We start from the raw sequence: 133609 nt of genomic DNA, 5'->3' as shown, positions 1-133609 counted from the left end.
TGAGTTTGTTGAAAAATTTGTTTTTCTCTTGTTTTTCTTAGCAGCTCTCTAGCTGTTGGAGATGGTCCTAGATCTAGAGACCAGTAATAGTGTGGTTGTGAGGACCCGTGTACAACTAGGGCTCCCTCCTCAACAATAGCTTTCATGCCTGTTTCTGTAGACACGATGTTTATGTGTAACGTCTGCATAATGTCTCTCCCTAGCAGATTTCCTGGATATTTCTGACTAATTAGAATGGGAGCCTGGCATGTGGATCCTGTTTCAGGCTCTTTTATAATCACCGGTGTGCTTAGATAATGGACCTCTGATGTACCGGCTGCAGATCTAACATGTACTGCAGTGTTAGAATATTTTACTCCAGGTGGGGGTTCAGTTAATACTGTCCTACATGCCCCCGTGTCACACAAGCAGTTGTACACTTTTTTATTTATTATTATGTTCTTGTAGGGTAAATCTTGTGATTTGCTTAACGCTATCAGTTCTAAGGCTGCTTGTATGTCAACTTCCTCCATATCAGAGTTATCTTCTTCCCCTGCAGAGGGCTGAGGCTGTAATTGTCAATTTTGGTTGGAGTTGGGATTGTATACCGGTTACTCCTGACAATCTCTTGCAAAATGTCCTTGCTTGTTGCAAAGCCAACAGTTCTCATTTCTTGCTCTGGAGCTTTGTAAGTTTGTTTTGCATCCTCTTGCGTAATGCCCTGTTTTGTCACACCTCCGACACACAATGCTTTGTGTGTTTTTGAATTCCCCCCCTCCTCTTCTCCCACCGCCTCTAAATCTTCCCCTCCCCCTTGACGAGTGTGCTGACACTTGTTGCAATGTTATTAAACCATCTTGCATTGTGAATGTGTCTGTTTTCCTGTGTTGTTGTGTTTTGTGTGCATGTTCTGCATATTCCAACGCCTGGGTGACAGTGCCTGTATTCTGGTGTACCCAATCTATGTACCGTCTGAGCTCAGGTTTTAATCCTTGCAAAAACGCTCTCTTCAGCTGCTGTTGATATGCGCTGCTGATATACGCCTTCTACCTCATTGTATGGTATAGCAGAGTTTGCTCTGAAAACACGTCTCATTCTATCCAAAAAATCTTTTGGGTCTTCCTCATCTTTCTGTTTACATTGTGAGATTTTGCCGTAATCTGCTGTCTGTGTGTATTCTGTTCTGATCCGGTCATAAAGGATGCGTAAGGCATCTCTTAAATCCGCTGAATTGTGCGCCATTGAATTTCCCTGGGCATCATTTCCAGTGAAATCTCCGGCTACTCTACACCAGCGATGGCCGAAGAGCTGAGAAAGACACTGGTGCATTTCTCTGCCATTAAGATGGAAACTTCCTCTGAGTTCTGTGATAGCTGCTAAAAATTCCGGTACACCTTCCTGTATGTTTGGGATACCTTTTAAAGCGGCAGTTCTGTCTTCCTGCGTCCATGGCCTATACACTAGAATGGTTGGCGGCTGTGGATTATCAGCGTTACCTATGTTTGGAAATGTGTCTTCCTCTATTTTTTTTTTTTTTCAAATGGATGAAATTTCTGTTCGTGAGCCTTTAAGGCTTCGTTTGGGTATAAGCCAAGTCAGTGGTGGTTTTCATTTTTTTTTTTACTCCTAGTTTGTACGCCTGTGCTCCCCCAGAAATTAGGAGACCAGGAGCTCTGTTCTTCTGTTTTAAAAGGGTTGCTTGATTTATCTGGCTTTTTGTCGGGAGTTTGAGGAGGTGCTGCGGCTATGCCTTCTTCCTCCTCCTCACGCTGTACCACTGCCTGTGTAGCAGGCGGCTGCTCACCTGGAGGCTGCCGCGTTTGCTGTCTGAAGGCAGCATTAGTCTCCTCCTCTTGCCGCACCATAACTGCGGCTGTTAACTTTTCTTTTCGCTTCTCCCTCTTATCCTGCCTCTGTATGTCTCTCAGCTTGCTCTGTTCCAACCATTTTTCTGAGAGTTTATATTTAACCTTCCTTTGTTCTTTCTTTTGTCTCTTTTTAGTTTTCATTATTTCTAATTTTAGATCCCCTTGTAATTTTAAGACAGCCTTTGTTTCTAATTTGCCAAAAAACCCATGTTTTTTATTCCACCTATGGCAGATCATGCCTGCTCCTTCCACATAATTCTCCATACATTTTACATCTCCCTCCAAATTATTTTTCTGTTTACTTTGTTTTTTCCCCATTATGTTTTATGTTAGTTTAATTGTAGTATGAATGTCCCAGATAAAAGGTCACTGGCATGAGACTTTAAGGAGAGGACATTAACACGGCCTTCTACTGCGACTAATTCGCAGTGGTGTTAATTTTCTGGAATGAAATCCGACCTTAATCTCCAAAGTCACCAGTACGTAGTTTTAATCTGGGCAAAAGAAAACACAGGAATAGCAGAATCCTGCTGATTCTATTAAAATGCTTAGTCCTCCATACACACACAACACAGTCACACAATTAGTTTCAGGTACCTTGTAATTTTTTCTAAGTTAACTTGGTGTTATTTTATGAGCTCAATTTACTCCGTTCTTTTTACTTTTATAGCGCTTATTCTATTCCCTCGCAGGGGAATAACCCTTAGTCGTTTTATTTGGCCCCCTTCTTGGCGGGGCCCTACCTTAATTTGTCACTATTCCTTTCACGGTGGAATAAAACCTTCCCAATGCAGTGTCCTTTACCAGCGACACACTACCAAACGACGTTTAAGTACTTTTCTTCTTTTATTTATATAGCGTTTACTCTATTCCCTCGCAGGGGAATAATCCTCAGTCATTTTCTTATGAACTGTATTTTAAAACTGTCTCACCTCGGAGTTGACTTCTTGGTGACTCTCTGAATCCTGTGACAGTCACCCCGCGCCGAGGAAGGCGATAACCCACTGGCCAGGTGTGAATTCACACACACCGGGACTTTCAGCCACTCTGGCTAATGGAGGCTGTGCAGCGGTGCTTCGCTCAACGTTAGGCTTCCCCCACGGATCCCAGAGTCACTGTTAGAGCAAAGAGAAATAAGGTTATTGAATTAATCTGGCTACGAAGGACCAAATAATGTTAGGTATTATTTAGTCAACTCAGAGGCAAAAACGATACAGTCAGAGTTACTTGCAGCAAGGGTAGCCCACTTTGCAGTGCAACTACAAAGTTTTGACACCCAATCTCTTTATTTATATACACAATTCAACAGACAGTTCAGACAGGGTGTATGTGTGTGAGACTGAAAGGAGGCTGGTTCTCACGGAGATAACAATGATCTCACACACACACGGAGGAAGGCATAGTGCAGGTGCCTTGCAACACAAAGTTTTTACATGAGTGATAACAAGTTTTCATCCAACACTCAGCATATGCCACAGGTGCAGTGCTTGTTGAACTAAAGCAATGGTTGAGAACAGGGTTTAGGACAGCAGGACAGAAACCCATTAAGCATGAACAGGAAATGAGAAGGTTGGCTAAAGCATTGCTATTACCACAGGAGGTGGCAGTTATCAAGTGCAAAGGACATGACAGCAGCAATACCAGAGTAACACTGGGAAATCAGGCGGCAGATCAAGCAGCGAAGCAGTGTGCTGGGTATCAACCAAAAAATATATTGTTGTGTTCAGAGGTAGGGCGGACACCAGAGCCCACTCTGGAGGAAGTAGTGAAACTACAAAAGGGGGCCTCACCAGAAGAAAAGTCGATGTGGAAGGCGGGAGGAGGCAGTGAGGACCAAAATGGACTTTGGAGGAGTCCAGACGGACGTCCAATCCTGCCACCAGGGCTCACTACAGCATCCCTGGAGGAAGCCCATGGCATGGGGCATGTAGGGACCACACAAATGATAAAAAATGTCAAACACTGGTGGCATCCTTATATAAAACCAATAGCAGTGCATTGGATAAACTCATGTGAAATATGCAGACAGTTCAATGCCAAACCTACCTTGAAGCCAGCGCCAGGGAAATTCCCAGTGGATCCTATTGCAGGGAAAGAAATCATCATTGACCATACAGATATGACTGAGAGAGTGAATGGGTTCAGATATCTGCTAGTGTGTGTGGATGCTTTCACAGGTTGGCCAGAAGCCTGGGCCACAAAGAAAGAAGACAGCAAGTCTGTGGTAAAGTGTTTAATAAATCATTACATTCCCAGACATGGTTTTCCAGCCAAAATAAGATCAGACAATGGCACCCACTTCAAAAACGAGGAGCTCAGAGAAGTCGAGAAATTTTTGGGACTTAAACATTCCTTTGGGACAGTGTACCATCCACAGTCCCAGGGAAAGGTGGAAATAATGAAATGACCAAAATGAATTGGGTCACAGCCTTGCCGTTAGCCTTGATGTCTGTAAGAAGCTCCGTGAATCAGAGGCATGGTCTGACTCCACATGAACTGCAGACAGGGAGACCATTTCCAGGTCCCCAAACCAGGCTACCTTTTCTAAATGAATGTGAACAGTCTATGTCTCACCGTGATTATTACAGATCTCTCCACAGTCTTGTTGCAGCATTCTCTAAACAGGTCCCAGCAGAACCAGAGACCAGAAACGGCACCACCACCTCGGAAGCTCAGTGGGTCCTGCTGAAGGTGATCAAAAGGAAGTGGTCAGAACCCAGGTGGACCGGTCCATTCCAGGTCACAGAAAGAACCTCACATGCGGTGAGACTCAAGGGTAAAGGCGACACCTGGTACCACTGCAGTGTACAGCGACAGACGCTCCGCAGAGAACCCTCGCTGAGGTCCAGGAAAACTTAAGAGAAAACACCGGGAAGGAAGATCAGATTTCTCACCCCACTGAAGGGGTAGAATAATCCCCAGGGGTGAGAACGCAAGGCTCCAGGTCAGTCTACACCTGGGAGCTGAAGAGGAGAAAGAACATCAGGACAAGAGGCGGCAGTGACTGAGTTTCCCTTTCACTGAAAGTGGTAGAGTTTTCCCTCTCACTTGTAAAATACTGAATAAAAAAAAAAACTGAACTAAAACTTTTGTATCTCTATTAATTTCTTTTTTTACAAGTATCAAATATTATATTACTCACAAGTATTACCAGGAATAATCATGGGGAGCCAAAGGGTAGGACCAAAACCCTCTAAGGGTTGGGTCATGGGATGTTTGTGTGTCATATCTGTTGGACCACTTGTTGCTGAGTATTGGACTATCTGCACGTTGTTGGACATCACTGTGCCTCTCCAATGGCATCAGCCATTTTGTATCCAGGACAGCCCGCTCCTACATATCCCATCGAGCATTGTGACTGATATGACTGGGCGTCCCAAGTCTGACATCACAGGACGCTATATATGAAGGCGCCCATTTTGAACATATGCCTTCTGCTAGAGACCGGACTAGCGACTGAAGAGCGCCACTTCAAGAGAAGAGCTCTTTGCAGAGTTCATTCATTCTCTCTCGTTGGACAACGAACAATTCCTAACTGAGGTTTCTGGAATGAGAAGGCCAGAAATTTCACTTTGCCGATCGAAGACGTGAGTTTAACACGTAACACGTAACTGCGGAGTTTCAAGGAGACGCAACTTTCCCTCCTTGCTCGGTTCTAGTTGACTGCTGATGGTCAGATCCTATTTTTCCTTTTCGTCAAGAAGGCCAAAGGACGGGGACTGACCGCTTTCTTGGAGTTTAACTGCGGACGCGCAGCAACGCTCTCCAATCTCACTGCTGGCCAGCTGCCGCCAAATGTTTTATAACCCTTTGTGCTCAGGAGTTGGGGGAAGTTTTATGAGTCAGAATAACTGAGTTACAGTTGGAGTTGCACCCTCCACTCTCCACTCACCACCACGCCTCTTCGTCATATTCTCAATTTTGCCATAACTGCTGGTTGATTCAATACACACCCACTGCTGTTTTCTTTAGTTTTGCTTAGTTAGATGTGTTACCCTTGTTATGTAGAATTTTGCATGTTGAGTAGGTGAAGATTAATAAATATTCACATAGATAAAGAGAGAGCATTTTGTGTTCATTGTGTGCGAAAGTGATTCGTCAGTCAAGATAAGGTTAAAGTTCCACACGTTTCGGCAGAAACGGTCGATTAAACAGTGACATCTCCGGCAATAGTTATTAATTATTACGGAGTATTTAACGGTTGTAATTGTCAAAGGCGTTGAGCCACAATTACAACACCAGAAACATCTCTGGTTTCGATTCATAAATGAGGATTTTGGTTAAGAAATTGATTTTGTGAAATTATGATTTTTAATTATAATTATTGATCAAGATTAATCAATCAATAATCATAACCACCAACATATCTTTCTGCATTATTACAGTGATTTTGGGTTTGTTTTGTGAACTTCCATTCCAGACATGCTCTGACAGCCACCAAACTGAGCAAATGTTCAAACGCGCAATCAATAAGGGAAAAGCGGACTGGTGTATGGCTAAAAACGAGGGGATAGAGCTCAAGTATGTTTGTGGGGCCACCACCACCTTTTCTTTTGACCTCTGTCTGGTAGTGAATTGCGGGAATGGCGGAGCCGGGTGGGAAGGTTATGCCATTTATTTATGCATGGACGAAAAATGGTCTAAGTACTGTAAACAACGGAGGTACTCCATGCCCAGGCCCCTATCATGTGGCTCTTGGAGTGGGGTGACTAGTTGGATGGGCTCTGGATGGACTCCTGTAGAGTATTTTACTCTTGCAGTATGGCAGTCAGGAACAGACACATGGGGACCAATAAAAGTTAATTTTCAAACACCGTCTGTGCACCAGGACAACACAATTACCATCCCACCGACAGTTAGACCAAAAAATAAACCCCAGGTGATGGAACTTGATTATTCCACATTGAAACCTATAGAGGTAATCCAAATGGCCACAGGATATACCAAAGATAACCTTTGGCTTCAGTGGATAACACAAACAGCAAAAGAACAAAGCAAAGCTGAGTGTGTGGCCTGTGTCTCGGCCCGACCACATCTTATCACCGATCCTGCCTCTCTGTATCCAGAGGACACATGGGGTTACAATTGTATGATACAACTAACTAAGGAGGGCACACCAGCTAACTGCACCACACTAGCCAGCATTTTTCCTCCCATCCCCAATAACACCAAAACAGGACCATTTACCCCTCAAAGAAAGAATGGCACTTATACTTGTTTTAAGTTTACTGCTTAAAACCCTAAAATCAATGTGGGACAGATCCCCTTTGATTGGTGTAATAGGACCGCTTCAGGCGGGGGCATTGGACGTTGGGCAAGGTCAGGACTCTACTATTATTGCGGAGACCATAGACTGCTCACTAATATCCCACAAAAGACGGTAGGATTGTGTGCCATGGTTAGGCTACAGGCTCCACTGGTCCTGATAGGACCTAATCTAACATCTGCTACGACCACTCATGATAAGACCAGGGCGTTAACACGTAGAAGAAGAAGGCACGTCATGAAAAGGAGCGTAGGAACCTTTGACCTGAGTCAGGGCTCCCCCACTTACATTGATGCCATAGGAGTACCTCGGAATATAAAATTGCAGATCAAGTCTCAGCCGGTTTTGAAAATATCCCCATAATTGCAGCCTTTTTCCCGGTGACCCCAAATAATAATGTTGACTGCATCAACTACATCCATTATAATGTTTTACGTCTAGCTAACCTAACAAGGGATGCAGTAGAAGGTCTGTCTGAACAATTGGCACCAACCTCCCTCATGGCTGTGCAAAACCGAATGGCATTAGATATGTTGTTAGCAGAGAAAGGGGGCGTCTGTGCGATGTTTGGAGATGTGTGTTGCACTTTCATTCCTAACGTAGTGTTATCTCCCCCCCCCCCAGCCAAGGCAAACAGCATGAGCTGGGGTGGTTTGCATTTGCATGTGGCCTATGTTCCTACACTCACCTATTGGCATGAACTTTGACCAAATCATGACTGAAAGAACAAGATCCCAGATCTAAGCGGCTGAAATGAGCTTCCTCGGCAGGGTGGCCAGGCACTCCATTAGAGATCTAATTCAGTAGAAGATTCAATTCAGTTTTATTCAAATCAATTCAGTTTTATTTATATAGCGGCAATTCACAACACATGTTGTCTCAAGGCACTTCACAAAAGTCAGGTACATACATTCCAATTAGTCCTAACCATTGAACAGTGCAGCCGGATTCAGTTATTTATTCAAATTGGATAAAACGTTTTTCTATCCAAGGAAACCCAGCAGATTGCATTGAGTCAGAGACTTGTAGCATTCACTCCTCCTGGATGAGCATGTAGCAACAGTGGAGTCACTGGCATTGACTGTGAAGCAATCCCTCATACTGAGCATGCATGTAACGACAGTCCCGCTGTGCAGACGTCGAAACGACGTAACTTCCCAGTCATTTTGGCACCTCTAATTTGGGTCCCCTGAAGGTGGAGACTGTGACGCCAGACGTCTTTCTCCAATGTTTACCAAATGTCTAGTTTTTGACATCCTCCGCACCAATTGTAGTGCAAATGTGGTTGCTGTATACGTCTTTTCTATGTCAAATTTGAACTTATTTCAGACGGTGCGATGCTGCTTCTATGCTGTCCTTAATCACATTTCACCCATAGCTTTGATTATCCCATCAGCAGATACCTGGAAACACCTACTAAAGGTGTAAGGCGTTTCCAGTTCAAACCTGCTGCTGAGCCAAATAAAGCTAAGAAAATAGTACCCATTTGGTTTACAAATAAGTCATCACTCATTTAAAGTTATAATCTTTATTTTTTTACAGGTAACCTATTGGCTGCAAAACAAAAATATTTACACGGGTCTGTACCACACATCAAATATAAAAAAGAACATCCCTATGCAACCTTTTTGTAATTCGATTCACAGATGAATAAGTTTCATTTTAACACCGTTTTTACAACCAAAAAAGTATATCCAAGTAAAAATATAAAATTCCACAGCCCTAATCAGTCCTGAGTGATGGCTTTGTGTCCTCCACCTCCACTTCTTTGCAGTGCATGTTTGAGATGCTCTGCAGCATGTATCCTTATGATATGGTCTTCTGTGGTTGCTTCATCACCATTCATGATTCCATCTGCATTTGTAGAAATACAAATTAGTAATATGCAAAAGGTAATCTGGAAAATGCACAAAAATGTTGCTGTTGCCCCCCCTAGCAATACTGGATAAATACAAAACCATCTCTGCAAATGTTGAGATGACACTTGGCTTTTATATTTTATGTTTTGCCGATCAAGAATCTTTATTGTCATTATGTCACCATAATGAAACTGTTGTTGAGGCTCTATACATGGATTGCACAGACATAATTGAGAAGACGCTTACAAAATTTGAAGACACATATTAAATAATAAAAACACACTTAGAAAAAAAACAAACCTTCGGAAGGTAAACATTAGCACATTTGCATAATTTAAAATACTTGTTCATCTTGAACCACTATTCACACCTTCAGTTTAAAAACACATTTAGAATTATCCCCTGCACAATTCAAACATTTGCAAAATGTTCACACTTGTCTTTGCAAACACATCAGCTTTCCTTTTATTGCTTCATAAACCTTTGTCTTCTCCAAAGATCTCTTGCCTTGTTTCCCCTTCCCCTACATATTGAATTTAGCCATCAGTGCATTGGTGAAGAACCTGAAGAACAATAAACTAAAATTATAAATCGATATGAATATATGAAGGATAATATTATACATGCCAGAAAACCTCTATTATGGGAGAAATGGGACTAAAGCACACAAAATGTTGTGGTGGAGGGGAGGGTCTTGCTAATGGTTAGTCGGTTGGAGGGAATTGTGAGGATTGTGTGTATGTGTGTAGAGGCATGGGATACCTATCAAGAACTTTGTGGACACAGTCCTTTGTGTTCTTTCCTCCGATTCTGGCAGTTTGCAGCACCTGTTGGAATAAGTGCATGACACAGGTAAATGACACTCCCAAGAGAATCTAACTGTGTGAGTACTTTGTTATGCTATTTATTTCTTCTAGACTTCTAAAACTTACCAAGGCATCAAAGGCTTTTGGATTACAGAGACGTTCCTCCTCTCTCTCTAAATCCTGGATGGTTGCCATTCTCTCAATGTGTACGGTTGAAGAGATGGGTTGTGCTCGTTTATGCTGATCGCGAAGTTCCATCAGCAAGTTTAACACCTTTTTCTGGAACACTGAAATAAACACATTTGTTGATTATTATGGCTATTGCTACCTAATGTAACAAGTCTACCCAGCTGGTTAATCATTTTTGTAATCAGCTTCTGTATTTTTCATTAACGCAGCAGAGAAGATAGAACCCAGAGGCAATGGGAGTGCCCACCTTCCATTGCCTGATCTGAAGGAGTCATCGCGGTGCCTGGACCTGGAGGAGTCATCGCGGTGCCTGGACCTGGACCTAGAGGAGTCATCGCGGTGCCTGGACCTGGAGGAGTCATCGCGGTGCCTGGACCTGGACCTAGAGGAGTCATCGCGGTGCCTGGACCTGGACCTAGAGGAGTCATCGCGGTGCCTGGACCTGGACCTTGAGGAGTCATCACGGTGCCTGGACCTGGACCTAGAGGAGCCATCGCGGTGCCTGGACCTGGACCTAGAGGAGTCATCGCGGTGCCTGGACCTGGACCTAGAGGAGTCATCGCGGTGCCTGGACCTGGAGGGGTCATCGCGGTGCCTGGACCTGGACGAGTCATTGCAGTGCCTGGACCTGGAGGAGTCATCGCGGTGCCTGGACCTGGACCTAGAGGAGTCATCGCGGTGCCTGGACCTGGAGGAGTCATCGCGGTGCCTGGACCTGGACCTAGAGGAGTCATCGCGGTGCCTGGACCTGGACCTAGAGGAGTCATCGCGGTGCCTGGACCTGGACCTTGAGGAGTCATCACGGTGCCTGGACCTGGACCTAGAGGAGCCATCGCGGTGCCTGGACCTGGACCTAGAGGAGTCATCGCGGTGCCTGGACCTGGACCTAGAGGAGTCATCGCGGTGCCTGGACCTGGAGGGGTCATCGCGGTGCCTGGACCTGGACGAGTCATTGCAGTGCCTGGACCTGGAGGAGTCATCGCGGTGCTGGACGGTGCCTGGACCTGGACCTAGAGGAGTCATCGCGGTGCCTGGACCTGGACCTAGAGGAGTCATCGCGGTGCCTGGACCTGGACCTAGAGGAGTCATCGCGGTGCCTGGATCTGGAGGAGTCATTGCGGTGCCTGGACCTGGAGGAGTCATCGCGGTGCCTGGACCTGGAAAGAAATTTCTGAACGAATAGGCTGTTCCCAGAGTGCTGTATAAAGGCACCTCAGTGGGAAGTCTGTGGGAAGGAAAAAGTGTGGCAGAAAACGCTGCACAACGAGAAGAGGTGACCGGACCCTGAGGAAGAATGTGGAGAAGGGCCGATTCCAGACCTTGGGGGACCTTTGGAAGCAGTGGACTGAGTCTGGAGTAGAAACATCCAGAGCCACCGTGCACAGGCGTGTTCAGGAAATGGGCTGGCCACTTTTGAACCAGAAACAGCGGCAGAAGCGCCTGACCTGGGCTACAGAGAAGCAGCACTGGACTGTTGCTCAGTGGTCCAAAGTACTTTTTTCAGATTAAAGCAAATTCTGCATGTCATTCGGAAATCAAGGTGCCAAAGTCTGGAGGAAGACTGGGGAGAAGGAAATGCCAAAATGCCAGAAGTCCAGTGTCAAGTACCCACAGTCAGTGATGGTCTGGTTGCCGTGTCAGCTGCTGGTGTTGGTCCACTGTGTTTTATCAAGGGCAGGGTCAATGCAGCTAGCTATCAGGAGATTTTGGAGCACTTCATGCTTCCATCTGCTGAAAAGCTTTATGGAGATGAAGATTCCATTTTTCAGCACGACCTGGCACCTGCTCACAGTGCCAAAACCACTGGTAAATGGTTTACTGACCATGGTATCACTGTGCTCAATTGGCCTGCCAACTCTCCTGACCTGAACCCCATAGAGAATCTGTGGGATATTGTGAAGAGAATGTTGAGAGACTCAAGACCCAACACTCTGGATGAGCTAAAGGCCGCTATCGAAGCATCCTGGGCCTCCATAAGACCTCAGCAGTGCCACAGGCTGATTGCCTCCATGCCACGCCACATTGAAGCAGTCATTTCTGCAAAAGGATTCCCGACCAAGTATTGAGTGCATAAGTGTGCATGATTATTTGAAGGTTGACGTTTTTTGTATTAAAAACACCCAAAATGAGCTGTATGCCAAAATCATCCGTATTAAGACAATAAAAGACCTGAAATATTTCAGTTAGTGTGCAATGAATCTAAAATATATGAATGTTAAATTTTAATCATGACATTATGGAAAATAATTAACTTTATCACAATATGCTAATATTTTGAGAAGGACCTGTATAATTCCACGTGTTAAAATTCATAGTTTTGATGCCTTCAGTGTGAGGCTACAATATTCATAGTCATGAAAATAAAGAAAACTCTTTGAATGAGAAGGTGTGTCCAAACTTTTGGTCTGTAATGTATATATATACAGGGGTTGGACAATGAAACTGAAACACATGGTTTTAGACCACAATAATTTATTAGTATGGCGTAGGGCCTCCTTTTGTGGCCAATACAGCGTCAATTCGTCTTGGGAATGACATATACAGGTCCTTCTCAAAATATTAGCATATTGTCATAAAGTTAATTATTTTCCAGAATGTCATGATGAAAATTTAACATTCATATATTTTAGATTCATTGCACACTAATTGAAATATTTCAGGTCTTTTATTGTCTTAATACGGATGATTTTGGCATACAACTCATGAAAACCCAACATTCCTATCTAACAAAATTAGCATATTTCATCCGACCAATAAAAGAAAAGTGTTTTTAATACAAAAAACGTCAACCTTCAAATAATCATGTACAGTTATGCACTCAATACTTGGTCGGGAATCCTTTTGCAGAAATGACTGCTTCAATGCGGCGTGGCATGGAGGCAATCAGCCTGTGGCACTGCTGAGGTCTTATGGAGGCCCAGGATGCTTCGATAGCGGCCTTTAGATCATCCAGAGTGTTGGGTCTTGAGTCTCTCAACGTTCTCTTCACAATATCCCAAAGATTCTCTATGGGGTTCAGGTCAGGAGAGTTGGCAGGCCAATTGAGCACAGTGATACCATGGTCAGTAAAACATTTACCAGTGGTTTAGGCACTGTGAGCAGGTGCCAAGTCGTGCTGAAAAATGAAATCTTCATCTCCATAAAGCTTTTCAGCAGATGGAAGCATGAAGTGCTCCAAAATCTCCTGATAGCTAGCTGCATTGATGCTGCCCTTGATAAAACACAGTGGACCAACACCAGCAGCTGACACGGCACCCCAGACCATCACTGACTGTGGGTACTTGACACTGGACTTCTGGCCTTTGGCCTTTTGGCATTTCCTTCTCCCCAGTCTTCCTCCAGACTCTGGCACCTTGATTTCCGAATGACATGCAGAATTTGCTTTCATCCGAAAAAAGTACTTTGGACCACTGAGCAACAGTCCATTGCTGCTTCTCTGTAGCCCGGGTCAGGCGCTTCTGCCGCTGTTTCTGGTTCAAAAGTGGCTTGACCTGGGGATTGCGGCACCTGTAGCCCATTTCCTGCACACGCCTGTGCACGGTGGCTCTGGATGTTTCTACTCCAGACTCAGTCCACTGCTTCCGCAAGTCCCCCAAGGTCTGGAATCGGCCCTTCTCCACAATCTTCCTCAGGGTCCGGTCACCTCTTCTCGTTGTGCAGCGTTTTCTGCCACACTTTTTCCTTCCCACAGACTTCCCACTGAGGTGCCTTGATACAGCACTCTGGGAACAGCCTATTCGTTCAAAAATTTATTTCTGTGTCTTACCCTCTTGCTTGAGGGTGTCAATAGTGGCCTTCTGGACAGCATTGAGATTGGCAGTCTTACCCATGATTGGGGTTTTGAGTGATGAACCAGGCTGGGACTTTTAAAGGCCTCAGGAATCTTTTGCAGGTGTTTAGAGTTAACTCGTTGATTCAGATGATTAGGTTCATAGCTCGTTTAGAGACCCTTTTAATGATATGCTAATTTTGTGAGATAGGAATTTTGGGTTTTCATGAGCTGTATGCCAAAATCATCCGTATTAAGACAATAAAAGACCTGAAATATTTCAGTTAGTGTGCAATGAATCTAAAATATATGACTGTTAAATTTTCATCATGACATTATGGAAAATAATGAACTTTATCACAATATGCTAATATTTTGAGAAGGACCTGTACAAGTCCTGCACAGTGGTCAGAGGGATTTTAAGCCATTCTTCTTGCAGGATAGTGGTCAGGTCACTACATGATACTGGTGGAGGAAAACGTTTCCTGACTCGCTCCTCCAAAACACCCCAAAGTGGCCCAATAATATTTAGATCTGGTGACTGTGCAGGCCATGGGAGATGTTCAACTTCACTTTCATGTTCATCAAACCAATCTTTCACCAGTCTTGCTGTGTGTATTGGTGCATTGTCATCCTGATACACGGCACCGCCTTCAGGATACAATGTTTGAACCACTGGATGCTCATGGTCCTCAAGAATGGTTCGGTAGTCTTTGGCAGTGTTGCGCCCATCTAGCACAAGTATTCGGCCAAGGGAATGCCATGATATGGCAGCCCAAACCATCACTGATCCACCCCCATGCTTCACTCTGGGCATGCAACAGTGTGGGTGGTATGCTTCTTTGGGGCTTCTCCCCACCGTAACTCTCCCGGATGTGGGGAAAACAGTAAAGGTGGACTCATCAGAGAACAATACATGTTTCACATTGTCCACAGCCCAAGATTTGCGCTCCTTGCACCATTGAAACCGACGTTTGGCATTGGCATGAGTGACCAAAGGTTTGGGTATAGCAGCCCGGCCATGTATATTGACCCTGTGGAGCTCCCGACGGACAGTTCTGGTGGAAACCCGGAGAGATGAGGTGCACATTTAATTCTGCCGTGATTTGAGCAGCTGTGGTTTTATGTTTTTCTTGATACATCACAAAGACTTGCTGTCTTGGTCACAGATGCGCCAGCAAGACGTGCACCGACAATTTGTCCTCTTTTGAACTTTGGTATGTCACCCATAATGTTGTGTGCATTTCAATATTTTGAGCAAAACTGTGTTCCTACCCTGCTAATTGAACCTTCATATTCTGTTCTTACTGGTGCAATGTGCAATCAATGAAGACTGGCTACCAGGCTGGTCCAATTTAGCCATGAAACCTCCCACACTAAAATGACAGGTGTTTCAGTTTCATTGTCCAACCCCTGTAGCTTACCACTGTCGGTGTGGGAATGGGTGGACGATTGTAGTGTAAAGCGCTTTCGGGCCTCTGGGGACTTGATAAAGCGCTATATAAGTGTTTCAGTTTTATTGTCCAATATATATATATATATATATATATATATATATATATGTGTGTGTGTGTGTGTGTGTGTGTGTGTGTGTGGTGGCTTAGGTGGTAGGAGTTTGTCCTGTAACCGGTGGGTTACTTGGGCAAGACACTTGGGTCATAGAGCCTTTTGGCGCTGATTGTATGGCAGCCTCATTTCTTTCAGTCTGCACCTGGGCAGTTATGGCTATAATGCTCCGCGGTCTGCCTTAATACACCCCCAACATTATACACATATTAATCCTCATATTATAAACTCCTGTGCAAAGACACGCCTTTCACTTGGGGAGAACCCCAAGAGCATGCTTTCCATCTCTTGAAGCAGAAACTTGGTTCTGGTCCTTGTCCGGCCTACCCAGATAAGGACAAGGAGATCCACCTTGAAGTGAGCGTCTCTTCCCAGTGTCTAAGTGCTGCATTGAAGCAGAAATATGACCAAGACATGCGAGTTGTTGCATACGCAAGTCAACCTTTCAGTAACAAAGAGGTTAGGTTCTCAGACTGTGAAAGGGCTCTGCTTTCTACAGTCTGGGCAGTTGAACATTTCCAAAGATACATTGGGGGACAAAAAGTCATCATTGAGACGTGCCATCAACCGGTCACTTTCCTGAACAGTGAATGATTGAGAGAAGGAAGAGTGTCCAACAGTCACATTGCAACATGGACGATGTTATAATGTTTAGGTGAGGTATGGTCAGAATAATAAAATGGTCTTGGGGCAGGGGTTAGCAGAATGCCAACACTGTGAATGTGACACCTTAGCGACCACTGTCGACACACCAGCCACCCTCCAGTTATCTTTGTCAAGTCACCACTACTTCGATGAAAATGTGTGCGAAGGGCTCCCAAGAGCCTACATTGACGGGTGCGCCTTCCTTCATGAAGGTTGACCACAAGCTGGTGTGGTGTGCCTTCCTTCATGAAGGTTGACCACAAGCTGGTGTGGGCATCATCTGGGTTGGACACCACACCGCCGAACCAAACCACTACCAACTAGGGCTGAAAATGTGGGAGAAGAAAGTTTACTAATTTAAAAATGATGAGACAACTGGTTTCCTCTCAATGCCGAACGCAGGGGACGTTTTATTCAGAACACAACACTGAATACATCTTCATACGAAATCCCAAATAATTCCAGCCCTCAGTTCCTACAGGGTGTGTTTTTGACCAACTGAAATCATCATACTCATTTACGTACAACTTTTGGCATCCACAACATAGATTCTCAATCACATTTCCCGGAATACAGTCCAGCAAAACATCTGCAGGAAATCAGACTGGTCTACGTGACAGTTTGCACCATAACAATTTCATCACTTATCTGGACCGCTGAACTCTAATGTCAAAGCGACCTGGCAGGACTCAGGATATCATAATTCTTTCCAGCCTACAAGTGTGCTTCTACAATAACAAGTCCATCAGTCATTTCTCACGCCAAGAAATTCTCCCTAATGTAATCTGTTTCCAGACGGCTTGCATGCTGCTCAGAGTGACCCTTCCCTTATTCCCAGAAGTGCCCCGCAAGAAAGCCACACTGAAACCTACTTCCCCCAAAAAACAACTCAGGTCAGCACAGATCCTCCAAAAGCACTGTTATTTTCCTCTTCTGAATCAATAAATGAGACTTTTCTGGAACCTTTTAAAGATGTTCAGGCCCCTGGGATGTGTTTTAGCCTGACCACACTTCAGAGGAAGAGGCAGTGGTAAGTCATCTGCACAACAAATACCACAATACATTTATAACATCAATCTTTTACAACTTATTTTAAAGAATTAAAGCATTACTTTGTTATCCAATTGTTTTTGTTTAAAGGAAAGGCCTGTGAACAGTGTAAGCTGAGGAGACACAAACACAAATTGTAACAATGAAATACTTCAATTTGGTTCTCATTGTGTAATTATTTCATCAGTGCACTATTCAAAACAAATTAATACTTTAAATGTGTTTTAATATAAATAATAAAGTCCTTCATTACATGTGTTGAAAAAAATTGCTGAATGAGACAGAGATATCCTGAAAGTATGTAACAGTTCTATTAAATGAAAATAAATATTTCATGGATTACAAAGCTAAAAAGATTTCTTCTAAAATACTTCCCAACAAATAAATCTCTAAGATATTGGAGAGTTTCACAGTGGATATTAACCACTTTTATTATTTCAGTGAGTTACACAATGAAACAGTTTGTTAGCAATGTATATATGCCAGAATGTTTTGAACTGATGTACAACATTATGTTACACAGAAAAATGGAAAATAACTAAGTTTTAAGAGAAAAGCAACATGTTATTTTTTTTAGAATGGACAAAGAATTATACCATTAAGATTTTACTGCTACTTGTACCGAATTCAAACTGTAAACACATACATATGTAAACACACCCACCCACATGCTTTCAGTAAGTCTTTTTAACTAGCAACCTTCCAATAACGGCTTGTGACCTTAAATGACTTTAGCAGTATTGCTATGGTATTATTATCCATTGTTTTCCTATATCTTAACTATGCATGACTCTTGTTCGTTACAAATGTTTATTAACTGATCATTTGTTCTCTTTCCTATAAAGGTTGCTAAATCCTCCCTATTTACCTTCTCCCTGTCATTCCTTCTAGATGTGAATCCTTGTAACAAAATGTGGTTTTCACCATGTTTCCTGAATTAATATTGTATAAGGCAATATCTTTAAGTTTTCATCAGTTTGAAAGTTTGTTGGTAATAAAAAAATATAAAAGAAATGGTTTTGAATTGAAAATAAAGGTAATGATTATAACTGGTCACTAATAGTAACAGTACCCTATGTCACCATGGCTAATATATTATGGTAAATAAAACAGTGAAAATAAAACCAAATTCAGATATTAATGAATGGATAACAATTTTGTAATAATTTTCATACATACTGAATACTGAACAATTAAAACATGTATACTGCCAAGTTGTCTGTGTATACAGCAGAGATAATGGTATTTAATAAAATTTGCAATGGGTTAAGGACGTAAGACCAGATAGAGTAGTTTGTTGATCAGACTCATCTGGATTTTTTTTAAGCTTAACAAATATGAAATCAGTTAGAGAAGATTTGTCCTTGGAATCTAAATCTATTCAGGCTGGAAGAAATTGGAATTTATGTACAATTTTACTGGAATACCTGCATATGTTGGAAATAAAGGAGAATAACGAAAAGTTCTTGAAATAAAAATGTTGTTATTAAAACTAAAAAAGTTAGAAATCTGGCAAAAAATATGGAATGACAATCATAAAGGTTGAAAATACGACACAATGTAAAGGTCAATTAAAAATCCCCAAAATGGAGGAAGAAACAGAAGAGAGCAGATAGTTATATGCAGATTAAGATTTAACCATACTGGGTTAAATCAAATTCCACAAATTCAAAGAAAGATTCAGTCACCACTCTGTTGCCATTGTGATAGTAAATATAGAGGTTCACAATATGTATAAGGAAAAATTTTATTATTACAAAAGGGGAAAGTACTCAGAAAAGGATTTCATTTATAACGTGTCTTTGGTACACTTCGCTACATATCTGCAGGTCCTTCTCAAAATATTAGCATATTGTGATAAAGTTCATTATTTTCCATAATGTCATGATAAAAATTTAACATTCATATATTTTAGATTCATTGCACACTAACTGAAATATTTCAGGTCTTTTATTGTCTTAATACAGATGATTTTGGCATACAGCTCATGAAAACCCAAAATTCCTATCTCACAAAATTAGCATATCATTAAAAGGGTCTCTAAACGAGCTATGAACCTAATCATCTGAATCAACGAGTTAACTCTAAACACCTGCAAAAGATTCCTGAGGCCTTTAAAACTCCCAGCTTGGTTCATCACTCAAAACCCCAATCATGGGTAAGACTGCCGACCTGACTGCTGTCCAGAAGGCCACTATTGACACCCTCAAGCAAGAGGGTAAAACACAGAAAGACATTTCTGAACGAATAGGCTGTTCCCAGAGTGCTGTATCAAAGCACCTCAGTGGGAAGTCTGTGGGAAGGAAAAAGTGTGGCAGAAAACGCTGCACAACGAGAAGAGGTGACCGGACCCTGAGGAAGATTGTGGAGAAGGGCCGATTCCAGACCTTGGGGGACCTGCGGAAGCAGTGGACTGAGTCTGGAGTAGAAACATCCAGAGCCACCGTGCACAGGCGTGTGCAGGAAATGGGCTACAGGTGCCGCATTCCCCAGGTCAAGCCACTTTTGAACCAGAAACAGCGGCAGAAGCACCAGACCTGGGCTACAGAGAAGCACTGGACTGTTGCTCAGTGGTCCAAAGTACTTTTTTCGGATGAAAGCAAATTCTGCATGTCATTCGGAAATCAAGGTGCCAGAGTCTGGAGGAAGACTGGGGAGAAGGAAATGCCAAAATGCCAGAAGTCCAGTGTCAAGTACCCACAGTCAGTGATGGTCTGGGGTGCCGTGTCAGCTGCTGGTGTTGGTCCACTGTGTTTTATCAAGGGCAGGGTCAATGCAGCTAGCTATCATGAGATTTTGGAGCACTTCATGCTTCCATCTGCTGAAAAGCTTTATGGAGATGAAGATTTCATTTTTCAGCACGACCTGGCACCTGCTCACAGTGCCAAAACCACTGGTAAATGGTTTACTGACCATGGTATCACTGTGCTCAATTGGCCTGCCAACTCTCCTGACCTGAACCCCATAGAGAATCTGTGGGATATTGTGAAGAGAACGTTGAGAGACTCAAGACCCAACACTCTGGATGAGCTAAAGGCCGCTATCGAAGCATCCTGGGCCTCCATAAGACCTCAGCAGTGCCACAGGCTGATTGCCTCCATGCCACGCCGCATTGAAGCAGTCATTTCTGCAAAAGGATTCCCGACCAAGTATTGAGTGCATAACTGTACATGATTATTTGAAGGTTGACGTTTTTTGTATTAAAAACACTTTTCTTTTATTGGTCGGATGAAATATGCCAATTTTGTGAGATAGGAATTTTGGGTTTTCATGAGTTGTATGCCAAAATCATCCGTATTAAGACAATAAAAGACCTGAAATATTTCAGTTAGTGTGCAATGAATCTAAAATATATGAATGTTAAATTTTCATCATTACATTATGGAAAATAATGAACTTTATCACAATATGCTAATATTTTGAGAAGGACCTGTAGTCTGGACTGTATTCTAGAATTTGCTTTTTAAAGTATGTCTTACACACTCCTGTGCGGTAGGTGGCGGTACACACCGTAACAGAAAAATATAATGAAGAAGCTATGCAATCAGTTGACTTCTGAAAGCGGCAAAGCTCCAGGAAATAAAGCAACTGAGCCAGTTATTCTTTACTTCTTTCATTCGGCGACTTTTGAGTTTAAACCTCGCCAACATGGAGGAACTGTTCAACAAAATCTTACAGGTTCATGTGAGACATAAGGACTTCGAGGAGAGGTAAGCTAACTCCGCCGATCTAAGGTCCGTCAAAATCGGTGTGTGTTGAAATGAGTCTCTCCTTTCAACAGGTTCCTCGTCTGCTTCGTGTCTACCTTGCGCTTAACGGCCAGCTTTAAATCATTGGTGCATTCAAGTGCAGTCCATACTGAAATAACTGCAGAGTGATTTTTTTCCCCCCTGAATCGTCACCAAGTTCTTAATCAATATATCCTTAACAACATTCTAGTACATTCCCAGCCTTACTGTTCGTTCAACTGAACAAAAATTGGTTTTGTATTTCCCTTGAAATGTAATTGGCGTATTGCAGTATTTGGTGTAAGCCACCAAATACTGCATCCAAGCAGTCCTTGACTATATTGAGATTTTGCACATATTAATTTTACGATGATGATTCAATATGTTATACTGGTCTAGTAATAAGTGAACAGAAGTGTTACACTAGATATTTGCTGTGCATTTGATTCTGAAATTCCACATCAGGTGGCGTACTCTCACTCTGAGGAGGAATGTGTCTGTGACAACCGATACTTTTCTTCTAGTGTCGATTGGAGGCAGCGTTTTCGTATTGAACCTGATTTTATTTTGAATCTGATTTAGAAGAAATTTTGAGTGAAGTGTAGATAGAGGTGGTCAACAGTTTTATTTTATTGATAGCATGATCAATATAGTGGAAAATGTAGGTGATGTTCATTTTTTATAGACTTAATTTTGAAATTTCTTGTCAAATTTGATTGAAACTTTTGGAGTGGTATCTAGAGCAGTTCTGGTCTTAACCTAACTGTTTTATCAAAATTCCACTTTTCTTTTACTGACATAATTAAGATGGAAGGTCAGTAATGGAATACTGAAGAACTCCACTTTTCACTTTTACTACCTTCAGCATCTTTAATCTGCTCTAGTGTTAAAACCATAAAACCTGGACTCTTCAAACCTGGGTTGGACTGTTCTACAATAGTAGCAGAATCTTTTAAACCCAGTCTGTGAATTGTGAAATCTTTATGATGAAATCTTTATGACGAAGTTCTTCTGCAGCTTTTTCAGCATCAAGACAGGTCAAAATCCTTCAAACCCATTTTTCCTTACATGCTCTAAATGTTACGTAAACACAGAGCAGAATTTAAAGAGCAGGTTCCAATGTGTGTGTGTTTATGTCAATGTCTGATTCTTTTATAGTTATTGTGGGTTGAAATTGTTAGATTATAAAAGTACTTTTTATCAGCACTGTAGGTTGTTGATAAACAGACTGATCCTTTATTAACAAATAACATTTTGCAAATCTTTGCTGTGGTGGGGTTTAACTTTTTTCTGATTTTCTCTTTCAAATAAAATTCATACATGACAGATATAACCTTAAGTCAGACAGAGATCTCTATTCAAAATGTACAAGATTAATATTATGCTCCTTCAATCTTTTTACTCCTACTGTGACCAATCAGAGATCATTTGTAACTCCCTTTCCTTAACTGGTTCATAGTGGACATGATGATGGCGAGCTATTTTACTTTGAAAAGACGGTCACGCTTTAAGAATTGCACTTGGATGTCTGGTGAAAGTTGATATTGCTGAAGTGAATTAGACTTTTCTTTATATATTTCAAGTGTTTATTCCTGTGAATTTGGATGATTCTGGCTTACAGCTAATGTAAATCAGAATATTTAAATATTAGTTCATGCCAACAGAAATGTTATGGCTAATAATCATGGGAAATAAATGAGCTCTTCATACTTTACAGAGGGTATACAATTTACATATAAACATTATAGGAAGTTTTGTTTTTAACACTTATTTATTTCTAAAACCAAAAAAAAAAAAAGAACAAACACAACACAGAGTTGCTGTAGTTATGGTAAAAGCAAAGGTTTGAAAAGCTTAAAGGGGTATTATTATTTCTAGTTGAATGCAAGTTCTCCTTTAATGTGCCTGTGACATTGAATTTTCATGATAAATCCAATTATGTTTATGGAAAGGAAACATTGATACAGTATTTTAAAAAGTAAATTCATGCCACTGAAATGAACGGTTGTTGAGATATATGGTCATGGATTTCACTAAAAAGCCATTTCCAGACTACTCCTTTGCGATTTTGTTGCGCTCTTTTATGACGTCAGAGGGGAACCCCCTGACTGCTGCTACAATGGCCAGCAACACAGACAGTAGGGAAGAATCGGATGTTTCTTTAGATATATTTCAGTCACTATCACAGAGAGATGCAACAGAGTCAGGAGAAGAATGTCAGCTTTCATCAGATGGCAGACCACATATGCTGCGACGTGCGGATGGCCATCTAATTCGACCAGAATCTATTTTTGGATATGCCAGAGTCAATAAGCATGAATCATACCGCACCACCAGGACACAGAATGAGCAAAACATCTGCATTTTCCAAAAATAATTCACTACAGACAGACTAGATTTTGGTATATAAATAAATACACGCATATATTTATATATACACGTGTATGTATTAGCAGTTGTTTACATTAGATCAGTTACTAAACCAAGCAATTCAAAATTAAATACACCAAAATAAGCAACAAATATAGCTTCGCTGCACTCAGTGAACTCACCTATTGTAGATGGATGCATAAAACAAAAAACGAAGCAGTTTGGTTCTTGGAGCTCCCCCAGGCTTCGGACCGGACCGGAGTGGAGCAGATGCAGTGTAAATCCAAGGTTACAGCATGTATATACAGCACTGAGTAAAACAACCAGAGGTGAAGTGAGCAGCAGCAACAGATGATTCAAGATCTAAAGACACTACTGGGTGGGTAATTTTTTAACTCTATATTAGAATCTTTAGAGAAATATTTATTTAAATATATCAGATGTGTGTGTAATTTATCTTATTTTAATATAATAATTTCGCATAATTATTATTATTAATAAAAATAAGAAATTCAGATTTTTAATTATTAACAATAACTGCCGAGTATCTAAATGTACTTTTGCAACAAGGAAGTTTTCTTACCTGCTGAGCCTTGTTCCGTTCAGCAACAGCAGCAACAACCTTTTCTTTGGCGATCTTTTCCCATCAGATGCTCTGCACAGCGTGGTAGACTCTGCTTCAACATTCTCTGTCTGTAAAATATCCCGACCTCTGAAATCATTTCTCTGGTGAATTCAGAGGTTTGTTGTTCGAACCAGTTTGCTGAGTAGTCCTCCGATCACAATAGGCTGTGCTTGGTGGGACCAGTCCATCTGTCCCTCATCAGTTTTCCACCTCTGATCCAGGCAGCTCTGATCCTCTTCACTTGAGGAAAGTAGTGCAGACTAATGGCTGCTGTCGCAGTATTGCTGCCACCACCAGCAATGCACCATTTCACCAGATTAACGCTTTGTGTAACTCAACTTGGCTTCTACCTGAACAGTTTTCTTATTGACGGTCACACAATGAATGACCGGAGACTGCCCCTCTGACGTCACTTCCTGGCGACATTGAACTTGCAAAGTATAACAATGAAATATGCCTATTTTGTCAAACAATTGTCTTTAATCACATCTTTAATGCTAATATGTCAATTGCTGCCCAAGTTCTTAAATATTAAGATGTTTCCTTTCAATATCTGCATTTGAGTGAAAAGCAGGTCACAGACTTTTCAATGGTGCGTTCAGACTGACTGCAAATGACACAACAGAAGCGAGTGATTTACAAGTTAACCCTATGTAGAAGTGCGTTCAGGAGCGAAGCGATAAAAACGATGCGATTAGGGCGAATAGAGTGAAGTGAGAGGGAAGCAAAACCCGCGATGGATGCAAAGAAAATTTCGCTGGAGTTCAAAAATCTGAACTTTTCTGTCAATTCGCATCGTGAATCTGTCAGTGCAATCCCTGCAAAGAAATAAGGGAAAACAATACCTGTAATCCACAAACATCTGTCAAAATTAGGTGAGATCTTGCCATGTAATCCATGCAGCATTTATTAACTGCTCACAGATAAATCAATAAAAATTTAAATATAATATAATATAAAATTAAAATGTAATCCATGCAGCAATTATTAAAATACACAGTTGAAGCAGTAAAGAGTGAAACAAGCATGTTCTCACATTCTGAGACTCAGAGACTGGAGAGCCCTGTGTGGAGTCACATATAACTGTCTTATCTTTTGCAGAAGTATGAACAAAAAATGTAATCAAGGAAATGATGTATGATTTTCTATTTTCTACAAGTATTAAATGAAATGAATGATCTTTATCAAGTTAAAACACATATGATTGAAATATGATTGAGAACTGATAGTTAAAATAAAAAACATTAAGGTTTAGAAATTCTCAATCAGCTATATATGAAAGAGATAATGTTAGTCAGTTGTGATGTATGAATAAAAAGAATGAAGTGATGGTCTTATAACTGTGTCTAAAGTAAACGTAACTAAAAGTTTGAGCAGCACTGATGTAAGAATTAAAGCCTCTGTTTAAGAGGAAGTGTAATGTTGAGTGAGACAGGAATAGAGCAGATTTTCAGGAATTTGGGAAGTGAAAGCTATAGCTTACAGCACAAGGCTGAGGACTGAGGCGAGGGCACAGGTCAGAGGAGAAGTCAAGAGACAGCTCAGGACTGAGGTGATGATGGCATGTCTGATATGGACACGACTCGGGAAATTACAGAGAAAAGATCACCTTATGTCACAGGTGACCAATGGGACAGCCATGGCAACAACCACTGGTCAATAAGCCCAAAGAGTTTGGTGGAAATGCTCTATAAAATGGGCAAGAATAGAGGAACTAGTTGGTTGTTTCCTCGCAGAAGACCAGCGAACAAGATCGGACGGAGAAAGACACTGCGGATGAATCAGAGGACCAGAGACACAGCCCAGCTGATCGACTGCATTAGAAAGAGGATCAACCTGTGTGCCCTGGAAGGACTGTGCCTCAAAATTAAGAATCTGATTTCATCTACGGCCGTTTTATCCAGACAACAGAAGTGAACTTGATCGGTGAACAACTGATTGCTCTAAGTTTCAGGCTTCTGGAAGTCCTGAATCAACCTCAGTTATGCCTCCGGGGGTTCCTTCAAGTCTTCAGCCTCTGGAAGCTACTGTCCTCTGAGACACATGACAACAAAGTTCCTGTTTGACCATCGAAACTTGGAGCATCAGTGCGTGTCCACTTAGAAGAAGAAAACTGAAGATTAAGTCGTATTTCCTTCAAGAAATCACTCGTTATCAGAAGAAACATCCCCATCGGGTGCATGGATGAGCCTCCGTCTTCAAAGCCTCTCCAAACTCACTAGTTTCAGCATCAGGGAAAGACATGTTGAGTTGATTGATTCATTTCTATTATTGAAATTATGTGTTGCCGAATTTAAGCTGTTACTGACCCCTGCAAAAGCGTTACTAATTAAAGCATATACAATTTTAGATAAATTGTGGACATTCAATTATTTGAGTCACCTTATGTTTGGTTTTTCGTTGGTGGTAAAAAGTCTTGTTGCCTGGTTCTAAGAGATTTTAGGAGGTTTTTATAGGTTGCCTTAGCCAAGTTTATTGAAACGGTGCCCTTGGGGCTCATGCCGAGTCACTAAAAGTGACCTAACCCATATACCAAGAGCCAGTTGTAATATTAGGGAATGAGCAGCCGTTAACAGAAGTGACTGTCGAGGAGTGGATGACTGCTGTGGGCTACTCAGTCGTCCAGACCACCAGTTGAAGAAGGCCAAGACTTTGGATGCAGGCTGTGAAGGTTAGGCGTGTCATTTCCCAATACTAGCTTAAACAGAACTTTCAGTAAACCTGCTTAGTAAGATCTTTCAGGTTTAGGGAAGTCCGGACCCGTTGAATGGAGAGCTGGATTGAGCAATCCCCTTAGAAATAAGGACGTAGGAGGGAGGGGTTAGTTCATCGGACAACGAAACATCACATATATAACAAAGACAGAAACATTCATGCACACATAGGATGAAGGAAGGTTTGCTCTAAGAGGTTTGCATGTGGCCTTCACACGAAAGAGACTGGAGAGTTGCTGCTCATATTCCACACGAATTGCTGCTGAAATGTCAGGCGAGCAACAGCATGCGAATGAGGCAAAACATTTGCTGGAATCATCGGTCTAAACGCACCATAAGGAGGTCAGAACGTAAATCACTGGGCAGGTAATCCATCAGGGGCCGCCACAATGCCTTGAAGCTTCAGGGCCTTGAAGGGTCCAGTTTCGCAGAATCCAGCTTCGCAAAATACATTTGCGACTTAAAAATAGTAGTTTTTTGATCAACTAATGTTTTTTTTTTTTTTTACCTCTTTATTTATCTGGGGAAGGCAGCCCCAATAGCCACTGCCCAGGATCTTTACAAACTTTTATCTGTTGCACGTATCTCTTTAGTTACATATTTCCAGAATTTGCACATGGAAGGTCATTCCAAGAAAAAATGAATATATGTTCCAATGCTTGTCCTATATTTTAGGATACAATGTTTATCTGGTGGGATTTATTTGATTAAGAAAATATGGTGTCCTCTGCTGTCTGTGCATTATCTTATATTGTATTTTATTAAATTTAATGCTCAGAAAGAAGGAGTGGGGTAATTTAAAGCAGTTCCCCCACACCTCTTCTCCATAATTCTTCCCTTGGTCTTCCTCCCAATGTCTGAGCACGTTCCCAACACCATGATTAACACATCCTTGCCAAACATTATAGAATCTCGAAATAAAACCCTTATTTAAGGTTAACTTGATAAGGAATTTTTCTATAGGCCCTGGAAGCATGCAAGAGTCCTGCGACACCCTGATGCCAAAAGTCACAAAGTGACGAGTTTCAAGGTAGGCATAGAAATCTTTGAATGAGAGGCTGTTAGGTATTATTTAGTCAACTCAGAGGTAAGAACGATACAGTCAGAGTTACTTGTGACAAGGGTAGCCCACTTTGCAGTGAAACTACAAAGTTTTTGACACCCTATCTCTTTATTTATATGCACAGTTCAACAGACAGTTCAGACAGGGTGTGTGTGTGTGAGACGGAAAGGAGGCTGGTTCACACAGAGATAACAATGATCTCACACACACAGGGAGGAAGGCATAGTGCAGGTGCCTTGCAACACAAGGTTTTTACATGAGTGATAAGTTTTTGCACCCATCCAACAGTCCCTCCTTTTATCACAAGTAAAAACATTTAATATAAAAACGAGTAAGCAAAATACTTTGAATGAGCGAAAACCCACGGACGGTAAACAGATTATATTTTGTGGGAAATACTCATACGGCCCCGCCGCCCTCGGCGACCATTAAAAGTTAAATGTTGATTAATACTTGAAATCATAAAAATAAAAGAATGATACTTGAAATCATAAAAATAAAAGAATAATACTTGAAATCATAAAAATAAAAGAATAATACTTGAAATCATAAAAATAAAAGAATAATACTTGAAATCATAAAAATAAAAGAATAATACTTGAGATCATAAAAATAAAAGAATAATACTTGAAATCATAAAAATAAAAGAATAATACTTGAAATCCTAAAAATAAAAGAATAATACTTGAAATCATAAAAATAAAAGAATAATACTTGAAATCATAAAAATAAAAGAATAATACTTAATGAAAACAGTGAAACATAATAAAGGAATTAAAAATCTGCCCTGTTTATGTCATCATTGTACTTTTTCTCATTTCACTTAAGCAACAACTTCTTTCGATTTTCTGCTGTAAGGTCATTTTATGAAATACAATGTATGAGTACACTCAGGCTTTTGATGTGATTTATTTACAACATGTCATCATAATCGTCCCCTTCATTTTCGTGCATTTCTACCTAGTTCAGTGTTGCATATGCCACCATGAACAATACCAGAAATTCTGTAGGAATGGATGTGCGTCATGTTCTTCCGTCAGTGTTCTGAGATGGGTCCCGTCTGATGTCCATCTCTTCTGGTTCGGTATCACCTCCTGTGGATCCTGCTTTAGATAGAGAAAGAGTCCTGCTACCAGAATTAAGCTCAGGCTTATCAGTCCTGTCCACATGTTACAGAGAGCCATTTTATAATTGGGCGCAGATCAGCTGTTTTCTTCACCGGTTTGAGACGCTGGGCCATCTTTGAACCCGGACTTCCTCTGCTACCCCGTCGGTTGATCTGGCTCCTGTAACGGCAAAACTGGCTTACAGTGGCTTTTATGGATCCAGGAAGGCCTCTCTGCTATTTTCAGAGCTGTGGGCGTTGTTAGGAGTATTTGAAACGGCCCTTTCCACCAAGGAGTGCTCCAATCCTTCCGGTGGAGTGTCTTAATCAGGACCAGGTCTCCAGGCCTCATTCTGTGGGATAGGAGCAGAGATTATCGGCAGACCACTGGACATTTGTTCTTCTTTTGTCTGCAACATTTTATTCATCCACTCAGCTAATGAAGTTTCCTGTTGTGCTTTCTCTATTTCATTCATGTCAGAGGGCAGAGAAAACGGTCTGCCATGTACTATTTCTTTGAGAATACAAATTCACATCAGCAACTTGGTGTCACGTGATCTCAGACTCAGAATATAGTGGGTGGAGTTATACAATGATGTACAGTAGGTGGCAAATGGAAGTAAGACCAGTTTGATTTGGAGTTATTCTCATCCATAATTTAACCAGGGATAGGCATCCGGGCCATGGCCTCCCTGTTTCTTCCATTGTTTTCCTTAATCTTTAACTGAAACCCTAATGCATTAGAACTTAGTTCTATTAATTTATTTACAAAATGAGTTCCATTATCTGACCTTATAATCTGTGGGATACCATATGTGGGGAAGAAATGTGTCACTAGGTTCATCTATTACAACTAGGCAATATTTCTTCCCCCGTGTTTGCAACAAATTATGCATGATCTGCAAAAATGATTTGCATAGTCAGAAATATTTATAGTGTAGCATTAATGCTTTACCAGATGTGACATATTCCCCCCTTGACACGTGGGTCTTCCCAATGTGTCACTGTAGCCGCTGTGTTGTATACATTTTTTGGGAGGATTGGTTTATCTTCTATCTGATAGATGTCATCTTTTTTCTGTGCTCCTTTCTTTAGCCAGGCCTTTATTTCTGTCTTGGGTGCTGACTGTTGGGCGTCTTTCAGCACGTCTGTGTCTATAAATAGCAGATCTGACATTTTCTCTTTAATAGGTTGAAATGAGTTAGTTGTCCTGATTACCCTATTTTGCCAAATCTTAGCATGGTGATGTACTGATCCGAACACGTATTGGCTGTCTGTGTATATAGTAAGTATTTGTCCCTCATGTAATTCACATGCTCTTACTACAGCATATAATTCTGCTGTTTGGGCTGAGCATGTATTGGGTAGAGATTTAGCTTCTATTATCCTATCGATGGTTGTTACTGCATAACCAACTCTATTCTTTCCATATTCATCTTTAGATGCTGAGCCATCTACAAACACAACACATGAATCTGGTATAAGGGTTTGAGAAATGTCTTGTCTGGGTTTGGTGTCTTCTTCAACTTTTGCTTTATAAGAATGTGGTTTTCCATCTTCTGCAGCAGGTATTAGAGTACTTGGATTTAAAGGGCACATCTTTTTAGAGTTATGTTTGGCTGTGATAATAATAGCGATGTCAGTGTGATATGCCTTGCATGTAGCGTCAGGTGCTTCTCTTAATATTCCTGACTTCAACATATCTTGTATTACTGGCTTAGTATCTTCTTCAGCTTCTGGCTTTAAGGGGTATTGACGGACTAATGGCCTTTTTTCAGATATTAGTTTAACCTTGTATGGTGGGAACCCCTTTATAAGCCCTACATCAGTTGATGATTGGGATCACAGTTCAGGTGGGACAGCAGCTAGGGCAGGATGCATGTTGCTCTCTTTGCTCTCAGCTAAGCCCTGTATTTGTCCCTCTGCCTCATCTAAATGTGTCCTTGGATGGACTTTGACTATCCACGCCAGAATGAGCTTCCAGATTCCTGTATTAGGATCCACTTTTGACAGTGTCAGTGCTGTTCCTGCAGAGGTTTAAAGCCTCTGTTTTTCCAAATTCTTATTATTCTTTTTTATCATATTTTATAAAGTAAGTCCTTATTACATTTAAAAATGAGATCACTATTTTTGGTAGTTGCTATTATTATAAATAATGCTTGGTTTAGTTCTTATTAAAAATAAAAAATAAAAACTCACTCACTGATGAACACAAAAAATGAAGGGCATATTATATCTTATAATCTTAGTTTATCTTACCCAGTTTTATAGGTACAACATACAGTTTCAGTCAGCTTTGTATTTAGTTCAAGTAACTAAAGTTTGTTTCAATTAACTAAAGTTTTATCTATTTCAGTCCAGTCCAGTAATTCTGTTAAGGTTCATTTCATCTTATGTTAAGTTTGAGTCTAATTCAATCATTTTGAACCTGACTGGAAAAAGTCTAAACATCTGTTAAAATCTTTTTGTTTTACCATAGAGAACTGACCTAATATTATTATGGTAATGTTGAGGACTCTAATTTTTACATAACATGAAACAGACATTTATTTCACAAAAACAGAAAGTCAAACACAGACATTTGGCCACATGAAAGTTTAAATAACCTGTTTGTAAAAGAATTAGGAAAAATTGAAGACAGATCTATGAACTTTCCTATGGTTATCAGTATTTTTAATACAGGTAGAACCTTTGCTATCTTTATATGATTTTTCGGAAAAGATTCTGGAAACCTTATTAAGATATAAATTTGGCAAAGATCATCAGAACATCAGACCTTTATTAGCGCTTTTAAGGTCCCTCAAAGATGTATTACAATGAAATCCGTCATTCCCATTCACACACATTCACACACTACTTACTTATTTTTCTGTCAGAGTAATTTTTATTTGCAAAAATTTGAACATAATTTGACTTCTATTATTCTTAAAATGCACATTGTTTCCTCATAACCCCTTTTGTTTCCACTAGGTCTGTTTTGAACGCTTCAAATTTTTTTTTTTTATTCACCAAGAATCAATAAGGTGGTCTTAGTGGGTCCACCTTAAAGGTGTTATCTGTTGGGTGTCATGTTATCATTGTCAGGTCAGTGAGGTTCATAAGTCAGTCAGAACTTTGGTCATTTGTTCTGTGCACATAATGTTTCATAGATCCAGTCTATGATTAATCAGCAAAACGTCCACCTATAGGAGAAAAAATGATTGTTAATGAATGAGCTGCATTTCCTAGGAACACTGTCTTCCTCCTGGATGAGCATCACCTGTTGAAAAACTTTCATCATTGTTTGTTTCACATATTCACTCAGATCTTTATATTATACCAGTAGGTGAAGTTGTTAGTATCTCATGTAGACTGACATATACTGTTGCATTTGGAAAGGATCTCAGATTAAATAAACATAGTTAGAGCTTCAATCCAAGTTCATTTTGTGTCTGCAGACTTTAGCCAATTTTTCTTTTCTTTCTTTTTTTTTTTATACATAAAGAGCAAGATTCAAAACATTTTCAAAAGGCAGATTGTGGCAGAATGTAGACAAAACTGCTTATTGATTGACAAAATAACATTCAAGCACACAATCACCATATTAAAAGGCTCTACTTCTAGAGAATCACTAAACTTCTGAGGTCCGGTTTTGGCCCGCGGACCTTGAGTTTGACACATGCAGGGTAGAGTTACAATTTTTTTTTTCAGACCTTTCAGCAGAGACAGGCTTCTGCTGTTTGCAGAAGTTTTATCTTTGTTTTCAGGCAGCTGCATCTCTTTGTCAAGGTCGTTTCACAGAGCTGAAATTTAACTTCTCTCAAAGAGGAAAAATCAAGAATGCAAACAATCTAAGCCAAATATGGAATTATTTCCCTGTAAAATGAATCTTTTGCATTTTATCATGATATTGTTAGTAGTATAACACCATAGAATGATTTTTAAAGCACCTGTTTCTCACTAATGCTTGCCTACAAGATCTTTTACTCTCAGATTACTTCTTTAACAACTCTAGTCATTGTTCACTGGGTTGTCCAGTTGGACAGTTTCCATGTTGTCCACATTGTCACCTCCTCTTTTAACTTCTTTTACCACGTCTTCTAAAACACACTATGCCTCCATGGATTAACATCCTGCAGGGCACTGAACGTTCCCCTGCTCCATCCAGGCGCATCTGAAGTTTGCCAATGACCATCTGGATGATCCAGAGGAGGAATGGGAGATAGTCATGTGGTCTTATGAGACAAAAATAGAGCTTTTTGGTCTAAACCCCACTCGCCTGTTTGGAGAAGGAAGACGTATGAGTACAACCCCAAGAACACCATTCCTACCGTGAAGCATGGAGGTGGAAACATCATTCTTATGGATACTTTTCTGCAAAGGGGACAGGACGACTGCAGGATGAATGGGGCCATGCAGGATAAATGGGGCCATGTATCGGGAGATCTTAGCCAACAGCCTCCTTCCCTTAGTGAGGGCATTGAAGATGGGTTGTGGCTCGGTCTTCCAGCATGACGACACGAAGCACACAGCCAGGGAAATTCCCCACTATAATTTTACTTTTCCAATGTACTGTGTTAATAAGTTAAATCAGTATCAGGTGTGGGCATAAAGGACACTGAAAGTCCATTTAGGAGGCCAAATATAGTATTGGATATTGGAGGCTTATTCTACATCACTTGACAAATATTGTAGTGCTTTGCATTTGTGATTATTACTGAAAATAACAAATTAACAACTACAACTCCAATGTGATCCATCTACAGGTTTAATCACTACTTAAAGATTGGTTTACTTACTCTGAGCTGCATGAAGTACCCATGTAAGCACAGCCAGATAAAAAAAAAGTGGGTAACTTTGTTTCTTTTTCAGGAAAGCAAATATACGTGTCAGTATTGGGCTGACAACCACTCCAGTCCACAGAAAAGTGAGTGGGTCTTTTCATGAAGCATTCCCATCATGCGTTGTTGTTTACAAACTAAGATGGACAATACACTTAAGTATTTATTCATCATTTTGTTCATTGTTTAAATGTTGTGTTTAGTTAATATACTTCTCTTTTGTCAAATATTAGGATCTTCTAGTAAAGTTAACTGATGATACAGACCCATATTTTCTTTTCACTCTTCCCATATCAGAAGAAGATTTCCAAAGGTATGTATTTGCACAGAGAATATCAGAGAGTGTGTTTTAAATTGAAACCTGGACAAATGTTTTCCTTTTTGTGTGTTTGAGTAGTTTGAAGGTGCAGCAGGGCCTGTTGATAGACTTTGCATCATTTCCCCAGAAATTTATTGACCTGCTTAACCTGTGTAGCTTGGAGCAAGACTCAGACAATCCAAGGTATGGACAAATGCTTATAGCTATAAAATCTGAATCAGTTTGTTCACAAAAAACAAAAAAAAAAAACAAAAAAACAAACAAAACAAAAAAAAAAAAAAAAAATATATATATATATATATATATATATATATATATTATATAGTACAGACCATTTCAGGTGACTACCTCTTGAAGCTCATCAACAGAATGCCAACAGTGTGCGTAGCAGTAATCAAAGCAAAAGGTGGCTACTTTGAAGAACCTAGAATATAAGACATATTTTCAGTTGTTTCACACTTTTTTTGTTCAGTATATAATTCCACATGTGTTAATTCATAGTTTTGATGCCTTCACTGTGAAGCTACAATATTCATAGTCATGAAAATAAAGAAAACTCTTTGAATGAAAAGGTGTGTCCAAACCTTTGGTCTGTACTGTATATGTGTGTGTATATATATACAGGGGTTGAACAATGAAACTGAAACACCTGTCATTTTAGTGTGGGAAGTTTCATGGTTAAATTGGACCAGCCTGGTAGCCAGTCTTCATTGATTGCACATTGCATCAGTAAGAGCAGAGTGTGAAGGTTCAATTAGCAGCGTAAGAGCACAGTTTTGCTCAAAATATTGAAATGCACACAACATTATGGGTGACATACCAGAGTTCAAAAGAGGACAAATTGTTGGTGCAGCTCATAAGCTTTAATACAACAAGGTTAAGGCAGTTTGGTGAGAAAAAAAAAAACCATGGCTGCCCAAATCACAGCAGAATTAAATGTGCACCTCAACTCTCCTGTTTCCACCAGAACTGTCCATCGGGAGCTCCACAGGGTCAATGTACACGGCCGGGCTGCTATAGCCAAACCTTTGGTCACTCATGTCAATGCCAAACGTCGGTTTCAATGGTGCAAGGAGCGCAAATCTTGGGCTGTGGACAATGTGAAACATGTATTGTTCTCTGATGAACCCACCTTTACTGTTTTCCCCACATCCGGGAGAGGTACGGTGTGGAGAAGCCCCAAAGAAGCATACCACCCAGACTATTGCATGCCCAGAGTGAAGCATGGTGGTGGATCAGTGATGGTTTGGGCTGCCATATCATGGCATTCCCTTGGCCCAATACTTGTGCTAGATGGGTGCGTCACTGCCAAGGACTACCGAACCATTCTTGAGGACCATGTGCATCCAATGGTTCAAACATTGTATCCGGAAGGCGGTGCCATGTATCAGGAGGACAATGTACCAATACACACAGCAAGACTGGTGAAAGATTGGTTTGATGAACATGAAAGTGAAGTTGAACATCTCCCATGGCCTGCACAGTCACCAGATCTAAATATTATTGAGCCACTTTGTGGTGTTTTGGAGGAGCAAGTCAGGAAACGTTTTCCTCCACCAGTATCACGTAGAGACCTGGCCACTATCCTGCAAGAAGAATGGCTTAAAATCCCTCTGACCACTGTGCAGGACTTGTATATGTCATTCCCAAGATGAATTGACGCTGTATTGGCCGCAAATGGAGGCCCTACACCATACTAATAAATGATTGTGGTCTAAAACCAGGTGTTTCAGTTTCATTGTCCAATCCCTATATATATATATATATATTTATATATATATATATATATATTTATATTTATATATATATATATTTATATTTATATATATATATATTTATATATATATGTATATATATATATATATATTCAAATATATCATGATCTTTGATCGCAGGTTTCTCCTACATTTGACATGGCAGTCTCCAACGATCGAATGCTGTGCCACCTTCAGTGTTGTAGAGACAAATGCTTTCAAGCACCTGAACCACCTGTCTCTGCGGCTTATCCAAGGCTCAGACAAAGAAGTGAAAGATTATTTGGCAGCATGTCTGGCGACTTTGAAGGTGGGTCCTCTCACCATTGTTATAGTGCTCTGTCTCACAGAACCCTGAAATGGGATTAGGGGTGGGTCATGTTTAGACTTTTTTGTTATCTACTGATACGAGATGTAAAATCTGACAGTGCTGTAGACTGTATGATGATGCCAGTTTCTTCTCTGAAGCTGCATTCAGAAATACTGTGTTGCAGCTTTGTTTGTTATGGATGGTTGAGCATGCACTGAAGGTCTAGGCCTATGAAATATATATATGTAGAGCCCATTATCCGTGTTGGTCTAATGAAACGTTTATACACAGTTTAGATGTCGGTTTTTAGTTACGTAAAACAAAAAAAAGCGTTTTCGTCTACAGCGAAACAGAAGGTAAATAGTAATGATGTAGTCAATATTGATTAGTATGAAGCACCATAGAAGTCAAGTAAATGTGTTACTTGCAGACAGAGGTTGAATATGTGTTAAATACAGGTCCTTCTCAAAATATTAGCAATCAGCCTGTGGCACTGCTGAGGTCTTATGGAGGCCCAGGATGCTTCGATAGCGGCCTTTAGCTCATCCAGAGTGTTGGGTCTTGAGTCTCTCAACGTTCTCTTCACAATATCCCACAGATTCTCTATGGGGTTCAGGTCAGGAGAGTTGGCAGGCAGTGGTTTTGGCACTCTGAGCAGGTGCCAGGACGTGCTGAAAAATGAAATCTTCATCTCCATAAAGCTTTTCAGCAGATGGAAGCATGAAGTGCTCCAGAATCTCCTGATAGCTAGCTGCATTGACCCTGCCCTTGATAAAACACAGTGGACCAACACCAGCAGCTGACACGGCAACCCAGACCATCACTGACTGTGGGTACTTGACACTGGACTTCTGGCATTTTGGCATTTCCTTCTCCCCAGTCTTTCTCCAGACTCTGGCACCTTGATTTCTGAATGACATGCAGAATTTGCTTTCATCCGAAAAAAGTACTTTGGACAACTGAGCAACAGTCCAGTGCTGCTTCTCTGTAGCCCAGGTCAGGCGCTTCTGCCGCTGTTTCTGGTTCAAACGTGGCTTGACCTGGGGAATGCGGCACCTGTAACCCATTTCCTGCACACGCCTGTGCACGGTGGCTCTGGATGTTTCTACTCCAGACTCAGTCCACTGCTTCCGCAGGTCCCCCAAGGTCTGGAATCGGCCCTTCTCCACAATCTTCCTCAGGGTCCGGTCACCTCTTCTCGTTGTGCAGCGTTTTCTGCCACACTTTTTCCTTCCCACAGACTTCCCACTGAGGTGCCTTGATACAGCACTCTGGGAACAGCCTATTTGTTCAGAAATTTCTTTCTGTGTCTTACCCTCTTGCTTGAGGGTGTCAATAGTGGCCTTCTGGACAGCAGTCAGGTCGGCAGTCTTACCCATGATTGGGGTTTTGAGTGATGAACCAGGCTGGGAGTTTTAAAGGCCTCAGGAATCTTTTGGAGGTGTTTAGAGTTAACTCGTTGATTCAGATGATTAGGTTCATAGCTCGTTTAGAGACCCTTTTAATGATATGCTAATTTTGTGAAATAGGAATTTTGGGTTTTCATGAGCTGTATGCCAAAATCATCTGTATTAAGACAATAAAAGACCTGAAATATTTCAGTTAGTGTGCAATGAATCTAAAATATATGAATGTTACATTTTCATCATGACATTATGGAAAATAATGAACTTTATCACAATATGCTAATATTTTGAGAAGGACCTGTACATATATTTTGTTATCTATAGTTACACGTACCAATGCTAGAGCTGGTGGTTGACGATATGATGTTCTTTGATCATGAAGGGTTAGAAAATACTGACAAGCTGCTCTAGTAGAGAATTGAGATTAAGTTTCATTTTGCTCCTTTTGTTTCATTTAAAAATAAAAATAATACACTATTTTAGCCAGGATAAAAGGGTTAATGAATAAAATGATCAACATGGTAGTAGTACAGTATTAGTATATTTAAAGATGTCAATTTAATCTATATCTAGAAAGAGTGTAAAGGTCCATATATTCTTACTGAAAATGTCTGGCACAGCCCTGCCGGTTCGGTGCAGCCCTGCCGGTTTGGTACGCAGGTTTAGCAAATGAATACAGCCTTGTTTTCTACCTGAACACATGCAGAATGTTTCTGTGTGGAACTAAATGCTCAATGCAAGGCTCTGTAGGGCAACTTTAAAAAGTGACTTCCAAAACAAAACTGAAAGGACTCCCAGCTATCACTAAACTCTGCTGTTTGGGAACGTTTCATTTTTTTTTAAGCTACATTGGAGAATAAAAGATGGACGGAACCAGAACTTTAAGTCAGCGTACACATGCAGCATTCAACCAGTCCAAAATGGTGCTAGCATATGAGATGCAGCAAGATGCATCTGAGATACATTCAAGTCCATCTGGTACACTGGACTGTCAAAACATAAGCACAACTCAAGAGTGATTTCAAACATTTTATTCAAACATTCAATTTAATAGTGACCACTTTTTATTTGTTTTTCTTGAGTCGAGCCAAAGATGCCCTGAACCGTGATTTTGTTTACTGTTACACCCCTAATATTTAGTGAAAGCACGGTCCAAATAGTTTTCTGATCGTCCATTTACCTTCTCAGACATGTTGCAGCAGATGCAGGCAGAAGGCAGTGAAAGTGAGGTACAGATATTTGAACAAAGGGTTACATGTAGCTAAACTTTGGACCTTACAACTCCACAAGGCTTTTTCAAGACGTTTTGTTCTTACCTCATGCAGAGGGAAACTAAAGGAGCTCTCTCTGCTCCAGCTGGTACTATATGTCTAGTGGCACATTTGTAAACATTTATCTGGATGCTGTGGTTTGTCTGGTTATCAGCTCATCAGATTTGTTGAACTACCAGCATTGCGTTAGAGGGTCGGATTATATTTGGCAGAGCAGCCAAAATGATAGCACGCGGGCTCGATTTACAGTCCACCCCTAGTTAGAGAGTAAATATTTGTTGTAAATACTGAAATAATTATCTTATATTATTGTTCTGCTTACTGTTTTGATTATACAGTATCTTGGTCTTTTATTGCTCTTGAGCGTTGCTTTTTGTTTTATCCTAATGTGTTCAAATGAACTGCCAATCCAAACCATCTTACAAGATGTTTAGGATAGAAAAAGTTTAAATCTAAAATATCCATTTATCCCTGTACCTTGTCCTTTTAATTTAAGTTAAATTAAATTAAAATTCTGCAGAAAAGATATTAATGCAATACAAATAAGGATGATGAATCTTGTTCACTGCGATGGACTGGTGACTTGTCCAGGGTGTACCCTGCCTCTCGCCCATAGACTGCTGGAGATAGGCACCAGCTCCCCCGCGACCCACTATGGAATAAGCGGTAGAAAATGACTGACTGACTGAGTCTTGTTCACTGAATGTTGCAGACGGAAAAGCTGGCTGTAGACATGAAGCTCAAGGAGACTGAAGATGATCTGTCCCGGCAGCTGAGTTATACTCAACAGGTCAGTGTTTTTTGCTTTTTGTTTGGAGTGTTTGTCAGTCAAACATTTTCACGATCTTTACACTGGGAAAGCTGTTTTGGTGATTTTTGTCAAATAATAAAGGGACCACTGACTGCTAGATTTAAGTGACTCAGACTAGGTCTTGTTCCTCTAACTCAATATTTCTCAATTAGTGTGGCGCATCCCCCTGGGAGGCGTGTTTAGGATTCAATTGAGGTGTGAGAGGCAAGGTGGATTCAACTGTCCTTATTCGTACTTAAACGATAAACAAGCCTCTAGTCACTACGTGGCAGCAGTGCTCTAACAAATCAACAGGCTGACTGTACCAGTTGAAGAAGTACACAGCCCCGGTGCAAACAGAGCTGATGGAGGAGAAATGGAGAAGTTTGTCTTCAGAGTAAAAAGAAGAACGAAGGATTTGTCAGTGGCAAGAAATGGAGGTAAACATTAAATCAGAAAATATTACGAAGCCTACCTGCCCTTGGATTCACCATTAATACGGTCGGAAATGAGGAAAGACCTGTTTAATGACACTTGTTTTGCATCTAAAAACTCTGGCAGCAGATAGCATGAAGCCAAACAAATTAAGGTGGCACCTGGAGACTTTACACACCAGTTATACCAGTAAGTCATTGGACTTCTTTCATCAAAAACTTGATGAGTATCGCCAACAGGCTGGTACTTCCTTAGCACCCATCAAGTTCTGCAGAGGCCTTTAAATCACCCATTTATGGAAGTTAAGTGTGTACAGGCAGGGAAACATTTAAAACATGCAGAACAGGGGTCAAGAGGACAAGAGTTCAAGAGCTCTGGTTTAGGGAAATGCAGTTTGTTCATAAGCTAAAATATAATTGGTGCAAAATTCTGCACAAAAAAGGTGCAAGGAAATGAGTTGATGGAGCAAGGGTCTAATGTTTACAATGCCTAAAAAAAGTTTTAAATGTCATTGCATAAGTTCTATAAAAATGTACTTCCTAGTGATTTATTTTCAGTTTTTTCTTAAATGAATAACAAACTGTTTTACTGTTACAAATGGAGTTAATAAACTGAATGTGGAAATGGTTTAAAACTGTTGCAGATGTTATATCTGCTTATTTTATTAATCTGTTTTAACAATCAAGTGAATTTATACAGACCACTGGTATCAGCTACTCATACAGTGGTTTATGGATTTAAAAAAACTATGAGGGATTGCTGTCAAGTCAATGCAAGCGACTGTCCACTGTCGCTACAAGCTCATCTGAAAGGAGTGAATGCTGCAGGTCACTGACTCGATGCAATCTGCTGAATTTCCTTTAGATAGAAAACCTTTTAACCAGTTTGAATAATAAACTGAATCCGACTGCACTGTTTGATAGTTAGGATTAATTTGAATGTATGTACCATACTTGAAATGTGTATGATTGGACTGAATTGACTTTGTAAAGTACCTTGAGACGACATGTGCTGTGATATGGCGCTATATGAATAAAACTGAATTGAATTTAATTGAATGACGGCATAATATTGCAAGCACCTAAACCCTCTCAAAGTTCACCACGGTCATTTAGTTGGAATCCACAGTGCTGTCACAGTGCAGCTGTTGTGTTTGGCTTTGAAACCATTTTTATTTCTGGTTTTCCAAATCTCAACTAGCGTTTCTCTGGCTTGCTACTGCTCACGGGCACTCATACTACACTTTGAAGGTATGTAACAAGACCATGCGCCTGGCAAGTACTTGATGCCTCTTGCATCAGGTTTTGGGCTGTTGACGCTTATTGCATGTCCTCCTCTCTCCCCTGTCTCTTCACCATATTTCCTGTCAACTCACTTTAATAAAAATAAAATAAAACAAAGGCCCCTAGTTTCTAAAATATTTATAAATTATAAGAAATAAAGGCTGGAAATATTTTTCTCCATATTTAATGAATCTTTATAATATTATTTTCCCTTTACAAAATCATTGACCTAAATTATAGATCTTTTTACAGTTTTGAAGTTTTTGAGCTACATTTAAAGTACACCGAAACAGTTATATTCAGAATTACGACTTTTTAAAAAAGCAGGAGGATAATATTTACCAGTGGACAATATGTGTTCTCCCCTAGACTTTGTCTGAGAAGACTAAAGAGCTGGAGAAACTGCGGTCGGAGTGGACAAATCACACCAGTTCTCTTTCCAGTCGTCATTCTGAGGAGTTGCAGTTGGAGAGGGAGAAGATTTTAGAGGTAAGACCCCAAACATTTTTGTAAAGTATAGAGTTTAAAGAGATGGGCAGAGAAATGCAGGCGCTCAGACCAAAAGCCAGGACAAGCAGATCGCCAACTTCATTGAAGTCTTAATTGCCCAGTCCAAGAGGTTATTGAAGATCCAACGTGCAGATTTCTTCTCCCTAAAGCTGGTTCCCCACTTCAACACAAGGAGATGCACTAGACCAGGGGTCGTTGTCAGCAAGAAATAAAATCTAAAAAGTAATTTATTTATTAATAAAATTTTTATTTATATATATATATATTTTATTAATTTGATGCATAATTAGGTTGGAGTTTGAGGTGATTATTAATGTCATTCGTTTTTTTTTTTTTTATAAACTGTCAATGAAAATATACGTCACACCCACGTCTATAGCCCTCGCCTTTACCTATAGATGGCTCTCTGTTTTTCCCTGTCACACTGCTGGACATTGATCCACACCTTCTGAACATATCCGAATTTACAGGAATAAGTCAGCGCGATCTTTAAATGGAACTGGCTGACATAGTGGATAAAGACTTATGGGTTTCCAAGTTCAAAAGCCTTACAGTGGATCTTGAAGGAGTTGCTCGCCAAAAGGCCACTCTCGCTAAATAGCACAATGGAAGGATATTGAAAACCTCCCCAAACCTGAAAAACTTGGCTTTTGAAACATGAAGTGCCATTCTCGACATGTTCATGAAAACATGAAAAAGTATGCATTTGGAGTCCTGTTCATCTTTGGTTCAACATACTTATGTGAGCAAGTTTTCTCCAACATTAACTTCATAAAGTCCAAATATCGCTCCTGCCTTACAAATGAGAGCCTGCAGTCCTGTGTGAAGAGCCAAGTCACATCTTACAGCCCCGACTTAGGGAAGATCACCATAGCGCTTCAGAAACAGAAGTCATATATTAAACAGGTATTAACACTAGGATTTAATTTGCTATTACTCTTTTAAGAACGTTTAGACACAGATTTGATTTTGTTCTTTTATCGTATGTTCAGGGGCTTCGCCCAAAATTTCCATAATAGTCTGACCATCTACTATCAAGCAGCCAAGCAAGCGAGACATTTGTATTTCTTCAACCCAAGATCTCTGAGTTTGTGTGGTGGATACTGGGGGACCTGGTTTGGATTCATTGGACTTTCGTGAACTGTCCTGAAGAGGTTCAACTAGGTGTGTCATTAGACCTGAATTTCTGGGGCTAAAGCCCCGGATGTTTTGTCAATAGCCCTGGATATTACAAGTCAGAGGCAAACAAAATTTATCCTTGGTTGACAATTGTGTCAAATATGCATTCCAAGTGGACTGTGTATTACCAATCCCTATTGTTTGATATTTATTTATATTATTTTGTGTGCTGCCAATCAGAGCAGCGTACATCCCTGGCATCCTGGACAGAGGAGCGCCCCACGACTCAGGGCATGGACCCTGGATCCTAAACTTATCTCTGACCTAGAGCATATCAGGCAGCGCAGCAGTGGACCGCCCAGTGCCAGCTGTGGTTCTCACTGAGACCACAGGAGGATCCACTTGTAGGAGTGGATGCCTTTGCTCATACTCTATGGCCAAAGATGTTCGTTTGTGCTTTTCCTCCAGTTCCACTGATCCCGCTGATCCAGGATTGCTCGGGAGGAACGGCTTTCATTGATTCTTAAAGCCACCGAACGCACAGGCACACAGTGGTTTCCGAACATGCAGCAGCTGGTATCAGGCTGCCCGTGGCAGAATTACTCAGAGACAGGTTAGTGAGTCTGGGACTGGCTGCTGAACGGGAGCACTTGAAGAGGCTTGGTGATAATTGGCTTCTTCTATCCCCCACATAACTCTGAGGAGGAAGCAAAATCTCATCTCCTCTTCCCCGTGCACTCTCTCTCATGTCATGTGGCACTCGCAGCTGCATGACGCAGCTCAGGGTGGGATAACATTTATTTTTCAGCTCCGGTTCATTACCTCTGTTGTTCTTTGTCACTGTGGCTGTATTTAATTAAGCATTCCTGTGGTCAGAGATTATTCCCTTCTGCTGCGGTGCTTAAGACACACAGGTTGTTATGCTATGTCATTCCTCATATTACAGCTGCTGATTTGCAGCTGAATTGTCGACCTGCTGTACTCCTCGTTTGACCGTTACAGTTTGTAACCTTCGTTGTCACTGTTCACAGCAACAGGTCTGTCATCTTAGTGTTTGTGCAATAAATGTGTGTCTAGGTGCAACCCAGCAGGCACAAAAGGACGTGGCAGCAAATCAATGTGAAATATAAAAATCCTGTTAAATCAGGTAAGTTTCAGTTGTTGTTATGTTTAACCTTAAGATGGCGCCGCAGATGGTCGCCTCGTGCGCATTGTTTTGTTTTGTTTTTTGCTTTAAAACGGTCTTCTGCGATGGTATCCGGAGCTCTCTCACCAGAGAAGAACTCATGAACATCTGGGCTACTACACCAGAGGAGTTATTTCACACTTTTCTGCCTACTGCTCTGGAATTTTTGGACATTCTGGTCAAAGGTGCGCTCGTCTTTGCTCACGCGGTGAAACGCCGGAAGAGAGGGAAACGGGCTGGGGTGCTGGTACGTCTTCGCCAGCGTGGACTACGAACACCATTACCTGGAATATTTCTCTCTAACGTGCGCTCATTCCCAACAAAATTGAGGAACTACAACTGCTGTTGGGGAAAAACATGGACTTTTATTCATCGGCAGTTTTGTGCTTCACGGAGACGTGGCTGTGTGGATTAATACCGGACTCTGCGCTTCAGCTGGCAGGATTCCAGCTCTACAGAGCGGACAGAGACACGGAACTCTCCGGCAAAGCGAAAGGTGGAAGAATCTGTTTCTATCTCAACAGTGGTTGGTGCAACGACGTGACAGTGATTCAGCAGCACTGTTCTCCAGACTTGGAATCCTTCATCATAAACTGTAAGCCTTTCTATTCCCCCTGTGAGTTTGCTTCGTTCATCCTGGTCGGTGTTTACATCCCGCCGCAAGCTAACGTGCAGGTCGCACAGCGCGTGCTCGCCGACCAGATACTGAGTGTGGAGCGGACCAACCCGGACTCCTTAGTTATTGTCGCTGGCGACTTTAACAAAGGTAATCTCACCCACGAACTCCCCAAATTTAGACAGTTTATAAAATGTCCGACCAGAGAAGACAACATTCTGGATCACTGTTACACCACCATCAGAGACGCTTATCACGCCGTCCCACGTGCTGCACTGGGTCAATCCGACCACATCATGGTCCACCTGATTCCTGCAAACAGGCAGAAACTAAAGCTCTGCAAACCTGTTGTGAGGACGTCAAGGAAGTGGAGCAGTGAGGCTGTGGAGAATCTCCAGGCGTGTTTAGGCTGTACAGACTGGGATATGTTCAGGACTACTACAGTCTGGACGAGTACACAGAGGCTGTGACTTCCTACATCAGCTTCTGTGAGGACAGCTGTGTACCATCATGCACCAGGGTGAGTTATAACAACGACAAACCCTGGTTCACAGCCAAACTCAGAAGCTTAAGACTGGATAAGGAAGAGGCCTTCAGGAGTGGAGACAAAGACATATACAGAGAGGCGAAGTACAAGTTTGGCAAGGCAGTGAAAGAGGCCAAATGACTGTACTCTGAGAAGCTCCAAAACCAGTTCTCAGCCAATGACTCTACATCTGTGTGGAAGGGGCTCAGGCAGATCACCAACAACAAGCCGAAAGCCCCCCTCCATCAACGACCGACGCCTCGCCAACGACCTGAACGAGTTCTACTGCCGCTTTGAAAGACAAAGGGACAGTCCTGCAACCATCCCCCACGACACCCCCCAACACCTGTAGCCACAATCCACCACCCCCACCTCCCCAACCTCAAGATGGGCCTTGGCACCTCCAACCCCCAGCCTGAAGTTCCCCCCCACCAGCCCCCTACCCACGCCGGGGATGACTCTTTCCATCCAGGAGAGGGACATCAACAAATTCTTCAGGAGACAGAACCCCCGGAAAGCTGCTGGATCGGATTCTGTCTCACCAGCCAGCCTGAAGCACTGCGCTGATCAGCTGTCTCCAGTCTTCACAGACATTTTTAACACCTCACTGGAGATATGTCATGTACCAGCCTGCTTCAAGTCTTCCACCATCGTCCCTGTTCCCAAGAAGCCAAGGACCACAGGGCTTAATGACTTCAGACCCGTCGCCCTGACCTCTGTGGTGATGAAGTCCTTTGAGCGCCTTGTGCTCTCACACCTAAAAGACATCACGGACCCCCTCCTGGACCCCCTGCAGTTTGCCTACAGAGCCAACAGGTCTGTAGATGATGCAGTGAACTTAGCCCTTCACTTCATCCTCCGGCACCTGGACTCCACAGGAACCTACGCCAGGATCCTGTTTGTGGATTTCAGCTCTGCCTTCAACACCATCGTCCCAGCTCTGCTCCAGGAGAAGCTGTCACAGCTGAGTGTGCCCGACTTCACCTGCAGGTGGATCACTGACTTCCTGTCTGACAGGAAGCAGCGCGTGAGGCTGGGGAAGCACGTCTCTGACTGCCTGACCATCAGCACCGGTTCCCCCCAAGGCTGTGTTCTCTCTCCTCTGCTCTTCTCCCTGTACACCAACAGCTGCACCTCCAGTCACCAGTCTGTCAAGCTTATGAAGTTTGCGGACGACACCACTCTGATCGGACTCATCTCTGATGGTGACGAGTCCGCGTACAGATGGGAGGTAGACCATCTGTTGGACTGGTGCAGCCAGAACAACCTTGAGCTCAACGCTCTAATGACAGTGGAGATGGTTATGGATTTCAGGCATAACCCAGCCCCACCTGCCACCATCACCCTCTGTGACTCCACAATTGACACTGTGGAATCTTTCCGCTTCCTGGGAACCATCATCTCCCGGGACCTCAAGTGGGAGCCAAACATCACCTCCCTCATCAACAAAATCTCAATAACTACTGTATTTTCACTTGCAGGCAATAAAGAATACCTAATTAAATGAAAGGACTGTTGTCTTTAGTTTGGGAAGTGATTGGTACATCAGAAATTCTATCGATGTGTCTGTCTGTATGTGTGTTTATATACAGGGGTTAGACAATGAAACTGAAACACCTGTCATTTTATTGTGGTAGGTTTCATGGCTAAATCGGACCAGCCTGGTAGCCAGTCTTCATTGATTGCACATTGTACCAGTACGAGCAGAGTGTGAAGGTTCAATTAGTAGGGTAAGAGCACAGATTTGCTCAAAATATTGAAATGCACACAACATTATGGGTGACATACCAGAGTTCAACAGAGAACAAATTGTTGGTGCACGTCTTGCTGGCGCATCTGTGACCAAGACAGCAAGTCTTTGTGATGTATCAAGAGCCACGGTATCCAGGGTAATGTCAGCATACCACCATGAAGGACGAACCACATCTAACAAGATTAACTGTGGACGCAAGCGGAAGCTGTCTGAAAGGGATGTTTGGGTGCTAACCCGGATTGTATCCAAAAAACATAAAACCACGGCTGCCCAAATCACGGCTGAATTAAATGTGCACCTCAACTCTCCTGTTTCCACCAGAACTGTCCGTCGGGAGCTCCACAGGGTCAATATACACGGCCGGGCTGCTATAGCCAAACCTTTGGTCACTCATGCCAATGCCAAACGTCGGTTTCAATGGTGCAAGGAGCGCAAATCTTGGACAATGTGAAACATGTATTATTCTCTGATGAGTCCACCTTTACTGTTTTCCCCACATCCGGGAGAGTTACGGTGTGGAGAAGCCCCAAAGAAGCGTACCACCCAGACTGTTGCATGCCCAGAGTGAAGCATGGGGGTGGATCATTGATGGTTTGGGCTGCCATATCATGGCATTCCCTTGGCCCAATACTTGTGCTAGATGGGCATGTCACTGCCAAGGATTACCGAACCATTCTTGAGGATCATGTGCATCCAATGGTTCAAACATTGTATCCTGAAGGCGGTGCCGTGTATCAGGATGACAATCCTGATACACGGCACCAACACACACAGCAAGACTGGTGAAAGATTGGTTTGATGAACATGAAAGTGAAGTTGAACATCTCCCAGGGCCTGCACAGTCACCAGATCTAAATATTATTGAGCCACTTTGGGGTGTTTTGGAGGAGCGAGTCAGGAATCGTTTAAATAAGGATTTTTGGTTAAGAAATACATTTTTCTCAAATTTGTTTGTTCGTCGTCTTCCGCTTATCCAGGACCGGGTTGCGGGGGCAGCAGACTCAGCAGAGACGCCCAGACGTCCCTCTCTCCAGACACCTCCTCCAGTTCCTCCAGGGGGAGCCCAAGGCGTTCCCAGGCCAGCCGAGAGACATAGTCCCTCCAGCCTGTCCTGGGCCGTCCCCTGGGCCTCCTCCCGGTGGGACGTGCCTGGAACACCTCCCGAGGAAGGCGTCCAGGAGGCATCCGGTATAGATGCCCGGGCCACCTCAACTGGCTCCTCTCGATGTGGAGGAGCAGCGGCTCTACTCTGAGCCCCTCCCGGATGGCCGAGCTGCTCACCCTATCTCTAAGGGAGTGCCCGGCCACCCTACGGAGGAAGCTCATTTCAGCCGCTTGTATCCGTGATCTCGTTCTTTCGGTCATGACCCAAAGTTCATGGCTATAGGTGAGGGTAGGAACGTAGACCGACCAGTAAATTGGGAGCTTTGCTTTTCGGCTCAGCTCTCTCTTCACCACAATGGACCGGCACAGCCATTACTATGGCAGCCGCACCGATCCGTCTGTCGATCTCCCGCTCCATTCTTCCCTCACTCGTGAACAAGACCCCGAGATACTTAAACTCCTCCACTTGAGGCAGGAACTCCCCTCCAACCTGAAGAGGACAAGCCACCCTTTTCCGGTCGAGTACCATGGCCTCGGACTTGGAGGAGCTGATCCTCATCCCAGCCGCTTCACACTCGGCTGCGAACCGCCCCAGCGCATGCTGTAGGTCTTGGCTAGAGGGGGCCAGCAGGACCACGTCATCCGCAAGAAGAAGAGACGAAATCCACTAAAATCCACTAAAATTATGATTTTAAATTATAATTCTTGATAAATATGAATTAATCAATAATCATAATTCTTACAACTTTTATCTCTTAGCCAAAATTACGGAAAAGGTGGACTAAAACTACTTCAAACCAGTGACTCCATAGGACTATTTTTATATTTATTTCTCCTAAAGAATTTTGAATTGAACCCGAAAGAAGGACAAGTTGACGCCAGCTAATCGGCACAAGATGCCTTCCTTCACCACAGAGGGCTTTGACAAACTTTTACAGAAACTGGCTGTTTTTTTAGATGAAAATCCATCGACTAGAAGTGAATGTTGAGGTTAATATGGGGTAAAGCGATAATTCTACTCTGCCTGTGATTTCAAACAGTGACAGCCAGCTCAACGACTCAGTCAGCAAACAGAAACCTGAGAATAAACCCACTGGCAGCTCCCTACCATGACATGTTTTAGGCACGAGGCCAAAAAATCAAGGAAAACAACTCACTTGAAGTTCTCGGCAATTAAGTAAATCAGAATGGCCAGAATCACAGAGGGATGACCCTGTTTCCCTTGGAAAAAGGAGACTTCGACAGTGGGCTGTTGTCACCACAACTGATAGGATTGAGCAAGCTGGAAATAATGGAATTCCTTTTCAAAACAGATTTGCCCCACTACAGAATGAAAACCAGGAAAATGAATGTATGAGAACAATCTTCATTCTAAACAGTCTTCTCCTAAGCTGCCAGACAAAGTGGGCTCACTGGGCTAAGGACCCTAATAGTGGGCAACACAGCTGTTAATGGAATTAAAAACTTCTGCAACAACAAAATCACAGAAGGTATGAGTGATACCAGTAACGTGGTGTCCAATATCTCGCCCAACCCTTGAAAACCTCGTCATGCGCTTTGTAGCCATGGATGACATGGCTAAGAAAGAAAGTATTAAAAGAGCATTTCATTCGTCTGCTGAATAAAATTGGAGGTCTCAATATCAAGGGAAGATTAGATTTATTTGAGATTTCTTATGATTAATAAATGGTTGAAAAAAGCATTTGCTACTACATCTGTGAATTTTAATGACAACTTTATTATTTTTTGGGGATAAATATACATTTTCAAGCAAGATGGTTTCTGTTTAAACAAACCTGGAGCTAGACATTTCACATATAATCTGTTCTATTCAATAAATAATCCCCCAGCAACCTCAACCTTCAGCAGAGAACATGGAGTATCAACAACAAAAATACTGCCACCAACAGCTCCAGGGACAAGATAAGCAGGCAGTTGGCTGAGAGAGAGAGTTCATCACAAAAGGTCCCGCTGCCGAATTCCACAGGAGAAGTGGATGCTGTCAAACTGAAGAAGGAGTCCTATCGGCTGTGGTTGGCTTGTGGGACTCCTGAGGCGACTGACGGGTACCGTGAGGCCAAGCGTGCCGCGGCCCGGGCTGTGGCAGAGGCAAAAACTTGGGCCTGGGAGGAGTTCGGTGAGGCCATGGAGAAGGACTACCGGTTGGCCTCGAAGCGATTCTGGCAAACCGTGCGGCGCCTCAGGAGGGGGAAGCAGTGCTTCGCCAACACTGTTTACAGTGGGGGTGGGTGGCTGCTGACCTCGACTGAGGACATTATCGGGTGGTAAAAGGAGTACTTCGAGGATCTCCTCAATCCTGTCATAACGCATTCCCTGGTGGAAACAGAGGCTGGGGACTCAGGGTTGGATTCTTTCATCACCCAGGCTGAAGTCACAGAGGTGATTAAAAAGCTCCGCAGTGGGGTTGTCATGGTTGACATGGTTGGGGACAGTGCCTCTAGACTGGCAGACTGGGGTGGTGGTCCCCCTTCATAAGAAGGGTGACTGGAGGGTGTGTTCCAAATACAGGGGGATCACACTCCTCAGCCTCCTTGGTAAGGCCTATGCCAGGGTATTGGAGAGGAGAGTCCAGCCGATAGTCGAACCTCGGCTTCAGGAGGAGCAGTGTGGTTTTGGTCCCGGCCGTGGAACACTGGACCAGCTCTATACCCTCTACAGGGTACTTGAGGGTTCATGGGAGTGTGCCCAACCGGTCCACATGTGTTTTGTGGACCTGGAGAAAGCATTCGACTGTGTCCCTCGTGATGCCCTGTGGGGGGTGCTCCAGGAGTATGGAATCGGGTGCCCTTTATTAGGGGCCATCCGATCCCTATACAAGCGGAGCATGAGTTTGGTCCGCATTGCCGGCACTAAGTCAGACCTGTGCATGTTTGACTCCGGCAGGGCTGCCCTTCGTCACCGGTCGTGTTCATAACTTTTATGGACAGGATTTCTAGACGCAGCCAAGGGCCTTAGGGGTTCTGGTTTTGGGACCACTGGATCTCGTCTCTTCTTTTTGCTGATGACGTGGTCCTGCTGGCCCCCTCTAGCCAAGACCTACAGCATGCGCTGGGGCGGTTCGCAGCAGAGTGTGAAGTGGCTGGGATGAAGATCAGCTCCTCCAAGTCAGAGGCCATGGTGCTCAACTGGAAAAGGGTGGCTTGTCCTCTTCAGGTTGGAGGGGAGTTCCTGCCTCAAGTGGAGGAGTTCAAGTCTCTCGGGGTCGGGAGATCAACAGACGGATCAGTGCGGCTGCCACAGTAATGGGGGCACTGCGCCGGTCCGTTGTGGTGAAGAGAGAGCTGGGCCGAAAGGCGAAGCTCTTGATTTACCAGTCGGTCTACGTTCCTACCATCACCTATGGCCATGAACTTTGGGTCATGACCGAAAGAACGAGATCCCAGATACAAGCGGCTGAAATGAGCTTCCTCCGTAGGGTGGCCGGGCACTCCCTTAGAGATAGGGCGAGGAGCTCAGCCATTGGGTAGGGGCTCGGAGGAGAGCCGCTGCTCCTCCACGTCAAGAGGAGCCAGTTGAGGTGCCTCGGGCATCTACAGGTCCTTCTCAAAAAATTAGCATATTGTGATAAAGTTAATTATTTTCCATAATGTCATGATGAAAATTTGAATGGAGAAGATTTGGGTCCTCGTACTCGTCGTCTTCCGCTTATCCGGGACCGGGTCGCGGGGGCAGCAGACTCAGCAGAGACACCCAGATGTCCCTCTCCCCAAACATTCCCCAAATGAATGTTTCCTGCACACACCTGAGCACGGTGGCTCTGGATGTTTCTACTCCAGACTCAGTCCACTGCTTCTGCAGGTCCCCCAAGGTCTGGAATCGGCCCTTCTCCACAATCTTCCTCAGGGTCCGGTCACCTCTTCTCGTTGTGCAGCGTTTTCTGCCACACTTTTTCCTTCCCACAGACTTCCCACTGAGGTGCCTTGATACAGCACTCTGGGAACAGCCTATTCATTCAGAAATTTCTTTCTGTGTCTTACCCTCTTGCTTGAGGGTGTCAATAGTGGCCTTCTGGACAGCAGTCAGGTCGGCAGTCTTACCTCCTCCAGCTCCTCCGGGAGGAGCCCAAGGCGTTCCCAGGCCAGCCGAGAGACATAATCCCTCCAGCGTGTCCTGGGCCGTCCCCTGGGCCTCCTCCCGGTGGGACGTGCCTGGAACACCTCCCGAGGGAGGCGTCCAGGAGGCATCCAGTATACAGGTCCTTCTCAAAAAATTAGCATATTGTGATAAAGTTCATTATTTTCCATAATGTCATGATGAAAATTTAACATTCATATATTTTAGATTCATTGCACACTAACTGAAATATTTCAGGTCTTTTATTGTCTTAATACGGATGATTTTGGCATACAGCTCATGAAAACCCAAAATTCCTATCTCACAAAATTAGCATATCATTAAAAGGGTCTCTAAACGAGCTATGAACCTAATCATCTGAATCAACGAGTTAACTCTAAACACCTGCAAAAGATTCCTGAGGCCTTTAAAACTCCCAGCCTGGTTCATCACTCAAAACCCCAATCATGGGTAAGACTGCCGACCTGACTGCTGTCCAGAAGGCCACTATTGACACCCTCAAGCAAGAGGGTAAGACACAGAAAGAAATTTCTGAATGAATAGGCTGTTCCCAGAGTGCTGTATCAAGGCACCTCAGTGGGAAGTCTGTGGGAAGGAAAAAGTGTGTCAGAAAACGCTGCACAACGAGAAGAGGTGACCGGACCCTGAGGAAGATTGTGGAGAAGGGCCGATTCCAGACCTTGGGGGACCTGCAGAAGCAGTGGACTGAGTCTGGAGTAGAAACATCCAGAGCCACCGTGCTCAGGTGTGTGCAGGAAATGGGCTACAGGTGCCGCATTCCCCAGGTCAAGCCATTTTTTAACCATAAACAGCGGCAGAAGCGCCTGACCGGGGCTACAGAGAAGCAGCACTGGACTGTTGCTCAGTGGTCCAAAGTACTTTTTTCGGATGAAAGCAAATTTTGCATGTCATTCGGAAATCAAGGTGCCAGAATCTGGAGGAAGACTGGGGAGAGGGAAATGCCAAAATGCCAGAAGTCCAGTGTCAAGTACCCACAGTCAGTGATGGTCTGGGGTGCCGTGTCAGCTGCTGGTGTTGGTTCACTGTGTTTTATCAAGGGCAGGGTCAATGCAGCTAGCTATCAGGAGATTTTGGAGCACTTCATGCTTCCATCTGCTGAAAAGCTTTATGGAGATGAAGATTTCATTTTTTAGCACGACCTGGCACCTGCTCACAGTGCCAAAACCACTGGTAAATGGTTTACTGACCATGGTATCACTGTGCTCAATTGGCCTGCCAACTCTCCTGACCTGAACCCCATAGAGAATCTGTGGGATATTGTGAAGAGAACGTTGAGAGACTCAAGACCCAACACTCTGGATGAGCTAAAGGCCGCTATCGAAGCATCCTGGGCCTCCATAAGACCTCAGTAGTGCCACAGGCTGATTGCCTCCATGCCACGCCGCATTGAAGCAGTCATTTCTGCAAAAGGATTCCCAACCAAGTATTGAGTGCATAACTGTACATGATTATTTGAAGGTTGACGTTTTTTGTATTAAAAACACTTTTCTTTTATTGGTCGGATGAAATATGCTAATTTTGTGAGATAGGAATTTTGGGTTTTCATGAGCTGTATGCCAAAATCATCCGTATTAAGACAATAAAAGACCTGAAATATTTCAGTTAGTGTGCAATGAATCTAAAATATATGAATGTTAAATTTTCATCATGACATTATGGAAAATAATGAACTTTATCACAATATGCTAATTTTTTGAGAAGGACCTGTATACTGGATGCCTCCTGGACGCCTCCCTCGGGAGGTGTTCCAGGCACGTCCCACCGGGAGGAGGCCCAGGGGACGGCCCAGGACACGCTGGAGGGATTATGTCTCTCGGCTGGCCTGGGAACGCCTTGGGCTCCTCCCGGAGGAGCTGGAGGAGGTGTTTGGGGAGAGGGACATCTGGGTGTCTCTGCTGAGTCTGCTGCCCCCGCGACCCGGTCCCGGATAAGCGGAAGACGACGAGTACGAGGACCCAAATCTTCTCCATTCAACACCCCCCATGGCCCAGGCCCTGCTACTACACCAACATCTTCCAAAAGCCGCCAAATTCTACCACCTCCTAATCTGTCTCCTTCAAATCAAATCAGGACCTTCAGATAACTTCTCTGTGATACAGTCCCTCACCCCACTGGTAACTCTATCATAAATGATCATTTCAGGAAATTCTTGGTCCCCTGATGGCAGATAGTTGTAAAATCTATGTGCTTATACATGACAGAAAGAACAAAGCTAAAAGTATAAGAGACAATAATAGACTATCAAACCTAGAAGGCATAAACTGTCAGGTACAACCAGACAGAGTTAATATCAGCCACTAAGTCATATAAACTGGCTTTATTGATCTCTGTTAGGAAAATTATTTTTAATCGATGACTTCATTACTGACCATAGTCTTGATATGTTTTTAACAAAAACATGGTTACATGAATTTAATGACGCACCCATTCTGGTAGAGTCTACACCTCTGAACTACAATTTTCTTTGTGAGAGCAGACTGCAAAGAAAAGGTGGAGGGGTGGCGACTTTGTTTAAAGACTTACTAAAGTGTAAAAAGGTATTTCTGTGCAAATTTGACCCTTTGGAATACATAGCTCTCAAGGTAAAGAGCCCGGTCCGAACCATGTTCTTGAATATTTACAGGCCTCCTAAGTCCAAAACAAACTTTTTCAGTGATTGTAATGAGGTTTCAGCTGTGATATGTGTTGATTATGATTGTTTAATTATTGTGGGAGACTTCAACATTCTTTCTGACAATCCTGAAGACAAGTGCAATAGAACTGTGTGACACTTACAAATTTTGGTTTGACTCAACATTTTAAACAGCAAACGCACAAACAGGAACAGATTGGCGCCGACGATGGCCGCCTCGGAGCTTCGCTCTCTCTTTGTTTGTGTATTTTGTGCGTTTATATGTTTTTCGAGCCACAGTACTGTGGTCCCGGGCCACAATTCTGTGGTCTCATTCAGCAGAGAGGAACCTCTCAACATCAGAGTCCTCTCTTGGGATTTTTTTTCACCATCTCTCATCGATCCGAGGTTCACTGAGCTTCTGGCAAGCGGAGCTGCGGCACTCTATGGGATACTGCGCCGAAAGCGCCAGAGGTGGAAACGTGCTGGCGCGCTGGTAAAACTCCTCAAAAAAGGTCTACGAACACCACTGCCTTCAATCCATCTGGCAAATGTCCGCTCTCTAAGCAACAAGATGGACGAGCTGCTTCTCCTCACCGGTAAAAACTCGGACCTCCGCGGATCAGCGATTCTCTGCTTTACCGAGACATGGCTGAGTGAAAACATCCCGGACTGCGCACTGCTGTTGCCGGACTTCCAGCTGCTCAGAGCGGATCACAGCGCGGAGCTATCGAGGAAGTAGCAAGGAGGCGGAATCTGCTTTTATATAAATGAAGGTTGGTGCAGAGACATAAAAGTGCTGGGGAAAACATGTAGTCCTGATCTGGAGGCATTTTATATAAACTGTAAACTGTTTTATTCGCCGAGGAAGTTTTCCTTGTTTATAATAATTGGCTCATATTTTCCACCGCATTGATGCACTTCTGCCGCGGAAAAACATCTCGCTGAGCTGATTACAGACATGGAGAAAAAACACACAGACTCTGTCATCATAATACTGGGAGATTTTAACAGAGCAAACCTCTCCAATGAACTTCCCAAATACAGACAGCATATTAAGTGTCCCACCAGAGACCAAAATACACTGGACCGTTGTTACACAGGTTTAAAGGACTCATGCTGTTACCAGGGCTGCTCGGGGTTTTTCGGATCATTCTCTTATCCACCTCATCCCAACCTACTGACGGAGACTAAGAGCTTCCAAACCCACAGTTCACACTGTTAAGAAGTGGACTGAGGAATCAAAGCAGACGCTACAGGCCTGCTTTGAATGCACAGACTGTGGACTGTTTTTGAAACCTCAGCCACTGACTTAAACCAACTAACTGATGTGGTGACATCATACATCAGTTTCTGTGAGGACATATGTGTGCAGACCAAGACCTTCTGCACCTTTGGGAACAACAAGCCATGGTTTACTCCACACCTCAGGAATCTGCACAAGGACAAGGAAGAAGCTCACAGCATTGGAGATTGGGCGCGGTACAGGCAGGCCAGGAACAAACTAACAAAGGAGATCAAAGCAGCCAAGAGAAGCTACAGTGAGAAGCTAAAGAACAGCCTTTCTACTGGTGATACCTCGGCTGTATAGACTGGTCTGAGAAACCTGACTGCCTATAGGAGCCCCCCCACCGATCCTGAACAGAATCCTCTCCTGGCTAATCGTCTGAATGGCTTTTACTGCAGACATGACAGGAAGCCGTTCACGCCTCAAATCATCTTCTCCACATCCCATACAGGAACAAGTTCTTCCCACAAAGCTACCAACCCCCTACCTTCAGATCCTCTGCCTGCACTAAAGATCTCCGAGGAAGATGTAAACGGGCTCTTTCAGCACATGAAAACAAAGAAAGCTGGAGGATCTGATAACATGTCCCCATCATGCCTGAAAGCTTGTGCAAATCAACTCGCTCCGATCTTCACCCGGATCTTCAACAAGTCACTGGAGATGTGTGAGGTCCCCTCCTGCCTCAAACGATCCACCATCATCCCAGTGCCCAAGAAACACACCATCATAGGATTAAATGACTACAGGCCTGTAGCCCTGACGTCTGTGGTCATGAAATCCTTTGCGCGGCTGGTGTTGAAGCAGCTGAAAGACATCACAGGCCCCCTGCTGGACCCCCTGCAATTTGCTTACCGAGCAAACAGGTCGGCAGATGATGCTGTCAACTTAGGCCTACACTTCATCCTGCAACACCTCGACCACCCAGGGACGTACGCCAGGATCCTTTTTGTAGACTTCAGCTCGGCCTTCAACACCATCATACCAGACATCTTCCACCAGAAGCTCACCCAGCTCAACGTCCCAGCCTCCACCTGTCAGTGGATCAACAGCTTCCTGACAGACCGACAGCAGCAGGTGAGACTGGGTAGCATCTTCTCCCACAGCAGATCTATAAGTACTGGTGCCCCACAGGGGTGTGTTCTAGCCCCACTCCTCTTCTCCCTCTACACAAATGACTGCACCTCAGCGGACACGTCCGTGAGACTCCTTAAGTTTGTAGAAGACACCACTGTCATTGGTCTGATCCAGGACGGTGATGAGTCTGCATACAGACAGGAGGTGGATCGGCTGGTACACTGGTGTTGTCAGAACTACCTTGAACTCAACCCACTCAAGACTGTGGAAATGGTGGACTTTCGGAGAACACCACCCCCATACACCCCCCTCACCATCCTCAACAACACTGTGTCGGCTGTGGACCACTTCAGATTCCTAGGAACCACCGTCTCTGAGGACCTGAGATGGTCCTCACACATAGACACTGTTCGAAAGAAGGCCCAGCAGAGACTGTACTTCCTGAGACAACTCAAGAAGTACAACCTTCCACAGGAGCTGCTGGTCATCTTCTACACTGCCATCATTCAGTCTGTCCTGTCTTCATCCAGCTCAGTGTGGTTTAGCTCTACCACAAAACAGGAAAGGTCCAGACTGCAACGAATAATCAGGACTGCAGAGAGAATAATCAGGGCTGACCTTCCCTCCATCCAGGACTTATACAAGTCTAGGGTCAGAAAAAGAGCTGCAAAAATCTCTGCAGACCCCACACACCCTGCACATAAACTGTTCAGAGCTTTACCTTCAGGCCGCCGCTACAGAGCACTGTTCACTAAAACCAGCCACCACAGAGACAGTTTCTTCCCCCAGGCTGTTTCTCTGTTAAACATTCAATAGAGTATAAAAAAACAGCATACAGATGTTGCAAATGAACCTTTTTATGTATAGATGTGTATATTTGTATATTGTATATATGTATGTTCTGTAATGCAAAAACAAAACCAGAGAGCAAAGTGTACCGGAGTCAAATAACTTGTTTGTATGTACGAACTTGGCAATAAAACTGATTCTGATATTTTGGAATTGATCATCACTTAGGGTCTAAACATTTCCAAAGTGTCTGTAACTGATGTTACCCTATCTGTTATTTTTGAAAGCGTCATCTCCAATGACTATGCCAAAGAGACATTATTAGAAAATGCATCTTTAAGGACGATGCTGCTGAAACATTTAACCAGATTTACTCTGCTACCTCCAGTTTTTTCTGAGATCATCAGCAAAAACATTATTAATGCTCGTGCCTTATTTACCACGATCAACAAGTTAACAAACCCTATTGTAACTGTAGCATCTGAACCCCACTCTACCAGGGCCTGCAATTAATTTGCTAACTTCTTCACTGAAACACCCCAAAAGATCAGAGGCATTCAGCACATCCATATCAAGTCCAGTACCGAAGTTGCTTCCAACTAGAACTGATTTTGACAAAATTTCCCAATTTCTACAGAAATTTAGAAGAAATCGTACAGCAATTCTTCCTGCTCTCTCGATGTTTTACGCACAGCGTTCCTTAAAAAAGCTTTGCCTGTCATAACGTCTGATTTAACTCAAATAATAAACACATCCCTTTTGTCAGGTGTTTTCCCCCAGGCCCTAAAAACAGCAATTATCAAACCACTACTGAAAAAGAGCAACGTGGACAAGCTGCTACTGCAGAACTACAGGCCTATCTCAAACCTCCCCTTCATCAGTAAGATTTTTGAAAAAGCTGTGTTTCAGCAGTTAAACAACTTCCTAACAATGACCAGCCGCTTTGATGTCTTCCAGGCAGGCATCCTTGCTCACCACAGTACAGAGACTGCCCTTGACAAGGTGTTGAATGACAGTATAAATGCAGACTGTGGAAGAACAACAGCACTGGCGTTATTGGACCTTAGTGCAGCATTCAACACAGTTGATCACTCCATTTTATGAGAGGGCCTGGAAAACTGTGTCGTCCTTTGTGGAACAGTATTCGATTGGTTTAAATCCTACTTGAAGGACAGTTACGTTTTTGTGTCGGTAGGTAACTTTACATCAGAGACCACAAAAATCACATGTTGCGTTCCCCGAGGGTCCATTTTAAATTAGTCCAGCACAGATTGATGATTGAATACTACAATGCCACTTTCATCCAGTCATCCACAGTCATGGGTGCTTTGTCTTTAGTACGAAGAATTTTTAAATATCTACCATGAAAATGTTTAAAAATCCAGATGCAGTCTTGCCTATTAGTGCATGGACAGCTTATTTGACAATTAGAGATAAGATCCAATGATTTATGTCGTGCTGTTTTTCAGTTACAGAGCAAATTTCAACACGAGACGGAGCAACTGCGCCAGGGGCTGGAGAGTGCTCGTATAAAGGGCACACAGCAGCTCCAAAGCAGAGTGACTGAGCTGGAGACTTCCTGCAGAGAGCTGACAGAGAGAAGATACAAGAATGAATCCATCACCCGAGACCTAAAAATTAAAGTAACTGGGTTGGAGGAGGTAGGTGACAGGGCTGTAGGCTGCTGCTTTATACCCCACATGTTTAAAAAGAGAGTCATGGGTAGCATTGTCTCATTTTCTATTTAAATGAGGAATGTCTAAACAGCTTGAGGGCAATGGTGGAAACCTTACCTTGAAGGCACATTGTTTTCATTTCTGAAATTCATGGTTTAAAGGATAGCAAAGGGGGACTAAATTTTAGATGTGTATGCCCAGTACACAAATGTCCTACAATGCCCCTACAAACAGGATGAAATCCATTTAGGTACATATTTATTTGATTAAACCTGACACATCAAAAAATGTCCAAATAATTTGAGGTTTGGTAGTTATTTAGGGGTAATCAAACGACAACATTTAACACAATAAGCAATGTTTGTTAGCCCAAATAAATTTTGGGTGGTAAATCAATAAATACCCATATTTGTCGTATGATGATGTGCAGCAATTTCTACCAAGATTTTGTGGGAACGGACATGTTGTGGCTTTGCTTTCATGCTGTGGTTCATCCATCTAGATGCAGTTACACTCAGAATATCTTTTGGGTAGAAAACCAGGAGCTTTACACTTCATTCATGGTCTAGATCTCCCTAAACCTGACAAGTCTACTCTGAACACAGTTTCTGGGTAATCTGTTTAAGCTGGTGTCGGGAAGGACACACCTGGCCTCTTAACAGCCTACATCCAGGAGTCACACCCTTCTTCAGCCGATGAGTTGAACATATGTAACTAGCCCTGCAGTCACCTTGGTCACTTCTGTTAACAGCTGCCAGCTTCCCTTATTTTACAACTTGCTCTTGCTATTTGGGTTAGGTTAGTTTTAGTGACTCTGCTTGAGTCCCAGTTTTTGCTACCATTGAAGAACTGAACAATGAAGGTGACAAAATGTATGTTTCTTTAATTAGTAATGCTTTTGCAGGGATCAGTAACAGCATAAAATTTAGCTACAAAGAATAATCAAGTAATATAGAATAATCAATTAACCTAACTTTCCCTGACGCCGAGACTGAATTGTTCAAAATGGAGACTTTGAGGGACGGAGAGTCTTTCATACCTTGATGGATCTTTCAAGAGGCAACAGCCCGATTTCTCGGGCGAAAGGCAAAGTGAAGTCCACGGTTTCCTTCCTCTGAGTAAACGAGCGCTGTTGTCTTGGGTCTTGATGATCAGGGGCCTCATGGTACAAAAGCGTACTTGTGCACAAAAACCTTGCAGGGCAATGTTTTACGCACAAATCTGCATGTACCAAAAGGAATGTTGAAATAAAATCCATGAAATGTGCGGTGGCCTTGCAAACTTTTTCAGTCGACAATAATAAACTACAGAGAACTAAAATTCACCTAAATACACTGAAATGTGACTCCATTCAGTTTTATTTAATTCATGGAGCATCAAACCTAATTATTTCCATGAGTTTGAGCTTTTATGGTTTAAATCCAATCGATGAAACTGAATTACATTTAGCCTTACACAATAATGCAACACCTCAGAAAATGATGGAAACAACCTCAATCGGATATAAACCGTAAAGTTCCTCTGTTTTTGTCACCTGTAGATTTAAATCCTCATTGGGGGGGCAACCGTGTCGTTGGTGGCAGGGTTTCGTCTTGTAACCAGTGGGTTGCCGGTTTGAGCCCCCGCTATCTCTGTCTCAGTCGTTGTGTCCTTGGGCAAGACTGTACACCCGCCTTGCCTACTGAGGGTGGTCAGAGGGCTCGGTAGTGCCTGTGTATGGCAGCCTCACTTCTGTCAGCGTGCCCCAGGGCAGCTGTGGCTACAATGTAGCTCACCACTTTCAGTGTGTGAATGTGTGTATGAAAGGGTGGATGACTGAATGTAGTGTGAAGCGCTTTTGGGTCTCTGGACTTGATAAAGCGCTATACAAGAACAGGCCATTTACCATCGGTCTGTGCATTGAGAAGCATAAAATGCATGTGAATCATCTATGGAACACTTTTTTTCTCACTGAAAAAGAAAGTGGCATAGCAGATTAATTCCAATTAAGTGAGGTTTGATGATTTCTAAGGTGGACAAGCTGGAGACATGTGTATTTATGGACACATGTCCATAAATGGCTGCATAAAGTTGCGCGTAATTGTGGGACAGCTTTGGCACAGCTGGAGGATATTTTTCACATATCGCACTGACCTGCTGGCACATGATGATGTATTGCTTATTAGCCGATTTAGATTGCCCAGTGCAATCATCTTGGAGCTCTGCATGGAACTGGCCTCAGTGTTACAGAAGGAAACCAGAAGGAACTGTGCGTTGCGGGTGCCAGTTCCAAGTTCTCATTACGCTGTGGCCCTTCGACCAAAGCTCTACAGAGGGAGCTGATTGACAGACCGGGTATTTAACAGTCCGTATGTTGCTCAGATATAAGTTCCCTTAAACTGTGGATCTCATTAGCAGCAAGGAGCCGATTTCTGAATGTAATTAGACCTATGGACCACACTGATACTGCTATAATGCCACCATCTGTATGTAAAGATACTGTTGTAAATAGAAATTTAATTAAACATATTTGCGATGTGCAAATGTGTCTCACTAATGCAATGGCCCATTTGCCTCCTCAACGCATGTTTCCTTTATACTACAGGTCCTTCTCAAAATATTAGCATATTGTGATAAAGTTCATTATTTTCCATAATGTCATGATGAAAATTTAACATTCATATATTTTAGATTCATTGCACACTAACTGAAATATTTCAGGTCTTTTATTGTCTTAATACGGATGATTGTGGCATACAGCTCATGAAAACCCAAAATTCCTATCTCACAAAATTAGCATATTTCATCCGACCAAAAAAAGAAAAGTGTTTTTAATACAAAAAACGTCAACCTTCAAATAATCCTGTACAGTTATGCACTCAATACTTGGTCAGGAATCCTTTGGCAGAAATGACTGCTTCAATGCGGCGTGGCATGGAGGCAATCAGCCTGTGGCACTGCTGAGGTCTTATGGAGGCCCAGGATGCTTTGATAGCGGCCTTTAGCTCATCCAGAGTGTTGGGTCTTGAGTCTCTCAACGTTCTCTTCACAATATCCCACAAATTCTCTATGGGGTTCAGGTCAGGAGAGTTGGCAGGCCAATTGAGCACAGTGATACCATGGTCAGTAAACCATTTACTAGTGGTTTTGGCACTGTGAGCAGGTGCCAGGTCGTGCTGAAAAAAGAAATCTTCATCTCCATAAAGCTTTTCAGCAGATGGAAGCATGAAGTGCTCCACAATCTCCTGATAGCTAGCTGCATTGACCCTACCCTTGATAAAACACAGTGGACCAACACCAGCAGCTGACAAGGCACCCCAGACCATCACTGACTGTGGGTACTTGACACTGGACTTCTGGCATTTTGGCATTTCCTTCTCCCCAGTCTTCCTCCAGACTCTGGCACCTTGATTTCCGAATGACATGCAGAATTTGCTTTCATCCGAAAAAAGTACTTTAGACCACTGAGCAACAGTCCAGTGCTGCTTCTCTGTAGCCCAGGTCAGGCGCTTCTGCTGCTGTTTCTGGTTCAAAAGTGGCTTGGAATGTGGGGAACCTGTAGCCCATTTCCTGCACACGCCTGTGCACGGTGGCTCTGGATGTTTCTACTCCAGACTCAGTCCACTGCTTCCGCAGATCCCCCAAGGTCTGGAATCGGCCCTTCTCCACAATCTTCCTCAGGGTCCGGTCACCTCTTCTCGTTGTGCAGCGTTTTCTGCCACACTTTTTCCTTCCCACAGACTTCCCACTGAGGTGCCTTGATACAGCACTCTGGGAACAGCCTATTCGTTCAGAAATTTCTTTCTGTGTCTTACCCTCTTGCTTGAGGGTGTCAATAGTGGCCTTCTGGACAGCAGACAGGTCGGCAGTCGTTGATTCAGATGATTAGGTTCATAGCTCGTTTAGAGACCCTTTTAATGATATGCTAATTTTGTGAGATAGGAATTTTGGGTTTTCATGAGCTGTATGCCAAAATCATCCGTATTAAGACAATAAAAGACCTGAAATATTTCAGTTAGTGTGCAATGAATCTAAAATATATGAATCATTACAATGATCAGCATTAAGTTGCAATTGAGCTCAAGGCTCCAGCTGGACAGTGACGTGTGGATTTGACGCAGACATTGTAGGACTAAATGGGTACGAGCTGACAAACGCGTTATTTACTGCCGGGTTTGAGTCATGTTGTCATTCAAGATGTTGGTTTGCTCTAACTAGCTGAAAACATCCCTCATTAATTCAATTCAATTAAAAAATACTTTATTAATCCCAAAGTGAAATTAAATTTTGTTGTAGCTCATTATGTAGGTCTCTTCAAAGAGCCGTTGTAGATGCTGATTGCTGTGGGCAGGAAGGATCTCCTGTAGCGCTCTGTCTTACAGCTCATCTGAAGAAGCCTCTCACTGAAGACACTCTGTAGTTGTAGGACAGTCCCATGAAGAGGATGCTCAGGGTTCTCCATAATGTTCCTCATTTTATGAAGAATCCTTCTTTGCACAATGATCTCCAGAGGAGTCCCCAGAACAGAGCCAAGTTTCTTTATCAGCTTGTTGAGCTTTTTTAAGTCCTTGGTTCTGATGCGACTGTGGCTCAGTAGGAAGAGTAGTCGTCTTGCAATCGGAAGGTTGTGGGTTTGATTCCAGCTTCCTCCTGCTGTATGTCGATGTGCCCCTGGGCAAGGCACTTAACCTCAAGTTGCCTACCGATCTGCGTTAGTGAGTGCGGTTGGGTGAATGTGGCTCTAGTGTAAAGCGCTTGGTGGTCTGTATGACTGGAAAGGCGCTATATAAGTTCCGTCCATTTACCATTTTACCATTTGATGCTGCTTCCCCAGCAGATGATGGCAGAAGAGATCACACTCTGTGAAACAGACTTACAGAAGATATGCAGCATCTTGCTGAAAACACCGAAGGACCTAACCTTCCTCAAAAAGTACAGTCTGCTCTGTCCCTTGTAGATGGCTTCACAGTTGCATCTCCACTCCAGTCTGTTGTCCAGGTGAAGACCGAGGTATTTATTCTCCTCCACCACTCTTCTCCCATGATGGAAATAGTTTTTGACTTCTTCCTGTTTCTCTTAAAATCTACAATCATCTCCTTTTGTTTTAGTCGCATTCAAGATGAGATGATTGTTTCCACACCATGCCACAAAGCGGTCCACCACCTTCCTGTACTCATCTTCTTGTCTGTCTCTGATCCACCCCACAACTGCAGAATCTTAACTGTATGCATGCATTATGTGTAGACAAATCCTCTCTTAGTGTTTTTCTGCCTAAAGGAACAGGTGCGGACTGTTGCAGCACTGTTGTCATGGACCCATGGTGGATGCCTTCAGGTTATTTATACTACTTTTTATATGTAGTTAGGGGCTGAGCAAGTGCCACGTGCACCTGCGCAGAATTCATTGTAAATTGGGATATATGAAGGCTACATGTCTACGCACAGTTTCGTACATCTGAATTTTTTTGTGCGGCACAAGTTTCAGAATTTCTCTCTACAGCAAACCTTTAGTATGAAAGCTGCGCTCAGTTTTGTACATGAGGCCCCAGGAGCATACAGAGTCCAAAGAGTTGAGAGAAGACCTTATGATGAAAATGTCTTTTGCCCACTGTCTGGAACAATTGGGCCTCCAGAGTTCCCTGACTACGTTCTCTCTGTTGTCTGGGTTTTAACAGCTGCTGGCAACACATACCCAATTGAAAGCCACAGCCCATTAAGGCTCACTGGTTGAACCTCTTTGCATTGCAGAATCCTCAGCTCTTTGTGGCTCGGGTCCTCTGAACCATCTGCAGTTCTTCTCAGTCTTGGATCTTACTTGTAGGTATTCTGCGAGGAAACAACCAACCAGTTCCTATTTTCTGATCATTTTAGAGAGCAAATTCTAGCCTTTATTGGCCAGTTTTTTTTTTTTGCCATGATTGGTTATTATTGGTTACTAGTCACATAAGCTGGTCCTTTACCTTCAAATTCTTCTAACGTCCCTTAGGTCATGTGTTTTGCATCAATCTTGAGTCATCTGCTGACAGTCCTTTTCTTACTCAGGGACTTTCTGCAAGTCACCACTCCTAGCTCCTCAGTTATCAGCATCTGTTCTACTCCCTACTTACTCAGCCTTCCATTTCCCTTAACCAATGTTTCAAATCTTACAACACAGATAATTTACAACAGCATTAACTTCAGTTGCAGGTAAAAAACATCACTTTTTACCATTTTATCATTTCTATTCATATATCAGAGTTCATTAACATAATTTCTCTTACATATAAAATTTAGTGGTAAAGTTTAATATAATTGTTATGAAAATCAACATCATGTACCATTTATATTCATCAATCACCATCAATCCCATAATCTTTGATATAAATTGATAATCCTAAGATTCAATATTTTTTTTATTTCTTAGTATGTATACCAATCATGCAATTCATTTGATAGTTTAAAGAATAATTTCTCATTCAATCATATATAACTTCTTTAATCTCAATCATGGTTGCAAAATGCTGGTCTGTCCTCTCCTACCTGACAATACTTCGTTTTGATTCTATGTTCATCTTCATATGAAAGAGGAATCTTCAATATTTTCAGATCATTCTATTTTTTATTCTCTCCTGGCAGAAAAAAATTCCTCGGTTGGTCAAAGATATTACAAAGAACAGATATGGAGTAACAGAGCTTTGCATATAGACCATTTAACTTAGCGCAGTCATTATAGTCACTGCATTTTAGTGGAAATGTAATATTTACATCCCATGTAAACATGTACATATGCAATGTATTTTTCTTAACATACCCCCTCCCCCCAGCCTGGATGTTTAATCATTAACCAAAAGGCAACAAAGTGGAAACAGAAAAAAACTTTCTTCATTGAACCCATGCTGGCACTAACACTGTGCGACTCCTTGTTCTGCAGTGTTTCTTCTCTTGACTGTATTAAGTCTCCATGGCAACCAGCTGCAACAAGCCATTTTTTTTTATGTATCAGGTTTTCAATTAGGCATTTGCCACAGTAACCATGTATCAACCTTAGCCGCACCACATATTGCATTTGTTCTGATCTCATCATATCAGGTTGAAGTGTGTCCAGTGCATTTAACACAGTTCAATCTGATTTGCTTTGTCAGAAACGCCAGAAGAATCAGGTGGAGGCCTTAATCTCCTGGATCAAAGACTACCTGACAAACAGACCACAGTTTGACTGTGTGTCAAACAAGGTACTCAGCAGAACAGGGGCACCATAAGGGAGTGTGCTCTCACCATTCCTTTTCATTTTGTACACCTTATTTTGTACACCGGTACAAGACAGACTCTTGTCATTTACATAGATACTCAGATGATTCTGCAGTCGTGGGGGTGTATCAGAGATGGGCAAGAAGCTGAGTACAGGGAACGGTACAGATTTACTTTCACAAGTGGAGCATTACCGTGACAAAGGGGAATGTTGGCGGAGTCCAACCCTCACTGGAAACAAGTTTGACTTACTGCCGGCAATGTGGACCAAGCTCTGACACTTGTCGTACCGGGACCTAACAGCCCATGTCAAAGGGTCTGGTACCCCATACTCCCGGAGTATGGGGTACCAGGCCCGGAGACACGGTTGAACTCCTTCTCCAAGTCCACAAAGAACATGTAGACTGGTCGGGCAAACTCCCATGCACGCTTCAGAACCCTGCTGAGGCTGTAGAGCTGGTCCAGTGTTCCACGGCCAGGACGAAAACCCCACTTTTTGAATAGGGGGACCGCCACCTCTGCCAATCCAGTAGAACTGCCCCTGATCTCCAAGTGATGCTGCAGAGTTGCGTTAACCAACACAGCCCTACAACATCCAGAGCCTTAAGGAACTCTGGGAAAATCTCATCCACCCCCGGGGCCTTGCCACCGAGGAGTATTTAATCACCTCGATGACCTCAGCACCAGAGATTGGAGAGCCCGCCCCAAGTACCCCAGGCTCCGCTTCCTCAGTGGAAGACGTGCCGGTGGGATTGAGGAGGTCTTCGAAGTACTCTGCCCACCGACCCACGACTTCCCAAGTTGAGGTCAGCAGCACATCCCACCCCGAGACGCCGGATGGTGGACCAGAATCGCCTCGAAGCCATACGAAAGTCGTTTTCCATGGCCTCTCCAAACTCCTCCCATGCCCGAGGTTTTGCCTCAGCAACCAGCCGTGCCGCATGTCGCTTGGACTGCCGGTACCCTTACTGTAGCTGCCTCGGCAATGGAGGGGCGGAACATGGCCCACTCGGACTCAATGTCCCCCAGAATGAGTTTGAAGCTCTCCCGGAGGTGGGAGTTGAAGCTCCGCCTCACAGGAGACTCCGCCAGGCGTTCCCAGCAGACCCTTAAGATTCGTCTGGGTCTGCCAGGTCTGACCCGCATCCTCCCCCACCATCGGAGCCAGCTCACCACCAGGTAGTGGTCAGTGAAAAGCTCCACTCCCCTCTTCACCCAAGTGTCATTCACCCAAGACATGCGGCTACAGATCAGATGACACAACAACATAGTCGATCATCGAACTGCGGCCTAGGGTGTCCTGGTGCCAAGAGCACATATGGACACTCTTATGCTTGAACATGATGTTAGTTATGGACAATCCATGACGAGCACAGAAGTCCAATAACAAAACACCAGAATGGGAGGCCAATTCCTCCCAACCACACCCCTCCAGGTCTCATTGCCAACGTCAGCGTTGAAGTCCCCCAGCAAGGAATAGGATTAGTCTTGGTGCACTGAGGGACCAGTGAAGGAGCTGATAACATCCTACATCATCATTTTCTTTTCCTATTGGGACTCGTGGACAGGTGACATTCCCAAGGGTTAGAGACGGTGGAGTATCACGTTCCTCACTTTTCTCATCATCAGGCCTGTAATGAGGGTTTTGTTTTGTTGAACAATTTACCGAAATAGGTGCCGGCTTAGATGTAGGTTAGAGAGTGTGGGCCCACATCATTTGATTAAAATTGTTTGGACAATCTGAAACTGGAAACATTACTACATATTGACATTTTTGTTTGTTTTGTTGCACATGCTTTGAAATATATTGTTGTTTTTTTTACTTCAATATAAGGTCAAAACTATAATACTGTGTGTTGCTTGGTAATTTCTAAGTTGATATTTTGTATAGGAAATAAGCTAAAGTGAGGTTTGTTTAAAACAATTCATGCGTTTTGCATTACTGTGCATTCCGTTATTCCTTTAAAGGGTCGTTAAAAGGAACAGAGAACGTTACAGCACTAGTGTACTATATCTTGAAGGTGAGTGAAACTTGAGACAGTTACAATAGTAATAAGTTCAGTTTAGGGGTTTTAACGAACTCAAGGGCCCTTACCTGCTTCAGATGGGTATAGGTGGGCTACGAAAGCATTGCAGTTCCACTTTATATGGACCACACCTGAATGATTTAAGTGTGAAAAGGAAGATTTTAAAGCCATGACATGTCCCCTTTAAGTTCCACAGCAATTTATCTCAAAGCTTACAAACACTTGGATTTATTGTGACATTTCTTAACGTGTCATGTTCTATAAGTTTTTCTGTTGTTTCTGTTGAATAATTTTTTGTGTGCAGGAATGCCAGCGTTTAAAGCAGCAGGTCCTAAGTCTCAGGAGGGAAAATGGCACTCTTGACACAGAGGTCCATGAAAAGGAGTGTATAGTTAGCCAGCTGCAGGTCAGAGTAGCTGTTTTGGAGCAGGAGATTAAAGATAAGGAGATGGCGATGTGCCACACAAAAGAGGTGTTGGAGGCCACTCGGCAGCAGAAGGTAAGCATTATAATGTGTTTGCATTATTTTGGACATGTTAAATGAATAGTTCACAGGTCTTTAGTGGGCTCTGCTTTTCTACAGTTAAGATAAACTAAACATGTGACTTTGGGTCAACTGGGATCAAAATAAATATTCACGCTAATATGTTTGGTTTTCTAAGTGCTTTATAATTATTAGTCTATTTCAGTTTTCCATATGCATAGTAGATTTTTCTTTTTGACCAATAACTCAGAAATACACATTTGCTTCATTCCTGTTCCAGCCTTAGGTGTCATGTTACATTCCTATGAACATACATGAACATAGATAATTGTGCAATACTGTGTAAAAGCTGTTGGTGGTAAATTAAATAAAAAGACGACTTTAAATCACATTGGGGGGTGGGGAAGGTTACAGAAAGGTGGTACAACTGAGTTTTTATATGAACCCTGAGTTAACCAACAGTGAGCAGAAAAACTGACAACATACTGGTCCTTCTCAAAATATTAGCATATTGTGATAAAGTTCATTATTTTCCATAATGTCATGATGAAAATTTAACATTCATATATTTTAGATTCATTGCACACTAACTGAAATATTTCAGGTTTTTTATTGTCTTAATACGGATGATTTTGGCATACAGCTCATGAAAACCCAAAATTCCTATCTCACAAAATTAGCATATCATTAAAAGGGTCTCTAAACGAGCTATGAACCTAATCATCTGAATCAACGAGTTAACTCTAAACACCTGCAAAAGATTCCCGAGGCCTTTAAAACTCCCAGCCTGGTTCATCACTCAAAACCCCAATCATGGGTAAGACTGCCGACCTGACTGCTGTCCAGAAGGCCACTATTGACACCCTCAAGCAAGAGGGTAAGACACAGAAAGACATTTCTGAACGAATAGGCTGTTCCCAGAGTGCTGTATCAAGGCACCTCAGTGGGAAGTCTGTGGGAAGGAAAAAGTGTGGCAGAAAACGCTGCACAACGAGAAGAGGTGACCGGACCCTGAGGAAGATTGTGGAGAAGGGCCGATTCCAGACCTTGGGGGACCTGCGGAAGCAGTGGACTGAGTCTGGAGTAGAAACATCCAGAGCCACCGTGCACAGGCGTGTGCAGGAAATGGGCTACAGGTGCCGCATTCCCCAGGTCAAGCCACTTTTGAACCAGAAACAGCGGCAGAAGCGCCTGACCTGGGCTACAGAGAAGCAGCACTGGACTGTTGCTCAGTGGTCCAAAGTACTTTTTTCGGATGAAAGCAAATTCTACATGTCATTCGGAAATCAAGGTGCCAGAGTCTGGAGGAAGACTGGGGAGAAGGAAATGCCAAAATGCCAGAAGTCCAGTGTCAAGTACCCACAGTCAGTGATGGTCTGGGGTGCCGTGTCAGCTGCTGGTGTTGGTCCACTGTGTTTTATCAAGGGCAGGGTCAATGCAGCTAGCTATCAGGAGATTTTGGAGCACTTCATGCTTCCATCTGCTGAAAAGCTTTATGGAGATGAAGATTTCATTTTTCAGCACGACCTGGCTCCTGCTCACAGTGCCAAACCACTGGTAAATGGTTTACTGACCATGGTATCACTGTGCTCAATTGGCCTGCCAACTCTCCTGACCTGAACCCCATAGAGAATCTGTGGGATATTGTGAAGAGAACATTGAAAGACTCAAGACCCAACACTCTGGATGAGCTAAAGGCCGCTATCGAAGCATCCTGGGCCTCCATAAGACCTCAGCAGTGCCACAGGCTGATTGCCTCCATGCCACGCCGCATTGAAGCAGTCATTTCTGCAAAAGGATTCCTGACCAAGTATTGAGTGCATAACTGTACATGATTATTTGAAGGTTGACGTTTTTTGTATTAAAAACACTTTTCTTTTATTGGTCGGATGAAATATGCTAATTTTGTGAGATAGGAATTTTGGGTTTTTATGAGCTGTATGCCAAAATCATCTGTATTAAGACAATAAAAGACCTGAAATATTTCAGTTAGTGTGCAATGAATCTAAAATATATGAATGTTAAATTTTCATCATGACATTATGGAAAATAATGAACTTTATCACAATATGCTAATATTTTGAGAAGGACCTGTATATGTTTTAATTATTGAACTCTGAGAATCTGAACCTTATGTTTGTTCACAAGCACAAATGTGTCATCAACAGAGCCCTGATGCAGTAATTCACCATAGCAAATGTTGAACCAAGATGAAAATATGATGCCACAAGAGGCAAAATTCCTCCTTCAGGCTTTGAAAGAATATCCAGTCACACATTCAGTAAAATCAGTCAGAATAGCAGTAGAAAGGGGTGTTGGGGTGGGGAGTTCATGGTGAACAGCTGGAACTGTCAAGGCACTGCACTGAAGTAACATTTATCCACAGTTCCCATTGTACCATAAAGCATGGATTAAACAATGGTGGACTGAAATGGTATTTTGTTTAGGTGTAAACAACCAAAAAACAGACCTTGAACAAGCTTTCACCTTTCTACTTGCTCGGACATGTTCTACCCTTGATCTGTTTGGTTGCATTCTTTTACTCCCAATTTTATATCACTCAGCCAAAAACTCTGAAAAACAACTTTAAATCTGTGAAATTGAGAGATTTATCAGCAGTATTTTCTTTTTTTATTTTAATCAATTTCGAGGGGACCAGCTGATGGTAGGAGAAGCTGCATTTTTCATGGCAACAGAAGCTAATCAGTACAAGATGCCTCCATTTTCCATAGATGACTATATAAAACCTCTTCAGAAAATATTGGTGATAGAAATAAAAATTCTTCAGCTAGAAGTGAATGTGAAGGTAAATGCTGGGTATAGAAATTGATTAACCCTACCAATGATTATACACAGTAATAGGACTGACAGACAGCTTAACTAGCACCACCAATAAACAGATTACTGGAGTAAATGTGCACCAACCAGCAGTCCTCCCTGGAACTCTTTGGGCACAAAGCCGAAGATAAATCCCTTCCTTAAGATCTGGAAATGCGGCTAAAAGGAAAACGTCTCTTCAAGGAAATCCGCTACAAAACAGGTTTGCTCCACTTTTACAAGACTCTGACTCCCCCAAGTAAAGCTCAGCTTCAAACACCAGTGAGAGAAATGAGAACAGATTGCGCTCTACACAGCTGATAAACATCTTCCTCTTCCTCCTAAACAGCTTCAAAAAGTGCCAGCCACTGTAGAAGCTTAAAGCTTTGTTTGGTAGATTAAAAGTGTTACTATTGATTTTACCATATGTGAGAATTAATTCTGTGTAGATTGTTCTGGGCATAAGGAAACAGTCACTCTGAGCAGCATGCAAGGCCTGTCTGGGAACAAGTTAGATAAAGAAAAGTTCTTGGAGTGAGGAAAGACTAATGGACTTGTTATTGTTGAAGGGAACTTGTAGGTTGGATAGAAACAGTCCAGCTGGAAAGAATTATGATATTCCTACCAGGTCACTTTAACATTACAGTTCAGTGTGCCAGATAGTGTGTGTAAATGGAAATGACATATCTGACAAAGACATGATTTTTGTATATATACATGTCCTTCTCAAAATATTAGCATATTGTGATAAAGTTCATTATTTTCCATAATGTCATGATGAAAATTTAACATTCATATATTTTAGATTCATTGCACACTAACTGAAATATTTCAGGTCTTTTATTGTCTTAATACGGATGATTTTGGCATACAGCTCATGAAAACCCAAAATTCCTATCTCACAAAATTAGCATATCATTAAAAGGGTCTCTAAACGAGCTATGAACCTAATCATCTGAATCAACGAGTTAACTCTAAACACCTGCAAAAGATTCCTGAGGCCTTTAAAACTTCCAGCCTGGTTCATCACTCAAAACCCCAATCATGGGTAAGACTGCCGACCTGACTGCAGTCCAGAAGGCCACTATTGACACCCTCAAGCAAGAGGGTAAGACACAGAAATAAATTTCTGAACGAATAGGCTGTTCCCAGAGTGCTGTATCAAGGCACCTCAGTGGGAAGTCTGTGGGAAGGAAAAAGTGTGGCAGAAAATGCTGCACAACGAGAAGAGGTGACCGGACCCTGAGGAAGATTGTGGAGAAGGGCCGATTCCAGACCTTGGGGGACCTGCGGAAGCAGTGGACTGAGTATGGAGTAGAAACATCCAGAGCCACCGTGCACAGGCGTGTGCAGGAAATGGGCTACAGGTGCCGCATTCCCCAGGTCAAGCCACTTTTGAACCAGAAACAGCGGCAGACGCGCCTGACCTGGGCTACAGAGAAGCAGCACTGGACTGTTGCTCAGTGGTCCAAAGTACTTTTTTCGGATGAAAGCAAATTCTGCATGTCATTCGGAAATCAAGGTGCCAGAGTCTGGAGGAAGACTGGGGAGAAGGAAATGCCAGAAGTCCAGTGTCAAGTACCCACAGTCAGTGATGGTCTGGGGTGCCGTGTCAGCTGCTGGTGTTGGTCCACTGTGTTTTATCAAGGGCAGGGTCAATGCAGCTAGCTATCAGGAGATTTTGGAGCACTTCATGCTTCCATCTGCTGAAAAGCTTTATGGAGATGAAGATTTCATTTTTCAGCACGACCTGGCTCCTGCTCACAGTGCCAAACCACTGGTAAATGGTTTACTGACCATGGTATCACTGTGCTCAATTGGCCTGCCAACTCTCCTGACCTGAACCCCATAGAGAATCTGTGGGATATTGTGAAGAGAACGTTGAGAGACTCAAGACCCAACACTCTGGATGAGCTAAAGGCCGCTATCGAAGCATCCTGGGCCTCCATAAGACCTCAGCAGTGCCACAGGCTGATTGCCTCCATGCCACGCCGCATTGAAGCAGTCATTTCTGCAAAAGGATTCCTGACCAAGTATTGAGTGCATAACTGTACATGATTATTTGAAGGTTGACGTTTTTTGTATTAAAAACACTTTTCTTTTATTGGTCGGATGAAATATGCTAATTTTGTGAGATAGGAATTTTGGGTTTTTATGAGCTGTATGCCAAAATCATCTGTATTAAGACAATAAAAGACCTGAAATATTTCAGTTAGTGTGCAATGAATCTAAAATATATGAATGTTAAATTTTCATCATGACATTATGGAAAATAATGAACTTTATCACAATATGCTAATATTTTGAGAAGGACCTGTATGCCCTGACTCGTGTCAGAGATTTGGGATTATTTGGGATTTTGTATTATGAAGATGTATTCAGAGATGTGCTCTGAATAAAAGGTCCCCCGCGTCGGCTTCGAGAGGAAACCAGCTGTCTCTTCATCATTTTTATATTAGTAAACTTTCTTCTCCCACACCACCAGACCACAAACCCTAATAGTCCGTGATGGAGCCGTGAATGAGATTAAACATTTGGAAGCAAGAAAAATGCCAAAGTACTTAGTTTTGTTATTAACAAGGTGTCTGATGACTCAGAGAAAATATTAATAATTACGGATTAGGATCCATCAGTGGAAAAACCTTATCTTGCTCACAGAAGTCTTTGATGTTTTGAAGCAACCATCGAAATCTTATTGATTTGCCAAAGTTTGAGGTCTCAAGCCGTTTTTCAGTGGATATCTGCCAACAGTTTGGTGTTTATTTATATAGCGCCAATTCACAACACATGTCGTCTCAAGGTACTTCACAAAGTCAGGTAGATACATTCCAATGAATCCTAACCATTGAACAGTGCAGTCAGATTCAGTTATTTATTCAAATTGGATAAAAGTAAAAAGGGGAGAAAAGTAAGAGGGAGTCAGGTTTAGCCTAAACCGGCTCAGTTATGGTTGAGTTGCAAACACACCCTCCATTTCTGCTACCTGTGCGAACCCTTCTCTTTTCCAATGGTTACAATCAGTCTGACAGAGAGAGCTACCCCCAATCCTTGTGGCTTTTAGTATAACAATGGCCATCAGTGGGCTCTACTGAATGTTTATCAGTGTATTATTTTACTTAGTACCCCTACACATAGCCCATTCTAAAATGGCCAAACTCTAACACTCAGTAGTTTAATCTAACCTCCCCAACAACCCTATACCATTCCAAACCCTTTGTGAAGTGCCATGAGACGACATGTGTTGTGAATTGGCGCTATATAAATGAAAAAATTAACTAAACTAAATAAACTAAACTAAAACGTTTTTCTATCTAAGGAAATTCAGCAGATTGCAGAGTCAGAGATTTGTAGCAGTCACTCCTCCTGGATGAGCATGTAGCAACACTGGACAGTCACTGGCGTTGATTTTGAAGCAATCCCTCATACTGAGCATACATGTAGCAACAGTGGAGAGGAAAAACTCCCTTTTAACAGGAAGAAACCTCCAGCAGAACCAGGCTCAGTGTGAGCGGCCATCTGCCACGACCGACTGGGAATTTGAGAGAACAGAGTAGAGACACAAAAAGAACACAGAAGCACTAATCCAGGAGTACTTTCTATGGGAAGGAAAAGTAAATGTTAATGGATGTAGCTCCTTTAGTCGTTTCACCTAAAAAGAAAGAACAGATAAACTCTGAGCCAGTTTTCAAGGTTAGAGTATGAAAGAGAGCACATATAATTAGTCATAGTAAAAGCTCAGTCAGTAGCTATGTCTAGGAGAGAGACAGGGTTAAACACTGAAAGACAGGGCAAAGCGTATCATCGGTAGAGGGTGAGCATTAAGTTGTTGCCACGATGGACCCCTCCAGAAAGGTGTCACAGGTAGACACAGAGTCAGGCCAAGTGTAGCTTCTAGGAAGAGAAAAGAGAGAGAACATAAAGTTAAAAGTTGAAATAACAGCAAATAATGCACAATTGGAGAGTAGTATGAGAATGTAGCGAAGAGGGTGAAAGTGGTCATTATGTCCTCCAGCAGCCTAAGCCTATAGCAGCATAACTACAGAGATAGCTCAGGATAACCTAAGCCACTCTAACTATAAGCTTTATTAAAAAGGAGAGTTTTAAGCCTAGCCTTAAAAGTAGACGGGGAGTCTGCCTCCCACACTAAAACTGGGAGATGGTTCCACAGGAGAAGAGCCTGATAACTAAAGGATCTGCCTCCCATTGTACTTCTAGAGACTCTAGGAAGCACCAGTAAACCTGCAGTCTGAGAACAAAGTGCTCTGTTGGGAATATATGGTACAATCCGATATCTGATGTATGAAGCAGCTAAATCATTAAAGGCTTTTTATGTGAGGAGGAGAATTTTAAATTCTTCCGTGAATTAATGTTGTGAATTCATTTTGATCTCCCACAATTCTAAATTCCATTTAGAAAAAAAGAAACTTGACACTGTCACTGTACTATATAGCAAAACAGTAGACAAGGAAAGGTAGAAGTGACAAAACCCTTTATGGAAGTATGCACGTTGGATTCAGTTGTGCTCTAAATGGGAAAATAATTTATTTTTTATTTTTAACTAGGATCTGGTCCACACAAATGTAATAAGCAGCAGTTTATTTTCTGTGCTTCTGGTCCTTTTTTTTTCCAATTAAATCTTTCACTTAAACCCAACAAAGATGGGGCTGCATATAGTTAGGTTCTCTTTGTTTTGTTTTGCTTTTGTGTGTTATTGCTATTGTCTGTTGTGATTCCCAGAGCTCAGAGAAGAGCTCATGAACTTTAGGGGAACAACTCCAGCGGATCTATTTCCCACTTTTCCCACGTCATCAGTGGAATTATTAGACATTTTGGTGAAGGGGTTACTAGCTGTGCCGCAGGAGAGGAAAAAGAGGGGGGTTGCTTGTGACTCTTCGCCAGTGGAGTTTCCAAAACTCCACTACCGGCTATATTTCTCTTCAATGTGCACTCATTGTGCAACAAACTAGACAAACTCCAGATACTGGTGGGGACTGGTGGATACCTTTATTCATCTTCTGTTCTGTGCTTCATGGAGACGTGGCTTTGTGATATAGTACCGGATTGTGCGCTGAAGCTGGCAGGCTTCCAACTATTCAGAGCGGACCGTGACTCAGAACTCTCTGGCAAAGCAAAGGGTGTAGGTATCTGGTTTTACATCCACAGCACCTGGTGTGCCGTCGTAACAGTGGACCTGGTGTGCCGTCGTAACAGTGGTACAGCACTGCTGCTCTCCTAATCCGGAATACTTTTACTCCCCCCGTAAATTTGCTTCTTTCACAATGATTGGTGTTTACATTTCGCTGCAGGTCAGCGTGCCTGACGCACAGCGCATGCTGGCCAACTAGATACTGTGTGTGGAGCAGACAAACTCAGACTTGCCCTTTTTATTCTTGGTGACTTCAACAAAGGAAACCTCAACCAAGAACTCCCCAAATACAGACGATACTCAGGAGTGGGTCACAGACTTGTTTAGGTCGTTAAAAGCAAGGAGGTGCAAGAAGCTAAACTGCTGTATTCAGAGATGCTAAAAGACCAGTCCTCTGTAAACACCACATCTGTATGAATGGGGTTCAGACAAGTCACAAACTATAAACCCAAAGCCCCCCATTCCATCAATGACACTCGCCTTGCAAATGAGCTGAACCAGTGCGACTGCCACTTTGAGAGTCAATTGGTCCCCATGAGTCCTGCACTCAGCCTAAGCCTGAGTCCACCATTTCCTCCTCTCTCTCCTCAGAGCTGGCCGGCTCCACCCACTCCACCCCCTTCCGTCCCCTCTCCATTTCAAAAAAGGAAGTCAATGACTGCTTAAGAGACCGAAACCCTGCAAAGCATCTGGGCCGCACTGTGCTGATCACCTGTTGCTGGTTTTCCCAGACATGGTTAACACCTCACAGTTGATATGCCATGTGTCAGCCTACTTCAAAGCGTCCATCATCATCCCTGTCCCCAAAAAACCAAGGACCAAAAATGACTAAATGACTTCAGACCGATCACCCTGACTTCTCTGGTAATGAAGTTCTTGGAGCGCCTTGTGTTGACCCACCTTATACCCATCACAGATCCATTTCTGGGTCCCCTGCAGTTTGTCTACACCGCCAACAGGTCCGTGGAGGATGCAATAAAACATAGCCCTTCACTACATCCTGCAGCACCTGGACTATCCACAACCAATGCCAGAATCCTGTGTGTGGACTTTTGCTCTGCTTTCAACACCATCATTCTTGCTCTGCTGCAGGACGAGCTTTCCCAGCGTGCCTGACTTCACCTGCAAGTGGATCACAGACTTCCTGATGGACAGGAAACAGCACTTGAAGCTGGAAAAACATGTCTCTGATCCCAGGACCATCAGCACCAGTTCCCCTCAAGTCTGTGTTCTTTCCCCTCTGCTCTTCTTCCTGTACACCAACAGCTGCACCTCCAGTCACAAGTCTGTGCTACTGACGTTTGTGGACAACACCACCCTCACTGGGCTCATCTCAGGGGGATTATGAGTCTGCCTACAGGAGGGAGATTGACCATGTGGTGACCTGGTGCAGTCAGAACAGTCTGGAACTCAACGCTCTGAAAACAGTGAAGATGATCAAAGACTTTAGAAAGAGCACAGTCCCACCCATCCACATCACCCTGTGTGACTCTCCAGTCGCCACTGTGGACTCCTTTTGCTTCCAGTCCTAGGCTGGTAATGCTGCAGAGGTTGCCTGAAGGAGTTACAGTTTTGGGCTTTGGGAGGAAGTTTTTGTCTCAGGCATGACAATTACACAGACGACTACTTTAAAGTGCACAACCGCGAACTTCTGACCGCCATGAAGTTAATTTTAGGTTGGATATTGGATATCCATGCTCCGCGGATTCAGCACGTTCTTTCCGTTTGAGCCGATAAAAGTAGTCTGATTACGGGCAGCTGCTCTCCTCCTGCTCCCTCCTCCTGAAGATGCTGGTTGGCTAAAGAATCATCAATAAATTTCCAAACCAAACACTATTTCATGGCGGTATTGTTATGTTTTGTGGGGGGGAAACGTCTGAACAGCTGAGTTTATGTGTGATCAGCTGGTTTAGGATGTTATTAAATACAGCGCCCCGTCTATGTGTAATACAGACTTTCAGCCTTCAGGCATGGGTTATAATTTGTGAATAGTAAAATTATATTTCGATTTGCCCCGCTCCGACAAATGTTCTTGATATTATTGAAGTTTTATTAACATTTCCCTGCGCTACCTCTTGGAAAACCTAATTTCTACTGGTCCCATGACCAATCAATGAACAGCAGTCTGCTCACGTCACATGTAGTCCCGACCCGGGGCACGGTCAAAAAAAGTAGGTACACAGTACGGAAAAAACTGTAATGGAAACGAAAGCGAGTCGAGTAGGGCCAAATCAAGCCAGTGGAAAAGGGGCAAAAGAGACCCCAGAAAATTTCACTGTTTTGCCCCTCTGGCATGGCTAAACCTCCTCAGAAAACGGTCAAAAGTTAAAAAGGTCTTAAAAAGTCTGAAATTTGATTTCCTAAAACCTGCAGATACCCTTTTGGAATTGTGAGCATTCTTTCATATGTGTTATACATTTGATCATATGCTTTGCTTGAGAAAATATAAATCTATAAATGTAATTTTTTTAAAAGTTTGTTACTGCTTTGAACGTAAGTCCGTTTTAGCAATGGACCCATTTTTTCCTCCACTGCCTCGGCAGTGCTGGCGTCTGGCATCACTGAGTCAGTGCCTTGAGCCAGTAGATAGAACTGTCAAGCCTCAGGTCCGCTGGCTCCATAAAGCCTCCCTTAACCTCCAGTGATGAGAGGGTGAACAATCTTCCTCCTGAAAAGATTTAGCCATACAGAAACGGCCAGTGTCGCTCTTCTTACTCACCGTGTGTCAAATTAAGCTAGCTGCCACTTTCCCTTGTGAGTTTTTCCATTACAAATATTCAGTTCAAAAATACTTTATTAATTTCAAGGGGAAATTAAAGCCATTGTAGATGCTGATGGCTGTGGGCAGGAAGGATCTGCTGTAGCTGTTTGTCTTAGAGCAGATGTGAAAAAGCCTCTGACTGAATACACTGTTGTTGTACGACCGATCATAATTTATGGAAGCGATGGTTTGAACTTTCCCCCCATCTCTTTGTTCCTGCTCTGCATCCACATACCTTTCTTTTCAACTCTATGGCGATTTAGGGTTGTATTTGAAGTATTATTTGAGCTATATTTTGAGATATGAATCAGCTGCTCCCGGTTGCAAAAAAAAAACACCTTGCTATGGTTATGCATCATAAGCAAAAAAAAAAAAAACAAACTGTCAGCAAAAATCCACAATGCACAGCATCCCATACCAGAGGGGATAATTGCCCGAGAAAAAAATATATTTTTGTCCACAATAAGAAGATTTAGAGTCCCTTTAAAAAGAATATATCAGAATCAAAGTAACAGAGCTACTCCAACAGGCTGCGAGCTTGAGTGGTACAATTCTTATAATTTCATATTCTCTGCCTTACTAGTTTATTTGAACTCTCTCAGATTTTCTAGCTCTTTTCAGTTGGGCTGATTTAAATATCCAGCGATATATAAACAAACATTACTTTTAAACCACAGCTTACACCTACAGTGCTCATGCTTGCAATCATCATCTTCTTATTTTCTCTAGTAATTTTAGTGCCGGTCACGTGTTACAACGCCTGCAGGCACACTTGTGTACTCTGGGCTGCCTGCTTGTCTCCACTGCGGTGAACTCGTTGCCCAACTATGTTTGTGCCAGTTTTTGTAGTGCTGGTGTGGTGCTGGTGACTTATTTGCCAGCATGTCCAAAAGGGAACCTACACAAATCCTCTTTGGCTCCCCCAGTGCTGTTATAAACTCATTATCCGCTCGCCCAATGGATATGCATTGCTGTGAATGGCGTCTGGAAGCAGATGCCGTTCTCTTTCGAAATAGTCTTCACTAGTTTATATGTTTTGCATCGGAGCATTACTTCTGATGTCTAGTCATAGTCAAATGATGTGGTCTTTTTGCCAAATACAATTTTATTTTGCCAATCTTGTTTGAGAATTTTTTACTTTATACTAGAGAAAGTTGAGCTAGGTGGTGCATTAGGGCTTGGTTTTAATGCGAGTGAACAATGTGCTTGATGTAGTTCCAGATCAGTTCTGTCTTTGAATAGTAAAATTACAAATCTCTTGTCTTAGATGAATGTGAGTGGATTGATGGCGCCGACCTCACGGAGCACTCAGTTTAGCCATTCGTCTTCCTCCATTGCCAGCCGAAAATCCCTTCCGGTAATTTTTTACATCGTTATTCTTTTGGTGATGAACTTGAGTCAGCAGGGTATTTTGCTACTGGTTCTGACTAGTTCCACTTCTAATTGTCAGCTTCAGTCTGGGTCTACTCTACATATTAACATTTACTTGCCTTCTATTCCTTCACATTCGTGGTTGATTCCTCAACTGCTGGACATTATAGTGAAAGGGGGGTTGGGGGGTAATGCCATTTAATAACCGGTGGAGCCAAATTACGCACTATAGGACAAATTTGTTGATCCGTGCCTAGTGGGAAATGGCCTCAACAGGAAATTCAGACTAAAGTAACACAGTAAGAGGGTGGCTTGTCCTCTTCAGGTTGGAGGGGAGTTCCTGCCTCAAGTGGAGGAGTTCAAGTATCTCGGGGTCTTGTTTACGAGTGAAGGAAGAATGGAGCGGGAGATTGACAGACGGCTCGGTGTGGCTGCCACAGTAATGGGGACTCTGTGCTGGTCCGTTGTGGTGAAGAGAGAGCTGGGCCGAAAAGCGAAGCTCTCGATTTACCTACGTTCCTACCCTCACCTATGGCCATGAACATTGGGTCATGACCGAAAGAACGAGATCCTGGATACAAGCAGCTGAAATGAGCTTCCTCCGTAGGGTGGCCGGGCACTCCCTTAGAGACAGGTTGAGGAGCTCGGCCATCCGGGAGAGGCTCGGAGTAGAGCCGCTGCTCCTCCACATCGAGAGGAGCCAGTTGAGGTGGCTCGGGCGTCAATACCGGATGCCTCCTGGACGCCTTCCTCGGGAGGTGTTCCAGGCACGTCCCACCGGGAGGAGGCCCAGGGGACGGCCCAGGACACGCTGGAGGGACTATGTCTCTCGGCTGGCCTCGGAACGCTTTGGGCTCCCCCCGGAGGAGGTGTCTGGGGAGAGGGATGTCTGGGCGTCTCTGCTGAGTCTGCTGCCCCCGCGACCAGGTCCCGGATAAAGTGGAAGACGACGAGTACGAGTAACAGAGTAATAGGGCTCATTAAGCTGCTAGTATTTCAACAGAGAACTTTAGCTGATGCCATCCGGCGGGTTTACTTCTTTACTGCATCATATGCAGGAGCTTTTTAAATTCCTCTCAAACATCAGCGCGTCGGTCTTTAAGCTACTTCACTATGGTTGTACACAGCTTTGTTGCCCTCGTTCTATATGCTGATGAACAACCTTGCACTCATGAAGACTCTTCACCAGATGTTCTTATCATGCTAGCAGAGTTTAAATGTCCACCAGTAGCTCTCTGTTTTGATTGTCAGCAAATTAGATATAATCAATGCTAATTATTGTTTTAGTATTGAATATAACTCTTTTGACCAGACTTTAAATAAATGATTTTTACTTCCCCCACCCATCTCAAACCCTGTGAAAGTTCTCCCTTATAGAGAACATAGACCATGATGTATCAAATGTATTTGAGTTCAGTTACTTTTCTCACTGCTTGCCACACTGTTGCCTTGAAAGGTTTTTTGCATGGCTGATAATATAGACAGAACTCTCCATTTGCAAAAATAAAGCAAAAACTAACGCACAATATTTGCTCTGAATGTAGATCGTGCATATGTGATTATGTATGACTTTTGAATGTTATTGATATACAAATTCTGGGGTTTTTCAAGATAACCTGCAAGCAAGCAGTTTGTTTTGAGTCTTGCTATGGTTATATACCATGTTCGACTTAACTCTCAACTTTTGTCTTGAGTCTCCCTAAACTCGGATCTGTTTATTCACTTTCTCGATTATCCTCAGAACAGGATTTTGTTCAGATCTGTTTTGATCTTTTTTTGTGTTGTAGGAATCTGCGGAAGAAACTGCAGAAAATAAGGAACTTCAGTTGAGAAGACTTGAAGCAACAGTGAAATCGCTGTCAGAGGAACTGCTAAAGGTTTGTGTAACCACACTGTGTCATCTTACCTCTTACACAGAACATGTGGCCTAAAACATAAGGCATGTCACCTTACCAGTGGTAGCTTGATTTTAAATCATTTTATTCTTCTAAACGTTAGTTATCAAATAAGTTGGGTTATAGCCTATGCATGACTTTTCACAGATGAAGACCGACTGAAATAGGTAAAATTTATGTTTAGCTATTTATTTTATTTTTTTAATTAAAGGTAGTTATATTTGCATTTTTACCATCACCACTGGGAACCAGAATACGACCGGGCTGTTTTTTAAAGTAGGTAACCGATTTTGTCAGGACTGAGCCTTTTGCATTTAGCTGAGATCTCAAGTGTAGATCTCAGCCACTGATTGTGCAAGTTCTTCTATTTAGAAAGATGAGAGAGGTCTGTAATTTTTATCATAGGTACACTTCAACTATGAAAGACAAAATGAGGAAAGAATATCCAGGAACTCATATTGTAGGATTTAAAGAATTTAGGGCGAGAAGCAGGGCAGATGCTGGACAGGTCGCCAATCCATCGCTGGGGAACAACTTTGGGAGCAATTGTGAAGAAATGGAAGACATCTGGAGCCCCACGCAAAATCTCATCCCATTAGGTCAAAATGGTCATGAGAACAGTAAGTTGAAATACCATAACTACATGGAGGGACCTGATGAATGACCTGCAGAGACCAAAGTAACAAAGACTACCATTAGTAACACACTATGCCAAGAGGGACTCAAAACCTGCAGTGCCAGGCATGTTCCCCTGCTTATGTCCAGGCCTGTCTGAAGTATGCCAGAGAGCATATGGATGATCCAGAAGAGGATTGGGAGAAAATCATGTGGTCAGATGAAACCAAATGGAACTTTTGGCACAAACTCAACTCGTCGTGTTTGGAGAGAGAAGAATACTGATTTGCATCCCAAGAACACCATACCTACTGTGGGGGTGGAAACATCATGCTTTGTGGCTGCTTTGTTTGCAAAGGGGACAGGACAGCTGATTTGTGTTAAGGGAAGGATGAACGGGCCATGTATCGTGAAATTTTAAGCCAAAACCTTCCATCCGTGTGAGCACTTAAAGTAAAACATGGCTGGGTCTTCCACCATGACAGTGATCCCAAAATCACCGCTCGGGCAACAAAGGAGTGGCTCTATAAAATGCATTTCAAGGTACTGCAGTGGCCTGCCAGTCTCTAGTCCTCAACCCCTTAGGAAATTTGTGGAGGTAGTTGAAAGTCCGTGTTGCTCAGCTACAGCCCCAAAACATCACTGCTGTAGAGGAGATCTGCATGGAGGAATGGGCCAAAATACCAGCTAAAGTGTGTGCAAACCTGGTGAAGACTTACAGGAAACGTTTGACCTCTGTAATTGCCAACAAAGGCTACAAAGTATTGAGTTCAACTTTTGTTATTGACCAAACACTTATTTTCCACCATAAGTTACAAATAAATTCTTTAACAATCCTACAATTTGATTTCCTGGATTTGTTTTCTCATTTTGTCTTTCGTAGTGAAGTGTACCTGATGAAAATTACAGAGCTCTCTCATCTTTTTAAGTAGGAGAACTTGCACAATCAGTGGCTGACCAAATACATCTGGCCCCACTGTAGTTTCTGGTTCTGCTGTTTAACAGAGTGTCATCTCACAAACATGTCAGCTCGAATGCTCTGGTGAAAACTGAATGAGAGGAGCAACACGCTTACTTCTTTAATTACACTTTGTTTTCTACGCTTGAGATGTGAAGTCTTCCTATGACTCTCACAGGAGCATAAAATTAGGTTAGTCAACCACAGATGACTATTTATCAACTAAAACTGAATGAAAATGGCTTGGCAATCTGTGAAAAATAGATTTATCTTAAGATAATTTATGTTCTCATAACTAATAAACCAGTAATTACTTGGTCACATAACAGTGCTCAGTAGAGAATGTTTTTTGATTTTGTTTCTATTTTCAGTTTCCAGGGGAAAAAAACTACATTTGAATATGATTTGTTCCAGTTCCTAACTTACCATGTTTTAATTATTTCAGGCCAATGGGATAATCCAGAAACTGCACGGAGAGGTTCGAGGGCTTACTAGTAAAGTAAAGGTCAAAAATACTGTGACTGTGTCACAGGAAAAGGTTCTTCGAGAGACACAAGCTGAACTTCAAAGGGTTGACAAGAATCTACAGAGCGCTCAGAAGCAGGTCCTAAGTAAGGAGGAGGAGGTATGTCTTACCAGATCTTTGAAAGTCATGTTTTTACTAAGGATACCGTGTGGCGTAGACATGTGGTCAAATGGCAAATGGTAAATGGACTGAACTTATATATTGCCCAGACGCACTCAGAAAAGCGCACACATTTATACACCGGTACGCAGATCGGTAGGCAATTTGAGGTTAAGTGACTTTCACATCGACACGGGGCTGTAGGAAGCTGGAATCGAACCCACTAGCCTTATATTGCAAGACCACCGCTCTGAGCCACAGTCATCTCCAGAGAGAAAAATCACTTTCCCTTCTACGTCCTTTTCATACACGTTTGAGGCAATACATTTTGCCTGTTCATTTCATGTAAAAATCATACTGCTCAACAGGTGAAACAGTTTCTGAGGTTGCGTAGCATGCTTTTGTTTGTTTACAGTAGCTATGATAAAGAGTGATGGGAGATAAGCGGAAAACCTTGATGGAAGACGCAGGACATGGTAAGTTTAGGTCTATCAAGTGAGGTGCGGCCATCCTCTACAGTAGACCAAGATAGCTTAGCATTAGAGCGGTAATTTAGCCGATGGATGTCTTCTGAGTAATGAAGTATTGTTGCCCGCAAACATAATCTATTGTTGGAGGCATAGGCAGATGAATTGTCCTGATTTGTCAGAAACAAATCAGAGTCCAAAAATAAGAAAAGCTTAAAATGATTAACTGTAAGGATGCAACATGGATGTACGGACCACTTTGGCTCTTTAGCATATCTAGGAGGAGCTCGACTGTGATTGTTTTACTTTCGAATAAATGTTGTATAACACCAAAATTGTGGGATTATCATCAAGTATACTGTTGCTCATAGACACGAGCAACTCTGAGTTTTATTATTTTATATGCTATATGAATATTAAATTTCATTTAATTAATATATAACTTTATTTATATGGTGGAGGCCCATCGAGACACAGGGTCTCACTGGTTAGAGTTACAAATTTAAACCATAATACATACAAGTAGTTGCAAGCAAACATTATCCAATATTACAATAATACAGAAAACAATAGTTCAGCTGGGCTGATTACATCACTAAGAGGAGGGGTGGCAATATGAGAAACATATATCACCAGTTTTTTTTTTTTTTTCTTGTTTTTTTTTTTTTATGGTAAAATCAGGATCGCAATTTTTCTTGATTTCCATCCATACATTTATAGCTCTTAAATAAAAAACATAATCCACTGTAATTTACAGCAAACAGCTGTTCTAACCAAATTCTAATCAGTTTGCACAATTTTGCCAACTTATGTCTGAGACAACTGACATTTAAGAAATGTTGCTATCCTTAAAACATCAACAGCTTTGTATCTTTGCAACTTTTTTGTCTAACTAAAAACAATTTATTTTGATTTCAAAACAACATAACGCTTTGGTAAAGTTCAACCTTGCTACCATATACAAATGGAAGAGTAAAAATTTGCTATTGTGATATATTTTTTGGGCTGCATGGTTGGTTGTCCTGTGTGTCTCTTAAATGCTCTGTGATAAACTGGTGACCAGTCCAATGACTACTGGAACTGGGGACCAGCCCCCTCAGTCATCAGTTTAATTTCAGCTTCAATGTCAGCCTTATTAATGGTAGCAGTAGTTTTTGTTGGAATATTTTCCATCATTTCTTCACACTCACACCCGCAGTCAGAATGTTTCTGTATCAAATGATTTTTGAGATAAATTATGGCCTGAATACACAATGCAGCCAGCATTTAGATAGCTGGGATTTTATGTCCAGAGATAATACTGTAAGACGTTTTGATTACCTGAAGGATGTTTGAGGTTCAGAGCATTGACAACTGGATAAGGCTTTTATTGTGAAGGGTTTCCTTATTGCCACTGTAAATAGAACCATATTGCTATCGTTTTGGCTGTTCTGACGAGGATAATCAGACCCTCTAATACAATGCTGGTAGTTGAACAAATCTGACATGCTGATAACCAGTTAAACAGTCCAACCAGAGTATCCAGCTAAATGTTTACTAACTCATCATTAGCCACTGGACAGTTAGTAGCAGGTGGACCAGAGGGAGCTCCTGTTGTTTCCCTCTAAATGCATCAGAAAACTATTTTGATTGTTGCATTTTTTTTAAAGCGTGTCACTAAATATAGTTTTAATGGATGCAAAGAAAGAGAAACATGAGGAACAGCTTCATCTGACGTTAAATACAATTCTGCTTGGTCAGGTGTTAAATCAACTGTTGCAGCCACACCATCAGGAGCCACATAAATATTTTTGGATGAAATGAACCATGTCCTACCTGCTACTGTACCATTCAGACAACGGTCGTAGAACAGAGTGACATGGGGCGGGTCAGGTGGAGAGGTGTAGGGGCAGACTTTGAATCCAGGGTTTCCACAGCTGATACACAGAGAAGATGCTTGGAGATGAAGGTGCGGTAAGCAGTCCCCAGTAGATGTCAGCATATTCCTCTACAACTGGCTGTAAAAGATATTGTCCATGCTGTGGCATTTGTCCACATGCCAAAGAGGAACCATCTGGAAAAGTTACTGTTAATCCATCAGTACCACACAACACTGATGCTCCCAGCTTCACTAATAAGTCTCTGTCCAGCAAATTAACAGGTGTGCTGGGTGAACACACAAAAGGATGAGTTACTCTCTGAGTCCCAACCTGAACAGGAAGTGGTAAAGTCACAGACAGAATCTGTGTAGCCCCTGAGAAGCCCATCACAGAAACAGTCTTGGTAGAGAGCAGTGGTTTAGGAGGTTGCTGTATTATGGTGGAATAAGTAGCTCCAGTGTCCACTAAAAAATTCAGACACGCTGCCTTGGTCCTCTTCAGGGTGTGTCAGTATGGGCTGTAAGACGGGTGTCCACCCATCTGTGGATACTGGCGCTGCAGGGGTGGAGGAGGTGCCATACCTGCATTAGGATGGACCGTAAGTCCTGGTACTCCCTGTTGTGACCCCCAGTTGGGGCAGGCGCGTGCCCAATGTCCAGACTGATCGCAGTTGTAGCACACATCTCCCAGCGCTTTGCTTGCTCCACCCCTTCCTCTGGGTGCTCCACGCCATCCACCACAACCACGCTGACCACCAACATGCCATCCGCCTCCACGACTGGGGCCACTGTACCTGTAACTATAAAATGGATAGGGTGGAGGAGGGGGTAACCCCCCTCCTTGCCACTGATCAGTCACAGGTGGCGACATAGACATAGGATGTGTGCAGCCGTAGGAACAGTTTGAGCTGCAGCTAACATTACATTTTTAGTTTTATCAATTTTTCTCTTGCTTAATTTCTCTTTGGCCTCTTGCAGCTGCAATTTAAGGAGCTGGTTCTGTAGGTGCGATTTCTCCTCTTGTTTCTTTTTCTCTGCCTCCTGAGCTGTACGTAAATGGTGAATTAAATGTTCTTCCCCACTTTGTGAAATCTGTTCCCTGCAAATCAGGATTATTTTTCATCTTTTGACACACCTCAAAAGGAACTCCTTTTAATATGGCTTCTCTAAACAGCTCTCCCATTCCTGTCCCGTCACCATTGGGATTAACTCGTGTGTCTCATCCACGTGTCCACTGCAATACTAATGTGCTCTTTCGGATGTTGAGTAGGGTCCCAATCGAATTGAGGGACTGCAACAGGGGCGGTGGGCGGATACTGACTTATTATGGCCTTCCCTAGGGCTGTCAGTACATGTCAGGGGTGTGTCATCAGGGTCCTTACTGCAATCAGCATTCTGTTCTATTTCTCTAGCAACTGAGGGACGCACCGATCGCCCTAAAATTTCTCTAAAATCACCTTAACTATGCCTCATCCTGCCCAGACCTCTAAATGCACCTATCTGGTTTAATATGAAATGAACGAAATTACTTTGAAGTTGATTTCTGCTCTCCACCGGTCGAGGAGGGATCAGGTCTCAAGAAAAATGGAGGGGGGAATCACGCTTCCGTGATCAAATTAAAGAAAAAAAACGGTAATTTCTCATCCGTCCAGGAGGGGAAAAGATGAACCATTAGTCGACTGCATACACAAGGAGGGAAAACTCATCTCCTTGGACATAGAACCTCTGTGGGTTTTGACCTGCGCCGGGTGTGGGCGCGGTCTTCGATCGTTAAATAAATCTCCTGATCTTCTCGTATCAGACAGATTTCCAGCTTTCAAGCTCTTCCGGGAATGGCCTTGTGGAGCAAAAGTTCGCCCACGAGCTCTTGTCTCTCCAGATATACGCCTCCGTTGCGCTGTCCTTTGAGACAGGCGGGAAATGGCAACGAAACTCCGCATCTCAGCTGGTTTATGCTCCCATTGACATCAGAGCTGCGAAGTCTGTTGAGCTGCGCATGTCAAAATGTGCGACCAAAATGGATAGCCCCACCAAAAGAAACTAGTTTGACTGCAGACGTTAAAGTGATTTAAAGTAGTTGTTGTGCTTTATCCATTATATCACAGCTGTATTTTACTTTTGTGGTTTTTACCATACTTCTTTTTTAGCATTAATGACTAACACCTGAAAGCTAATGTCAAAGGGTGAAATCATCTTATTAAAAAAAATAAGGCATTTTCCCAAATTCACAAAGAAATTTAAATTTTATCATCATCACCGCAGCAGTTTCACTCCTCCGTTCAGACCAAGCGTTCTGTTCACACAGCATGACCAACTATATGCCTCCTTTCTACTGACTCGATTTGGCCCGGCTCCGCTCCACTCAGCCCGCTTTGCGAGCGTTTCTATTACTATTCTATTTTTTCCATATCGGAACCTAGTTTTTTGGTCCCTGCGCCTGAGCAGGTACAATCAGGGCTGAGAAGGGACTACATGTGACGTGAACAGATTACGGTTCACTGATTGTCCAAGGGACCAGGAGAAATTTGAAGGTTTACGCTGAAAGTGCAGGGAGAATTTACTAAAACTAAAGAACAACTACAATACCAAGAAGGACCTCAATGCCCGAAGTGGGTCAAATAAAAAATTTATTTAACTTATAAACAATGCCTTAAGGCTGAAAGAAAAGAAAAAAGACACATCTGCTTTGTGAATTTCACCTAGGTGGTGCGCTGTATTTAATAACATCCTAAATCAACAGATCACACATAAAATCAGCTGTTCAGACACACAAACATTTCCCCCAAAACAAACAAAACAATAATACCACCAAACGGTGTGTTTGGTTCAGAAATGCATTAACTGCCCTTAAGTGAACCACCATCTGCAGGAGGAGGGAGAAGGCAGAGAGCTGCTTCCCACAATTAGTGCCTGCATCGTGTCAAATGGGAGGAAGCCTCTGCTGAATCCGTGGAGTACAAATATCCAATATCCAACCTAAAACTAACTTCGCTGCGGTCAAAAGTCCATGGTTCTGCACTGTAAAGCCCTTGTCCTCTTTATTGCCATAGCTGAGACAAAAACATTTTCCTTAAAGCCCAAGATTGTAACTTCTTCAGGCAAACTTACTACCAGTCCAGACAGTAGCATCTCTCCTCTGCGCTTCTTCTGCCACCCCCTCACATCAGAACTCCTGTGCCTTTATTTTATAAGTTCTGGCTGGGCTGGAAAAAGCAGGAGGTGGAAGAGGGGCACAGACAAAAAGCGACATGCGTGACGCCGAATGCCTGAGAAGGCATCAGGTAGGGGGGTTTTCACCACAGAGTAAACAAACAGCAACAGAGAAACATGACGATGGAGGGGAGTCTTGTAAATTCAAAAACATCGTTCGAAAGCTGGAAGTATAGGCAGTATTTCACATTCGTTGAAGTTAAAGGGAAAAATGTTTGTGATTTGCAAGTTATAAGTCTGCAGAAAAGTTACAGGTCCTTCTCAAAATATTAGCATATTGTGATAAAGTTAATTATTTTCCATAATGTAATGATGAAAATTTTACATTCATATATTTTAGATTCATTGCACACTAACTGAAATATTTCAGGTCTTTTATTGTCTTAATACGGATGATTTTAGCATACAGCTCATGAAAACCCAAAATTCCTATCTCACAAAATTAGCATATTTCATCTGACCAATAAAAGAAAAGTGTTTTTAATACAAAAAACGTCAACCTTCAAATAATCATGTACAGTTATGCACTCAATACTTGGTCGGGAATCCTTTTGCAGAAATGACTGCTTCAATGCGGCGTGGCATGGAGGCAATCAGCCTGTGGCACTGCTGAGGTCTTATGGAGGCCCGGGATGCTTCGATAGCGGCCTTTAGCTCATCCAGAGTGTTGGGTCTTGAGTCTCTCAACGTTCTCTTCACAATATCCCACAGATTCTCTACGGGGTTCAGGTCAGGAGAGTTGGCAGGCCAATTGGGCACAGTGATACTATGGTCAGTAAACCATTTACCAGTGGTTTTGGCACTGTGAGCAGGTGCCAGGTCGTGCTGAAAAATGAAATCTTCATCTCCATAAAGCTTTTCAGTAGATGGAAGCATGAAGTGCTCCAAAATCTCCTGATAGCTAGCTGCATTGTCCCTGCCCTTGATAAAACACAGTGGACCAACACCAGCAGCTGACACGGCACCCCAGACCATCACTGACTGTGGGTACTTGACACTGGACTTCTGGCATTTTGGCATTTCCTTCTCCCCAGTCTTCCTCCAGATTCTGGCACCTTGATTTCCGAATGACATGCAGAATTTGCTTTCATCCGAAAAAAGTACTTTGGACCACTGAGCAACAGTCCAGTGCTGCTTCTCTGTAGCCCAGGTCAGGCGCTTCTGCCGCTGTTTCTGGTTCAAAAGTGGCTTGACCTGGGGAATGCGGCACCTGTAGCCCATTTCCTGCACACGCCTGTGCACGGTGGCTCTGGATGTTTCTACTCCAGACTCAGTCCACTGCTTCCGCAGGTTCCCCAAGGTCTGGAATCGGCCCTTCTCCACAATCTTCCTCAGGGTCCGGTCACCTCTTCTCGTTGTGCAGCGTTTTCTGCCACACATTTTCCTTCCCACAGACTTCCCACTGAGGTGCCTTGATACAGCACTCTGGGAACAGCCTATTCGTTCAGACATTTATTTCTGTGTCTTACCCTCTTGCTTGAGGGTGTCAATAGTGGCCTTCTGGACAGCAGTCAGGTCGGCAGTCTTACCCATGATTGGGGTTTTGAGTGATGAACCAGGCTGGGAGTTTTAAAGGCCTCAGGAATCTTTTGCAGGTGTTTAGAGTTAACTCGTTGATTCAGATGATTAGGTTCATAGCTCGTTTAGAGACCCTTTTAATGATATGCTAATGTTGTGAGATAGGAATTTTGGGTTTTCATGAGCTGTATGCCAAAATCATCCGTATTAAGACAATAAAAGACCTGAAATATTTCAGTTAGTGTGCAATGAATCTAAAATATATGAATGTTAAATTTTCATCATGACATTATGGAAAATAATTAACTTTATCACAATATGCTAATATTTTGAGAAGGACCTGTATGTTTTTCAGGATACAGTGGGTCCCAATAGGAAGAGTTGAGGATTAAACGTAATGTTTTGGAATTATTTTTCCTATTGTTACACTTAGAACAGGTATTTATTTACATGTTTATAATTTTTAAAAAATTTTTTTTTTTACTTTACCATAAACAATAAAGCAGTGTTCCTTTACATATATTTTTGGCCTTTGTTGCAACTACAGCATTACACATTCACTTCTCTGTTTCAGATAAAGCCTTTTACCCTGTGGAATAGTAATATTTGATTACTGTGTTGGAGAAAATATTTTTTTTCTCAAATTTTATATTTCAGATTAGTTCTTATATTTATCTTAGTACCTCAGCTTGTATCAGTATTTAAAAATCAAAACCTTTCAATCTTAGACAAGGTGCTTAACAGGACTTCCTCTTTAGTCAGCTGTTTTTTATTTATTTATCATGGCTCCAGCAGTATTTCCCCAAATACTCTGAGCACATCTAGAGCATTCATAGAGGTTACACTGGACATTAAGTTTCACTTTATCAGGGTGTCCACGCATCCTTAAAAACTCTTAAAGTATGAAATTCATGTATCTAAAAAGAAGGCCTTAAAATTTATTAAATGCCGATTTTGCAGGTTTTCCCACTTGGAAAGCGTGTAGAAGTCTTGAATTTTATCATAGGTACTCTTTAACTGTAAGTGACGGAATCTAAAACAAAAATTCAGAAAATCACATTGTGTGAATTTTATCTTTGATGTCCTTACATAGCTCCCTGGTCTTGGAGTTTCTTTGATTGAACGTGTGGACAGGTGTCTTGTACAGATGAGTTCAAACAGTTGCAGTTAATACAGGTCATGAATGGAAAAAAGAAGGGCTTCTTAAAGACGAACTAACAGGCCTGTGAGAGCCGGAATTCTTACTGGTTGGTAGGTGATCAAATACTTATGTCATGCAATAAAATGCTAATTAATTATTTAAAAATAGCATAAGGTGATTTTCTGGATTCTTGTTTTAGATTCCGTCACTCATAGTTGAAGAGTACCTATGATAAAAAAATTAACGACTTCTACATGCTTTGTAGTGGAAAAACCTGCAAAATTGGCAGTGTATCACATACTTGATCTCTCACTGTATGAGATTTGCATGTAGAAATCAGCCAACTCCTGATTCCTTTAGCACTTGTCAGCATCTTTAAAACAGTGGTGCACATTATTACTTTTTCACTAATAGTGACATTGATTATTGCATTAGGTTATACTGATTCAGAAATCAGAAGTGTAATCAGCTCCAAACATGTTGTCATGTTATTGTGCTAAGCTAAATTGGTTTACTTTTGAATATGTTTGCCTCTCTTGGTTCATTCAGTTCCAAATATTTATTAGAATATCCTCCATCACTCAATGCAAACAGAAGCATGTCATGCAACCGCACTAACTGTCCCCACTGATTTTTGCCTGTGTTTTTTGTTAGTCATTTAAGTCTCTCAGTGGAATGTTTCAGCATTACTGGTGTACATACAGGTACATGTAAAAAAATTATTGCATAAAAGTGCAATATTTTTTCCTATTGATCTCAGAAAGTGAAACTCATGTATTATATAAATTCAGTACACATAGAATGATATATTCCATGTCTTTGTTTCTTGTAATTTTGTAAGGCTCAAAAGGTCATTGCCTTTTGATCAGATTTCTGTATCCAAGCATGTTAGCAGAAAATTGAGTGGAAGGAAGACGTGTGGTAGAAAAGGTGCACCAGCAACAGGGAGAACCGTAGCCTTGAGAGGACTGTCAAGCAAAATCCATTGAAGAATTTGGGGGAGCTTCAAAAGAGTGGAACGAGGCTGGAGTCGATGCATCAAGAGCCACCACACACAGATGAACACCAGGCATGGGCTGCAAATGTCACATTGCTCGTGTCACGCCACTCCTGAAACTCAGAAACATCAGAAGCGTCTAACCTGGGCTAAGGAGAAAATGAACTGGATTATTGCTCAATGGTCCAAAGTCCTGTTTTTAGATTAAAGTGAATTGATTTTTTTGGAAAACAAGGTTCCAGAGTCCGGTGGAAGACTGACACAGAGTCCACGTTGCTAGAAGTCCAGTGTGAAGTTTCCATAGTCAGTGATGGTTTGGGGTGCTATGTCATCTGCTGGTCTTGGTCCACTGTGTTTTCTGAAGTCCACAGTCAATGCACCCATCTACCAGGAAATTCTAGAGCACTCCATGCTTCCCGCTGCTGACCAGCTGTATGGAGATGCTGATTTTATTTTCCAGCAGGATTTGGCACATGCCCACACTGCCAAAGGTACCAAAGCTGGTTCAATGACCATTGTGTTTCTGTTCATGATTGGCCAGAAAACTCCCCTGACTTGAACCCCATAGAAAATCTATGGGCGGTTGTCAAGAGGAAGGTAAGACACCAGACCAAATAAGGTAAATGACCTGAGGGCAGCTATCAAAGCAATATGGGCTTCCATTTCAAATTCAAAAACATTTTATTAATTCCAAAGGAAAATTAAATGTTGTTGCTCATATTATACAGGTTTCTTCAGAGCCAATGTAGATGCTGATGACTGGGCAGCAAGGATCTCCTGTAGATGTCTGTGTTACTGCAGTTCCGAAGAGGCCTCTGACTGAAGACACTCTTGTTGTATAACAGCCTCATAAAGAGGATGCTCAAAATACAGCAGTGCCACAGGCTGATGCCCTCTATGTCATGGTACATTGATGCAGTAATTCATGCAAGAGGAGGCACAACCTAGTATTGAGTGCATAGAAATGGGCATACTTTTGAGAAGCCTGACATTTGTGCTTAAATTTTCCTTTTTTAATTGGTCTAATGTGATATTCAAATTTTCTGAGAGACACAATTTTAGGTTTTCTTTACTGGTAAGCTATAATCATCAAAATTACAAGAAATAAGCTTGAAATATTTTACTGAAATAGTGAATGAATCTCTAAAATAACTTTCACTTTCTGAAATGACTGGCCAAAAATATTGCTCCTTTACACAAAATTGACTGATCCATGTTGAGTGGCTTTCAGACATGACTTCTTGGTCTTGTAAAGATTCAGTGTTTTATTCAGAATCAAATTGACAAATCTGATCTAATCACTGGTCCTTTCCTGACATATTATACATGTGTTGCAGTGTGGTTTGATCAGTTTCATTTGGGCTTGCTTGTATGTCTTCCTTCAGCGCAGGGTCATGGTGACACATCCAGCTCAGCAGTTATGGCACCAGATGTAGATGTTAAAACTTTATCAGGCATTTTTTTTGTTTTGTTTTGTATTTACTGTCTTGTGTTTGTGTCTTTATGTATCAGGTCTCTTCTCTGGGGTGGTGGTTGTGTCTTTTTGAAAAACAATTTACATAGAAATATGTCAAATAAGACATTATTCAGATGGAAAGCAATGAAACTGCTGATGGTATGAATTGCATGTTAAGGTTTCTTTGCAGTAGTTCTGCAGCGGTAAATGGAATGAATTTATTAAGGGCTTTTCTACTCATATTGACCAATGAAAGGGCTTTACACCTGAGCCATATTCCCTCTGTCACACTGACAAGCACGCATACATACATACATACATACATACGCCAATACAGTAGGCAGCCTGGGGTTAAGTGCCTTGCCCAGGGGCACTTCAAAATTTGGCAGGAGGAAGCTGAAATCTAACCCACAATTGCAAGAAAACTACTATTCTTACTAGGCCACTGTCACCCAGTAGTGAGAAAAGTATTTTAAACTGAGCTGTGTAGAAATGAATGCAAACCCTCATCAGCTAGCTTAATTTTCATTTACAGTCATAATAATGCCCTAAGAATAACCTGAACATTGATCTCTATCAAACACATTATTTTAATAGTTTAGCTTGTTTTAAGAACATTCAAAGATTTCCTTGTATTATTAATTTTAAGGTTTTATCTTAAATAGTTCTGCTAGTTGGTGGAAAGGAAAGTAACTTAAAATGTTGTATATTACAGGTCAAACAAGTGAAGGAGCAGTTGGAGATAACAGTACAGAAGCTAAACGAAAGCAAAGAAGTCTTAAAAACAAATGAAAACGGTAAGGAGTCTGCTGTAACTTCTGTCACACATTCATTTGAACAAGACTAATTATAACTGAGCAGCAATTACTTAGCAGGTATTTAATTAGTCTTAGATTTATTTTTTTGATTCTGTATTGTACATGCAGTGAGCTTTGGTAAACTGCCCTAACAGCAATGACAGGAACAGAACTGTATACTACCAGGGGTGTAAAGATCCACATATTCTTACTGAAAATATCCGTTACAGCCCTGTCAGTTAAGCAGGTGTACCGAATTAATACAGCCTTGTTTTATACCTGAATATAGTTTTTGTGCAGAACTAAGTGCTCAATGCAAGGTTCTTTAGGGCAACTTTAAAAAGTGACACCAAAACAAAACAGGGGATCCCTAGCTATCACTAAACCCTGCTATTCGGGAACATTAAGGTTTTCTTATAAAGCTACAGTAGATGAAAAAAGGTGAACCAAACCAAAACTTTGTCATTATAGGGATTTTCGAAAGCAATAAGGTATTTGGCTGGCTCTGCGCTTAACTGAATTACTCATCTGAAACAATGCAAAGCTAAATGTAAACATTACAGACACAGGAGAAATATCAGCTGATTTCCAAATGTAGCATCCAATCACCCCAAACTCTGTATATCATATAAAATACAAGTCAAAGGAACCCTCATTGATAAGAGGGGATTTTCACAACATTCTGCTTCCACAACTCCAGAAAGAAACATATTTTATTCTCATATATGGAAACAGTCTTATTCCAAAATTTCAAAATATTATTTTTGATAATTTTAAAGGGATTACATAAAAATCTATATTGAAAAAACAAACAAACAAACCAAATCTCCAGTCAGTTCCATACTTTCCACTTTTTTAGGTTTTGGAACATAATAAAATCTAATTGATTTCAGAAATTTAAAAAGATTATTTTAGTGCTGACCAAAAAAACAATTATACATTAATTATTTTTCTTAATTGAAGCATAGTGAAAACATACCAAGCCATGATTTCTGTGTACCTTTACACCCCTATATACAATATAATACTTTAGGGAGGTAATTTTAATGTAAAGTTGACATATCATTGTAATACAGTTATTTCAAGACTGAAAAAAATGGATTGTGTATTCTGCCATGCTTATGTTTAGGGCGTGGTTTTGTGGCCAATTTCCTAAATTGATTTGCTCTCAGTTAATAAGGTTCTGAATTGATTGTGATTCGATTTGATCCAATCTGCTCTTAAATATATATAATCTCTTACCTGTGTTACAAAATACAAATCTACTTTGGCCCAAATTGCACATGCAATAAGTAGACGTGTTGTGTGCGATTTTCAAAAAAGGCGCTTGCAATGGATAGCAGGTGGAAAACAGGTGCAGACCGCCCTATTTAAATGAGGAAATTGCGTGTGCTACTGGCTGGGACAAGAGGGAAAGCAAACAGATCCTTTGCTGTGTTGCTAGAAATATGCGGGAATTGTTGCACTGCATCATTATAAATGATCCAGTTGCTGATTTTCTTTTTTTCTCCCGTTTGCCCCTTGCTTTTCTGGACTGTTAGTTAACTTTTGTTGTGCTACTCACAGCAGGTTTGTGATCTGCCCTGACAAGATTATTTCTCTTTTCTTGCTCGACGCAACTCGCAACAAATTGGCCAATCAATATTAACAATATAAAAGACAAAAATGTCTGTAAAATTAATTTGTCTTCCTTGATCTTTTAATTATTTTCAGACTCCCCGGGTTCTGTTGTTTTTTGAGAGTTTATGTTTGAAGAGTTCAGAGTTTATCATAAACAGCCACAATATTTAAGCCTGAACATAAAAATAGATTGTTGTAAGAGTTAGCAATCTGTATGTTATAGCTTTGCTAATTTTAAAATATAACGTCACATAACTGTCCTGCAAAAAAGTTAAATCAAACATTTAGGCACGTAAAAATAAATTAATTTCCAATGATTGTATTAAATTTGTTTTGTTTCACTTGACAATATTTTTCCGATATGCAAAGTGTTCGATTGTTTAAATTGTTTTTTGTTTTTTTTTGGTGACACAAAATAATTTTTTACTGCATAAACAAAACCCTCCCCTGGCATATGTTTACATTTAAACAACGTAATCAAACTGATCCAGACAAAGCATACACTGTCACCACATGGAAAAGCTGTCTTAAAATTGTGTTTTTTTACCTGCTAAGGAGTGATTTTAGCCTCCAGTTTGCAAATTAAGGATTTTATCTGCCTTAATGTTTTTAATTCTTTCCTATTAATTATATTATCAACAACAAACACAGTGGGTCTTTTGCATGATGTGCGATTACAGTTAACGGGCTGTGTGCACTTGATCAGTTATGTGCGCATTTTGCCATGATCAGGTTTGTGGGTGTTCAGCAGATGATCACTGACAGCGATGTTATGATGGAATGATGTTGCAAGGAGTTTTAACATAGGAAAAAATCATGGCTTTTGTTTGTGATTGGCTCCAAATCAGAGCTTAGATAATCCTACATAGAATCCCCTATTTTTAATCATTTTATTTTTGACAACCCAAATCTGTTGGCACATGTACAGAGGATTCTCTCTCCCCATCATCTGTCATTCTATCAATGCCTCCTTCTGCCCAAAGTGGCAGCAGACATTTTTGCGTCCCAGTTAGCACCTGCATTTTAAACGTGCTAAATCCACACACACAAATTGCGCAGCAAACCATTTCAGGCTTTGAAAATTGCATTGTGTGTGGTAAGGGATCACATTTGCATATTCTCCTCCCATGAATTTGAACATTTGGGTCATTATCATATGTTTTGCATATTCATGAAGGCAGACACACTAAAAAGTTTGCGCCCGCAGTTCCGCTCAACGAGGTTTGCGTGCGCTTTTGTACACACAGATCAGGCCCTTTTTTTTTCTGTGGTGAAGAGAAAAAATAAAGTGTAGACTTGTAAATTGGACAATTTAAACTTAGACTCCATTTCTCTATGGCCCTGGTCAACATATTAGCTATATTAGTAGTGGTGTGGCTCGAGTGAACATTGGGAGTCTGTAGCAAATGAGACATTGTCGATGTAGTGACAAGTCACTGTCAGGAAAGACTGCGTTGACAGTGATTTCCATGTGTCACACGTTATGCCGACTCTCTCGGCTGACTGCAGTTTTGCTTGAATGTCATCTTTCAAACGTGTGTACTGGTCCTTCTCAAAATATTAGCATATTGTGATAAAGTTAATTATTTTCCATAATGTCATGATGAAAATTTAACATTCATATATTTTAGATTCATTGCACACTAACTGAAATATTTCAGGTATTTTATTGTCATAATACGGATGATTTTGGCAAACAGCTCATGAAAACCCAAAATTCCTATCTCACAAAATTAGCATATTTCATCCGACCAATAAAAGAAAAGTCTTTTTAATACAAAAAACGTCAACCTTCAAATAATCATGTACAGTTATGCACTCAATACTTGGTCGGGAATCCTTTGGCAGAAATGACTGCTTCAATGCCGCGTGGCATGGAGGCAATCAGCCTGTGGCACTGCTGAGGTCTTATGGAGGCCCAGGATGCTTCAATAGCGGTCTTTAGCTCATCCAGAGTGTTGGGTCTTGAGTGTCTCAACGTTCTCTTCACAATATCCCACAGATTCTCTATGGGGTTCAGGTCAGGAGAGTTGGCAGGCCAATTGAGCACAGTGATACCATGGTCAGTAAACCATTTACCAGTGGTTTTGGCACTGTGAGCAGGTGCCAGGTCGTGCTGAAAAATGAAATCTTCATCTCCATAAAGCTTTTCAGCAGATGGAAGCATGAAGCCCTCCAAAATCTCCTGCTAGCTAGCTGCATTGACCCTGCCCTTGATAAAACACAGTGGACCAACACCAGCAGCTGACACGGCACCCCAGACCATCACTGACTGTGGGTACTTGACTCTGGACTTCTGGCATTTTGGCATTTCCTTCTCCCCAGTCTTCCTCCAGACTCTGGCACCTTGATTTCCGAATGACATGCAGAATTTGCTTTCATCCGAAAAAAGTACTTTGGACCACTGAGCAACAGTCCAGTGGTGCTTCTCTGTAGCCCAGGTCAGGCGCTTCTGCCGCTGTTTCTGGTTCAAAAGTGGCTTGACCTGGGGAATGCGGCACTTGTAGCCCATTTCCTGCACACGCCTGTGCACAGTGGCTCTGGATGTTTCTACTCCAGACTCAGTCCACTGCTTCCGCAGGTCCCCCAAGGTCTGGAATCGGCCCTTCTCCACAATCTTCCTCAGGGTCCGGTCACCTCTTCTCGTTGTGCAGCGTTTTCTGCCACACTTTTTCCTTCCCACAGACTTCCCACTGAGGTGCCTTGATACAGCACTCTGGGAACAGCCTATTCGTTCAGAAATGTCTTTCTGTGTCTTACCCTCTTGCTTGAGGGTGTCAATAGTGGCCTTCTGGACAGCAGTCAGGTCGGCAGTCTTACCCATGATTGGGGTTTTGAGTGATGAACCAGGCTGGGAGTTTTAAAGGCCTCAGGAATCTTTTGCAGGTGTTTAGAGTTAACTCGTTGATTCAGATGATTAGGTTCATAGCTCATTTAGAGACCCTTTTAATGATATGCTAATTTTGTGAGATAGGAATTTTGGGTTTTCATGAGCTGTATGCCAAAATCATCCGTATTAAGACAATAAAAGACCTGAAATATTTCAGTTAGTGTGCAATGAATCTAAAATATATGAATGTTAAATTTTCATCATGACATTATGGAAAATAATTAACTTTATCACAATATGCTAATATTTTGAGAAGGACCTGTATATAAAGAGTGACAGTTTTAGTCAGATGTTTACATTGCACCATAACGTAGTGTGTTTCAAGGACATGAACAAGCTGCTAGAAGCCTCTATTTTTCTCTACCAAGTAACTGTATAAATCTTTGCAAACAAAAGTTACGATGGCCTCTGTTATCTAAAGGATCACGGATAATGGGCTGGTCATAGTAATTGTTTTTACAAAGATACGAAAAAGAGTATGATTCAAGCCTTGCACCATTTCCTTCCATCTTTGTGTAAAATCCGACCTAGCATACTGGTAAAAAATGTTGAAAAACCTTTGTTTAAACCATGGAGAAGGAGAGGAGTCAAACAGAGCTCACCAGTTTTTAGCAGAAGCATGGCTGTCAGTGAACACCCTGTGCTCTGTACATCTGTAAAAAATGAACTACTGAAATACTGAATGGGACAATCAAAGGTTATTTTGCTTCTTTTCAATATCAATTATTTATTCTGTTTTACAGTTATAAACTGGCTTAACAAGCAGCTAAATGAAGTTCAGCAGACCAAAAAGACACCATCTGCTGAACGTTTGGACAGTTCTTTAGGATTATCCACACTAACAGGACTTAGGGTATGAAGTGTTTTTTGATGTTTTCAACTTGTAATCATTAGTATTATAACTACAAGACATTAAGCTGTTTTTATTTTGCACATTTTATCTTTATCAATACTGCCACTTTAATACACATCACTGTACTTTTTTTCAGGCACAGTTTTATCCTCAGCCTGGTAAACCTGCTTTGTCCCCTGCTATGGCAACTGACGTTTCTCCTGCTGACCACAGAGTCGGGCTGTCAGTCGGCAGACAGTTGTGAGTTTAGATATAACCACTCTGTGCCCAAGTATATGAAGTATTTTCAGTATTCAACTTAAGGCTGTTTTTTAGTTCAGTTTATTTATCTGAAAACCATTTGCAGCCAAAGTGTTGTTTGTAGTATGCAGGTGCAATTAAACCCAGTTCAGTCCAGTTTTTTTCTTATTTGTTGGTGAAAGATTATACAAAGCTGTATACTTTATATTCATCTTACATGACATTTGAGATCTCTAACCATTTGGCTTCTCTTCTAAAACAGAAAAAGAACAGATTGCAACATAAAAACCCCAAGAACCAAAAAAAGGAAACTCTGAGGAGGGATGAGGGGTTTCAAATTACTGTTTAAATGTTTAAATCTATCTATCTATCTATCTATCTATCTATCTATCTATCTATCTATCTATCTATCTATCTATCTATCTATCTATCTATCTATCTCTCTCTCTCTCTCTCTCTAAAATATATCTCTCTCTCTCTCTCTCTATCTATCTATCTAGTTTTTTCTGTCCTTTCAAAGACTTTGTATTGACTTACATTTATTGCTATAGCCTAACCCTAAAACTAAACTAAATTCATTTCGAACTATAGTCCTAAACCTAACCATTAACCCACATAACCCCTTTTTGTGTGTGCACTGGGCAAAAACCTGTCACAGGTTGATCCATATGAGGTCTGACAGATATGCACAAACATTGCAAGTCAAAAGTTTGGATTATACCTTTTAATTCAATTATTTGTCTACATTTTTATTCCTACCTCTGGAAACTCCTTCAAGACTGTTTGTAACCTATTTCTGCTGACTACCAGAGATGTTTTGGACTTATTTGACATTTTTTTGTTTGCAATATAATTCTATATTTTTTTGCGTCAGTTTAGATCAAATTAAACAATCATTTTAGTTTTGGCAAATATTAGGTCTTTTAGTCAGAGGACAGTCAAATGTTTGATTTTCATCTTTTTAATCCTTATGTTTCCTTCCTGTTGACAGTGGAGACTCTGCTGGTCTGGATGCCAAGTACTTCAGTAGCAGAGGTGATGGCATCCCAGTCTACTCTTTGTCATCTAATATTATGCAAAGAGGTAAAACCAACCAACATTTACAGGATCTTGTGAGCAATAAGTTTCAATGTGTCTTAGAGCAACAAATGTTTTTGAAGTAGAGATTCTAGTATCTGACAGTTTTGCTTTAAAAGTTTTACCTGTTGCAGTCCATCAAGGTCTGAGGCACCTTCTAACAAAGGAGCTGATCTCATATCAAATCTTGAGTTTTTAAGCACGGACATTCCTATGCAAATTCACAGCAAGGACAACTCCTGTCTCAGCTACTTACTTTTAATTCTATTTAGTTTATAGTTTTCTCATAACACCAAATTACAGCACAATTTTTAAGGCAATATACAAACAATTCCAGTTCATATGCACCTACGCATAATCCAAACCAATGTGTATATATGTATATCTATATATATATATGTATGTGTATATATATATGTATGTGTATATATATACAGGTCCTTCTCAAAAAATTAGCATATTATGATAAAGTTCATTATTTTCTATAATGTAATGATGAAAATTTAACATTCATATATTTTAGATTCATTGCACACTAACTGAAATATTTCAGGTCTTTTATTGTCTTAATAAGGATGATTTTGGCATACAGCTCATGAAAACCCAAAATTCCTATCTCACAAAATTAGCATATTTCATCCGACCAATAAAAGAAATTGTTTTTAATACAAAAAACTTCAACCTTCAAATAATCATGTACAGTTATGCACTCAATACTTGGTCGGGAATCCTTTTGCAGAAATGACTGCTTCAATGCGGCGTGGCATGGAGGCAATCAGCCTGTGGCACTGCTGAGGTCTTATGGAGGCCCAGGATGCTTCGATAGCGGCCTTTAGCTCATCCAGAGTGTTGGGTCTTGAGTCTCTCAACGTTCTCTTCACAATATCCCACAGATTCTCTATGGGGTTCAGGTCAGGAGAGTTGGCAGGCCAATTGAGCACAGTGATACCATGGTCAGTAAACCATTTACCAGTGGTTTTGGCACTGTGAGCAGGTGCCAGGTCGTGCTGAAAAACGAAATCTTCATCTCCATAAAGCTTTTCAGCAGATGGAAGCATGAAGTGCTCCAAAATCTCCTGATAGCTAGCTGCATTGACCCTGCCCTTGATAAAACACAGTGGACCAACACCAGCAGCTGACACGGCACCCCAGACCATCACTGACCGTGGGTACTTGACACTGGACTTCTGTCATTTTGGCATTTCCTTCTCCCCAGTCTTCCTCCAGACTCTGGCACCTTGATTTCCGAATGACATGCAGAATTTGCTTTCATCCGAAAAAAATACTTTGGACCACTGAGCAACAGTCCAGTGCTGCTTCTCTGTAGCCCAGGTCTGGGGAATGCGGCACCTGTAGCCCATTTCCTGCACACGCCTGTGCACGGTGGCTGTGGATGTTTCTACTCCAGACTCAGTCCACTGCTTCCGCAGGTCCCCCAAGGTCTAGAATCGGCCCTTCTCCACAATCTTCCTCAAGGTCCGGTCACCTCTTCTCGTTGTGCAGCGTTTTCTGCCACACCTTTTCCTTCCCACAGACTTCCCACTGAGGTGCCTTGATACAGCACTCTGGGAACAGCCTATTTGTTCAGAAATGTCTTTCTGTGTCTTACCCTCTTGCTTGAGGGTGTCAATAGTGGCCTTCTGGACAGCAGTCAGGTCGGCAGTCTTACCCATGATTGAGGTTTTGAGTGATAAACCAGGCTGTGAGTTTTAAAGGCCTCAGGAATCTTTTGCAGGTGTTTAGAGTTAACTCGTTGATTCAGATGATTAGGTTCATAGCTCGTTTAGAGACCCTTTTAATGATATGCTAATTTTGTGAGATAGGAATTTTGGGTTTTCATGAGCTGTATGCCACAATCATCCGTATTAAGACAATAAAAGACCTGAAATATTTCAGTTAGTGTGCAATGAATCTAAAATATATGAATGTAAAATTTTCATCATGACATTATGGAAAATAATGAACTTCATCACAATATGCTAATTTTTTGAGAAGGACCTGTATATATATACAGTACAGACCAAAAGTTTGGACACACAAGAGTTTTCTTTATTTTCATGACTATGAATATTGTAGCTTCACACTGAAGGCATCAAAACTATGAATTAACACATGTGGAATTATATACTGAACAAAAAAGTGTAAAACAACTGAAAATATGTCTTATATTCTAGCTACCTTTTGCTTTGATTACATCTCCGCACACTCTTGGCATTCTGTTGATGAGCTTCAAGAGGTAGTCACCTGAAATGGTTTTCACTTCACAGGTGTGCCCTGTCAGGTTTAATAAGTGGGATTTCAAGCCTTATAAATGGGGTTGGGACCATCAGTTGTGTTGTGCAGGAGGTGGATGCAGTACACAGCTGATAGTCCTACTGAATAGACTGTTAGAATTTGTATTATGGCAAGAAAAAAGCAGCTAAGTAAAGAAAAGCGAGTTGCCATCATTACTTTAAGAAATTAAGGTCAGTCAGTCCGAACAATTGGGAAAACTTTGAAAGTGTCCCCAAGTGCAGTCGCAAAAACCATCAAGCGCTACAAAGAAACTGGCTCACATGAGGACCGCCCCAGGAAAGGAAGACCAAGAGTCACCTCTGCTGCGGACAGTAAGTTCATCCGAGTCACCAGCCTCAGAAATCGCAGGTTAACAGCAGCTCAGATTAGAGAACAGGTCAATGCCACACAGAGTTCTAGCAGCAGACACATCTCTAGAACAACTGTTAAGAGGAGACCGTGTGAATCAGGCCTTCATGGTAAAATAGCTGCTAGGAAACCACTGCTGAAGACAGGCAACAAGCAGAAGAGACTGGTTTGGGCTAAAGAACACAAGGAATGGACATTAGACCAGTGGAAATCTGTGCTTTGGTCTGTGAGTCCAAGTTTGAGATCTTTGGGTCCAACCACCGTGTCTTTGTGCTACACCCCCACACCATCACACCTCCTCCTATGGAGGAGGAGGTGTGGGGTGTGGGGTGCTTTGCTGGTGACACTGTTGGGGATTTATTCAAAATTGAAGGCGTACTGAACCAGCATGGTTACCACAGCTCATCAACAAAATGCCAACAGTGTGCGGAGCAGTAATCAAAGCAAAAGGTGGCTACTTTGAAGAACCTAGAATATAAGACATATTTTCAGTTGTTTCACACTTTTTGTGGTTAGTATATAATTCCACATGTGTTAATTCATAGTTTTGATGCCTTCAGTGTGAAGCTACAATATTCATAGTCATGAAAATAAAGAAAACTCTTTGAATGAGAAGGTGTGTCCAAACCTTTGGTCTGTACTGTATGTATGTATATACAGGGGTTGGACAATGAAACTGAAACACCTGTCATTTTAGTGTGGGAGGTTTCATGGCTAAATTGGACCAGCCTGGTAGCCAGTCTTCATTGATAGCACATTGCACCAGTAAGAGCAGAGTGTGAAGGTTCAATTAGCAGGGTAAGAGCACAGTTTTGCTCAAAATATTGAAATGCACACAACATTATGGGTGACATACCAGAGTTCAAAAGAGGACAAATTGTTGGTGCACGTCTTGCTGGTGCATCTGTGACCAAGACAGCAAGTCTTTGTGATGTATCAAGAGCCACGGTATCCAGGGTAATGTCAGCATACCACCAAGAAGAACAAACCACATCTAACAGGATTAACTGTGGACGCAAGAGGAAGCTGTCTGAAAGGGCTGTTCGGGTGCTAACCCGGATTGTATCCAAAAAACATAAAACCACGGCTGCCCAAATCAAAGCAGAATTAAATGTGCACCTCAACTCTCCTGTTTCCACCAGCACTGTCCGTCGGGAGCTCCACGGGGTCAGTATACATGGCCGGGCTGCTATTGCCAAACCTTTGGTCACTCATGCCAATGCCAAACGTCTGTTTCAATGGTGCAAGGAGCGCAAATCTTGGGCTGTGGACAATGTGAAACATGTATTGTTCTCTGATGAGTCCACCTTTACTGTTTTCCCCACATCCGGGAGAGTGTGGAGAAGCCCCAAAGAAGCGTACCACCCAGACTATTGCATGCCCAGAGTGAAGCATGGGGGTGGATCAGTGATGGTTTGGGCTGCCATATCATGGCATTCCCTTGGCCCAATACTTGTGCTAGATGGGTGCGTCACTGCCAAGGACTACCGAACCATTCTTGAGGACCATGTGCATCCAATGGTTCAAACATTGTATCCTGAAGGCGGTGCCGTGTATCAGGATGACAATGCACCAATACACACAGCAAGACTGGTGAAAGATTGATTTGATGAACATGAAAGTGAAGATGAACATCTCCCATGGCCTGCACAGTCACCAGATCTAAATATTATTGACCCACTTTGGGCTGTTTTGGAGGAGCGAGTCAGGAAACGTTTTCCTCCACCTGTATCACATAGTGACCTGGCCACTATCCTGCAAGAAGAATGGCTTAAAATCCCTCTGACCACTGTGCAGGACTTGTAAATGTCATTCCCAAGACGAATTGACGCTGTATTGGCCGCAAAAGGAGACCCTACACCATACTAATAAATTATTGTGGTCTAAAACCAGGTGTTTCATTGTCCAACCCCTGTATATATGTATATATATATATATATATGTGTGTATATATATATATATATATATATATATATATGGATGTATGTACGTATGTGTATTGTGCAGCCTCTTCTTTGTTACATTTATTCTTTTCATTAAAAATGCCTTATGAATTTATCAATGTATTTCCATTCATATATTATTTTTTAGAGTTCCCTCTGAAAACAAAGCCGTCTGTGACTTCTGCGTACTTCTCTTCATGAAATTTTGACTGCTTGTTCCATCGTCCCACCAAAAACCGTTTCCTATCACTAGGAGTTGGTCAGCTCTTCCTCTTCTGTTATCACTACATGACTTGTACAGAGATGTTTCTACCATATATGAAACACGCCTCTTTGTAGTACCTTTATATTTTAATTTTCTAAAGCTTTTTCATCCCATTTAAGCTTTTTTTTTTTCATATTGTTGTTCATCTTGGTTTTGTTAAATTGTTAAGACTCTTTCACTTCACATTAAAAAAAATTCAAAACTAGAACCTTTCTACTTTTTTAATTCTAATTTTCATTTTTGCTGTCACTGGAAGTCAATTCAGGTTATTAGCTTAACTTTCTGTTTTCCTTTCTAGATAATATTAAATGTTATGCAGAATTTTGAATAAAACTCTTTTAGCTTGAAGTTTGCTGTTAATTTAAATTAACCATACAGATTTCTATCTAGTGTTCCCATTTTTATGTTTGAGTTCAGCTAAAAGCAAAAAACAATGTGTAGATTTTCTTTCCAAATTTCAGACTGTTGGTGTCACTGCTGTCCTTGGCATGGCATTAAAAATGTTGACTCACCAGCTGGTCTGCTCAGATATAAAACTACACTAATGCCTACCCTCACGCATCCTTTAGCTCCATAATTATATTATAGAGGAATCTCAAAGTGGTTTTATGGCTGAAAGATATATTATTGATAACATATGGTTGGTTCTTGATATATTAGATTATCCCGATTTAGTGTCGGATAATAGTTTAATCTTATTTTTAGATTTGAAAAAAGCATTTGACTCTATTGAACACGGATTTATCTTCAAAACCATCAAGCTGTTTGGTTTGGAGAGAATTTTCAAAAATTTAGGCTTATGGAAATAGCTCAATAAAATTACCTTATGGCACCACCAAAAGATTTGAAATTTAACTCTAGATTCGCCAGGCATGCCCTATATCACCCTTCTTATTTCAAATTCAGTTCAATTCAAAAATACTTTATTAATCCCAAAGGGAAATTAAGTGTTGTGTAGCTCATATTATGCAGGTTTCTTCAAAGAGCCATTGTAGATGCTGATGGCTGTGGGCAGGAAGGATCTCCTGTAGCGCTCTGTCTTACAGCACATCTGAAGAAGCCTCTCACTGAAGACACTCTGTTCTTATACGACAGTCTAATGAAGAGGAGGCTTCGGGTTCTCCATAATGTTCTTCATTTTATGAAGAATCTTTCTTTGTGCATTGGGTTCCAGAGGAGTCCCCAGAACAGAGCCAGCCTGTTTTTATTAGCTTGTTGAGCTTTTTTAGGTCCCTGGCTCTGATGCTGCTACCCCAGCAGATGATGGCAGAAGAGATCACACTCTACACAACAGACTTATAGAAGATATGCAGCATCTTGCTGCAAAAACTGAATGACCTAAGCTTCCTCAAGAAGTACAGTCAGCTCTGTCCCTTCTTGTAGACGCCTTCACAGTTGCATCTCCACCCCAGTCTGTTGTCCAGGTAAACACAGAGGTATTTATACTCCTCCACCACTCTTCTCCCATGATGGAAATAGTTTTTGACTTATTCCTGTTTCTCTTAAAATCTACCATCATCTCCTTTGTTTTAGTCACGTTCAAGATGAGATTACTGTTTTCATACCGTGCCACAAAGCGGTCCACCACCTTCCTGTACTCATCTTGTCCATCCCTGATCCACCCCATAACTACAGAATCATCTGAGTATTTCTGCTGGTGCCAGGAGTCTATCTTGTACTCAGTCTGAGGTTTACAGAGTGAGGAGGAATGGTGAGTGTACAGTCCCCTGTGGTGCTCCTGTGCTGCTGACTACCTGGTTAGACACACAACCCTTCAGTCTCAAACTGTGGTTTGTCAGGTAGTCTTTGATCCAAGAGATTGTTGAGCCCTCCACCTGAGTCTTCTGGAGTTTCTGACAAAGCAAATCAGGTTGGATTGTGTTATATGCACTGGAGAAATCAAAGAACAAGATCCTCACAGTGCTGCTGGCTTTGTCCAGATGATAGTGGGTCTGTTGAAGCAGGTGTATGCTAGCATCTTCAAATCCAAGTCCCCCACCAATAAGCAAACTGAAGGGGGTCCTGATGGTTCGTTTGCTTACTCAGGTGGGCCAACAGGAATCTCTCTTGGACCTTCATGACGTGGGATGTCTATAGTCATTGAGGACTGATGGGCGAGTTTTCTTTGGTACCAGAACAAGACAGGAGGTCCTTCAGAACTCTAGTGCTGACACGAGCTGGACTTGCAGCCTTATTCCGATTCAGTCTCTCCAGTTGCATCTTCTCCTGACTTCTTGAGACACACAGGTGGAAGGGGGAGGCATAGGGAGCATCAGTATCTTCTGATATGGTTGAAGGCAAACATGTAGAAGCAGAAGGGCCCATGGCTGACGTGGAAGAAAATACATTTGAGGTGTTACTGGACAACTGTGGGTCAAAGGAGGGTGGAATGTCTGTTTGGCTGTGAGCAGGATACGAGGATGCTGAGCTTGTTTCTGAACTGAACCTATTGAAGGATTTGTTTAGTTCATTGGCTCTGTCCAGACCTCCATCGGTCTGATCATCCTTGTGCTTGAAGCCTGTGATGATCTTCTTCCTATGGAAATTTTGGTTACCTTTTTTAAGAATATTGATCTTAAAAGTCTCTCAGTTGCAGGGAAAACTATATTAGAGTCAACTAGGTGATGATACAACTTTTGTTTTTAACAAGATAAGTCTCAAATTGACATTGCATTTAAACTTTTAATTACATTTTTAGTAGCCTTTGGTCTCATGTTTAATTTATCTAAATGTGAACTTCTTCCAGCCAAATATTTAGTTATTTGGAATAACCAGCATATATCTGTTACAAAGGTGAATCCTTGTTTTTTAAAGAATTGGGTGGATTATGATATTTTATTCATTAAACAATTATTTAACGAGGGACTAATGTTTAGATATGGAGAATTCCCTGTATGCCCAAAACATTTGCTATTGTCTTTGATGCCATCCCTTCACAGCTGGTTTAAAACTGCTTATATCCACTGCTAAGTCTGGTGTGAATTATCTTCTATTTTCAGAGTTATTTATTGGAAATGTAGACCCTTTTCTTGGTATTAAAACCAAAAATAATCATATTAAAGAAATAATTCCAAAGAAATACTATTAGTAAACCTGCTTAATTTTTTTCTGAAACAATCTGTATTCTGACATAGACTGGGAACAGATGTGGTTTTTGCCTAGAAATCGTTTTGTCTCAAATAAAGTTCGGGAAGTGTCTTTAAAGATTTTACATGGATGTTATCCTGTTAATTCAGTACTGGCCAAATATATTCCAAATATCGATCCACTTTGCTCCTTTTGTCATATTGAAAATAGAACATTAACCCACCTTTTCTGGGATTGTACTTTTTGCAGAGGATTGCAAAACCTTTTGGTGTGACCTTGTTACACTGAATGTTAAAAATGTTTTCTTAGGTGTTTTTAATGTTAGAACCTCCAGGGTTAAATAATATAATTAACTTTCTTATTCTTTTAGCCAAGTTCAACATACATGCCATCTAATTAGCAAAACAAAAACCCAACTTCACTGTTTTTAAGACATATCAGAGTTGCTTTTTGAACTCTAAAACTTTGCACTAACCCTAAAGCTATGAAGCTTAAAGCCTTATGTGAAGATTTTGATTTGTAATCTGTATTTGTCTCCTGTATTTTGTATTTGTATTCTGTAGTCTCTCGCCTATATTATATAGTATAGTACAGTATGTGACTGTATAAAATGTGTTCTGGTAAATAAAGTTATTTAAAAAAAATAAATCAAGAATTTTGAGTCCATATCCATTTTTTGCCACCATCTTGGTATGATGGCTAGCTAACACATTAAGAATCAAATGTTCAAAATGTTATTGATTTTTATTTCAGGAATATTGAAAATAACTGTCATTTTGTAAAAATGTAATATTGAATAAATTTAAAAACCAGTGTTTGATTTTTGCTTTAGCAATCTAAAACTAAATATACGGCTGTTTTAATTTATAGCAAAACCGGTGTTCTGACGATCTGTTCTACCCAGTCCTACCCTTTGAAAATTGCTTCAGTCATTTTTACATGTCGAAAACCATAATGGTTAGTGCTGATGTTAAGTATAATAATCAGAAAACATTCTCCCAAGTGACAAGATTAAAGTGACTAGACTATCCTACCCGTTTAATATACATGTAGATACACTAAAACCCTTGATCAGAATATCCTACCTTTTTAATATATAAAGCCAGCACGTTGATGTGCTAAAACCCTTCGTCAGAATACCCTACCTTTATAAAATACATGGGTAGCACATGCTGATGCAAAAAAAAAAACCTTAATCAGAATATCTAACTTGAAGAATGAAACAGTATCAGACAACAAGCTTTTATTGCAAATACATTAAATGGACATCTAGAAATACAGGTTATCCCTGCAAACACTTTGTGCAAAAATAAGTTGTATCACAGTCTTTATTATATCTGGCACACTCAAAATGTGCCCACTGACCACACAGGTCACACGGCACCTGAAATAAGTGACAGATACAGAATAATCAATACTCAAAAATATAGAAATGTATTATAAACACAAAACACACTGTGTTTGTCGTGATTCACATAGTTAACGCTAAACAATGGGAGTAATTTGTGATTTACATTATAATAACAATAGACGTCAAAACTAAAGTCAATAACAAATATGCTTCAAGCTCACTTTCATGTAAACTTAAAACAAGAAGTAATGTTAAAACTTTAGGAAAATAGGACATAAACTAAATTAGATTGTCAGGTAGCACTGTCACTACCCGATATGTCCTGGAATCACGATCAGTACCGTCAGCTAATTTGCACAAGGGGGGCTGAGTGGAATGGCAGACTGGGTGGTCACATTTCCTTGAAGTCTCTAAGAGGTCCTGAGATAAAAGTTGATCTTTGAAGCAAACCAACTATCACAAACCTTATAACCATTACTCAGCTTGAAGAAAAGCAACACATTACTTTATTCTGTTAACCTCCCTATTGAGTCTCAGAGAGAATATGCTGGATATGTCATCCTAGATACAGCAATTATCAAACCTCTATTGAAAAAGAGCAACTTGGACAAGCTGCTACTACAGAACTACAGGCCTATATCAAACCTCCCCTTCATCAGTAAGATAATTGAAAAAGCTGTGTTTCAGCAGTTAAACAACTTCCTAACAATGACCAACCACTTCGATGTCTTCCAGTCAGGCTTCCGTGCTCACCACAGTACAGAGACTGCTCTTGTCAAGGTGTTCAATGACATCCGTATATTATTGGACCTTAGTGCAGCATTCGACACTGTTGATCACTAGAGTGCCTGGAAAACTGGGTCGGCCTTTCTGGTACAGCACTCAACTGGTTTAAATCCTATTTGAAGGACAGGGACTTTTTTGTGTGAGTAGGTAACTTCACATCAGAGAGCACAAAAATCACATGTGGCGTTCCCCAAGGGTCCATCTTAGGGCCCCTCCTATTCAATATCTACATGATCCCCCTTACTCAGATTTCAATAAACAACAACGTAAGTTATCATAACTATGCAGACGACACACAGCTATACGTTACGATGTCACCAGCTGACCATGAACCCATTCAAGCGCTGGGTAAATGCTCTGAAGAAATCAATGCATGGATGGGCCTAAATTTTCTTCAGCTGAATTAAAACAAAACTGAAGTAATAATCTTTGGACCAAAAGAAGAGCGTTTAAAAGTTAGCACACAGCTAGAAACCACCAGTCAGGCTCGAAACCTAGGTGTAGTGATGGACTCAGACCCGAACCTTCAGAGGCACATAAAGGTAGTAACTAGGTCGTCCTTCTATCACCTAAAGAACATCTCCAGGATTAAAGGACTAATGTCTCAGCAGGACCTTGAAAAACTAATTCATGCGTTCATCTTTAGTAGAATTGATTAATGCAACGGTGTCTTCACAGATCTGCCTAAAAAGTCGATCAGACAGCTGCAGTTGATCCAGAATGCTGCTGCTGCTGCTGACACTAGAACTAAGAAAGTGGAGCACATCACCCCGGTTCTAAAGTCCTTACACTGGCTCCCTGTAGCTCAGAGAATAGAGTTTAAAATACTTCTGTTAGTCTATAAATCACTGAATGGCTTAGCACCAAAATACATTACAGACTTGTTGTCAGTGTATCAACCAGCCAGACCTCTCAGGTCATCTCGCTCAAATCTACTCTGCATACCCAAAACCAGAACCAAACATGGAGAAGCAGCTTTTAGTTCTTATGCTCCACTAATCTGGAATAAACTGCCAGAAAATTGTAAAAGCGCCGAAACCCTAAGTTGCTTTAAATCAAGATTAAAAACTTATTTGTTTAGATTGGCCTTTGACTGTGCCATCTAGGCATGATTAGTTGTGTTTTCAGTCCAATTTTCCTTTCATTTTCTGGTCCATCATTCTATTCTCTTTATTTTATTTTACTTTTTTAAATTACCTCTGTTGTTTGATTTTATCATTTGATTTGTTTTTCTGTGTCTGTGTTTATTTGCTTTGTGATTGTATTGTAATTGTATGTACAGCGCTTTGAGTGTCTCGTTGCTGAAAAGCGCTATATAAATAAACTTACTTTACCTTACCTTACCTAAATAAAGACCCAGTTTCTGTGAATGTTCTACCAGACAATATTTGGTTTGAAGCAATTATTCAGTGTCTTTCTGCATTTATCAACTTTAATTTGTAAGTTTGTTGTTTTGCTTGTGACTGTACATTTTGTGATCCAAATTCACAAATTTTGTATTTCTTTTTTGACAGGTGTATTATAAATTGAACATTCAGAGTAGTTATGGAGTTCAAACAAAAATTCAGAATGAAAGACTCACCCTCGTCGTCTCCACCGTCCAATGACTTCCCCGTGCGTCTCCCGGCCTTCCAATCAGCATCCTGTCCGCCTGATTCATTATCCAATCACCTTCCGACGCCTTGTTTTTAAAGGACCTTCGGCTGTGTTCCTCCTTGCTTGTCAGCTGAGCTCATCCCTCCTCCACCCCACCTCCACCATCTTTCTTCACATCTACTCCTGGCTTCCTCGCTCCCTGGCCACCGCCAATCCACCACCAGTGTCGGATCAGGGGGTTTAGGAGCGGGCGGTCTTATCATTGAGCTAAAATAATTAAAACAGAACTCAGAAATATGTCTCTCAAGCAGTCCCCATGGGGGCGAACTTTTATTCAAAGCGCACAAAAAACATCTTCACAAAAATTCCAGAAGTCTCCCTCCCCTTCAGTCTTTACAGGGCGGTCTTATACAGACACAAAGCATTGGTGTGTATTTAGGTCCTCTTGACCAATTGAAATCATCATACTCATTTACGTAAACCTTGGCACCTACAACATTGCTTTTCTCTACTTTTCCGGGAATACACTCGAGCCAGACATCTGGAAAACATCAAGTTGGCATATGTGACAGTTTACAATAACAATTTCATCACTTATCTGGATGCTGAATTCCAATGTGACAGTGACCTGGCTGCAGTCATGAGATTTCCTGGCTGAACTGCACTAACAAGCTCATTAGTCTTTCCTCTCGCCAAGACCTTTTTCCCAATGTAATCTATTATCAGAAGGCTTACAAAGAGTGAACAGTTCTTCACAGAATTCATCTTATAATGGTGAAAACAATAATAACACTTTAATCAAACATATGCTTCCACATATCCCCCCTTTAATTAGGTTTTCAATCTAATTAACAGCTGAGAGAGATCTTATATTCATATTGTAAATATCCTGTGAGTTTAAGTGATGTTTATGAGTGAATAAAAGGAAAAACAATGTGAACGATTATGAAAGGCAGTGAAATTACTTTGTGTACAAAATTAATAAGCAACTCTAAATGATTGTTCTTGTTTAGGTCTGAAATTTTGGGTTCAACTAATTAAGTAAGATCCTATTTAGGGTTCCTATGCGCACATTATTTTAACTGTGTTAGACTATGAAAAACTAAACCATTTCATTAATTAGACCGAATCCGGCTACTCTGTAGCTCTTCCCAAAACTCTCCTTTAGAAACACATCTCATCAACTCACCCATGGAAAACATCCATGTCAGTCAAATTCACAAGCTACATGTCGATGAAGGGGGCCTTCAGGTCAGCTTAGGGCACACCAGTCGAAAAACCCACCCGTCCTAAAAGGCGGGGAAAAACATCTGGAGGCCATAGAGAAATCTCATTCTCGGCCAATCTGAACAAGAGATCTCTGTTTTGAATCTAAAATGTGTCGTTACCACCTATTTAAAGGACCGTTAATGCTAATCGGGTCCTGCACCTCAACCATTCCTATTAAACCTTTGTAACGGAGAACATTGGTCATGTTTAACCTCTAACGCTGAATATCACAACTTGCAAGTATAAATGGATTAACATGATTCAGAACATTCCTTCAGCAAATCCAACTACAAAGAACATTGATATTACAACATAGGATGACATAGAATAACATGGCAACACATCCATTAAGTCCTTTGCTGCGTTCTCATGTGGACTCCGTGCTCCGAGCAATTCCACATCTCCTAGGTCAGTCTTTTGCAACTTTATTGTTCTGCCATCACATTAGTCCTGATTCAGGGTCCCCGAGCGCTGTCCATATGTCTCTTGAGTCCACGCCCAACGTGAGAGAGGTCCCCAAACCACCAGAGTCTCTTTGGATGGCAGCTTCCCGATGTCTTCCTGGACATACAGAAAACACTGACCAGTATTTTGCCAAACCATGTCCTTATAGTCCTTTTTCTCACATTAACATCATCTTCCACATATATCCCTCACAATAATAATGACTCCTGTCAAAACAATTCTAACATGTTTACATAAGGTTAAAATGATTATCATAGCTTCAGGGTGAACATAGGCCAAAATAACAAACAAACAAGGCCTATTCTTCATGAATACACCTTACCTTACCAAAGTAACCTCAAAAGGAAATACAAAATGCTTACCTACCTATTATAACAAGGAGAAAACTGTTAAACAGAAATGGCAGTTCAACCCTTACTTAAACATGAAAACACATAATATTGACCTTCACAAATAATATGCTTTTAACAGAAATTGTTTATATGACGTTATGGATAAATGACATCAACTTTTTGTGATGCTCGAACTTCCCCAAGGCTCATCTTATCAGAGTCTCTTTGGACACGGGCAGTCCCACTGGATTTTCGGCCATCATGGCTTCAAGTTCCCAAGCACATATGGATAATTGAAAACAAAATACATCAGTGGACATAATAACTTCCAATACAAAACAAGATGGTAATATCTTCCATTCTTGCAGAATTTGCATAAAACAGTATATGGTCGGCAACATTTTTACATGTCTGTATGGTAGGTGTTGGACGTATATTATATGTAAATATTGTAACAAGAAGAAAAAATAGGAAATAACAAAAATTTAAAAAAAATCATAAGTCCATTAGGTCCAGGCTGCTATATGTATTAGACCCTCTGATGTTTGCCATCATCAGTCATCCATCGGTACACAGTTCCCAAGATCCACTTTCTGATGATAGGCAACACGCAACACATTGCTCAGTTATGGTTGAGGTGCAAACACACCCTCCATTTCTGCTACCTGTGTGACCCCTTCTCTTTTCCAATGGTTGTGATCAGTCTGACAGAGAGAGGTATCCCAATCCTTGTGGTTTTTAGTATAACAATGACCATCAGTGGGACCCTTTGTGGGGTGCCTTGAAACGATATTGTTGTAAATAAGTGCCGTTTAACTAAATAATCTGAACTGAAACTATCTGTGTAGTTATGCTGCTATAGGCTTAGGCTGCTGGAGGACATAACGACCACTTTCACTCTCTTCGCTACATTCACTCTACATTCACACTACTGTCCAATTTTGCATTATTTGCTGTTATTTCATCTTTTAACCTTGTTCTCTCTATTCTCTTCCTAGAAGCTACACCTGGCCTGGCTCTGTGTCTACCTGTGACACCTTTCTGGAGAGGGGAATCGTCCGAGCTTCTGCTGGCAACAACTTAATGCTTACCCTCTACCAATGATCCACATAGCCCTGTCTTTTAGTGTTTAACCCTTTCTCTCTCCTAGACATGGCGATTGACTGAGCTTAACTGTAACAAACTCTATGTGCTCTCTTTCAGACTCTAACCTTGAAAACTGGCTCAGAGTTTATCTGTTCTTTCTTTCTAGGTGAAACGACTAAAGGAGCTACATCCATTAACATTTACTTTTCCTTCCCATAGAAAGTACTCCTGGATCAGTGCTTCTGTGTTCTTTTTGTGTCTCTGCTCTGTTCTCTCAAACCCCCAGTCGGTCGTGGCAGAGGGCCGCTCATACTGAGCCTGGTTCTGCTGGAGGTTTCTTCCTGTTAAAAGGGAGTTTTTCCTCTCCGCTGTTGCTACATGCATGCTCAGTCTGAAGGATTGCTGCAAAGTCAACGCCAGTGACTGTCTGTCCACTGTCTCTACATGCTCATCCGGGAGGAGGGAATGCTGCAAGTCACTGACTGGATGCAATCTGCTGGGTTTCCTTAGATAGAAAAACGTTTTATCCAATTTAAATAAAAAGCTAACTCCGACTGCACTGTTCAATTGTTAGTATTAATTGGAATGTATGTACCTGACTGTTGTGAAGTGCCTTGAGACAACATGTGTTGTGAATTGGCGCTATATAAATAAACTGAATTACATGAGCACAAATATCACAACTAATACAGTTAGCAAGGTTAATCCTGTCTTCAGTGCTAAGGCTCCCCAGTTGCCAAATATTTCCTCCAGACTCTTCCACGACCAGCTGTCCCTACCCCCATTCTCCTTCATTTCTTCTTCAAATTTGCGGAGTCTAACCATTATGGCACTGAAGGTACCTCTTGGGGCTGTGTTCATGGGGATGTACAGGGGTTGGACAATGAAACTGAAACACCTGGTTTTAGACCACAATCATTTATTAGTATGGTGTAGGGCTTCCTTTTGCGGCCAATACAGCGTAAATTCGTCTTGGGAATGACATATACAAGTCGTGCACAGTGGTCAGAGGGATTTTAAGCCATTCTTCTTGCAGGATAATGGCCAGGTCACTACGTGATACTGGTGGAGGAAAACGTTTCCTGACTCGCTCCTCCAAAACACCCCAGAGTGGCTCAATAATATTTAGATCTGGTGACTGTGCGGGCCATGGGAGATGTTCATCTTCACTTTCATGTTCATCAAATCAATCTATCACCAGTCTTGCTGTGTGTATTGATGCTTTGTCATCCTGATACACGGCACCGCCTTCAGGATACAATGTATGAACCATTGGATGCACATGGTCCTCAAGAATGGTTCGGTAGTCCTTGGCAGTGACGCACCCATCTAGCACAAGTATTGGGCCAAGGGAATGCCATGATATGGCAGCCCAAACCATCACTGATCCACCCCCATGCTTCACTCTGGGCATGCAATAGTCTGGGTGGTACGCTTCTTTGGGGCTTCTCCACACTCTCCCGGATGTGGGGAAAACAGTAAAGGTGGACTCATCAGAGAACAATACATGTTTCACATTGTCCACAGCCCAAGATTTGCACTCCTTGCACCATTGAAACCGACGTTTGGCATTGGCATGAGTGACCAAAGGTTTGGCAATAGCAGCCCGGCCGTGTATATTGACCCTGTGGAGCTCCCGATGGACAGTGCTGGTGGAAACAGGAGAGTTGAGGTGCACATTTAATGTTGGGCAGCCGTGGTTTTATGTTTTTTGGATACAATCTGGGTTAGCACCCGAACATCCCTTTCAGGTAGCTTCCTCTTGCGTCCACAGTTAATCCTGTTGGATGTGGTTTGTCCTTCTTGGTGGTATGCTGACATTATCCTGGATACCGTGGCTCTTGATACATCACAAAGCCTTGCTGTCTTGGTCACAGATGTGCCAGCAAGATGTGCACCAACAATTTGTGCTCTTTTGAACTCTGGTATGTCACCCATAATGTTGTGTGCATTTCAATATTTTGAGCAAAACTGTGCTCTTACCCTGCTAATTGAACCTTCACACTCTGCTCTTACTGGTGCAATGTGCAATCAATGAAGACTGGCTACCAGGCTGGTCCCATTTAGCCATGAAACCTCCCACACTAAAATGACAGGTGTTTCAGTTTCATTGTCCAACCCCTGTATGTGCAACATTGATTGTCAAACATGTGACAAACACCCCCCTTATCTGTTAAAATCCAATCTAAAGCTTGCCTGTTTTGCAATGCCATTCTACTTGTTTCATGCAATTGGTCACCTAAAGCCATAAACACTTCAACCGTAAAATTAATCATTCTTTGTTGATTATGATAAACATAGTTTATTCACTCAACATTTTTGTTAACTTTGATCCAAGGTAAAAATGATTCAAATCCTGCTGTGACTTCATGTTGCGCTTTGAATTCATCAGGAATTCCTTGTCGTTGGCCTATGAGATTCAAATATACACCTTCATTCAGTCCATAATTACCTAAACGTCTGCGAACTCTCGTTCTATTTTCATCGATTCCAATCATACGTTTTACTCCTTCATACACCAAAGTTATAGGTAGTTTCATTCTAACAAGACCCACCCGCCGAAGGGGTAAGGTATTTGCTAACACGTCTTCCCCACACATCCAATAGCTATCTGCCACCGGGCGTGTTTGGTCTCCTAGAAAGAATAATCTTGGAATGGACATGGTAATGTTTTCACAATCCTGTTCTACAAAGTCCGGGTTCTGATACCATATTGGAGTTTTAATGAATATTGGTGTCTTATTTGCGTGTTTAAACCAAGATAACACCCAAGTCACATTACATTTTACTGTCGTGTTACCCACATCAACCCCTTTGCCATTTTTGAAACCTCCATTTGCAAAACACTTGTATTCTGCATTATAGTCTACCTCGTAATTTAGCGGAGGACTTCTTTGTGTGGTACTGAGGTTAAATTCAGCACACAGTGCTTCAAACTTGTAACCTTTCCACTTGTTTAAATATTTGTGCGAATTGCGTGAGCCATACAGCAGCCTGCAATTTATACCACACATTGGTAACTTGAAGAAGGACACTACGTCTACGCTGGGCGTAAATTCCCCATCTCTGCACCTCTGTTGTTGTACTAGTGCACATTCTTTAGATGTATACTTCTCTGGAATGACAATTGGAGTTGCTCCAGGGGTAACAGTACAAATTAAACAATCGTTTTCCGTCAATTCTTTGGCTGTATGCCATGACCCACTGTACCATGTGTTCTGGATGGCCCTTTGCCAAAGTGCATCCCCCCTTGGCCTCAATCCATGCCACTTAATGTCTTGTAATTTATTTATTGCCCTTGATCAGGACATAATCATTTAGACCCGATGCATGTGTTGCGTTTGTAGTGCCAGTCGTTCTTGGTAATACAGTTACATTTTCAAATTCTGCTAACATGAATAAGTCTGTGTTATTTACAAGTGTAGTGTTTTAGCCTGTTCTACTGTTTTACCATACGTAGTGGTTTCCTCAACTCCACTAGTGTTAGTTAAGGCGACTCTCCATTTAACAATCAATGCACTTAATGTTGTTTTAGTGGGTGACAATGAGGGCAAAATATTTGTATTGTTTACAGGGTTTGCTATTGTGCTTACTATTGTATTGGGTGCGCTGAATTTTTGCGTGGTATGTTCCTGGGGTAGAATTATGTCATCTTTTTCGTCTTTACCTGTCTCAATCGTGGGAGTTTTACCAGTAACTGTAAACAGCGAATAACACTTTTTCAATTAATACGCTTTCTTTGTCTGGAACTTTCCAAAACATAATTGACTCTACTATTCCACCATTCATAGCTTCTTCTAGCCTCAACTCATATGTTTTCTCTATTCTAAGAGCTATCACGTCCATTTCCACAGTCCATCCACAGGTTGTTTTTACAACTTGTAAACCACATTTTACATTTTCCTGATTTTTTACTATAATCTGATAATTTGAATCCATGTACCAACTGCACATTCGCCGTTTGTCATTTGTGAGACCTAATCTAGAAATACTTATGCTTCTACCCAACAAGTTATCTCTCGTTTCTTAGGGTGAGATGTGTAACCTGATCCTTCCCCCTATCATTTCTACTTTAGCATTTAACGCTATATCCTCTATACGCTCCAAATCCCCTTCACCTCTTACTGCTGCGGTTGTGTCTGGATTTCTCATGGCCATAATTACTATCTTCACTCCAATGGGTTTCTAATCTCACTTCCACGTCAAAAACGTCATCCCTCATGTTCATTGTAGTTGAACATTGATCTGCACCATACTCTGTATTCTTTTCTTTGACATTTCTGCCACATAATCTTCTTCCATCCCAGCTTACGTTCACTTCATATTCTGTTGCTAACCCTGTTTTGAATTCGGTGTCTGTAATGCTAGCCCTCCATTTCCATTCCGCATGCACGTATCTAACCTTACGTAGTTTTCTACTTTTCGATGTTGACTTATTTTTAACATTCACATGGTTTACTATTTCTACTTCTGCTGGCAAGGACACTGGTGTGTACTGGTCTGGGTAATAATAAGTTGTTTTGTACTCATCTTTGTTGGAGATGGATCTTTTGCCTTTAACCGATGCCATTGGGTCACTGTTTGTCTCCTTGGGATGATGGTCTCGTTCTTTCATGCTGCTGTTCCTCTCAGCACTTGACTGCGCTTCTCGTTGCAATGGTGTGTCTTGTAGTGCCAGCTGCAGATTGTAAGAGGTCACTTCCGCTTTCGCTGCTGCTTGGTACACCACTTCTGTCAACATCCATAGTTGAACACTTATTTGTATCAGTTTCAACATTGCAACTCTTGTGTTCATTCTCCGTAGAATTGAGTTCTGCTTTCTCTTTTTTATGAATCTTTGTGCAATAAGTCAGATGATGCCAAGTGTCACTTCCCTCTAACTGAACGGCCATTGACGTGGTTCTTTTGACCTTGCACGGCCCTTCCCATCTTGGTTCGTGCCACTTGCATCTGTACACCTTCACGTACACCAGATCTCCAGGTTCCACTGGTTTGTTCACCGCCGTCTCTGGACTGGAACTTTTAGCTTTTTCCTGCAAATAGATGGCTCTATGGGAAGCAGTTAGTTGTTCCAGATAAGTTTTCAACTCTGTTTGCAACTGCTCAAGGGCTGGTCCCTTGAATGGTAGCCTCAATTGAGGCACAGGCATAGGTCTGCCAGTCAGCATTTCATGCGGTGTTAGATGCGTCCTCCTATGCATTTGTATGCGATAGCTCATTAGTGCAAGCGGCAAAGCGTCTACCCAGTTTAGCTTAGTTGAAGCACATATTTTGTTCAGCTTAGCTTTCAAGGTTCCATTTATTCTCTCAACCATTCCCTGACTCTGGGGATGGTAGACTGCACCAAACCTTTGTTTGATCCGTAACTGCTGCAAAACACCTCTGACTGTTTTTTCCACAAATGCTGCGCCATTATCCAAACTTATTTCAGATGGGATCCCAAATCTTGGAATCGCTTCTCTTGTTAAGAATTTGATAACGGTATCTGCTCCCGGTGTTTTTGATGGGACGGCTTCCACCCATCAACTGAAACGATCAATCACTACCAGCATGTATCGTTTACCCTGAACAGGTTTTATCAAGTCTACAAAATCTATCACACGATGTTTGAATGGTCCCTCAGGCACTGGAATGTGTCCAATGGGTGATTTTATGCCTTTGCGAACATTATTTTGAGCACATATGTCACATTGACTGAGCTTTTCATCTACCATGGCCCACGAATGTGGGGACCAAAAACCTTGATTTCTCAATTTCTCTAACACCTTAGTTCTGTCGCAGTGATCTGCTCCATGCGCTTCTGAAATCAACATTGTTAACAATGCCACTGGTGCCACCTGTAGCCCTTCCTGCGATCTCCACAAACCATTTTCACTCATTGTTGCACCTCTTCTTGCCCAGAGGTCACGCTCACTGCTGTTTGCCTCTTGTTGAATCAGTATCAAGTCTTCTGGCGTAACCAAAGGTTCCAATGACACTACAGGTGCCAAGATGGCCATCTGGCATCGGGATGCCATTTTTGCTGCTTCGTCTGCTGCGTTGTTACCTCTTATGACTACGTCATTACCTTTGCGGTGTGCCTGACACTTTATCACTGCCAGTTTTGAGGGGAGCATCATTGCATCAATTAGCTGTTGAAGCTGGTCTTTATGTAGAACTGGACTTCCATCTGCTCTTTTGAACCCTCTTTGCTTCCAAAGAGAAGCAAACAAATAATAAACTCCATGGGCATAAGCCGAGTCTGTGAAAATGTTTGCCACCTTTCCTTTTGCCAGTTTACATGCCTCAGTTAATGCTTTCAATTCTGCTAGTTGTGCTGAGCATGGTTCCTCACACATTTCAGCTTTTACAGTTTCAAAGTCATCACCTCTCTGTTCAACGATTGCAAATCCTGCATGGTTCCCGAGATGATCTCTAAAACATGAGCCGTCGACAAAGTAAGTGATTTCCGCGTTCGTCAATGGAGTTGATTCCAAGTCTGGTCTTAGTCTTGTGTATTTCATTGTTTCAGCAACTCACTCATGTGGTTCGAGGGGAATCATGTTGGCTGGATTTGAGGTGTTATATCTTTGAATAGTTATATCTGGATATGTCAGAAGCAGCATGTACTGCAAACATCTTGCCTGGGTTACAATAAACTTCCCTTGATTGATTAATTTGACGATTTTGTGATGAGTCCTAATGGTGACTGGGTAACCCATTGTTATGGTCGATGTTTTCTCATAGGCGTAGTAGACTGCTGCTAGCCCTTGATAGCACGGTGGCCAGCCCTGTGCTATATTGTCAAGCTTTGTGCTATAATAAGTAATAGCTTGTTTCCGACGACCTGCACAAGTTTCCTGCATCAGTACTGCTGAGACATACATATTTTTTTCTGTTTGCCACATATAAGTAGAATTGTTTGTCATAGTCTGGCATCGCCAGAGTGGGTGCCACTTGCATTTCCTGTTTTAGTGTTTCAAAAGCTATTTTAGCCTCAGCCGTCCATTTTAACATGGTTTTCAATGACTGATTTCCTGATTCTTTCATAAGCTCTCTTAACGGTGCTGTTTTTTCTGCATAGTCTTCTATCCAGTCAGCATTAAAGCCTGTCATCCCAAGGAACGTCATCATCTCACCAACCGTTCGTGGGCATGGTACTTTGATAACACCTTCAAGTTGCGAAGGCGAAATGCCAATGGTTCCTTGTGAAATCATTGTGCCCAGGTATTCTACCTGTGGCTGACAATATTGAAGTTTTTCCTTTGAGTCTTTATGACCTCCTTCAGCCAATCTCTGGAGGACTTTCATTGAATCTCGATGACAGTCTTCCAATGTGGGTGTGCAGATTAATAAATCATCTACATATTGCCGCAATGTGCTGTTCAGTCTTAGCTCTTCAAGATCCTGTTTTAGGATGTGGTTGAACACATGAGGGCTGTGTTTGAATCCTTGTGGTAAGCGAGTGTAACTGTACTTTTTGCCTCTATGTAAATGCAAACAAATGTTGAGACTCTTCTGCTAAAGGGATGCTGAAAAATGCAGAACAGAGATCAATGACAGTGAAAAACTGTGCTTCTGGTGGAACAGCTGTTAGCAGCGTGTTTGGATTTGGCACATCTGCCGGCCAATCCAATCTACCCAGACTCTCAAGTCATGAACCAGACGATATTTTTGAGGACATGTTAGCATGTCCTCAAAAATCAAACTTCCTTTTGACAACTCCTTTTCTTCAAATGTGTTTGTGTCATTTACAGGCACTGTCACCACTTGTGGTTTGGCTATCATCAATGTTTCGCTCACAATCTTAATCAATGATGCATCCTGTGATTGGAAAATTAATGGATTGTCCATTTCTTCCCATTTTGTTGTAGTAGCAACTTTCATCATTGGTCTCAAGTCTTTTGCATGAAAATTTTTATTTACAAACAAGGTTATGTGTGGCACCGATTCTGGAACGTTTTACCATTTGGAAATGAAATTGTTTGTTTCCATATTTATCGCTGCCCCTTGTGTACCAATAACAATGTATTTGGTTGCCAGGTTGACATTTTCCCTCAAACTCTTTGCGTTTAGAAAAATCGTAGTACAATGTTACAATGTTACGTTGTACAATGGTAGTCCAAATGAGATTTGTTAGCTTCTGGAAGTTGGAGTTGAATGTACTGGCCCCACTCAGAAATCAGATTTCCAACTGGACTGTCAATGTCTCCTAGCCAATAAACCTTTGCCTCATGCACCTGCATGAACATTTGGAGATCCAGACCTTCTTTTTGAACATATACTCCTTGAGGGGTACACCAAATTTTTTGTTTCAATTTACACAGCATCTCTGCCCAACAAATTGATTGGGGTTTGATCAGAGACTAAAATTGGTATTTTTATTTCATCATCATCTGCTACCAGTCGTACAGGAGCTGTCATTTGAATTAGTTGTCGTGTTCCCGAGAACCCTACCGTCGATACAAATTTATCAGACATGGGGAGATGAGTTTCATAATTTGGGCTCACACGTGTAAGCTGCCCCTGTATCAACTAACATTGGTGTTTCTTTATTTTCTATTTGAATATTTAGCATTGGCTCATTTTCACCACCCATGCTTACAACTGGGTACTGATTCTCCCTTGTAGAGCTCTCTGGGCACCCCTAGTAGCCAAAATTTGGCGTGTTAGTTGGACCTCTGGGAGGACCCATCCTGGCCCTGCCACGCGCTCGCCCCATGTATGGATGCTGCCTTTGGAAACATTGTTCAGCACGATGTCCAGGTTCATTACATGTCCAGCATCTCCCAGGTATTCCGGGTGGAGCATATCGTCCCCTGTTTGTCCACGGGGATCCTCTTTGCTGTCTTCCTCGTGCTCCAAATGGTCATGAATTCCACGCCGTAGGGTAGACATTTACTATTGGATGAGTTGTTGGAAAATTTGGAGGACCCACCTGTGATGGATGCACCGCATCAGGAAAAGGTGCTGTAGGTGTTGTCATTGAGGCGTTAGGGTGTTCTTCCCCTTTCCCCATTACAGCCTGTGTTTTAGCTTTACCCTTTCCCTGGAGTTCTCCGAGTTGCAATTGTGCCAGCTTTCTTTGTATATTTTTGTCTTGTTCATCTAGCTTTAGTTAATCTTTTCTGTATTTTCTGACATTGTGTACCACATGATCTCTAAACTCCTTGTGTGGCATTGATGTTAGACCTACAACATCTTCGAGTCTGCTCCGCACAGGTGCTGGCATACTCTCTACGATGGTATTCTGAAATATGGTTGTGAGTAGAGGACTCTTGTCAATGTCCTGTTCTGCATCCTGTTTCCATCTCTCCAATTGTTTAGAGATGTACGTTGCTGGGTTCTCGTTGTCACCCAGTGGTTCCCCTTTCAGTCCTCTGGGGTCTACCCTTGCTGGGTATTCTGCTCGCAGTTCTCTCCAGAGCATGTTTCGAAATGCATTGAATTCAATTCCATCCGCTCGATGATGAAGCATCCAAGCATAGTTTCGTTTCAAAATGTTCTCCATGGTTTGAGTCCCAAGACACTGTGCCCAAAATGCTTTAATGTCTCCCAATGCCAGCAGTTTCACTACTGTTTCTTCTTCAAATTTTGTAATCCACTTATTTGCACCTTCGTGTACATCCGGCAACCGCGAGACCAATCCGACCAGGTCCACAGAGCCCCAAGGTACATATTGGGTTGTATTTCCTTTGACTAGAATTGGCATCTGTCTTCCTTCTGTGTATCTATTAGGTGGATGAATATTAGGCCGATAGCGCCTGTCATTTTATTCTCTGTTTCTTTGTGACCCTTCAGTAAGCTGCACTACCACATTTGCAACCTCTGCTTGTTCTTCAGCTGATACTTCTGGTTCATTTAGGTTAGAATAGTGATTGTCCAGTTGTTGTTCTATTTCTTGAATGATAGTTCTATCTATTTCACGTCTTAAATCAAGCCCAGTATGATCCGAGTTGATCCAGTACGAATCACCTCCTGGTCTTCCAGTGTGTTCCGCATAACAATCAATTATTCTTGTCCTACCTGGTTGCTGCATTGTTGAATCTGTTGATGTCCCCTGCTGGGGCAACTGTACACTTCTGGAAGGCTGTCTCCTTGTTGTACTACAATGCTGAGGATGTATGCCCTGAATTGCCACTGGCGAATCTGTACTTATTGGTAGTGCTCTCTGCAATGCAGATGGAGTTTGTTCGCTTCCCGCAGGTGCACTCTGCATTTGAGGTCCGTCAAATACCGGAGACACACCCTGTGGACTAAGTGGGCGTTCTCTAGTTCTCATTACGTCATCACTGATGTCCTGCAATAAGTCACCTTGTAATATTTGAGCTTCTCCCTGTTCTGTTTCTTCTCCTTTGTAATCAAAGTTTCCCATGATATTAAGTGTTCCAGCCAGGGAAGGGTATATTCCTGCTGGCTTCAGGTTATTGTTTTTAGTTCCATCATGTTTTTTTTTTCAAGTCTGTCAACTGCTGTTTCAAGTTCTGTCTGTATTTCTGACCTTCCTCTTTGAATAACTTTAAAATGTTCAACTCATGTTCTCTTTTTGCCAATTTTTTCTTACTTTTGTCTTTTGCCTTATAATCCAGAATTCGAGTCTCCATTTGTTCACATAGTGACAGGTCAAAGCTTCCATTTTCAGGCCATGGTGAAGTAGTTCTGACTCATCATAATTGTCCTTTTCTCCCATTTCTTAGAAATCTTTGGGATCTTTGAAACATAATCTGTGTTCTTACACCCGATAATCACTGTTGGTAGATTGCTCATTTTCATTCTCTTAGAAAGATTGTTTGTATTGTTCTCAATACGATCCACCATCATCCCGGTTCCCAAGAAACCCACCATCGTAGGATTAAATGACTACAGGCCTGTAGCCCTGACGTCTGTGGTCATGAAATCCTTTGAGCGGCTGGTGCTGAAGCACCTGAAAGACATCCCTGCTGGACCCCCTGCAATTTGCTCCACCAGAAGCTCACACAGCTCAACGTCCCAGCCTCCACCTGTCAGTGGATCAACAGCTTCCTGACAGACCGACAGCAGCAGGTGAGACTGGGGAGCATCTTCTCCCGATCCAGATCAATAAGTACTGGTGCCCCCCAGGGGTGTGTTCTATCCCCACTCCTCTTCTCTCTGTACACAAATGACTGCACCTCATCGGACTCGTCCGTGAAACTCCTTAAGTTTGCAGACTGTCATTGGACTGATCCAGGACGGTGATGAGTCTGCATACAGACAGCAGGTGGATCGGCTGGTACACTGGTGCGGTCAGAACTACCTTGAACTGAACCCGCTCAAGACTGTGGAAATGGTGGTGGACTTTCGGAGAACACCACCCCCATACACCCCCCTCACCATCCTCAACAACACTGTATCGGCCGTGGACCACTTCAGGTTCTTAGGAACCACCATCTCTGAGGACCTGAGATGGTCTTCACACATAGACAATGTTCGAAAGAAGGCCCAGCAGAGACTGTACTTCCTGAGGCAACTCAAGAAGTTCAACCTTCCACAGGAGCTGTTGGTTATCTTCTACACTGCCATCATTCAGTCTGTCCTGTCTTCATCCATCTCAGTGTGGTTTGGCTCATCCACAAAACAGGACAGGTCCAGACTGCAACGAATAATCAGGACTGCAGAGAGAATAATCAGAGCGGACCTTCCCTCCATCCAGGACTTACAGGTCCTTCTCAAAATATTAGCATATTGTGATAAAGTTTATTATTTTCCATAATGTCATGATGAAAATGTAACATTCATATATTTTAGATTCATTGCACACTAACGGAAATATTTCAGGTCTTTTATTGTCTTAATACGGATGATTTTGGCATACAGCTCATGAAAACCCAAAATTCCTATCTCACAAAATTAGCATATTTCATCCGACCAATAAAAGAAAAGTGTTTTTAATACAAAAAACGTCAACCTTCAAATAATCATGTACAGTTATGCACTCAATACTTGGTTGGGAATCCTTTTGCAGAAATGACTGCTTCAATGCGGCGTGGCATGGAGGCAATCAGCCTGTGGCACTGCTGAGGTCTTATGGAGGCCCAGGATGCTTCGATAGCGGCCTTTAGCTCATCCAGAGTGTTAGGTCTTGAGTCTCTCAACGTTCTCTTCACAATATCCCACAGATTCTCTATGGGGTTCAGGTCAGGAGAGTTGGCAGGCCAATTGAGCACAGTGATACCATGGTCAGTAAACCATTTACCAGTGGTTTTGGCACTGTGAGCAGGTGCCAGGTCGTGCTGAAAAATGAAATCTTCATCTCCATAAAGCTTTTCAGCAGATGGAAGCATGAAGTGCTCCAAAATCTCCTGATAGCTAGCTGCATTGACCCTGCCCTTGATAAAACACAGTGGACCAACACCAGCAGCTGACACGGCACCCCAGACCATCACTGACTGTGGGTACTTGACACTGGACTTCTGGCATTTTGGCATTTCCTTCTCCCCAGTCTTCCTCCAGACTCTGGCACCTTGATTTCCGAATGACATGCAGAATTTGCTTTCATCTGAAAAAAGTACTTTGGACCACTGAGCAACAGTCCAGTGCTGCTTCTCTGTAGCCCAGGTCTGGGGAATGCGGCACCTGTAGCCCATTTCCTGCGGTGGCTCTGGATGTTTCTACTCCAGACTCAGTCCACTGTTTCCGCAAGTCCCCCAAGGTCTGGAATTGGCCCTTCTCCACAATCTTCCTCAGGGTCCGGTCACCTCTTCTCGTTGTGCAGCGTTTTCTGCCACACTTTTTCCTTCCCACAGACTTCCCACTGAGGTGCCTTGATACAGCACTCTGGGAACAGCCTATTCGTTCAGAAATTTCTTTCTGTGTCTTACCCTCTTGCTTGAGGGTGTCAATAGTGGCCTTCTGGACAGCAGTCAGGTCGGCAGTCTTACCTATGATTGGGGTTTTGAGTGATGAACCAGGCTGGGAGTTTTAAAGGCCTCAGGAATCTTTTGCAGGTGTTTAGAGTTAACTCGTTGATTCAGATGATTAGGTTCATAGCTCGTTTAGAGACCCTTTTAATGATATGCTAATTTTGTGAGATAGGAATTTTGGGTTTTCATGAGCTGTATGTCAAAATCATCCGTATTAAGACAATAAAAGACCTGAAATATTTCAGTTAGTGTGCAATGAATCTAAAATATATGAATGTTAAATTTTCATCATGACATTATGGAAAATAATGAACTTTATCACAATATGCTAATATTTTGAGAAGGACTTGTATACAGGTCTAGGGTCAAGAAAAGAGCTGTCAAAATCTCTGCAGACCCCACACACCCTGCACATAAACTGTTTAGAGTTTTACCTTCAGGCCGCCACTACAGAGCACTGTTTACTAAAACCAGCCACCACAAAGACAGTTTCTTCCCCCAGGCTGTTTCTCTGATGAACATTCAATAGAGTACAGAACAACAGCATACAGATGTTGCAAATGCACCTTTTCTATTAGATATGTGTATATTGTACATTGTAAATTGTAAATTTGTATATTCTGTAATGCAGAATATTGCATTGTACATTGTATATTGTACATTGTAAATTGTAAATTTGTATATTCTGTAATGCAAAAACAGAACAAAAGAGCAAAGTGTACCGGAGTCAAATTCCTTGTTTGTGTGCACGAACTTGGCAATAAAGCTGATTCTGATTCTGATATATTTATTTTCCTCTTATTGTTGTTAGGTTTAGTAACTATTTAATATTGTTTTATCCAAATCAAATGAGTCTTGATTTTAGTCTTTGTATCCTAATCAAGCCTTATGCAGTCCAGATACTTATTTTAATAATATTAAACTTAATAAGCAACTGGTTGTTGCGTGTTTTTTTATTTATTTTAATTGTATGGTATGCTCTTTTAATGTAAAAACATTTTGTAACGTAAAGTAAATGCAAGTCTGTTTTACTCAAGGTGCGTTTTTATCATTGAGAGAATTATTTGATTAAAACCTTTGCACCACCTTTTCACGAAATGTGGGCAAAAAAAAAGTCTGACTTGCTGTAAAGGAATTTTATACTTTTATTTTATCATCTGTGGATTTACCTAAACATATAAAAATCTCATCTGCCTTCTATGAAGCAATTGTAAAGGCCTTAGCTCAGTATCCCCTAAGCTTAAACAAACCAACTTCAGAGACCAGTCCACTGACGAAGGCAACTACAAAAGCTGTTAAATGACACACTTTTTCAAGTTGACTTTACAAATTGCAACTTTAGCCTAAGACAAATTAGTTAAATAGAACCACACAGGCGGGCTGAAAAAAAAAAAGATAGAGAGGGAGGGGGTGGGTTAGGTTTGGTTTGGTTTGGTTTGGTTTGGAAAGAAAGAAAGAGAGAGAGAGAAAAAAAGGAGGAGCGAGAGAGGGAGGAGAAAGAGGAGGAAAGAGAGAGAGAGAAACAAGCAGAGAAGTGAGAGAGGGAGGGGGAGTGTGATCCAAAGCTGGAAAAATCTCTTTTCCTTCTCTCTTTTGTTTTTGTATCCAACAACACTCTGGCAAAACTTGTGGTCAAACCAGTCCAAGTTGTAACACCTGGATTTAAAAGTTTTACTAGAAGGGGTCTCACTGTTTTATAAAAATTGAGTCTTGTCTTGGTGGCTGATGTTGACTGCTAAATTCAACATAGGACATTTGGCAACTGACACCTCTAAAAATCACCAAACAGAGCGAAAAAAAAAAGAAAACACACTTAATTTAGACATTCACAGTTATCATTCTGAACAGAACAATGGAACCCTGAAAGCAATGCACACATTCGCTTTTCATGCATGACACACAAAATACCAGTCGACACACTGCCTTTCACTCAATCAGCGCTGATCAAAGCCATTCATAAACCACTCCAACTTCATACGTTCTTCACACCCTCATACTCACACCTGATGTTCTTCCCCGGGGAGTTCAAACCTAATTTATAGTATTCTTGATGTCCCAATTGATCAATTATCTTACTTTGTGTAAGCTCACGAGTTAATTGTTTGCTTAACTCACTAGTGTTTTTATCATGATCACATTACTACTTTTGCAGAACACAGATCACCACTGCTCACCATAGAGATCTCAAATGAAAAAAGAAAGCACTGCAATCAACATTGTAACCTCCAAATCGTGTACATGTAAAATTTCAACAGGTGTGGCCTTTTCCAGCGCTTTTTTGCCCTCTAGGCACTCTCTTACCTCAACTTAAACCCACCGGCCATTTTTATCTCAAGGTCTCCTACGTACCTTTCCTAACAAGTTTTTTTATATATGAATTGGCTGTCTCTGCTCAAGAAGGCTTAATTCTCGGAGAGAAACCAGTATTTACGCCAAGTACTATATGAAAAAAAAGCGTATGCTTTGCCTTGGCAACACGACCCAGCGCACTACTCTTTTTAAGACTGCCTTTAGCCAATTCCAACTTTGTTTTTTGGCAG

The 133609-nt window shown here is 41.9% G+C and overlaps 1 protein-coding gene across 2 annotated transcripts; it reads left to right on the top strand.

The window, feature by feature from the left end:
- The first annotated feature begins 20520 nt into the window (after positions 1 to 20520).
- sass6 (SAS-6 centriolar assembly protein) lies at positions 20521 to 108585 on the top strand. 2 transcript variants are annotated; one of them, XM_047387051.1, is made up of 17 exons: positions 20521 to 20707; positions 33454 to 33508; positions 33656 to 33735; positions 33820 to 33924; positions 35637 to 35805; positions 39195 to 39272; positions 41360 to 41479; positions 59152 to 59343; positions 66458 to 66547; positions 68895 to 69089; positions 82957 to 83046; positions 85083 to 85262; positions 96625 to 96706; positions 101960 to 102069; positions 102206 to 102309; positions 103301 to 103392; positions 108121 to 108585. In XM_047387051.1, exons 1-17 carry the CDS (start codon positions 20646 to 20648, stop codon positions 108171 to 108173), a joined length of 1857 nt encoding a protein of 618 aa, XP_047243007.1. In that variant the 5' UTR covers positions 20521 to 20645; the 3' UTR covers positions 108174 to 108585. The 2 variants fall into 2 exon arrangements, with proteins under 2 accessions (XP_047243007.1, XP_047243008.1); XM_047387052.1 differs by lacking the exon at positions 66458 to 66547 and having other exon boundaries at positions 20523 to 20707.
- The last annotated feature ends 25024 nt before the right edge of the window (positions 108586 to 133609 follow it).

The sequence above is a fragment of the Girardinichthys multiradiatus genome, chromosome 15, assembly GCF_021462225.1.
Source record: "Girardinichthys multiradiatus isolate DD_20200921_A chromosome 15, DD_fGirMul_XY1, whole genome shotgun sequence".
In the NCBI taxonomy this organism is placed as follows: domain Eukaryota; kingdom Metazoa; phylum Chordata; class Actinopteri; order Cyprinodontiformes; family Goodeidae; genus Girardinichthys; species Girardinichthys multiradiatus.
The sequence above is the reverse complement of the archived record's forward strand: the minus strand, read 5'-3'. Positions and strand labels throughout refer to the sequence as shown.

Excerpts from the sequence above, each read along its gene's own strand:
- sass6 (XM_047387051.1), top strand. The coding sequence starts at position 20,646 with ATGGAGGAACTGTTCAACAAAATCTTACAGGTTCATGTGAGACATAAG. Across the intron at positions 59,344-66,457 it reads AAGTAACTGGGTTGGAGGAG|AAACGCCAGAAGAATCAGGT; the intron begins GTAGGTGACAGG and ends TTGCTTTGTCAG. Across the intron at positions 103,393-108,120 it reads ATCTAATATTATGCAAAGAG|AGTTCCCTCTGAAAACAAAG; the intron begins GTAAAACCAACC and ends ATTATTTTTTAG.